This window comes from Eleutherodactylus coqui, chromosome 1 (genome assembly GCF_035609145.1).
Source record: "Eleutherodactylus coqui strain aEleCoq1 chromosome 1, aEleCoq1.hap1, whole genome shotgun sequence".
NCBI lineage: Eukaryota > Metazoa > Chordata > Amphibia > Anura > Eleutherodactylidae > Eleutherodactylus > Eleutherodactylus coqui.
The window spans coordinates 171,561,143-171,705,321 of NC_089837.1; the positions used below are offsets into that span (position 1 = coordinate 171,561,143).

The following is a 144,179-nucleotide window of genomic DNA, read 5'->3' on the forward strand; positions in this document are numbered from 1 at the left end:
TTTTTTAGCGGCCACACTCCAAAAAATAGGCCTTGGACCCAGGCCACTTAGCTGGATCATGGCCCTATACGACAGCCCTACGGCACGGATTCGGATCAATGGCAGACTCTCAGACCTGGTAGCTATACGCAATGGCACGAGACAGGGTTGCCCCCTATCACCCACCCTCTACGTGCTAGTCATGGAATCCCTCGCAAACGCGATAATACAAAATACAGGCATAAGAGGATACCAAACCCCAAATTCCGAACACAAAATTGCATCATTTGCGGACGATTTGCTTATATACCTGACCGACCCCAAAAATAGTATACCAATCATACTACAAGAGTTCAAAAAATACAGCCAGTTTAGCAATTTTAAAATAAACATACACAAGTCGGAAATTCTATACATAACCATACCTGCCTCGGAAACCACCAGACTAAAATCTACCTTCCCGCTGAGATGGAAAGAGGACCATATTAAATACCTAGGAGTCCATATCCCCTCCAAATTAGACAATCTATTTAACCTTGTTAGCGCAAATTTCGCTATTATAGATATACCATGTGTTCCAAATTAAATAATATGTGTACAGGCCTGGAGAGCCTTCAAAGACCACACGGACTACATCATGTGTTCCCCAAAGAGTCTGTCTTTATTCTGCGCGCGTTGAAACTTAAATAAAGTTTCAACACAGGAAGTCAGGCAATTTAGCAGTTACAGTGAGCTTATAGGCCATTTCTCAGAGGGAGGTATTTGTGAGGTAGCTTGTGATGTCTTCCATCTGGGAGGAACTTCAGTGAGCACGCTCAGTTCATTCTTGAATTTGGCTTCATGAGAGAAGCATCCTGTTTCTCCTCTCTGCTGTCCAAGACAAAGCACTCCTAAAAAGGTTAAACCAGTTAGAACTGGTTTAACCAGTATTTGGGACAATAGGCACTGCTCCTTAAATTCTTGTGGAGGGGGGGGGGTGATGTTTCTTCCCCCAGAGGTTTAAACCATTATAGACAAAATACAGTATATTCACAGTTGACAAAAATACAGAAAATACATATAGGATATCTCCCACAATTCCCTCCTTTGTTGTGCGTATTTTCATTCTCCTGGATGTTTTTTTCTTCCTATTTGTGTTCTCGGGCCTTTCCCTACCGCCTACAGGGGACCCTAGCTGCCACCTTCCTTATCCCTGCCTACTGCTGGGTGATATCCAGGATAAGGAAAATACCTCACAACACGTTACAGTTTCCCAACGGTATTCTAGGTAGATGGCTCCTGAAAGATTGATCTTTATTTCACGTTTTCTGCATAAGCCACCTTGTTCATAGTTTAGATGACATACAACATGTTGAATGTGACTGGCTTTCCAAGTGTGATCTCAGGTTATATTGTTTGTTACATGTTAACATTGGTCTGATTACACAATATGGCTGAAACATTGGTACACTTACTGCTACCTTATTGTATCTGTTGACATTTTTGTACTATTTTATACACTAAAACTTGCTTAGTCATACCCAAGCTTTGTAAACCAAGATGTTATCAGTCTGAGACCCCCCCCCCCCCCCCATCTGAAGGAGCCAGTTTCATTGATCAAAGGTTCAGAATCAACAACTCAATTCCCTAGACAATGATGATGGTATCACAGGATTAACAAGACAATAGATTCCTGGCCATACAATGTATATGGACAGAGTTCAAACAAACCTATACAAATGGAACTGTAGTTAATGCGGTTAGCATTGTTCTGTCACATTTCACAGTTACATCAAAGCTTCCTACACCAAACAGGGTTGAAGGCCACATGAATGTTCATAGCTATTCGTATGTAAGATACAAAATGGAGAATAAAGGAAAATACAAAATGGAGGATGAAGGACAAAATGGAGGGCTACAAATAGCCAATTATATTTGCACCACAACGCAATATTCCTTTTTGTCATAATCCTCTTCATCAGTAGTTATGTATTTACCACATCCCTTATGAGGAAGAAGAGAAATGACAGCCCAATGACCGCAGGGGTCCTACATATAACAAAGGATTATGGGCCACATTTGTCTCCTCCCTTGATCATCTTTATTCAATGTCTGACATGAACCCAAATTAGCTTTTCTTGAAGTTTCACTGAGACCGTAGTGGTTAACAGCACTTGAAAGGATTCTTTGCATTTTGATCTGGAAACACGGAGAATACACATTTATGAGTGACAGATGATATAACTCCTGATGTTAGGCACTCACATGGGAGGTAAGGCCCTCCTTTTTGGCCTGGAATAGGCATAGGCCTATTACAGCAGCATTACCAAACAAAACCTTCATAGGGCCTCAACTTAGTCTTATATTTAGGCGTGGTTCTAACCAAGTAGATGACGAATAAAATGTTTACCTTTATTATTTATTATTACTTCTGGTGTACCCAAATATTCAAAATTACTTTCATAAAACATATTCTTAGGTCATATTTTTGGCGTGTTAAAAATTATTTATTTATTTATTTTTTTTTTATTTCTCAAGCCACGCCTCCAAATAACATGAAAAGAGGTCTATGCAAACCAACAACTCCAAACACCTACCTGTGGTAGCTGTATGCTATCATCCTGCAGTCACTGATACAGATAGTCTGGCTCGCATCGAGAAGGTACCTTGACCAATTGGCCTGGATTGTAATGGGCGCATATCGTGCATCCCTGTACAAACCCTATTGCAGCAGTGTTGAACCCTGGGGTAAGCCAAGCAGAAGACACCATACCACACATTACCTCCTTGGATGAATGGGTTAGCTCATAGATCAGGTGTGACATCATGGAGTACAGCGTGCAGGGGAGGCACAGGCATTTACCTTTCTGCCAGACCCCAGTAGCATTCCGCTCGCTTTTCCACTCCTCCTTTTTCTTCTTTTGAGGCCTGTTCCTGTAATTCAAGCAACAGAGAAATATCTACACCTGTTTCAGGTGCAAGCAGGTTACCAGCCGTTACCTCATTCAAGGGAAGTCAGGCTGCTGCGGTGCCTGCTCTCTGGTTCCTTCCAGCCTCAGTGGTTGTCTCTGTGGCATAAGCCTGGACTCTGATGATAAGTCACCTGTGCGGAAAGAGCTAAAACCTTGTAGAACAAAGACACTGCTTCTGCATTCTGGATTGGCTTACTCAAGGACCCCATGAAACGTCCACTGTGCCATAAAGGATGTGAAATCGTGTACGATTCCCAATGTGTACCTTAAGTCGGTGCAGACACAAACTGTCTTACCTGCAGCCAGCTTACATATTTCAGTGAGTGCCATCATCTCTATTTCCTGAGTAACTGAGTCTCTCAGGAGGGAAAGAGTGGTTTTTGTACAATTACCTCTTTCTGTCGGTTACCACTGCATAGCCTGTTTTACTTGTCCATTTCGTCGATATTTGGAACCATCTATGGGTAAAACTCAAGATTTACATTAATCATGGCAGTTACAACATTAATGTTAGGACCCCTAGTTTCTCTTTTCATTAATCTTCCGACAATCATGTGCTTGCTATTAAATGTCATGGTCTGCACCTGTTGCCCCTCCTCTCAACCTTCTGAATTCAGTAAAGGACATGAAACGGCATTTGGAACTATACCCCTCTTGATTGCGATATGTGAGGGTGCTAGCAGGGCAGTCTCATACATAGTTAGTCTGGAAGCTGAAAGATGTTTAGTTTGCACTCTATACAGTATTTTATGACCCCTTGAGGGAGCATGACGTTACGGGGCCCCACACCATCTCCGGTACCTGCACTAAAACATACTGCAAACAGGAGAGGAAAAAATTGTTATTACAATCTGCAACCATAACAACTGCACAAATGATGGTAAACTACTGGTTTACTAAGGGACTGGTATCCCTGATACCATTCGGAATATACTCAATTACTGGCATCAAAAATGTACTTATTTTTCAAATGTAACAATCTTTACGTAAAATACTGTTAATTGAAAATGAGATACACTCTAGAATAGAACTTTTGTTATTAATTTGACTAAAGTACTTATCAGGTGTTTCAAGTACACAATTTTCTCATTTTAGTATCTTAATTCAATAATATTCAAAATAACACGACTCAATATTTTTAAATTCTCCACATACTCAAAGAACCTATATATATATATACTGTGGCAATCTTGGACTATTATCTCACACAACTACCCTCAGGAATAAATTAGATGCCCCTCCTTTGGTCACCTACATTTGTTCAAGTGAGAGACTTAACATGGAGTCTAAGAGTGACCTCCCCTCTATACATTACCACAATATACATATATATACCAACAGACACACTTAAATGGAGACACACTTCTCTCCTATCTCCTTACATCACCTAGCTCCACCCCCTGTGGTCTGGCTCAGCGTTTTGTCTTTCTTGCCTCATTTAGTTTCTAGCCACCGGACAGTATACACCATATAACACAATCTAACTCTCATACGGGCCCTTCATTTTATACACACAAATTCACACTCACTGGGGTTTTAACTCACTCATATACACAGACTGCTAAGTATCTCATGTGAAGTAGAAACTGGGATTGTATTTACTGTTCATAGAACTTCCCATATTGAACAAAGTATATATATATATATATAAGAAAAACTCTTATGTACCGCGGTTTTTACATATTTTGTTCAGAATAGGCTATCCAATGACAAACATAATACAACTTATGCCCATTTCCATCCACATACTTATATTCACCACTCCAGATAGCAACCATTATCACCGTTCATTGTTAAACCTTCTACCTTTCCTTAACTCATTGACTTGCTTTTTCCTTTCCCATTTTTGTGTGTCCAGTTATGTTTACAAACATCATCTCACTGAATTTGCTTGCGAGTCATACTTACGATTTTTCCCACAACTCACGACACAGGTCTGGCTTACCACTAATAAGCACTTACAATTTCACCCCTGCCCATCTTGTCGTAATTGGAAAAATCCTTAATTAATTGAGATTCTCTACTCCTGCACCTCATGGCACAGATCTGCACTTTTGGCACCACATTGTGGAACCTCAACAGCCCGTTTGGCCTGCCATAATCGGAGCAGAATCTCTGGCTAGCCCACTGTCAGAACCGGCAACTCTCGGGGCCGCCGTGCCCGCACCACCGGTCCGGCCACCCGGGGTACAGGAGCACGGCGCAGAGGTACCCCGGTTCTTGTGATCTCCCCGGGCCGCTGTAAGACTGGTCGCCGCCGGGTTGCTAGGGAGCCAGCTGGTGCTTCTAGTCGCTTGACTACCAGGCTGGCTTCCCTGGTAACTGTCTGTGCAGTGAGACTGGGGGCGTGCCCCCAGCACCGCCCTGATTAGCCCTGCTGCTGTCAGGCTCCCCGCCCCAATCAGCTTCTGGGGCGGGAGCGCTGACAGCATTTAAATAGGTGTGTTTTCCTCTCAGGCCTTGCCAGTGTTAGTTTGGTCTTCCAGCTGCACCCGCGTATTCTTTTGACTCCTGTTTGTGACCCCGGCTTTCCTGACCTCTGCTTTTGGACCTTGACTACGTTTTTGCCTGACCCCCCTGTACTGCGTACCCTCCTGTTGCCGACCCGGATTGTCTGACCATTCTACCGTTGTTTGTCTTCAGTGTCTGTTTGTCTTCCCGTGTCCCGCTTCCCTAGTGAGGGTAGGGACCGCCGCCCAGTTGTCGCCCTGGGGGTTAGCCCAGGGGGGCAAGTAGGCAGGGACAGGGGTTGCGGGATATCTCAGGGACCCCCATATCCCGGACACTGTCCTGACAGTAACACTGGCCGAAGGTAGGTCAGACTCGTGCATCCGCCCGGCTACTTTGAATCCCTCGATGGAGGCCGTGGCTGCGTTAGCGAACCAGGTCCAGGTCCTTACTAACCTGGTCCAGGACCTAACCGCCCGCACGCAGCTACAGGAACAAGTGGCGGCTGCAGGTCCCATGCAGCCCCCTTCCACTCCCGGGACTATGTCAGAACCCCGAGCCACGCTGCCGGACTGCTTCTCTGGAGAGAGAGGTCAGTTCTTTGCATTTAGAGAGAGCTGCAAGCTCTACTTTGATCTCCGACCCCACTCCTCTGGTACTGAATACCAGAAAGTGGGAATTGTAATTACCCGCCTGAGGGGGGACCCCCAAAATTGGGCTTTCTCGCTACCAGCAGGCTCTCCAGCCCGACTATCCCTTGACGTTTTTTTTTCCGCCCTGGGTCAAATTTATGACGAACCCGACCGGGCGGGCTACGCAGTCTCCAAACTTCTGGCCCTGCGCCAGGGTTGTAAAATGGCGGAGGACTACTGTTCCCAATTCCGTCAACATTGTACGGAATCCGGGTGGAACGATGCCGCCCTAAAAGACTTATTTTTGACCGGTCTGTCTGAGGGTCTCAAGGACCTACTTGTGGCCCACCCAGAGCCTAGAACCCTGGAGCAAGCCATGACGCTTGCTATTCGGGCCGACCGACGTTTGAGGGGCCGACACGCCGCTCGGACCACTCCACTCCCCACGCCCACTTCTTCTACTGACCCGACTTTTCCACCTCCCACCACCGAGGCCATGGAGCTGGGAGCCATGAACCCCAAGCAGCGACGGGAAAATCGCCTGAAGAAGAACCTCTGCTTCTACTGTGGGGAGCCGGGTCACCGCATTGCAACCTGCGCCAAGAAGCCATGGCAGGGAAAACGTCCGCTCCTAGGCAGTTGTCCGGAGGACTGTCTAGGAGCCAAGGTACTCCCTGTGTTGTCCAAAATGTTATTGCCTTGCACCCTAGAATTCCATGCTTTCCACCGTACTGGGCAAGCCTTCGTTGATTCTGGGGCTGCTGCTAATTTCGTTAACTTTAATTTCGTTGCTCAACTGTCCGGGGTTCTGTTACGTTTAGAGACTCCGATTCTTGTTTCAGGAGTGGACTCCACTCCACTGCAAGCAGGGGTAGTTAATCTGGTTACCCCTGAAGTAAGGTTTACGATAGGAGCCTTACACGTGGAAACCTGCACCTTTCTAGTGATGAGAGATTTGTCTGTGGACGTCGTCCTAGGCCTCCCCTGGCTCCGGGAGCACAACCCGGTAGTAAATTGGGACACGTTGGAACTGGTAAAGTGGGGTCCCCGCTGTGCCAACCACCTTTGTGCGGTGAAGGTGGGAATCTCCACCTGCGAGGGGACCCCCCTACCAGATTACCTCTCCGAGTTTTCTGACGTGTTCTCCAAACAATTATCTGAAGCTCTGCCCCCTCATAGGGAATGGGACTGTAAAATAGACTTGATTCCTGGGGCCAAACTTCCTAAGGGCCGCATTTATAACGTTACGGTTCCTGAGAGAGAATCCATGAGGGACTATATCCAGGACAGCCTGGCCAAGGGGCACATCCGGCCCTCAGAATCCCCGGTGGGTGCCGGGTTTTTCTTCGTTGAGAAGAAGGATGGGGGCCTCCGGCCCTGTATTGACTATAGAGAGCTAAACAAAATCACAGTACGAAACCAGTATGCCCTTCCACTCATTCCTGACCTCCTCAACCAGGTCGCTGGTGCCCGATGGTTTTCTAAACTTGATCTCAGGGGAGCATACAACCTCATCCGCATTCGGGAGGGGGATGAGTGGAAAACCGCCTTCAATACGCCCCTCGGGCATTTTGAATACCTAGTTATGCCTTTTGGATTGTGTAACGCCCCCGCCATTTTTCAGGGGTACATGAACTCAGTGTTTCAGGATATCATGGGGGTGTTCGTGGTTGTATATCTAGACGACATTTTGATTTTTTCCTCCGACTTGCCAAGTCACCATACTCACGTTCAGACTGTACTAGCTCGACTCAGACATAACAAGCTGTTTGCTAAACTCGAGAAATGTGTGTTCGGGGTACAAAAGATATCATTTTTGGGGTATATCATCACGCCATGCGACTTCCAGATGGATCCTGAAAAGGTGAAAGCCATCACGGAGTGGGCCCAGCCAGGGTCGTTGAAAGCCCTTCAACGCTTCCTCGGCTTCGCCAACTACTATCGCAAATTCATCAAAGACTTCTCCGTGGTGGCTAAACCTCTAACGGACCTCACCAGAAAGGGGGCAGATGTGAGGACCTGGTCTTCTGAGGCTCTGAGGGCCTTCGATACCTTAAAGGCGGCGTTCTCTTCTGCACCTGTCCTAGTACAACCAGATCTGTCCAGCCCTTTTTTGGTGGAAGTAGATGCCTCTGAGTTTGGTGTGGGAGCGGTACTGTCCCAAGGTCCCTCCACTCTCACCAACCTTAGACCGTGTGCCTATTTTTCTAGGAAGTTTTCTTCCACCGAACGGAACTATGATATAGGCAACCGGGAATTGCTGGCGATTAAGTGGGCTTTCGAAGAGTGGAGGCATTTTTTGGAAGGAGCCCATCACCAGATCACGGTACTCACAGACCATAAAAACCTCACCTATCTAGATTCCGCTAAGAGGTTAAATGCTCGGCAAGCCCGCTGGGCCTTGTTCTTCTCTCGGTTCAATTTTGTGGTTACCTATAGACCCGGTTCTAAGAATGTCAAGGCTGATGCCCTGTCTAGGAGCTTTGGTTCTCCGGAACCTGCCGAGCCGGAGCCTGAGAGCATTCTCTCCCCTGGGGTGGTCCTCGCTGCTGTCTCCTCCGACCTTTCACCTCTCATTCACGCCGCTCAACAATCTGCTCCTGAAGCCCTTCCGGAAGGCAAATTATTTGTCCCATCGTCACTGAGATTGAAAGTGTTAGAGGAGACACACGCTTCTGTCCTAGCTGGACACCCCGGCATCAGGGGTACGCTGGAGTTAGTATCCAGACTCTATTGGTGGCCGCACATGGCCAAGGAGGTACGGGTATTTGTGTCCGCGTGCCCGGTTTGCGCAAGGGGGAAGAATCTCAGGAGACGTCCTGAGGGTCCTCTTCTTCCCTTGCCCATTCCGTCCAGGCCATGGTCCCATTTGTCCATGGATTTTATTACTGATCTGCCATCCTCGCTGGGGAATACGGTCATCTGGGTAATAGTAGACCGTTTCTCTAAAATGTCACATTTTGTTCCGCTTTGCAAGTTGCCTAACGCCAAACTTCTGTCTGAAATGTTCATCAAGGAGATTGTTCGGTTACATGGGATCCCCGAGGACATTGTGTCAGATAGAGGGGTTCAGTTCGTCGCTCGCTTCTGGCGAGCCTTCTGTAAAAATCTAAACGTAAATTTGTCCTTCTCCTCCGCTTTCCATCCCGAGAGTAACGGACAAACGGAACGAATGAACCAAGAACTTATCCAGTATCTGCGACTGTTTGTCTCTGATAACCAGTATCAGTGGGCCAACTACTTACCTCTCGCCGAATTTGCTATCAACAACCATGTTAACTCGTCGACCCAATTGTCACCTTTTTTTTGTAACTATGGGTTTCATCCCCGGTTCTCGCTTTCCACTCCTGTGGTCTCGAACAATCCGGCCGCCGACATATCCTCTGAGGAACTGTGCACAGTTTGGGCCCAGGTTCGTAAGAACCTTCAGGGTTCCCAAGAGAAACTGCGTAAATACGCAAATAAAAGATGTACCATCTCTGCACCTTTTGTAGTCGGGGAGCAAGTTTTGTTGTCCTCCAAGAATCTGAGACTCAAGGTTCCCTCCCTGAAACTTGCTCCTCGGTTCATTGGCCCATTTACTGTTTCTCAGGTCATCAACCCGGTGTCATATAAGTTGGCACTTCCTGACCCCTGGAAGGTCCACAAGGTGTTTCACAAAAGCTTACTTAAGAAGTATGTGACTCCAGTTCTACCCACCCAGAACCCGCCTCCTCCTTCTCTGGTACAGGGGGAACTGGAGTATGAAGTAGAAAGGCTGGTGGATGCCCGACGGGTTAGAGGTGTGCTGCAGTACCTGGTCCACTGGAGAGGATTTGGCCCTGAGGATAGGACGTGGGTCCCTGCCAGGGACGTTCATGCGCCACGCCTAGTCCAGGCATTCCACAGGGCTTTCCCGCTTAAGCCCGCACCTGGCCATGGGGGTCCGGTGTCCCCCCGTAGAAGGGGGGGTACTGTCAGAACCGGCAACTCTCGGGGCCGCCGTGCCCGCACCACCGGTCCGGCCACCCGGGGTACAGGAGCACGGCGCAGAGGTACCCCGGTTCTTGTGATCTCCCCGGGCCGCTGTAAGACTGGTCGCCGCCGGGTTGCTAGGGAGCCAGCTGGTGCTTCTAGTCGCTTGACTACCAGGCTGGCTTCCCTGGTAACTGTCTGTGCAGTGAGACTGGGGGCGTGCCCCCAGCACCGCCCTGATTAGCCCTGCTGCTGTCAGGCTCCCCGCCCCAATCAGCTTCTGGGGCGGGAGCGCTGACAGCATTTAAATAGGTGTGTTTTCCTCTCAGGCCTTGCCAGTGTTAGTTTGGTCTTCCAGCTGCACCCGCGTATTCTTTTGACTCCTGTTTGTGACCCCGGCTTTCCTGACCTCTGCTTTTGGACCTTGACTACGTTTTTGCCTGACCCCCCTGTACTGCGTACCCTCCTGTTGCCGACCCGGATTGTCTGACCATTCTACCGTTGTTTGTCTTCAGTGTCTGTTTGTCTTCCCGTGTCCCGCTTCCCTAGTGAGGGTAGGGACCGCCGCCCAGTTGTCGCCCTGGGGGTTAGCCCAGGGGGGCAAGTAGGCAGGGACAGGGGTTGCGGGATATCTCAGGGACCCCCATATCCCGGACACTGTCCTGACACCCACATCTTTACTCCAAGCCCAAATTCCCTTGAGTTGATGTATGCAGACATGGCAAATGCAAGCATTCCATGTGCACCCCTCCCCCCACATAACAAAGGGAGACCTCTTCAGCCACATGTTGAACAATGGAAACTCACCGCATGGACACTCTCAGCAACTTTACTCACTATTATAACCTTCAGCTAAAATTGCTTACATCAACTTTCCTTTTTGCTTTCTTTTAACAAGTTATACTACACATTCTTTGTTCCTTATTAACCTGCACAGTCTGCTCACACCATTCACTACTACAAAGAATATATAAACCCCCATAGCTCACACCTTCTTTCACTCAGGACATTTTCTTCACAGACAACATAAAAACAACACAGTATATCTATTTCATAGTTCTTTAGATACAGACTTATCATATTTCAACTCACCCGGCCTGGGGCGGATCATAGCAGAGAGGGAGAGATGGGACAGGTACAAGAATAGCTTATTACCTTGTTTGAGCTCATTATCTGTCCGTCTCTGCTTCGAAGTCCCCTTGTGTCCGGATAACGATGAAATATCTTCATATCTCTGTATCTTCATTATCTCAGCAGTGCCTCCAAATTTGTTAGCGCAAATTTCGCTATTATAGATATACCATGTGTTCCAAATTAAATAATATGTGTACAGGCCTGGAGAGCCTTCAAAGACCACACGGACTACATCATGTGTTCCCCAAAGAGTCTGTCTTTATTCTGCGCGCGTTGAAACTTAAATAAAGTTTCAACACAGGAAGTCAGGCAATTTAGCAGTTACAGTGAGCTTATAGGCCATTTCTCAGAGGGAGGTATTTGTGAGGTAGCTTGTGATGTCTTCCATCTGGGAGGAACTTCAGTGAGCACGCTCAGTTCATTCTTGAATTTGGCTTCATGAGAGAAGCATCCTGTTTCTCCTCTCTGCTGTCCAAGACAAAGCACTCCTAAAAAGGTTAAACCAGTTAGAACTGGTTTAACCAGTATTTGGGACAATAGGCACTGCTCCTTAAATTCTTGTGGAGGGGGGGGGGGTGATGTTTCTTCCCCCAGAGGTTTAAACCATTATAGACAAAATACAGTATATTCACAGTTGACAAAAATACAGAAAATACATATAGGATATCTCCCACAACCTCAATCACGGAGCCCTCTGCGCATCGCTGGAGAGGGACCTGGGGAGATGGAGATCACTAAATCTGTCATGGTTTGGCAGGATCAATACGATTAAAATGAATGCCCTCCCCAGGTTCCTCTACCTGTTTCAGACTCTGCCGATCCAGGTCCCAAAAAGCTTCTTCACAAGACTGAGAAGAGCGCTGACGAGGTTTGTTTGGAGTAACTCCAGAGCTAGGTTAAGCTACAAAATCCTAACACAAAAAAAGACAATGGGGGAAGTGGGACTCCCTGATCTCACAAAATATCATAAAGCAGCAATAAGTAAATGTGTGCTTGATATAATGCTACGGAGAGCTTCAAAACGTTGGGTGGAACTTGAACAGGACTCAACCCTATTTAAAGCACAGGGAGTGTTCTGGCTGAAAGGGAAGCTAGGAAGAAGGGGGATCACAGTATCACCATTCCTGGATACAATATTAAAACAATGGGACAGCTTCGCAGCTAGATCAGGGCTGGTATCAATACCCGGCCCCTGGACACCGATAGTGGGTAATCCAGACTTCCCGCTGGGAACACGGGGTTTGCCACTCCTGGAAAGGTTGGAGATACCGGTTCCTAGACTCCGAGACGTAACGAAAGAGGGTAGGATCAAATCAATAGAAGAGATAGGAGGAGAAGGAGCCCTGGTAGCCGGTGCGTGGTTCCAACACATGCAACTAAGCCATTTCATCCAAACGCAAGGTCAGGCTTCAGAGTTAACGCAGCAATCCACACCATTCGAAGAGCTATGTGCGGCATCTCCTGACAGGAGAGGTGAAATCTCCGTGGTCTACGACATGCTGATAACCGGGGAGGCGCGAGACACTGAGATGAGATTCAAAAAAGGCTGGGAAAGGGATCTGGGACGACACCTGGAGGAAAATGACTGGGCCAAATCGATAACCATGACTCATAAAATGTCGATCTCCGGTAAATAACAAGAGCTAAACTATAAAATTTTATCTACGTGGTACCGAACCCCGGAACGCCTGGCTAAAATGTATCCCAACATCAGTAGTAACTGCTGGAGATGTTTGGACAGCCTAGGGTCGATGATCCACATATGGTGGACTTGCCCAAGGGTCTCCCCGTTATGGAAGGAGATAAACGCCCTATACAACTCTCTCACCCGGGGAAAAATATCCCTTACCCCGGAGATCGCCCTTCTTTCCATCCTACCAGGCTCTATAAAATCAAACAAGAAGGGAGTACTCAGATTCTTCCTATTAGCTGTAAGACAGGTGATAACTGTCAGTTATGGAACTCCACAGAACCCCCTACACGCCTGATGTGGGTAAAAGCCATGGACGACATCATGCACATGGAAGAACTGAGGGCGAGAGACGACTCTAAATACTCTGAACACTACGCCACATGGGCGATCTGGATAAGCTTCCGCTCATCCCCCAAATTCAACCCATGGGTAACGAACGGTGTGTTCCAACCTTAAACATTAATAAATGCTAACATGACAGATGACATCCGCACCTGGAAGGCCGCCGCCGGCTGGTCATGTCCCTACCCACACTGACCCACATAGGGCCGCAAACGAACCCCTCCCTCTATCTCCCCGACAACCCCCTCTGTACCCATCGTCCTCTCTCACCCAATGTTGTTCTCACCTTATCTTTTTCCCTTTCACTATTTGCAAGGTTGGCGCTGGAGCTGGAAGCCCGACGCCAAGTATATAGCTGGAGTTGGGAGGTTCACCCTCCCCACCCAGAAACTTAAGCACATTAAATTCTAGGTTATTTGGTTACATTATATTAATAAATGTTAAATAAGAAGGCACACATATCTGATTTGGGTACACCTAAGGAAGAACCTAGATAAATAATTAAAGGAGAAAATACAGATATTGATGGAATTCCGACAATACTGTATAGTGCCAATGATAGTTTTTATTAATATTTTCTTTTTTTTTTCCTATTTCTGTTTGTTTGTTGTCTAATGAGAAATTCCAATGCAAATATGACTGACTGTATACCTTACTGAACCTCAATAAAACATACATTGAACAATTAAAAAAAAAAAAAAAAAATACAGGACGTACCACACAAAATGAGCCCTCACACAACTATGCCGACAGAAAAATAAAAAAGTTATTGTGCCCAGAAGATGGAGACAGAAAATAATTTAAGAAATTAAATATCTTAAAATATTTTAAAATACAAGTAATACAGCAAGAATAAAACTATATAAGGGCTTATTTACACAAGCACATATTGGCTGCGTTTTCACGGCTGGCCTATATACGCTTCCATCTAAGCAGTTCCCCCCTCCCCTCACTGGCTCTCTGCCTCTCTCCTTCATTCCAGCTTTTGCAATTGACGGGGGTGGAGCTAAACTCCGCTCTGTCCCTGCCACTCCCATTGCTGGCTATGGACAAGGGGAGGGGGTGGGAGCTTAGCTCTGCCCCCATCCCACCCACTCCCACTGCAAATCGGAGGGGAGAAGAGAGGCAGAGAGTCGGTGAGGGGAGGGGAAGGGAAGAGGGGACTGCTCAGATGGAAGCGTATATACGCTTGTGTAAATAAGCCCCATAAAATAAAGTTATGTAATTTTTGTTGCAGTTTGTCGCTGTAGAAACAAGATGGCGGAATGTCATTTTTTTCCATTTCTCCCCACATTTTGTAAACGTTTTTCAGTACATTATATGGTACATTACATAGTACAATTGAAAAATACAACTTGTCCTACAAAAAACAAGCCCTCATACAGCTACATCGATTGATAAATTAAGGAGTTATAATTTTTTAAAAGAGGGGAGGAAAAAACGGAAAGAGAACAAAAACAGAAAAGCTCAGTCACTAATGGACTAAGGACGAGACACTTTTTAGGGATTTTATCCATGTAGTGATTTAACTGCCCTATTTTTTTCCTTCAGCTACGAAAATTATTTTTTGCTTCCTTTTTTCCCTGTGACATATAGGGATTTTTTTAATGTTTTTCACTGACTTTTTTCCCATTTTTTAGTTTTATTAGGTGTAAAAAGCTAAAAAAATGATAAATTTAAATTAGTATATTTACACTAAAATAAAGTATGTGAATAAATCCCTCATTTTGTTTTTTTGATATATAATACGTATTGCTTTGGATTACAAGGCGCATACGGCGACGGTTTTCGTTGGGGTCGGCTTTGGGTTATTTAATTTCTTGTGTATATATTTTTATTCTATGCTATAATTTTGTTTTACTTATGTATGTAAATATGTTTTTTTACTATGCTTCCCATTATGTCATATAAGACCTCTGGGGGACATTCACATGGTGTTTTTTTTCTTTTATTTCACATTTTTCCACTGTAGCTGGCAGACAGCATGACTATTGTGTAGAAAACCAAACTTGGTGAGGAGTATCTATAGACAAAAAATGCTTGCACTTCAAATAGCGACATTTCGACCAGTAATGGTCTTTATCAAGCTTGATAAAGACCATTACTGGTTGAAATGTTGCTATGTTATGCACAATGGAGAAATAAAGTTTTGATATTTTTACAATATTCTGCTGCCGCACTCATCTCTACTTTTGGACAATAGTCACTGGCAAACCTGATCAGGGTCTGCTGGGACCCTGTAGCTCTGCTGTGCCAGAGGTCACCCGGCGGTCACGTGACCGCCAGTTCGCGTAGTGGAAGAAGCACTTTTTGTACATAGCGCATATTGAGGGCTGTGTACTAGGGAAAGGAGATGGCAGAAGGGGTTAAAAACCACTTCCTCCTCCTTCGGGTTATCAGCTGTGACTAACAGCTGACAACCTGTCCTGCTTCTGATTGACTGCAGAAGCAAAAGCTTTAATCACACGCCGTATTTTTACTATCAGCTGGGATTTAGACGTGTTTCACAGGGTTACAAAATCGTCGCTACAAAACGCATGTATGTGAAGCTGATGGTTTCCAATTGGTTCTGTCAGGCTACAAAACATCTCTCATGTGAAAGAACCCATAAGAAACCATTGGCTTTACATACATGCATTTTGTAGTGATGATTTTGTAGTGAGATTTTGTAGCCCGTGTGAAAGAGGCCTAAGGCCTCCTTCACATGAGCGACACAGCATCTCTGCGAGAAAATTGCAGCGATATCACATCAGTGGTCCATGTGATACTACTGCATTTTCACGTAGCAATACCGCGATTTTGTGGCGCTACAAAGTCGCGCAACTTTGTAGCACCACATGGGAGGATTTTCGGGGGTACAGGGAGGGAGCTTGAATTATAATCCCTACCCTAAAAATAAGCCCTAGCTCCTGAAAAAAAAAAAAGAATACTTCACCTAGAAGCAATGTCCGGGGCTCTGCTGTGTCTTCTGCCCAGTCCCCGGCCAGAAGAAATGATGAAGAACGGTGCCGGGGACCTGGAAGAAGATGCAGCAGAGCCGCGCAGCGCTTGTAGGTGATGTATTTTTTTGGGGGGCAGCTAGGACTTAGTTTAGGGCTTTGACAATAGGCTTTTGTGCAATGCGATGCAACAAAGAGGAAGGCCCCATAGGGAAACATGGGCTACAAAATCATGCAACCCGCAAGGTTTTTGACTCACAATGTCGCATGCTACAAAACATCGCAAATGTGAAGCAACGCATAGGACAGCATGGGCTTTACATACATGCAATTAGTAGCATTGTCGCAACGCGAGGAAATCGCGTGACTTTGTCGCCCGTGTAAAGGAGGCCTGAAGCCCAGGACCAATTGCCGTAAATTTACGGTGCTTGGTCCTTAATGGGTGAATGTGTCTTTGTTATGCTGCAGTCAGTGCTCCCTAATATCCCTCCTGCTCTCTGTGCACATGTAACCCCTTAAGGGCCAGGCTGTTTTGTAGCTTGAAGGTGTTTTTCAGTGAAATACTTAGGATAGATCATCAATAGTCGATCGGCTAGGGTCCGTCGCTGTGGACCCTGACCAATCAGCTGAAAGGGGGGCATGCTGTCAGCGCCGCAATAACACAGACGTCGGTGCGGAAGCCTCCGCGCTTACCTCTGTGTAGTGGCCAGCACTTGGAACTGCAGGCATGGCTCTCATTGAAATCAACGGGAGCCGTGCCTACAGTTCCAAGCCCCAGCCACTAAATGGGAGGTCGGGGTGACGCTTCCACTCCAAATACACAGAGGTCAGAGCGGAAGCCTACGCACAAACCTCCTTATAATGGCCGGCGCTTATAACTGCAGGCACTGACAACATGCGCCCGTGCAGCGCCGAGTCCAGACATTTTGTCGGGGAGACAGCATTGAACACTATCTCCTCCCACAACATCCAGACGCGGCTTAACCAGGCTGCTGCGCTGGGGTAAAAGTTAGCAGCCATGCTAATAGATAGGATAACTTAATTGTCCATGTGACGCCAGTGCCTCTTCCGAGAAATGAATTACTAAACCCAAATAAAAGAGTCCATAGCCAAAGTGTAGTTTAAACTGGAGGCACACAGTTTTTACTCAACATTTCCAACTTTGATTTTCCAAGAACACACTGCAACAGTCTTAGGTACAATACTTCTGGCACATTTTTTCCCTTTACAATCTCCGACACACTTGAGCTAGGAAAAATACTTGTTCCCCGAGATTCAGTTGCCATCAGTCTCCGTTATCTGATGGAATTCTTGGGAGAGAGTCCCTGACATGGAGGAGAAAACACAAAGAGTCCCTCACTACTTATTGAGCCCATTCCTCACTGACCTAGTGGCATTTATTGGGCAGTCACTCATGCCAGACTTGTCCTCCGACTTGCAGCAGCGGAGCTGGTCCTGTCCCTCCACTCAGAAGTTAATCAGCGGAGTGCGTAACATTCACGTCCGACTCTTTCTCCAGAAACTAATTCTGACTTCAGGTCTCCTGAGGGGTTTTATCCTATGGCTAAATGAGATGGGCCCAGGCTTAGGACAGGCGGAAGCGTCAGAGCCTCAGCCTCCCTTACATGCATCCTCATTCACTGACTACATTCTTCTCTCTTACCTCACCCTACCTCTACACCAACTAACTCTGCCCCCAAACTATCTATCCACTAATCATGCCACACATAACAGTTTAGGGAGACAGGCACACAGACACCACCAAGTTTGGTGACAAAAACACGAGACAATGACCTCAGGACTACCTACAGAGGTTACCACATACATGACAAAAAGACCAACAACAATGTAGACACACACAGAGAATCCACACGGAGTAGCCACACATGTACTAGAGGGACCCTAACTCTAGGCGACTACACCCATTCAGCTGATCGGTCGGGGTCCTGAACGACGAACCCCAGCCAATCAAGCATTTCCCGCGATTTTTCCGCGCGTTTTCGCGGCTTTTCCATTAATTTCCATTGACTTTCATGGGTGCATTAGGAGAAAAATAAGGACACATATGCAACTGACAGTTCCTATGTTAAAAACGCAAACGCAACGCAAAAAAAAACGCCAGTGGACAGGAACACGTTATCTCTATGCCTGTGCAGGAAAAACGCAAAACGCAGGTAAAAAAACGCCAGTGGGTGCTCGCCCTAAGGGTGACTACCCACTACAGTTTTTTTTTCACTGCGAAATTCGCAGCGTTTTTTTTCTGCAGGGGTCTATGGGACTTGTAATGTTAAAATCGCGATCGCGCAAAATCGCAATTTACCACTTAGGTTCCGCTTTTTTACCAATTAGGTGGTTTTACTGCCTATTTTTTTCCATTAGCTACCAAGATTATTTTTGCTGTGTATTTTTTTAAACACCGCTTCTCCCTTCTCCTCCGGGTTCTCAATAACTAACAGCTGAGAACCTGACCTGCTCCTGCTTGAATACAGGAGCAGAGGCTTTAATCCCACTCCATATTTTTGCTGTCTGCGGGGATTAAAGCCCAGGACCAAGTGCCATAAATGTACAGCACTTGGTCTTTAAGAGGTTAACAAGCGTACAAATTAACATCATATGCCAATGACAGATTCCTTACTATGGAGCATATAGGCTGTGCTGTGTCATGCTGACAGTACATGTTTTATGACCACACCACACAATTCATGTTTGTAGTCATCATTGTGGCTTCTCAATCAATATGTTAAGCTGCTGTCACGCCTGCTTTACGTCTCAGTTCAGGGCTTCCATCTCTCTGTTCTGTTTTTGGAAGAGAGAAACTGAAATAAAACAGAAAAAAACAGATCAATTTTTTCCCCATTGATTTTAAGGGGATTTAAAAAAAAAACAAAACACAGAAAGGCTTCAATTTGCTTCCATTCCATTAAGTTTCTGCATCAGAATAGCGCAGTCTACAGCCTTATATAATTGGGACAGTTGGCATTATGTATGGAAAAGTGGATGAAATCTACAGTAGTACATGTTTCGGCATGTCATATAAGCTTTCACACAGCAGTGAATCACACAGTACCTATAATTTATGGCAGGGGTGTTCAACCTTTTGGCATCTCTTGTTTACATTGGAAGAAGTTGTCTGTATCCTGCACAATAAGGCCTCATGCCCACGGCCAGGTCAGATTCCAACTGCGGGATTCTCACAGCAGGATGGGATCCGTGCCTCGGCATTGACTTACTGCTTACCTGTCTGGCGTCTTCTGTCTCCGCTCTGTGATGTGTCGGCTGGTGTACAGCCACGCATGCGCAGAGCAGAACCAGCGTGTCAGCGGTGACGTTTCTGTGCGAGCCTCTGCGAGGCTCGCATAGAAATAGAACATGCCGTGATTTTAATACCTCGTGAGTTTTCACGCCGTCAAATCGCGGCTGTCAGCATAGGATTGCTAATTCAATCCTATGGCAGCGTGCGAAATCTCGCTGCAGAATTTCCATCCGTGGGCATTGGGCCTAAGTACATAAACAGTAACAAAAGCTGATAAGAAAAAAAAAGCCCGTGCGTAATTTTCATAAGCAAAAAGAGTCATACACCCATAGAATGGTAGAGTTGAAAGGGTAAAAGGGACCTCCAGAGTAAACAGGTCCAACCCCCTGCTCAATGCAGGATTTACTAAATCATCCCAGACAGATGTCTGTCCAGCCTCTGTTTGAAGATGATTGAAGGGGAACTCACCACCTCCCATGGCAACCTGTTTCACTCATGGATCACCCTCACTTTCAGAAAGTGTCTTCTAATATCTAATTTGTGTCTCCTCCCTTTCAGTTTCATCCCATTGCTTCTAGTCTTTCCTTGTGCAAATGTGAATAGGGCTGATCCCTCTGCACCATGGACATACCTTCAAATATTTGTAGACAGCTATTAAGTCTCTTCTCAGCCTTCTTTTTCGCAAGCTAAACATTCCTAGATCCTTTAACCGTTCCTCATAGGACATGATTTACAGACTGCTTACCATCCTAGTGGCTCTTTTCTGAACTTGCTCCAGTTTGTCTATGTCTTTTATAACATAAGGTGTCCAGAACTGGACACAGTATTCCAGATGAGATCTGACTGAGGAAGAGTAGAGGGGGATAATTAGACTCTGTGCTTCCCTTAATACATCCCAGAATTGTGTTTCCCTTTTTTGCCGCAGCACCACATTGTTGACTCAACGAAAAAAAGGTTTGGTGTGGTGTTAGCCAGTGGAGCAAAGTGTGATTGTTCTCAGTGAGAGAAACCAAGTAATCTTGTAGATATGATACCTTTTAATGGCTGACAAAAATACATGATGTTACAGCAAGCTTTCGGATCGTCTATCGATCCTTCCTTATGCTGAAATGGAACTGGGAAGAAATTAGCCTGAGGAAGGATCAATAGACAATCCCAAAGCTTGCTGTAACATCCTGTAAACATTTATAAAAATGTTGAACAACACTGGGTCCAGGACAGAGCTGTGTGGTACTTGATACATTCTTTTAATTGGATGTGCAGCCATTTATGACCACTCTTTGAGTACGATCACTCAGCCAGTTGTGAATCCACCTAACCATTGCCTTGTCAATTCCATATTTGGTCATTTTTTCAATAATGATGGCATGAAACACTTTGTCAAGTGCTTTACTAAAGTCAAGATATACTATATCAAGTGCATTTTCCTGATCAACCCAGTCGGTGAATCTGTCATAGAAGGAAATTAGATTCATCTGGCATGACTTGTTTGTTACAAACCCATGCTGCCTCTGGTAAATTACTCAATTTTCATCCAAGTACATAATGGTTATCTTTCCCAGTATAGAAGTCAGGCTTACAGGCCTGTAGTTTCCTGAATCCACCTTCTTCCCTTTTTTTGAAAATAGGGACATTTGCCTTTTTCTAATCTTCTGGGACTTCTCCCGTTTTCCAGGAATTTTCAAAGATTATGGCAATTGGTTCAGCAATTATTTCTGCTGCTTCTTTCAGTATCCCAGGATGTAATTCATCTGGACCTGGAAACTTGAATTAATTTGTTAGCCAAGTGTTCCCTCATAATCTCTCTGTTTATAGATAGCCCGCATTCTTTTATTCCCCCAATAGTACAGGGAAGATCAGTTGATGTTACGTCTACTTTCTGAGAGAAAACAGATGCAAAATAGGAATTTAAAAAGTTTGGCCTTCTCAGCATCATTTTTAACTAATTTACCATTTTCAGCCTGTAAAAATCCTATAGTATATTTGACTTTACTTTTGCTTTTGACATACCCCAAAATCCTTTTTTGGATGCCATACTCGCTCTTAGGCTCCTCTTAGAGATGCACAGAGAATTTAACAAACCACTCTTCATCGCCTATGTTGATCTAAAGGTGGCGTTCGACTCGGTTGACAGAGAAGCCCTCTGGAAGGCCATGCGTGGCATTGGCGTCCCCCCATTCCTTCTAAACCTCCTAAAAGACATGCATCAGGGCACATTCGCCAAAGTCCATGTCAATAATTCAACCTCTGCTAGTTTTGAGACCTCATCTGGTGTTGCGTCTTGGCTCCCGCACTCTTTTGCAGAGCCGTGGACTGGATTCTTCAGCATATTATCCAATGTAATGGGGTCATTCTTCTGGAGTACCACTTCACTGACCTGGACTATGCCGACGATGTTGCACTCTTGGATGTCGCATCTAATAATCTGAGACACTCATTGGAACAGTTGGATTTTGAGGCGTCCTGTCTTGGACTTCACATCTCCTGGTAAAAAAACAAGCTGCAGAATCTAGGAGCCGGCGCAATTCCTCCGGACCTAGATGTAAACAGCCAGAGAGTTGACGCTGTGAGTTCGTGTACCTCGGAGGTGTTTAGCACATAGATGGGAGAGCACTTCCTTTCTACTTAGACACAGATAGATAGATATATAGACAGATAGATACATAGACAGACAGAGATACATAGACAATTAGATACATAGACAGTCAGATAGACATAAATAGATAGATAGGTAGTGATCTGGATTATGATTTCTCCAGCAGGCTTTGGGGTATTTTGTCGCTTTCCGAATTGAGTATCGTGTGCACACATCGTCGACCAGAATCAGACACAAATGCTTGTCTAAAACCGGGAGAGTCTCTACACTGTGTAGAGGCTCAGGCTTTTTATTATAACACATGACAACCGCCCTTCAATGGGCGTGCAACAGATTACATCAGTAACATATAAGATTCTCATTTGTTGGATCATATAGAATCCCCCACCTCTCTGCCCACCCCCTCTCAAGTCCAGTATAATGTGGACTTTTGTCCTAGCTGAAGTCATCTCCGTGTAGTGATGAATCATTGTTTACCTAGCTTCAGGATGAGAGTGGAAGGGGGCCTAGGTAAACACTCAGTATTGAACACAGGATATACACGACACTATGGCCCTTTAACTCTTAGAAACTGGTTGAGCAACTTCTATGTACTTAGAGCAAATACATCACCCATCCATTGGCTAGCAAATACCATGATTAGATTGTGTGTGTGTCCTTTAAACTCTTGAGCTAAAAGTCATTACAACAACAAAATACATTTGGGTTATATTAATCGATAGACATTTTATAAATAATCATCATGTCTATCACAATCCCCCCTTAAAATGTCTATCCTCTAATTCTCTATCTAATTTTCACAGTTTTCTGCGCATGAGCCTATAACTGGAGCGCGTTGAAGGTTCGTTTTAGGGTCTTCAAGGGGGTGTAGGACTTGTCCACTCCTTCTGGGGATGCATCCAGCAAACTCATGGTGGGGGCGGCTTTTCCAGCATCAGTTTCACAGGTCTCTCTGACACAGGGAATAACACAGCAGACTAGAACAGAAAAGGTAACCATCAGTTCACATACAACAGCAACGCCCGTCTGTGCCAGGATCCTTTACCACCCGCTCATCCATGGCGAGTGCTGGTCCCAAAAGTTAGCTCTTTTTAGTTAGTGCGGTCAGCTTCTTAATGACAACTGCGTCTTTACCCGCGGGTCACGTGTCGTCTAGGATGTAGGTATGACAAGTCTCCCCTATCATCTTTCAGACACTCCCCTTTTTAGCTAAAGTCGTCTCTAAGGCCATTCTATTTTTTAAAAAAGTCATAGTCGAGGTAGGTCCTATTGGTCGACTAGTCCCTATAAGGCGTCTCTAGTATAATTTATAGACCGCTGCTAATTATAATAAACATAATTAATCCAGTCAACATTTATTTACCCTAATGATCAGGAAAATTGACTCGAATCTAGTTTTAACTTGGTCTCTAATTTTTAAAACTTGTCAGGTACCCCCCTTGGCTATCCTATGACGTCAATGTACACGTGTAGATCAAAACTACCACCAGGGGTCTCTCTTCTCGCTCTAGCATAATGTTACAATACTAGTAGCGTGAACAGGTACGCACGGCGTGGGACTCCCTAATCTTCACCCACACCAAAGTCCCTCCTGGAGATAGTCCTAATGGTGAACACGTCCAAGTCGCCTCACCCTTGCGTCAGGGTTTTCCCACTGCCCGTAAGTCCCTACTCCTAGGAGGGGGGGGGATCCCTACCTTACCTCAGAGGGAGGCCATGGATTCCCTGGGCTCATTTCCGGGCATCCATACCCTCTATCTGTACAAGTTAACACCCCACAGGGTGTGCCCTTGCCGGAACCTAAGGTCTTCTGCACTATCCCTAGGCAAATGGGAATTCCACTGACAATCCATCTTAGGAGATCGGGGCAGGCACAGTACTAGTACATTTCTCCTTTTCTTTGGTAGCGTATGTGGTTGGCATTATCGGAACTGGCTCTTCATCTTTTTCAAACAAGGGAAACGTTGGTGTCTGACAGGATGTGGAGGAGCATAAGGGCTTTACTAAGGCACACTCCCCTGTCCAATTACCCTCCAGGCGGGTCCTCTACCTCATGTCTCCACAAAGCCAGTAAACGTCTCCTAAGGACTGGACCTGATTCTGCATCTATTCCCCTCCTATCATACTGTAGGAGGAGCAATACCGCAATACCCGTTGGTGAGTTCCCCAAAAATCTCCCTCCACCCTGCCTATTTGCCTGGCAGGTGTAGTTTCCAGGGTAGTCAGTAATACTCTCTCCGGTGCAAAACACTTAAGTAGTTATAGAGTATTCCTTCTTCCATTTCTCACGGACAGTGTAATTAGCGGAAATGTTCGTGAAGAGACTAATAAACCACTCTCCAGCATCTACAGGGAGATTTAGGGGGACCATCCCCGAGTGTAGTCGGGCACTACCGCACACGCAACAGTTAGACTTGTTGCTCCTGTTAGCATTGTACCTCATCAACTCCAACCAGAGATTCTGGTCAGAGTAGCCAGTCGCTACTGTCAAGGTGTCCTCAAAGGTAGGGTTGGCTATGATCATCATGTTCGTCAAGGTCTTTATCTTACGGCGGAGGGGGTTAATTATGGGCACGGGACTAAGTGAAGGCTTCCATTCGGCTGCATCTACCATATCCCTTATTTTAAACTTCCCTAAGGGATCTGTCCTCCCGTACCGGTATGTCCCCAGACTATAAGTCTCCCCGTCCCCCGGGCTTGGATCTCCCATGGTTAATGTAAAAACCGCATTAAAACCAAGCAACATACTAAGTTCAGCCTTCCAATACCTGCTGTCCTTATTATTCTCAAGGAGGGTTATACGACTAATTAGGGATTTCCCGCTCTTATCTTTCTTATTTAAGGCACTTCGCGGTTTATAGGACTAGTCTGTTCCTGCGTTACATCCCACTAATCCCCAATAACGGCAGTCTTCTCCCCAGACGTTATCAGTGGCGCAAACATATTGTATTCCCTGGGTATATAAGTCATATAACCAGCCGGACTGGGCTAAATCTGGCCTGCGGTGGGATCTTGCGCCTAGACACGGGACCACAGTACAATAGTCGAAGGAATATGCGGCTACTTGAGCATTGGACGAGTTATACTAGAAGGTAACCATACCCTCATATTCTTCCGACTAAGGATTCCAGTTGCCACCCTCCTCTCTCACTAGCCCTAACCAGAGTAACGTCTTTGGCACAACTAAGACTGGTCTCCCGGATCTGAAGCTTTCTTACAGTATGAAGCATGGATCCATGTAAGTCTTTCGGCTAGTTTCACAGCTGTGGCAGTAGTCAGAAGCACCTGGTAGGGGCCATCAAATCGGGGCTCAAGAGGGTGCTTCCTGAGGAACTTCTTGACGCACACCCAATCCCCAGGCTGCAAGATATGTGTCCCAGTGTCTGCCTCTGAGTCTGGAAGAGAACACCTGTGCATAGGCTTTGGTTAGTTCTTTAACAACGGAAATCACATACTTAGTCAACACATCAGATTGTAATTGTAACTACTGAGGATAGTAAAGACCTAGCCTTGGGGCTAGCCCAAACAATCTCGTAGGGAGATAATGTATAATCCCCCCTAGGTTCATATCTAACACTGTATAAGGCTATTGGATGACAGTCTTTCCAAAGTGGCGTCATTTTTAAGTATCTTACTTTTTAGCGTGCCACTACGTCTCTCCACCTTTCCACTACACTAAAGGTGGTACAGTATGTAAAAGGCCTGGGAAACACCCAGAGCAGACATGACATGTTACATTCACCTGTGAAGTTTATACCTCTGTCTGACTCTGAATCACTTCTGGTACCCCATATTCACAGTTTACCTCGTTCATGAGCTTCTTTGCGGTTACCTACTTGTTTGCCTTGGTAACAGGGTCGGCCTCCAACCTGCAAAGACATCAACAACAACAAGCACGTATTCATACTTCCCAACAAGTGGGAGCTGAACGTAGTCAATTTGCAATCCCTGAAATGGGTAGAGTGGTCCCGGCAAGTGTGATGTGGCAAATTTACTTCTGCCCTGACTCACCTATGGCATAGATCATGCTAAACCGGACAAATGATGCAGCAGCTACAGAGAACCCAGAAGTCGCCCAACCTCTTTCAAGCGTCGTCGTCAGTGCTGCTTTACTAGGTGGGTCTTTGCGTCCATCAGCTGGGCCATCATGGGATACAGGAACTGTGGTGGGCAAGTGCTGTTGACCGTTCACCACACGCTGTCCTGTTTCTGCTGCTCCCATATTAGTCCATTTATTCTTTTCTTCCTTGCTGGCTGGTAACTGTAAAAGTCTTTTAGCATATCAAAGTCCAAATTTTTGTCAATGTCCAAAGTTTTTTTACCACTGACTCATGCTGTCAGTATCTTTCTTCTTTCTTCCACGGCTTGAGGGCCGCTGCCTTTGCTGCGCTGTCAGCGAGGGTGTCGTCTCTCGCCTCTCCAGTGTAGGACTCGGTGCGAACTCTCAACTTTGTCAGGTAGAAGTAGGGCCTCCATGCGACTCTGTACCGCTGCACCATTCTCAATTGGTTGTCCTGCTAAGGTAAAAAAACTGTCTGGCCTTCCATATTGGGCCGTAATCATGAGCTGTGCCAAATGCATACCAGGAGTCAGTGTAAAGGGTTGCCGGTCTTACCTCTCGCCACTCTACTCGCCTCAGTGAGGGCCTTCAATTCCGCTTCTTGTACTGAGACATGCGGAGGCAGAACTCCTGCTTCTAGGACATCTTGTTGTATGACCACTGCATATCCGATGTGGAGTCATCAATCCTCACCCTGATACCATCTGCAAAAAGCTTAACATATGCATTATCAACAGAGGTTCTGGTTACTGTTTGCATATCTGCAGTTTCTTACTGTATTAGTACTAAATAATCATGTTGATGTTCTATTTCACATGGCTCAGAATCTTGTTATCTTATTCCATTTATTTTTTTTTTTTTCAAACCCAATAGCTGATCTACAACACCTAGATCATCTATGGCCCAGATCACCTATGCCTCCCCCCTTTTGAAGCGGAATACTCAATGGGAAAAGAGTCATTGCGTTCAAACTAGTAAACCAAGAGGCACAAAAACAAGCACTTTGTAGGTCAAGGTGACATTGTATGCAGCGAAGTCTGAGCAAAAATCTCCTTACAAAAAAAATGTTTGTTTTTTTTTTTTTTCCCTTTCAGGTCGCAGTTAGTATTTTTTAACACAAGGGGGCGCCACACAATTCAAATTTTACGTCACCCAGTGTAATAGTATTTCAGGGTATGGCCAGCGTTTAGCTTTTACTCTCCTGTCGGAATATAATTATAGCTTCAGTGTAGACTGACACTAGAATATACAAAAGACTTAAAGAAAAACTAAAGAATACGGATGAATTAACATCCTACTCTGGGCAATTCAGTCCCTCTTTCTTCACATTAAAAGTAAAATTACTTCATCAAATTGCATGAAAAAGTTTGCTGGGTGACTATAGGGAAATTATTCCATCTGTAGGAGCCTTCCATAACATCATCTGTCTGAGCATCCATTGGAGAAGCGGGCAGTGGAAAACAGAGCCCCTGGAAACATGAGAGAGCGTCCCCTGTCATATATTCCTGGTCTCTGCCCCCCATGCATCAACTCCATTCTTCCATGCACTATAAACCAGCTTAGTCATCTACTATGTCCCAAGCTGCATCTCCACAAAGGTTTGTTTCCCTGAACTTATCACACATCCAAAATGGCCACATCTTGGAGTGTAACAAAGTCCGGTCAAACAAGACCTTACTTCAGACAATCATGATGTTAGCACTGGATACAGTGGCATTGGGGAATATAGGCCTCCCAAGTGCAGCAAAATGGCCGCCAGAGGCAGAAATGGGCGGGGCTACAAATCTCCCAGGTGAGGCAAAATGGCTGCCGGAGGACCGGGCGGGGCCAGGGGCAGCAGCACTTCCAGGTGAGGCAAGATGGCCGCTGGAGGAGGAAGGGGCGGGGCCAGGTCCTGTCCCGGATGGGGAGGGACCAGAAGTAACATCACACACCCTGAAAGTGAGCACATGGGGGGAAGTAACTTCAGGGTGGGGGCAGGCCTCACTACATTTACTGCAGAGTCACACTATGTTGGATTGTAAACATTGCAAGCACGGCCGCCATTACAGGGAGGGGCTGTAGTCAACACAAAGACATTACATTGTTCATTAGCAATACACATACCCCCCTACATGCTTTCCCCTCTTCAATCTCTCAACTATGTTATACCTCCTCCTAGCAATCTAAAAACACCTTTCTTTCTGCTAGGCTTCCTGCTCATCTTCTGAAAACTTTCTACAGTCTATCTTACCTGTCCATACTCATTTCTGCTTATCTGTCCATGACCTAACATTTCTTTCTGCAACTTTTCCTGGTCCTTTCCCATTGTTCAGTAAACTCTGCTCCCTTCAGCAACCAGATCACAAGCTCTATGACCTTTGTCCTTGCTCACTTTGCTCAACTCTATGCTACCTGCTTATTCTAGCCTATTCAAAGTTTCTGGACACAATAGTGTTCCTCTTCTAAAATCTGCTTTCTTCAAATCCTTCCCATATAACCTCTCTTTCCCACTCAGAAAAGACAAAGGAAACAGAAAGGGTTAATTGAAAAAGCTTTCAGTTCACTCTCTTACCAGCACCCCTCCCCCAATAATCAACACTGCACATTCTTTCTATAATACCAGACAGACGGGATTACTGGAGAATACCCACAACGGCTCAAGGTATATATATATATCTCATCCACCTTTATATCAACCAACCTCTACTAGTAATCCCCAAGAGCACTCCTTGTACACGATCTAGACAGGACATTTAGCTATACACAGAGACTGACGATTATTTTCAATGACCAAAACCTCAATAATATTCTGGAGAAATCAGCCGTCACAAAGCACGACTATACTTCATACGTATATACCTTTCCACATATGAGAACATAACACGCTCAATCATAAAGTTAAGTATACGTATCATAAATCTTCCTAACCTCACACTAGTTTTACCTAGGAGCACGTGTCACTGGCGTGTTCCCTCAGACTTAAACAGCCGAGTCCGCCCTCCCGACACATTAACCCTCACAGAATTTATCTCTTGGTCTTGCATAAACAATTTTTAACCGTCTCAGACACAACAGCATACACAACGTACAAAATACCCCTAGACAGGTAAAAACGGTGGTTTTTCCGAGTGGACAGACCTGTCTTTCAGTGAAGGTCCAGTCTGGATCAGGAACAGGCAGAAAAGCAGTCAGAACCCAGCTCACATCGGTAGATTTACATAAAGCAATCTTACCGTGTTCTGTAGATTTTCGGGCCCCTGAGTTCTGCGTGCCATCTGCCGATCTCTGTACGTTCCAGGCTGTGACCTCACAGATCCACTCGCCCACCCAGGGACGCCACTGATCTGGATTATGATTTCTCCAGCAGGCTTTGGGGTATTTTGTCGCTTTCCGAATTGAGTATCGTGTGCACACATCGTCGACCAGAATCAGACACAAATGCTTGTCTAAAACCGGGAGAGTCTCTACACTGTGTAGAGGCTCAGGCTTTTTATTATAACACATGACAACCGCCCTTCAATGGGCGTGCAACAGATTACATCAGTAACATATAAGATTCTCATTTGTTGGATCATATAGAATCCCCCACCTCTCTGCCCACCCCCTCTCAAGTCCAGTATAATGTGGACTTTTGTCCTAGCTGAAGTCATCTCCGTGTAGTGATGAATCATTGTTTACCTAGCTTCAGGATGAGAGTGGAAGGGGGCCTAGGTAAACACTCAGTATTGAACACAGGATATACACGACACTATGGCCCTTTAACTCTTAGAAACTGGTTGAGCAACTTCTATGTACTTAGAGCAAATACATCACCCATCCATTGGCTAGCAAATACCATGATTAGATTGTGTGTGTGTCCTTTAAACTCTTGAGCTAAAAGTCATTACAACAACAAAATACATTTGGGTTATATTAATCGATAGACATTTTATAAATAATCATCATGTCTATCACAGTAGATAGATAGACATAGATACAGATAGATAGATAGTCACATGTACAGTCAGACACTTACACACATACAGTCAGTCACACATACACTCACATGTACAGTCTCACATTTACATAGTCACACACATAAGAAGTGGCACGGAGCTCCACCTATCACTAGCAGTCAGTATACAAGACTTTACACCTCCTCAGAGAGGATGTAAGGAGTCTCTGCAGGACCTTGATCACATGACTGTGATGTCATGGAAGGTCCTGGCTGCGCCCTGTGTGGACGGGTGAGGTAGGGATGGGCTGAAGAGCCACAGATGTTGTCAGAGGAGGTGAACCCAGCTCTGTCTGTCCATCTGCAGCCACAGCTTGTAGATAAGTGCAGCTCATCCAGACAGGGGTGTAGCAAGGTCAGCCCATGCGGAAATTTTTTTTGTCACCCCCTTTTCTCAGTAATGGCCCCCTGGGTGGGCTGCACCTGTCGCACCACCCTTCCTACACGATTGATTCTTCACTCTTCCCAGAATGCACAGGGAATATCTATATCATCTTCCTGGAGCTCCAATCTCTGATCTCCTAATTATGCAGTGGCCTGGTCGGAGAGACTTTTAAAATCGTCGAGTAGATTCCAAGTGTGTGATCACTAATACAGAAAATATACATATCCCCTTCTATCATATACATAAAGAAGGGAACTCTGAGGGGTAAATGCAACAAATCATGGGTTAGAGGTCTTCTTATTATGAGATTGCAGAAAACTAGTTTATAAGTGAAATTCATCTTTAATAGCTTAATCCCTAAATCAGGGGTGTTCAACCTGCAACCCTCAGGCTGCATGTGGCTCAGGATGTCTATGGATGCGATCCAACACAAAATCATAAACTTACTTAAAACATTATGAGATTTCTTTATAGCGTCAGATGTTACATATGATCGTAGTGGCTTGCGAGACAGGTAAGCATTCTTATTTAATTAAGTATAGCAGCATAACAATTATGGTCGGAGTGTGCACGACCAGGCCTGAAGTGGGAGGTCTATTAACCACTTGAGTGGCACGGCCGGAAATTTTCCGGGACGAGCTCCACTGCCGATACTGATATAGCATGGAAGATTTCTGGGCTATGTTTCACTATGGGAGCTACAGAGCACAATGCCACAAGATGTGGCAGTGTGCTCTGCCTGCACAGACCCACAGGACTTTGAAAAACAGAAGCAGGAAGATATTGCCGATCTGCCAGCAATCTCCCGCTTCTGAATTCAAAGTCCTGCTTTGTTTACAGGTTGCCATAGAGACCATCGGCTTGTCAGAAGCAAGCTGATAGTCTCTGTTGCAGGGAGAGCTGGGGCTTGGCTGTCAGAGGACAGCCAGGCACCAGCTCTTACAGCAGAGATCAGAGAAAACCTCTGATCTTTGCTGTGTTTACCCTTTACATGCTGCAGTGTAAGTGACTGCCGCATCGAAAGGGCTGTCAACATCGGACCTCCGGAATGTGATTAGGGGGTCCTGATGGGTCTCTGTACAAGTCCCCTAAAGGGACAAAAGTAAAAAAAAGTTAAAAAATTATTAAAAAAATAAAACTAAAAACAATTGTCTCCCTTTACTTTGTAAAAAATTAAAAATAAAATTACACATGGGGTATCCCTGCATCATAATGACCCAGAGAAGGAAGTTAGTACATTATTTAACCCCTTAAGGACACGGACCCTTTTTTTCTTTTTTCCCCATTTCTTTTTTTCCTCCCCCCGTTTAAAAAATCATAACTCCTTTACTTATCCATCGACGTCGCTGCATTACATTCCGTCATCTTTCAGTGCGTTTTGTTTTTATGGCACAAACTGCAACAAAAATGACATGATAAGATTATTCTATGGGTCAGTACGATTGCTACGATACCAAACTTGTATAGTTTTTTTTGCTGTTGTACTTGTATTTTTTTTCAAAGACATTTAATTTTTTAAAATTATTTTTTGCTACATTTTCTGCGCGCAATAACTTTTTTATTTTTCCATCGACGTACTTGAGCAAGGGCTAATTTTTTGCGGGATGTCCTGTAGTTTACATTAGTACAAATCCGGAATACATACAACTTTTTGATCGCTTTTTATTGCATTTTTTCAGGGAAACAAGGTGACTGAAGAAGTGCATTTGTGGCGTTCTTTATTTTTTTTTTTCGGACTACGTTCACCGTGCAGGGTAAAAAATGCAATAATTTGATAGATCAGACTTTTACGGACGCGTTGATGCCAAATATGTATTTTTCTTTTATGATTTCGATTTTTTTTTATTATAGATATGGCAAAAGGAAGCTGATTTAAATGCCATAGGCCCGGGCCCAGGGCAACGGCTCCAAATTGGCATTAGAACACAGTGCGGCCGGTGGCGCTGCAGCTGAACCCCAGGGGCCTGAAAACTGAAAGCATTGTCGGAAGGGAGCTGATGACGGCTCATCTGTCAGAGGTGGTACAACAGTGAACTGGAGCCTCCGTGCCCAACCGTATCCCATCTTCTATGAAAGCTGGAGCAACAGGGCACTAGAGAGTCCATGCCAGCCCGTATGACATCTTGCATCTAAGCAAAAGGTGGCCCTGCTTAGCACTAGAGCATCCATGCCCCCCGGGATCACATCTCGTATCCAAGCTAAAGGCGAAGAAACAGGCTGCTGCAGCTACCTTCCCCTTCTCCCACCCCCGTATCACATGTTATACGAAAGCTGGAGGTGTCCCAGCAGGGCACTAGGGATTCCATGCCCGCCCGTATCACATTCTGAATCTAAGCAAGAGGTGGCCCAACTTAGCACTACAGCATCCAGGCCCCACCACACCGTAGCACATCTTGTATCCAAGCTAGAGGCGGTACGGCAGGGTACCAGAGCCTCCACGCCTGTCTATATGGCATCTCGTTTCCAAGCTAGACACTGGACCAGGATGTTAAGAAAATTGTAGATCAATGTATCAGTTAATTATTCTATATTGCATTGTAGAGCATGATACTAGTATGAGTAGTGAAAGGGTTAACTATAACCCTTCTTTAGGCCTCTATGTCTTCTCAGGAAAGATGAGAGTCTACTAGACCCCCCATGTATGCATATCTATAGACAGGAAACTATAGATTACAGGGGGTAGGTCTGTAAAGCATTACATGCATTCCTTTCTCCTGAATTCATAATGGTCTCATTGTATGTAATAGATACACCCTAGAAGGTGTAACTTATGTTAATCATTTGTATTTTAGCCTATCATATATTCTATCCATTTTTGGAGGTATTTAATTTTTACTGTGATGTCATTTAGGCTATATATACTTTGTCCACCTCAGAATAAAGTAGAAATCATCTGATACAGCACAGGCTGGTGTGATGTGTTTCTCCTGGGCCCAGACTTCTGCACGGGATCTGGGATCGTCTTCTCTTTGATAAACACATAAATTCTCCTTACATTTTTGGTCCTTCGAGCCGGAATCACTCACTGCAGAGGGAGAGGACAGCCTGGCTGTGAAAAGGTGGGTCTGAAGTACTCTCCGATCATTAAAAGACCTCCGTCTTGCTTAGACGTAATTAGAGGCCAGTCGGGCATCCTGTCTGAAACAGTGACGTTTTTCCGAACTAGCCGGAGAATTTAGAAGCCTCCCAGATAACGTGTAGTAAGTATAACAATGGTTAAACTTCTCTTCTCTCTTCTTCTTCTTCTGTATACTTTAGTGTTAGTAGAATTTACAAAGTGTATTGTAAATGAGAAGTATAGACGAATGGGTTGCCAAAGGGGCAATAGCAGTAGTCTATGTGAGACCATAGCCATTGTGAGAAGGCTACAGGAAAGAATTAACTCCGTGCGACACGTAAAAAGTGGTTAGATGACGTCATGGGACACGGGTGTCCAGGAACTTTACTTCTTATCTTTCTATTACTTTCTCTTTGATATTATGTTATAGAGTAACTAAGAATATGAAGAGGGCGGCCGCCTACTAACATATTGTAATATTTGTATTGCTGTCTTATATTGAATGTGTGAGTGATTGAGATGAGTGGATCCGATACGTGGGCATTGACCTCTAGGACACATTAAGGACCAACCTTGCTGCGCAGGTTGTTTTCGGACAAGCCCCTTATTGTGTTCGATGTTCACAGGCCCTACTCGGTGAAACTGAAAGGGGGTCTTCGTGTATAAAGCGAAGCAGCGATTCTGGTAAGGGACCTTTGCGTTTTCACTATATATTTTAGTGGCCAGAGGCTTGTTTTATGTTGTTTGTCTTGTAAATCGGCGCCAAGAACATAATTACTAACAATGGGAAATACAAATTGTAAGGCATTTTCCTGTGCATGTCTCTGTTGTTGTTGTCAACAACAGGAGGTCCTTGAAGGGGATAAGAAGTACATGCACAAGTTAGATCCTGACTATGTCAAATATTGTGACAAGTGGGAAAAGAAATATGGATTTAGAAATAAATTGAAAGTTAATAGTTGTAAAGAATTATGTGATAAAATACGGACAAAATCAACTAAAGATCAGCAGAAATACGGATTATCCGCTGCTGAAGCCTGGTTAAAAGAAGCCCAAACCCGCCATACTCAGATAAAAAATAGACGCAATGCAGCAAAGACTGAAATGATGCCTCTAGTAGATAAAGAAGATGATCATTTAGTCTGCCCTGTACAAACTGTGCCACCTATCCCTGTAGCTGCATATGGGGGTTTGGATAGTGTCCAACCACCCCCATACGGGCAAAATTCCACACCTAATGCTCCTTTGTTGCCAAGTCATCATATAGATTCCTTGTTAGATGATAGTAATTTCAAGACTCCTGTAACCCAGGGCCCCCGCAGGAGTGAGAGACAAATGATTCAACGAGTAGCGCAACAGAGTAAGGATGTCTTTCCTATGATTGATGTCCCGAACCCCCGGGGTGGGCTAGATGATGGCCAGGGGGGTCAACATCCTGCTACCATGGAAGTATACAGACCATGGACAGAGAAGGATGTTGTAAAAGCCACAGAGCATATTAAGCATCCAAAAATAGACCCTCGACAGTTTGATGAACAATTTAGAGGGTTAATGAGAAGTTATAAATTGAATGGGGAAGAAATAGAGAGAGCAGCTAGAAGAATTCTAGGGCCAGATTGGAGTTCTGTAGAAGGCAATTGGAATGGGAGGGGAGGAGATGGTAGACCTCTTCCACATGATAATCAGGATTTAATAGAGAGAACAAACAATTTAATTCAAAGATGTAGGAATAGGTGGGCTAGAAGGACGAATTGGGTGGAAATAAATAGATGTACTCAGAGAGATGATGAGGATGTAGATCAGTATTATCACAGACTGAAGGAAGTATTTAACATCTATAGTGGACTAGAGGCACCAGAGGGAAATCAGGAAGAGAGGGATGATCCTAACGCTGCATATAATCAGCAGTTAAAGAATGCGTTTGTAAGTGGACTTAAGAAAGAAATAGGAGGTTATATAACAAAGCATATGGTTACCCTTAGAACAGGATCATTGCAGGATGTTTTGGAGTATGCAAAACATGCGGAAAAATTTTACAAAGAGAAGGGAAAGAAGGGTGAGAGAGTGAGAGTTTTTATACAGGGGGAAGAATGTGATGCAATGGTTCAGGAAAGTCAGAGAGGTCATTGGACAGCGAGAGGACGTGGAAGTAGAGGTAGAGGGAGAAGCAGAGGTCGGGTGCCGTTCAGGGACTCAATTGTGTGTTGGAATTGTGGGAAATCTGGTCATATTGCCCGAGGATGTCCAGAGAACGAATGTTCTCAGCGACCTTGGGGAAAAATGACTAGGAGGGGTCGATGTACAACACTTGGAGGATCTCATGGCAATCTCCACTGCCTGAGATAGATCTCCAGGTGAATGGGCGGATGATTACTTTCCTGGTGGGCTCAGGAGCGACCAGGGCATTAATACATTCCAATATGTAGCCAATGTAAAATGTATTAATAGTCATATCCTGGTAAGAGGGGTTAATGGCCGGACCCACAGGGAATCCCTCTCTGAACCAGTTATAACAGTCCTAGAGACAAATAAGCCTGTGAATGTCAGATTATGTAGTCTTGAATATGTCCAGTAAATGTGTTGAGATGAGATATTATGATAAAATTAGGTATACCTTCACCAGAGTACCTCAGGGCTGCTGTGAACCTCCAACAATTTTCTCCCAGGCTATGTCAGCACACTTAGCGCAGTTCCAGCCTCTTAGAGGTAGTCAGCTACTACTGTATGTTGGTAGCCAGCAGCAGACAGTGGAGAGAATTGTGGGGGGACACAGTCGCACTCTTGAGGTTTATTTATGAGCAAAGCCATAAAGTAAACATGTAGAAACTCCAATATTGTCAGCAAACAGTTAAATATTTGGGGTATAACCTGTCAGATGAAGGTAGGCAAGCAACTCTGGAGGTCCCAAAACTATGAGCAAATGATGTCCTCTTTGGGAATGACAATGTTACGTGTGCTGCTGGGATTTGTTGTTCTATTGTGTTTCCAGCAGCACAGCACTCACAGGGTTAATGATTGAGCTGGCTGGGTGTGGTGCTGTCTGCTAGCCAATCCCCTGGTCAGTCTATATGGCCCCTCAGGCGAGCAGTTATGAATGCTTGTCTGGTGAGGGTTGCAGTGTGATCTGGTTCATGTCCATTTGTACGTTTATATTCTGTCAGTTTTGTGTTAGTTTGCTGTGTGTCCTGCTATCTGTGTCCTGTCCTGTTGCAGCGTTCTGTGTGAACAGTGTCCGGTTCTGCTGGACTCCTGGTTAGTGTAGGGACTAGCAGTATAACCAGGAGCTGTGAAGTGGCCTGCTAGCTTTCAACATCTTGTACAACATGTCAACTAATACCTGGTATTTATATTCAGCTTCCAATCTGTTACTAGTGGTTGCATGTTGTATGCAGTGTATTCTGGGTCTGTCATGTGGCATGTGAATGCATCCTGTTCTGGTGTGTGGCTCCTAGGATCAGCTAGGGCCCAGATCCGAAGACCGCTGGGCTGCCCTTATTAGGGCAATGTCCCCGCTTAGGTAGGGCCACTGTCATCCTCCCTTGTAGCACAGGGTCAGTTGCCTGAAACCGGTGTGAGTCCCGTGTGACCCTGGTGATACCCGTGTGCGTCCCCTTTGGTCATGATCATGTGGGTTCCGTGCTTTGCCTGCCCACACGATCGTAACAGACAAACTTCTACAGCTCCTGGATCTCAAATTCTGCATCTCTGACAGCGCTTCTTACCAGACTCATCTGTGATGAACTTCTGGCTGCAGTTGACCGGATCCAGTGAGATGGGCCTCTGAGGAAGCCTTTGTCAGGTTAAAACAGACTCTGGTGGGCACATCAGTCTGGGGGGCTGCTGAACTACAACAAGCCCTTTGTGCTAACTGTTGACTCAGGAGAAGGATATATCACCTCTGTGTTAACTCAGGAACACGGTGGGAAGCAGACTAGATCCAGTGGCCGAGCGCTCCCAGCCTGTGTACAAGCGGTAGTCAGACCTTCTGCCACTATAGTGCTGTCCCCCCACACACTGAGTACCGCACGCAGTTAGTTATACTCGTATCTTAGTCCTTCTAAACATCCCCCTGCAGGACACTACTGCTCACAGCCACACCTGACAACCTTGGGATGTACTACGCTCCATCCATCTACCTTACTGCCTATTTCTTAAGACGGTCCTCCACACAACTGTCTAGGAGAGATGGCACATGAGGTGTTACTCAGACCAGATCTGCAGGAGGTATCTCTTGTAGATGCTGAATACACTCTTGTAGATGGACTGTACATCTCCGTTAAAAAAAAAAAAAAAAAGCTATCTTACCTAAATTGTTCTTCAGATGTGCAGCAGTTTTGAGCCATGGGCTGTGTCATGTCTCAACAGGGGGGATGGTAGTACTCATATGGACAGTGTTCACAGCCTAGGGGTTTACAAACTACTGTAAAAAAATTTTTTGTCTTGTATTATTTGTGCTAAACAATGCAGAAGGGAGTATAAGACCAGGAGGGGGCGCCGTCCGACACATGGGGGATGCTGGGAGAGCTCTGAGTGTAACTTCTATAGAAGGAGTGACGAGCGCCATACTGGTAGATCTGCTCCCTGACTTATTGACTGCAATCCCTGCTAGCCATCATAAACCGCTCCTGCAGTCATACTGTTTCTGCCGTCACACGGCTAAATGTCTGACCATTGTCTGTGTGTATAGCATCCCTCACTCTTCACTTACCTTCTGTATCACCCCATTACCTGTAGTATGTAAGCTCGTTGGAGCCGGACCCGCACCCCTATTGTCTCCATCAGCTGATTACTATGTAACCGTGGTTCTGTAATGTTTGTCCTTTTGTCTTTCTGTATCCCCCTGTCTATGTAAGCGCTGCGGGATATGTTGGCGCTATACACAAAGATTATTATAGATGTGTGTCAGATGAGGGACTTGTTGGCATTGCACACAAAGGGGTAAGGTGTGGCTAGATGCTTGCCTGGCTTGATAGTACTCCTAGTCAGGCCACGTCCCTGGCGGCCATCTTAGTGCTAGTCATGGCCTGCGGCCATTTTAGTACCTGCTGTAATACCTTCGGCCGCCGCCCAGACGCCATCTTGGCTCCTTACATCCCATAGCTGTACCTTCTACCTGGCATCCCAATGCTTGCACTTGTAGTACACAACACCAGTGATTAGTGCCTTCTCTGAATTGCATAGGAATAGTCAGAAGCCTCCATCACTGTCCTCTGTGTGTTGATGATATGTTGTCTATCTTATTAAGTGTGTGCTATAAGATGGGGTCAGTATGATACTGTGGGATATTAAGTCATAGCAGAGGAATATGTAAGGTCTCCTTCAGATAAGTGTCAGAGGGGACAGGTTGCTATGGGTGACGGTAGTGAGGCGACAGGTTGCTATGGGTGACAGTGTTGCTGACAAGGACCAGGGATAGTAGGCAGCAGGACAGAAGGGATGATTACATGATGCAGATAGTCCTGGGATCAGACAGTGAAGGAATGAAGGTTTACAGTAGTATTAGAGGAAGATGACAACGGCCTGAGTGCTGCTCTGTGTGGTGGGGTCAGCTCACAAATGGTTAAATCGTCTGTTACATGGGAATGCTTCTTTCACCCCCACCCCCACCTTTCAGCTTTAGAGTTCAGTGAGAAAAAGGGAGGGGGGGAGTGTGACTGACTCTAGCCATGCTCTGCTTGCTTGATATGAATAGACCTGTAATGAAGATGATCAGGAATGAAGTTTAGTATAAACCTGTGTGAATAGGGAACGTCCATTCTTGCTGTTATTTGTGTACATGTCAGTTCTGTGATTGGTTTGCAGTGATTTTGATTGTTAAATGGTGTTTTCAATGTGATAATGTCATGTAAGATATAATAATAATGAAGTTGTTGATAATGTGAGAGCTGAGTGTCCCTATTACGGGAAGGATAGCACAAGGATGCTGCAGTTATCTGTAGTAGTCCAGCCACAGTTAAAGCTCTGTTTATCTTACTCCATCACCTCTCCCTGATAAGAGAAATTCCTGAGGGGGGTTGTTAAGGTTGGAGGACCAAGCGACTGCAGATGATTGGAGTAGTAGTAGTTGTGTGAATCTTAATGTTATGCAGTAAATATTGTGTATAGAGAATGTTAATAATTATATGAGATAGAAAGACTTGACCCCACGATAGATAAAAGTTAATGACAAGTCTTCAAGCTGTGATGAACTAAAATGTGTGATTAAGCTTCTCAACTGTACCTACCCCCCACAGATAAGTGATCCATGTTATACATTGAGTTTGCTGTTTCCACCTGTGAGCAGGGACCAAATACCTGCTGTTGCCTCTGATCCTGGGGTTAGACTTGCTTCGCGCTACCTGGTAATGGGACCAAGGCAGACTACGGGAGACTGCCTGAGGGATGCTGTGCGGAGAGGAGAACCGTAAGGGCACGTTGTCTCTGGGATATGGCCTGAGCTACAGAGAGCACGCACTGACGTGTGATGGTTGTGTGGTGACCGGGCCTAGAACAGGTGCCAGGTACAGCCCCTAACGGGATTGTGCTTGGTACAACTGATAATGCCTGTGTACCTCATGACCTCCGAGGGCAACAGCGAAGGCCGTGTCCGGAGAACTAGGAACACCTCTCCCAAAGGTTCCTCTGACCCATCGGGGTCCCAAGGGGGGTACCGGACGAGTATGGGACGAGAAATCGGATGGCTGCAGGGGGTTTGAGTCTCTTCTCGTATGGTGGGTAACAGTGAATAAAAATGTAGACTGGATTAATTATATATATTATAACCAACACAGATTTGTTAATTATACAAGAGATGCAATCAAGGGCCTAGCGGAACAACTAGGACATACCTTACACTCATTGCATGGCAAAATAGAATGGCTCTTGATATGTTACTAGCAGAGTTTGTAAAATGATTGGAGGATATTGTTGTACTATCATTTCTAATAACACGGCACCAGATGATACCTGAGCACTGGAAGGGTTAAATGCATAATAAAATGAACTAGCTGATAACTCTGGTATAGACCATCCATTCAGACTGGTTGGAAAACTTGTTTGGACACTGGTCACAAGTCATATACACCACATTAGTCTCTATGTCAGTATTTGCCTCCATTCTAATACTCTGTGGTTGTTGTTGTATTCCATGTATTCGAGGACTATTACAAAACCTTATTAACACTTCCATCACCAAAACTATGTTCCAAAATATACAAGATGATGAAGAACAAGATGGCTTACTGGGTCAGGTGACCACCTCTGTCTGACAAGTGATGGGTAAAAGTTGTATGAAGGAAGCGCCATTTTACTTTGATGATTTTGAAGTGTGACATTTTGATTCCAGTGTGTCCTGATTGTACCGGAGGATCGCTCTAAATAACTGATGGACACTTCGATAAATAAGATTTTATATCATGATGGACAATCATTTATATATGAAGAAAGGAGCATCAATCTCATAATAAATCAAGGCCAAGCTTCTCTTGGGGGCGGGCCTAATTGTGGGTACAATTGGTGGAATGACTTTATATATATATATCAATGTAATGCTTTTATATGAAATAATTATATACTTAGTCTTGAAGTGTAAACCCAGGCGTCCTGGTAATAAAGCTTCGGGCCTCAGCCAGGGGGTCTGTGGTAGAGACATTATATATGTGTATTACTGTTATACTGTGTTGATGTATTGATCTAAAGTGGGGAATGTTAAGAAAATTGTAGATCAATGTATCAGTTAATTATTCTATATTGCATTGTAGAGCATGATACTAGTATGAGTAGTGAAAGGGTTAACTATAACCCTTCTTTAGGCCTCCATGTCTTCTCAGGAAAGATGAGAGTCTACTAGACCCCCCATGTATGCATATCTATAGACAGGGAACTATAGATTACAGGGGGTAGGTCTGTAAAGCATTACATGCATTCCTTTCTCCTGAATTCATAATGGTCTCATTGTATGTAATAGATACACCCTAGAAGGTGTAACTTATGTTAATCATTTGTATTTTAGCCTATCATATATTCTATCCATTTTTGGAGGTATTTAATTTTTACTGTGATGTCATTTAGGTTATATATACTTTGTCCACCTCAGAATAAAGTAGAAATCATCTGATACAGCACAGGCTGGTGTGATGTGTTTCTCCTGGGCCCAGACTTCTGCACGGGATCTGGGATTGTCTTCTCTTTGATAAACACATAAATTCTCCTTACACAGGATTATAGATGTAAACGGGCACCTAGTTACATTGTGAGCCTCGTGTGGCGCAGAGCATTAGGGCAGCAGTACGCCGTGCTAAGCTCTCGCTTCACGACCTGAGATGTGCGGGTTCAAACCCCGTGTACATCAGGTAGCCGGCTCAGGGTCGACTCAGCCTTCTGTCCTTCCGAGGTCGGTGCAATGAGTACCCGGTACCCACTGGGGGGTAGAGTGACAGCTAAAGTCGTATACCACCATCGCGACTAGGCGGATTACTGCCCGGCGCGCTCTACTTTTACCTTAGTGGCCTAGGCTTCCTACCACACCCGACCCTCTGGGCTCTGTAACAAATTAACCGCTTTTACTCTAATTAGAGAAGAATTCAAAACCGACAAAACTCAAACCATCACAGCACAACATAGTTCCGTTACACACTGCAATCTCCCTACCGCACTCCCGTGGACGTCCATTTAACCCAAACAGTTTGCACATACAGAAGACCAGAGAAAATCATTACAGGCCTCTTACATTCTGCACATGTCGCCAAGGCGCCATTTTTACCCGGAACCCGAACGCTGCATTGCCCACCACGCTGTTAGCCACCAAAAACGTAGGTGGCTGGCTATGGGTGACGCTGACCCTCACCTGGCTTGGCTCGCCGAGCCTCACAGCTCCACTGCCGCACCCCCTTGCCGTTGTGGCGGTTGACCCATAGTACCGCCCAATCGTGACTGTAAACCTGAGCGCTATCTCTATGCCGCCAACCGCAGAGTCTTTGCCCTTAGGGAGACGCGCGCATTTTACTTATCACAACGGAACGCAAAATTCGTGCCGAAATATTAGCTCCGCGTGCTGAAAACCCCGAAAGAGCCAACCGAAATTAACCGTTAGGAGATTGCCATTGGAAAAACAGTGGCTTTGTCACCTGCCTATCTGCTTATTCCACCAGCTCCTTAGCGTGCGTCACTAAGCAAGCGCTGCGATTGACTGACACTGTAGCTTTACGGTTAGTGTAGCACCACCCGCAAGGCGATTCATTATGGGCATCTCAAAGCAGCCACAGGCCCTGGCCCGGGGTAACGGCTCCAAATTGGCATTAGAACACAGTGCGGCCGGTGGCGCTGCAGCTGAACCCCAGGGGCCTGAAAACTGAAAGCATTGTCGGAAGGGAGCTGATGACGGCTCATCTGTCAGAGGTGGTACAACAGTGAACTGGAGCCTCCGTGCCCAACCGTATCCCATCTTCTATGAAAGCTGGAGCAACAGGGCACTAGAGAGTCCATGCCAGCCCGTATGACATCTTGCATCCAAGCAAAAGGTGGCCCTGCTTAGCACTAGAGCATCCATGCCCCCCGGGATCACATCTCGTATCCAAGCTAAAGGCGGTGAAACAGGCTGCTGCAGCTACCTTCCCCTTCTCCCACCCCCGTATCACATCTTATACGAAAGCTGGAGGTGTCCCAGCAGGGCACTAGGGATTCCATGCCCGCCCGTATCACATTCTGAATCCAAGCAAGAGGTGGCCCAACTTAGCACTACAGCATCCAGGCCCCACCACACCGTAGCACATCTTGTATCCAAGCTAGAGGCGGTACGGCAGGGTACCAGAGCCTCCACGCCTGTCTATATGCCATCTCGTTTCCAAGCTAGACACTGGACCAGGATTATAGATGTAAACGGGCACCTGGTTACATTGTGAGCCTCGTGTGGCGCAGAGCATTAGGGCAGCAGTACGCCGTGCTAAGCTCTCGCTTCACGACCTGAGATGTGCGGGTTCAAACCCCGTGTACGTCAGGTAGCCGGCTCAGGGTCGACTCAGCCTTCTGTCCTTCCGAGGTCGGTGCAATGAGTACCCGGTACCCACTGGGGGGTAGAGTGACAGCTAAAGTCGTATACCACCATCGCGACTAGGCGGATTACTGCCCGGCGCGCTCTACTTTTACCTTAGTGGCCTAGGCTTCCTACCACACCCGACCCTCTGGGCTCTGTAACAAATTAACCGCTCATTTCACAGCCTTTTACTCTAATTAGAGAAGAATTCAAAACCGACAAAACTCAAACCATCACAGCACAACATAGTTCCGTTACACACTGCAATCTCCCTACCGCACTCCCGTGGACGTCCATTTAACCCAAACAGTTTGCACATACAGAAGACCAGAGAAAATCATTACAGGCCTCTTACATTCTGCACATGTCGCCAAGGCGCCATTTTTACCCGGAACCCGAACGCTGCATTGCCCACCACGCTGTTAGCCACCAAAAACGTAGGTGGCTATGGGTGACGCTGACCCTCACCTGGCTTGGCTCGCCGAGCCTCACAGCTCCACTGCCGCACCCCCTTGCCGTTGTGGCGGTTGACCCATAGTACCGCCCAATCGTGACTGTAAACCTGAGCGCTATCTCTATGCCGCCAACCGCAGAGTCTTTGCCCTTAGGGAGACGCGCGCATTTTACTTATCACAACGGAACGCAAAATTCGTGCCGAAATATTAGCTCCGCGTGCTGAAAACCCCGAAAGAGCCAACCGAAATTAACCGTTAGGAGATTGCCATTGGAAAAACAGTGGCTTTGTCACCTGCCTATCTGCTTATTCCACCAGCTCCTTAGCGTGCGTCACTAAGCAAGCGCTGCGATTGACTGACACTGTAGCTTTACGGTTAGTGTAGCACCACCCGCAAGGCGATTCATTATGGGCATCTCAAAGCAGCCACAGGCCCTGGCCCGGGGTAACGGCTCCAAATTGGCATTAGAACACAGTGCGGCCGGTGGCGCTGCAGCTGAACCCCAGGGGCCTGAAAACTGAAAGCATTGTCGGAAGGGAGCTGATGACGGCTCATCTGTCAGAGGTGGTACAACAGTGAACTGGAGCCTCCGTGCCCAACCGTATCCCATCTTCTATGAAAGCTGGAGCAACAGGGCACTAGAGAGTCCATGCCAGCCCGTATGACATCTTGCATCCAAGCAAAAGGTGGCCCTGCTTAGCACTAGAGCATCCATGCCCCCCGGGATCACATCTCATATCCAAGCTAAAGGCGGTGAAACAGGCTGCTGCAGCTACCTTCCCCTTCTCCCACCCCCGTATCACATCTTATACGAAAGCTGGAGGTGTCCCAGCAGGGCACTAGGGATTCCATGCCCGCCCGTATCACATTCTGAATCCAAGCAAGAGGTGGCCCAACTTAGCACTACAGCATCCAGGCCCCACCACACCGTAGCACATCTTGTATCCAAGCTAGAGGCGGTACGGCAGGGTACCAGAGCCTCCACGCCTGTCTATATGCCATCTCGTTTCCAAGCTAGACACTGGACCAGGATTATAGATGTAAACGGGCACCTGGTTACATTGTGAGCCTCGTGTGGCGCAGAGCATTAGGGCAGCAGTACGCAGTGCTAAGCTCTCGCTTCACGACCTGAGATGTGCGGGTTCAAACCCCGTGTACGTCAGGTAGCCGGCTCAGGGTCGACTCAGCCTTCTGTCCTTCCGAGGTCGGTGCAATGAGTACCCGGTACCCACTGGGGGGTAGAGTGACAGCTAAAGTCGTATACCACCATCGCGACTAGGCGGATTACTGCCCGGCGCGCTCTACTTTTACCTTAGTGGCCTAGGCTTCCTACCACACCCGACCCTCTGGGCTCTGTAACAAATTAACCGCTCATTTCACAGCCTTTTACTCTAATTAGAGAAGAATTCAAAACCGACAAAACTCAAACCATCACAGCACAACATAGTTCCGTTACACACTGCAATCTCCCTACCGCACTCCCGTGGACGTCCATTTAACCCAAACAGTTTGCACATACAGAAGACCAGAGAAAATCATTACAGGCCTCTTACATTCTGCACATGTCGCCAAGGCGCCATTTTTACCCGGAACCCGAACGCTGCATTGCCCACCACGCTGTTAGCCACCAAAAACGTAGGTGGCTATGGGTGACGCTGACCCTCACCTGGCTTGGCTCGCCGAGCCTCACAGCTCCACTGCCGCACCCCCTTGCCGTTGTGGCGGTTGACCCATAGTACCGCCCAATCGTGACTGTAAACCTGAGCGCTATCTCTATGCCGCCAACCGCAGAGTCTTTGCCCTTAGGGAGACGCGCGCATTTTACTTATCACAACGGAACGCAAAATTCGTGCCGAAATATTAGCTCCGCGTGCTGAAAACCCCGAAAGAGCCAACCGAAATTAACCGTTAGGAGATTGCCATTGGAAAAACAGTGGCTTTGTCACCTGCCTATCTGCTTATTCCACCAGCTCCTTAGCGTGCGTCACTAAGCAAGCGCTGCGATTGACTGACACTGTAGCTTTACGGTTAGTGTAGCACCACCCGCAAGGCGATTCATTATGGGCATCTCAAAGCAGCCACAGGCCCTGGCCCGGGGTAACGGCTCCAAATTGGCATTAGAACACAGTGCGGCCGGTGGCGCTGCAGCTGAACCCCAGGGGCCTGAAAACTGAAAGCATTGTCGGAAGGGAGCTGATGACGGCTCATCTGTCAGAGGTGGTACAACAGTGAACTGGAGCCTCCGTGCCCAACCGTATCCCATCTTCTATGAAAGCTGGAGCAACAGGGCACTAGAGAGTCCATGCCAGCCCGTATGACATCTTGCATCCAAGCAAAAGGTGGCCCTGCTTAGCACTAGAGCATCCATGCCCCCCGGGATCACATCTCGTATCCAAGCTAAAGGCGGTGAAACAGGCTGCTGCAGCTACCTTCCCCTTCTCCCACCCCCGTATCACATCTTATACGAAAGCTGGAGGTGTCCCAGCAGGGCACTAGGGATTCCATGCCCGCCCGTATCACATTCTGAATCCAAGCAAGAGGTGGCCCAACTTAGCACTACAGCATCCAGGCCCCACCACACCGTAGCACATCTTGTATCCAAGCTAGAGGCGGTACGGCAGGGTACCAGAGCCTCCACGCCTGTCTATATGCCATCTCGTTTCCAAGCTAGACACTGGACCAGGATTATAGATGTAAACGGGCACCTGGTTACATTGTGAGCCTCGTGTGGCGCAGAGCATTAGGGCAGCAGTACGCAGTGCTAAGCTCTCGCTTCACGACCTGAGATGTGCGGGTTCAAACCCCGTGTACGTCAGGTAGCCGGCTCAGGGTCGACTCAGCCTTCTGTCCTTCCGAGGTCGGTGCAATGAGTACCCGGTACCCACTGGGGGGTAGAGTGACAGCTAAAGTCGTATACCACCATCGCGACTAGGCGGATTACTGCCCGGCGCGCTCTACTTTTACCTTAGTGGCCTAGGCTTCCTACCACACCCGACCCTCTGGGCTCTGTAACAAATTAACCGCTCATTTCACAGCCTTTTACTCTAATTAGAGAAGAATTCAAAACCGACAAAACTCAAACCATCACAGCACAACATAGTTCCGTTACACACTGCAATCTCCCTACCGCACTCCCGTGGACGTCCATTTAACCCAAACAGTTTGCACATACAGAAGACCAGAGAAAATCATTACAGGCCTCTTACATTCTGCACATGTCGCCAAGGCGCCATTTTTACCCGGAACCCGAACGCTGCATTGCCCACCACGCTGTTAGCCACCAAAAACGTAGGTGGCTATGGGTGACGCTGACCCTCACCTGGCTTGGCTCGCCGAGCCTCACAGCTCCACTGCCGCACCCCCTTGCCGTTGTGGCGGTTGACCCATAGTACCGCCCAATCGTGACTGTAAACCTGAGCGCTATCTCTATGCCGCCAACCGCAGAGTCTTTGCCCTTAGGGAGACGCGCGCATTTTACTTATCACAACGGAACGCAAAATTCGTGCCGAAATATTAGCTCCGCGTGCTGAAAACCCCGAAAGAGCCAACCGAAATTAACCGTTAGGAGATTGCCATTGGAAAAACAGTGGCTTTGTCACCTGCCTATCTGCTTATTCCACCAGCTTCTTAGCGTGCGTCACTAAGCAAGCGCTGCGATTGACTGACACTGTAGCTTTACGGTTAGTGTAGCACCACCCGCAAGGCGATTCATTATGGGCATCTCAAAGCAGCCACAGGCCCGGGCCCGGGGTAACGGCTCCAAATTGGCATTAGAACACAGTGCGGCCGGTGGCGCTGCAGCTGAACCCCAGGGGCCTGAAAACTGAAAGCATTGTCGGAAGGGAGCTGATGACGGCTCATCTGTCAGAGGTGGTACAACAGTGAACTGGAGCCTCCGTGCCCAACCGTATCCCATCTTCTATGAAAGCTGGAGCAACAGGGCACTAGAGAGTCCATGCCAGCCCGTATGACATCTTGCATCCAAGCAAAAGGTGGCCCTGCTTAGCACTAGAGCATCCATGCCCCCCGGGATCACATCTCGTATCCAAGCTAAAGGCGGTGAAACAGGCTGCTGCAGCTACCTTCCCCTTCTCCCACCCCCGTATCACATCTTATACGAAAGCTGGAGGTGTCCCAGCAGGGCACTAGGGATTCCATGCCCGCCCGTATCACATTCTGAATCCAAGCAAGAGGTGGCCCAACTTAGCACTACAGCATCCAGGCCCCACCACACCGTAGCACATCTTGTATCCAAGCTAGAGGCGGTACGGCAGGGTACCAGAGCCTCCACGCCTGTCTATATGCCATCTCGTTTCCAAGCTAGACACTGGACCAGGATTATAGATGTAAACGGGCACCTGGTTACATTGTGAGCCTCGTGTGGCGCAGAGCATTAGGGCAGCAGTACGCAGTGCTAAGCTCTCGCTTCACGACCTGAGATGTGCGGGTTCAAACCCCGTGTACGTCAGGTAGCCGGCTCAGGGTCGACTCAGCCTTCTGTCCTTCCGAGGTCAGTGCAATGAGTACCCGGTACCCACTGGGGGGTAGAGTGACAGCTAAAGTCGTATACCACCATCGCGACTAGGCGGATTACTGCCCGGCGCGCTCTACTTTTACCTTAGTGGCCTAGGCTTCCTACCACACCCGACCCTCTGGGCTCTGTAACAAATTAACCGCTCATTTCACAGCCTTTTACTCTAATTAGAGAAGAATTCAAAACCGACAAAACTCAAACCATCACAGCACAACATAGTTCCGTTACACACTGCAATCTCCCTACCGCACTCCCGTGGACGTCCATTTAACCCAAACAGTTTGCACATACAGAAGACCAGAGAAAATCATTACAGGCCTCTTACATTCTGCACATGTCGCCAAGGCGCCATTTTTACCCGGAACCCGAACGCTGCATTGCCCACCACGCTGTTAGCCACCAAAAACGTAGGTGGCTATGGGTGACGCTGACCCTCACCTGGCTTGGCTCGCCGAGCCTCACAGCTCCACTGCCGCACCCCCTTGCCGTTGTGGCGGTTGACCCATAGTACCGCCCAATCGTGACTGTAAACCTGAGCGCTATCTCTATGCCGCCAACCGCAGAGTCTTTGCCCTTAGGGAGACGCGCGCATTTTACTTATCACAACGGAACGCAAAATTCGTGCCGAAATATTAGCTCCGCGTGCTGAAAACCCCGAAAGAGCCAACCGAAATTAACCGTTAGGAGATTGCCATTGGAAAAACAGTGGCTTTGTCACCTGCCTATCTGCTTATTCCACCAGCTTCTTAGCGTGCGTCACTAAGCAAGCGCTGCGATTGACTGACACTGTAGCTTTACGGTTAGTGTAGCACCACCCGCAAGGCGATTCATTATGGGCATCTCAAAGCAGCCACAGGCCCGGGCCCGGGGTAACGGCTCCAAATTGGCATTAGAACACAGTGCGGCCGGTGGCGCTGCAGCTGAACCCCAGGGGCCTGAAAACTGAAAGCATTGTCGGAAGGGAGCTGATGACGGCTCATCTGTCAGAGGTGGTACAACAGTGAACTGGAGCCTCCGTGCCCAACCGTATCCCATCTTCTATGAAAGCTGGAGCAACAGGGCACTAGAGAGTCCATGCCAGCCCGTATGACATCTTGCATCCAAGCAAAAGGTGGCCCTGCTTAGCACTAGAGCATCCATGCCCCCCGGGATCACATCTCGTATCCAAGCTAAAGGCGGTGAAACAGGCTGCTGCAGCTACCTTCCCCTTCTCCCACCCCCGTATCACATCTTATACGAAAGCTGGAGGTGTCCCAGCAGGGCACTAGGGATTCCATGCCCGCCCGTATCACATTCTGAATCCAAGCAAGAGGTGGCCCAACTTAGCACTACAGCATCCAGGCCCCACCACACCGTAGCACATCTTGTATCCAAGCTAGAGGCGGTACGGCAGGGTACCAGAGCCTCCACGCCTGTCTATATGCCATCTCGTTTCCAAGCTAGACACTGGACCAGGATTATAGATGTAAACGGGCACCTGGTTACATTGTGAGCCTCGTGTGGCGCAGAGCATTAGGGCAGCAGTACGCAGTGCTAAGCTCTCGCTTCACGACCTGAGATGTGCGGGTTCAAACCCCGTGTACGTCAGGTAGCCGGCTCAGGGTCGACTCAGCCTTCTGTCCTTCCGAGGTCAGTGCAATGAGTACCCGGTACCCACTGGGGGGTAGAGTGACAGCTAAAGTCGTATACCACCATCGCGACTAGGCGGATTACTGCCCGGCGCGCTCTACTTTTACCTTAGTGGCCTAGGCTTCCTACCACACCCGACCCTCTGGGCTCTGTAACAAATTAACCGCTCATTTCACAGCCTTTTACTCTAATTAGAGAAGAATTCAAAACCGACAAAACTCAAACCATCACAGCACAACATAGTTCCGTTACACACTGCAATCTCCCTACCGCACTCCCGTGGACGTCCATTTAACCCAAACAGTTTGCACATACAGAAGACCAGAGAAAATCATTACAGGCCTCTTACATTCTGCACATGTCGCCAAGGCGCCATTTTTACCCGGAACCCGAACGCTGCATTGCCCACCACGCTGTTAGCCACCAAAAACGTAGGTGGCTATGGGTGACGCTGACCCTCACCTGGCTTGGCTCGCCGAGCCTCACAGCTCCACTGCCGCACCCCCTTGCCGTTGTGGCGGTTGACCCATAGTACCGCCCAATCGTGACTGTAAACCTGAGCGCTATCTCTATGCCGCCAACCGCAGAGTCTTTGCCCTTAGGGAGACGCGCGCGTTTTACTTATCACAACGGAACGCAAAATTCGTGCCGAAATATTAGCTCCGCGTGCTGAAAACCCCGAAAGAGCCAACCGAAATTAACCGTTAGGAGATTGCCATTGGAAAAACAGTGGCTTTGTCACCTGCCTATCTGCTTATTCCACCAGCTCCTTAGCGTGCGTCACTAAGCAAGCGCTGCGATTGACTGACACTGTAGCTTTACGGTTAGTGTAGCACCACCCGCAAGGCGATTCATTATGGGCATCTCAAAGCAGCCACAGGCCCTGGCCCGGGGTAACGGCTCCAAATTGGCATTAGAACACAGTGCGGCCGGTGGCGCTGCAGCTGAACCCCAGGGGCCTGAAAACTGAAAGCATTGTCGGAAGGGAGCTGATGACGGCTCATCTGTCAGAGGTGGTACAACAGTGAACTGGAGCCTCCGTGCCCAACCGTTTCCCCTCTTCTATGAAAGCTGGAGCAACAGGGCACTAGAGAGTCCATGCCAGCCCGTATGACATCTTGCATCCAAGCAAAAGGTGGCCCTGCTTAGCACTAGAGCATCCATGCCCCCCGGGATCACATCTCGTATCCAAGCTAAAGGCGGTGAAACAGGCTGCTGTAGCTACCTTCCCCTTCTCCCACCCCCGTATCACATCTTATACGAAAGCTGGAGGTGTCCCAGCAGGGCACTAGGGATTCCATGCCCGCCCGTATCACATTCTGAATCCAAGCAAGAGGTGGCCCAACTTAGCACTACAGCATCCAGGCCCCACCACACCGTAGCACATCTTGTATCCAAGCTAGAGGCGGTACGGCAGGGTACCAGAGCCTCCACGCCTGTCTATATGCCATCTCGTTTCCAAGCTAGACACTGGACCAGGATTATAGATGTAAACGGGCACCTGGTTACATTGTGAGCCTCGTGTGGCGCAGAGCATTAGGGCAGCAGTACGCAGTGCTAAGCTCTCGCTTCACGACCTGAGATGTGCGGGTTCAAACCCCGTGTACGTCAGGTAGCCGGCTCAGGGTCGACTCAGCCTTCTGTCCTTCCGAGGTCGGTGCAATGAGTACCCGGTACCCACTGGGGGGTAGAGTGACAGCTAAAGTCGTATACCACGATCGCGACTAGGCGGATTACTGCCCGGCGCGCTCTACTTTTACCTTAGTGGCCTAGGCTTCCTACCACACCCGACCCTCTGGGCTCTGTAACAAATTAACCGCTCATTTCACAGCCTTTTACTCTAATTAGAGAAGAATTCAAAACCGACAAAACTCAAACCATCACAGCACAACATAGTTCCGTTACACACTGCAATCTCCCTACCGCACTCCCGTGGATGTCCATTTAACCCAAACAGTTTGCACATACAGAAGACCAGAGAAAATCATTACAGGCCTCTTACATTCTGCACATGTCGCCAAGGCGCCATTTTTACCCGGAACCCGAACGCTGCATTGCCCACCACGCTGTTAGCCACCAAAAACGTAGGTGGCTATGGGTGACGCTGACCCTCACCTGGCTTGGCTCGCCGAGCCTCACAGCTCCACTGCCGCACCCCCTTGCCGTTGTGGCGGTTGACCCATAGTACCGCCCAATCGTGACTGTAAACCTGAGCGCTATCTCTATGCCGCCAACCGCAGAGTCTTTGCCCTTAGGGAGACGCGCGCATTTTACTTATCACAACGGAACGCAAAATTCGTGCCGAAATATTAGCTCCGCGTGCTGAAAACCCCGAAAGAGCCAACCGAAATTAACCGTTAGGAGATTGCCATTGGAAAAACAGTGGCTTTGTCACCTGCCTATCTGCTTATTCCACCAGCTCCTTAGCGTGCGTCACTAAGCAAGCGCTGCGATTGACTGACACTGTAGCTTTACGGTTAGTGTAGCACCACCCGCAAGGCGATTCATTATGGGCATCTCAAAGCAGCCACAGGCCCGGGCCCGGGGTAACGGCTCCAAATTGGCATTAGAACACAGTGCGGCCGGTGGCGCTGCAGCTGAACCCCAGGGGCCTGAAAACTGAAAGCATTGTCGGAAGGGAGCTGATGACGGCTCATCTGTCAGAGGTGGTACAACAGTGAACTGGAGCCTCCGTGCCCAACCGTATCCCATCTTCTATGAAAGCTGGAGCAACAGGGCACTAGAGAGTCCATGCCAGCCCGTATGACATCTTGCATCCAAGCAAAAGGTGGCCCTGCTTAGCACTAGAGCATCCATGCCCCCCGGGATCACATCTCGTATCCAAGCTAAAGGCGGTGAAACAGGCTGCTGCAGCTACCTTCCCCTTCTCCCACCCCCGTATCACATCTTATACGAAAGCTGGAGGTGTCCCAGCAGGGCACTAGGGATTCCATGCCCGCCCGTATCACATTCTGAATCCAAGCAAGAGGTGGCCCAACTTAGCACTACAGCATCCAGGCCCCACCACACCGTAGCACATCTTGTATCCAAGCTAGAGGCGGTACGGCAGGGTACCAGAGCCTCCACGCCTGTCTATATGCCACCCCCGTATCACATCTTATACGAAAGCTGGAGGTGTCCCAGCAGGGCACTAGGGATTCCATGCCCGCCCGTATCACATTCTGAATCCAAGCAAGAGGTGGCCCAACTTAGCACTACAGCATCCAGGCCCCACCACACCGTAGCACATCTTGTATCCAAGCTAGAGGCGGTACGGCAGGGTACCAGAGCCTCCACGCCTGTCTATATGCCATCTCGTTTCCAAGCTAGACACTGGACCAGGATTATAGATGTAAACGGGCACCTGGTTACATTGTGAGCCTCGTGTGGCGCAGAGCATTAGGGCAGCAGTACGCAGTGCTAAGCTCTCGCTTCACGACCTGAGATGTGCGGGTTCAAACCCCGTGTACGTCAGGTAGCCGGCTCAGGGTCGACTCAGCCTTCTGTCCTTCCGAGGTCGGTGCAATGAGTACCCGGTACCCACTGGGGGGTAGAGTGACAGCTAAAGTCGTATACCACCATCGCGACTAGGCGGATTACTGCCCGGCGCGCTCTACTTTTACCTTAGTGGCCTAGGCTTCCTACCACACCCGACCCTCTGGGCTCTGTAACAAATTAACCGCTCATTTCACAGCCTTTTACTCTAATTAGAGAAGAATTCAAAACCGACAAAACTCAAACCATCACAGCACAACATAGTTCCGTTACACACTGCAATCTCCCTACCGCACTCCCGTGGATGTCCATTTAACCCAAACAGTTTGCACATACAGAAGACCAGAGAAAATCATTACAGGCCTCTTACATTCTGCACATGTCGCCAAGGCGCCATTTTTACCCGGAACCCGAACGCTGCATTGCCCACCACGCTGTTAGCCACCAAAAACGTAGGTGGCTATGGGTGACGCTGACCCTCACCTGGCTTGGCTCGCCGAGCCTCACAGCTCCACTGCCGCACCCCCTTGCCGTTGTGGCGGTTGACCCATAGTACCGCCCAATCGTGACTGTAAACCTGAGCGCTATCTCTATGCCGCCAACCGCAGAGTCTTTGCCCTTAGGGAGACGCGCGCATTTTACTTATCACAACGGAACGCAAAATTCGTGCCGAAATATTAGCTCCGCGTGCTGAAAACCCCGAAAGAGCCAACCGAAATTAACCGTTAGGAGATTGCCATTGGAAAAACAGTGGCTTTGTCACCTGCCTATCTGCTTATTCCACCAGCTCCTTAGCGTGCGTCACTAAGCAAGCGCTGCGATTGACTGACACTGTAGCTTTACGGTTAGTGTAGCACCACCCGCAAGGCGATTCATTATGGGCATCTCAAAGCAGCCACAGGCCCGGGCCCGGGGTAACGGCTCCAAATTGGCATTAGAACACAGTGCGGCCGGTGGCGCTGCAGCTGAACCCCAGGGGCCTGAAAACTGAAAGCATTGTCGGAAGGGAGCTGATGACGGCTCATCTGTCAGAGGTGGTACAACAGTGAACTGGAGCCTCCGTGCCCAACCGTATCCCATCTTCTATGAAAGCTGGAGCAACAGGGCACTAGAGAGTCCATGCCAGCCCGTATGACATCTTGCATCCAAGCAAAAGGTGGCCCTGCTTAGCACTAGAGCATCCATGCCCCCCGGGATCACATCTCGTATCCAAGCTAAAGGCGGTGAAACAGGCTGCTGCAGCTACCTTCCCCTTCTCCCACCCCCGTATCACATCTTATACGAAAGCTGGAGGTGTCCCAGCAGGGCACTAGGGATTCCATGCCCGCCCGTATCACATTCTGAATCCAAGCAAGAGGTGGCCCAACTTAGCACTACAGCATCCAGGCCCCACCACACCGTAGCACATCTTGTATCCAAGCTAGAGGCGGTACGGCAGGGTACCAGAGCCTCCACGCCTGTCTATATGCCATCTCGTTTCCAAGCTAGACACTGGACCAGGATTATAGATGTAAACGGGCACCTGGTTACATTGTGAGCCTCGTGTGGCGCAGAGCATTAGGGCAGCAGTACGCAGTGCTAAGCTCTCGCTTCACGACCTGAGATGTGCGGGTTCAAACCCCGTGTACGTCAGGTAGCCGGCTCAGGGTCGACTCAGCCTTCTGTCCTTCCGAGGTCGGTGCAATGAGTACCCGGTACCCACTGGGGGGTAGAGTGACAGCTAAAGTCGTATACCACCATCGCGACTAGGCGGATTACTGCCCGGCGCGCTCTACTTTTACCTTAGTGGCCTAGGCTTCCCACCACACCAGACCCTCTGGGCTCTGTAACAAATTAACCGCTCATTTCACAGCCTTTTACTCTAATTAGAGAAGAATTCAAAACCGACAAAACTCAAACCATCACAGCACAACATAGTTCCGTTACACACTGCAATCTCCCTACCGCACTCCCGTGGATGTCCATTTAACCCAAACAGTTTGCACATACAGAAGACCAGAGAAAATCATTACAGGCCTCTTACATTCTGCACATGTCGCCAAGGCGCCATTTTTACCCGGAACCCGAACGCTGCATTGCCCACCACGCTGTTAGCCACCAAAAACGTAGGTGGCTATGGGTGACGCTGACCCTCACCTGGCTTGGCTCGCCGAGCCTCACAGCTCCACTGCCGCACCCCCTTGCCGTTGTGGCGGTTGACCCATAGTACCGCCCAATCGTGACTGTAAACCTGAGCGCTATCTCTATGCCGCCAACCGCAGAGTCTTTGCCCTTAGGGAGACGCGCGCATTTTACTTATCACAACGGAACGCAAAATTCGTGCCGAAATATTAGCTCCGCGTGCTGAAAACCCCGAAAGAGCCAACCGAAATTAACCGTTAGGAGATTGCCATTGGAAAAACAGTGGCTTTGTCACCTGCCTATCTGCTTATTCCACCAGCTCCTTAGCGTGCGTCACTAAGCAAGCGCTACGATTGACTGACACTGTAGCTTTACGGTTAGTGTAGCACCACCCGCAAGGCGATTCATTATGGGCATCTCAAAGCAGCCACAGGCCCGGGCCCGGGGTAACGGCTCCAAATTGGCATTAGAACACAGTGCGGCCGGTGGCGCTGCAGCTGAACCCCAGGGGCCTGAAAACTGAAAGCATTGTCGGAAGGGAGCTGATGACGGCTCATCTGTCAGAGGTGGTACAACAGTGAACTGGAGCCTCCGTGCCCAACCGTATCCCATCTTCTATGAAAGCTGGAGCAACAGGGCACTAGAGAGTCCATGCCAGCCCGTATGACATCTTGCATCCAAGCAAAAGGTGGCCCTGCTTAGCACTAGAGCATCCATGCCCCCCGGGATCACATCTCGTATCCAAGCTAAAGGCGGTGAAACAGGCTGCTGCAGCTACCTTCCCCTTCTCCCACCCCCGTATCACATCTTATACGAAAGCTGGAGGTGTCCCAGCAGGGCACTAGGGATTCCATGCCCGCCCGTATCACATTCTGAATCCAAGCAAGAGGTGGCCCAACTTAGCACTACAGCATCCAGGCCCCACCACACCGTAGCACATCTTGTATCCAAGCTAGAGGCGGTACGGCAGGGTACCAGAGCCTCCACGCCTGTCTATATGCCATCTCGTTTCCAAGCTAGACACTGGACCAGGATTATAGATGTAAACGGGCACCTGGTTACATTGTGAGCCTCGTGTGGCGCAGAGCATTACGGCAGCAGTGCTAAGCTCTCGCTTCACGACCTGAGATGTGCGGGTTCAAACCCCGTGTACGTCAGGTAGCCGGCTCAGGGTCGACTCAGCCTTCTGTCCTTCCGAGGTCGGTGCAATGAGTACCCGGTACCCACTGGGGGGTAGAGTGACAGCTAAAGTCGTATACCACCATCGCGACTAGGCGGATTACTGCCCGGCGCGCTCTACTTTTACCTTAGTGGCCTAGGCTTCCCACCACACCCGACCCTCTGGGCTCTGTAACAAATTAACCGCTCATTTCACAGCCTTTTACTCTAATTAGAGAAGAATTCAAAACCGACAAAACTCAAACCATCACAGCACAACATAGTTCCGTTACACACTGCAATCTCCCTACCGCACTCCCGTGGATGTCCATTTAACCCAAACAGTTTGCACATACAGAAGACCAGAGAAAATCATTACAGGCCTCTTACATTCTGCACATGTCGCCAAGGCGCCATTTTTACCCGGAACCCGAACGCTGCATTGCCCACCACGCTGTTAGCCACCAAAAACGTAGGTGGCTATGGGTGACGCTGACCCTCACCTGGCTTGGCTTGCCGAGCCTCACAGCTCCACTGCCGCACCCCCTTGCCGTTGTGGCGGTTGACCCATAGTACCGCCCAATCGTGACTGTAAACCTGAGCGCTATCTCTATGCCGCCAACCGCAGAGTCTTTGCCCTTAGGGAGACGCGCGCATTTTACTTATCACAACGGAACGCAAAATTCGTGCCGAAATATTAGCTCCGCGTGCTGAAAACCCCGAAAGAGCCAACCGAAATTAACCGTTAGGAGATTGCCATTGGAAAAACAGTGGCTTTGTCACCTGCCTATCTGCTTATTCCACCAGCTCCTTAGCGTGCGTCACTAAGCAAGCGCTGCGATTGACTGACACTGTAGCTTTACGGTTAGTGTAGCACCACCCGCAAGGCGATTCATTATGGGCATCTCAAAGCAGCCACAGGCCCGGGCCCGGGGTAACGGCTCCAAATTGGCATTAGAACACAGTGCGGCCGGTGGCGCTGCAGCTGAACCCCAGGGGCCTGAAAACTGAAAGCATTGTCGGAAGGGAGCTGATGACGGCTCATCTGTCAGAGGTGGTACAACAGTGAACTGGAGCCTCCGTGCCCAACCGTATCCCATCTTCTATGAAAGCTGGAGCAACAGGGCACTAGAGAGTCCATGCCAGCCCGTATGACATCTTGCATCCAAGCAAAAGGTGGCCCTGCTTAGCACTAGAGCATCCATGCCCCCCGGGATCACATCTCGTATCCAAGCTAAAGGCGGTGAAACAGGCTGCTGCAGCTACCTTCCCCTTCTCCCACCCCCGTATCACATCTTATACGAAAGCTGGAGGTGTCCCAGCAGGGCACTAGGGATTCCATGCCCGCCCGTATCACATTCTGAATCCAAGCAAGAGGTGGCCCAACTTAGCACTACAGCATCCAGGCCCCACCACACCGTAGCACATCTTGTATCCAAGCTAGAGGCGGTACGGCAGGGTACCAGAGCCTCCACGCCTGTCTATATGCCATCTCGTTTCCAAGCTAGACACTGGACCAGGATTATAGATGTAAACGGGCACCTGGTTACATTGTGAGCCTCGTGTGGCGCAGAGCATTACGGCAGCAGTGCTAAGCTCTCGCTTCACGACCTCAGATGTGCGGGTTCAAACCCCGTGTACGTCAGGTAGCCGGCTCAGGGTCGACTCAGCCTTCTGTCCTTCCGAGGTCGGTGCAATGAGTACCCGGTACCCACTGGGGGGTAGAGTGACAGCTAAAGTCGTATACCACCATCGCGACTAGGCGGATTACTGCCCGGCGCGCTCTACTTTTACCTTAGTGGCCTAGGCTTCCCACCACACCCGACCCTCTGGGCTCTGTAACAAATTAACCGCTCATTTCACAGCCTTTTACTCTAATTAGAGAAGAATTCAAAACCGACAAAACTCAAACCATCACAGCACAACATAGTTCCGTTACACACTGCAATCTCCCTACCGCACTCCCGTGGATGTCCATTTAACCCAAACAGTTTGCACATACAGAAGACCAGAGAAAATCATTACAGGCCTCTTACATTCTGCACATGTCGCCAAGGCGCCATTTTTACCCGGAACCCGAACGCTGCATTGCCCACCACGCTGTTAGCCACCAAAAACGTAGGTGGCTATGGGTGACGCTGACCCTCACCTGGCTTGGCTTGCCGAGCCTCACAGCTCCACTGCCGCACCCCCTTGCCGTTGTGGCGGTTGACCCATAGTACCGCCCAATCGTGACTGTAAACCTGAGCGCTATCTCTATGCCGCCAACCGCAGAGTCTTTGCCCTTAGGGAGACGCGCGCATTTTACTTATCACAACGGAACGCAAAATTCGTGCCGAAATATTAGCTCCGCGTGCTGAAAACCCCGAAAGAGCCAACCGAAATTAACCGTTAGGAGATTGCCATTGGAAAAACAGTGGCTTTGTCACCTGCCTATCTGCTTATTCCACCAGCTCCTTAGCGTGCGTCACTAAGCAAGCGCTGCGATTGACTGACACTGTAGCTTTACGGTTAGTGTAGCACCACCCGCAAGGCGATTCATTATGGGCATCTCAAAGCAGCCACAGGCCCGGGCCCGGGGTAACGGCTCCAAATTGGCATTAGAACACAGTGCGGCCGGTGGCGCTGCAGCTGAACCCCAGGGGCCTGAAAACTGAAAGCATTGTCGGAAGGGAGCTGATGACGGCTCATCTGTCAGAGGTGGTACAACAGTGAACTGGAGCCTCCGTGCCCAACCGTATCCCATCTTCTATGAAAGCTGGAGCAACAGGGCACTAGAGAGTCCATGCCAGCCCGTATGACATCTTGCATCCAAGCAAAAGGTGGCCCTGCTTAGCACTAGAGCATCCATGCCCCCCGGGATCACATCTCGTATCCAAGCTAAAGGCGGTGAAACAGGCTGCTGCAGCTACCTTCCCCTTCTCCCACCCCCGTATCACATCTTATACGAAAGCTGGAGGTGTCCCAGCAGGGCACTAGGGATTCCATGCCCGCCCGTATCACATTCTGAATCCAAGCAAGAGGTGGCCCAACTTAGCACTACAGCATCCAGGCCCCACCACACCGTAGCACATCTTGTATCCAAGCTAGAGGCGGTACGGCAGGGTACCAGAGCCTCCACGCCTGTCTATATGCCATCTCGTTTCCAAGCTAGACACTGGACCAGGATTATAGATGTAAACGGGCACCTGGTTACATTGTGAGCCTCGTGTGGCGCAGAGCATTACGGCAGCAGTGCTAAGCTCTCGCTTCACGACCTCAGATGTGCGGGTTCAAACCCCGTGTACGTCAGGTAGCCGGCTCAGGGTCGACTCAGCCTTCTGTCCTTCCGAGGTCGGTGCAATGAGTACCCGGTACCCACTGGGGGGTAGAGTGACAGCTAAAGTCGTATACCACCATCGCGACTAGGCGGATTACTGCCCGGCGCGCTCTACTTTTACCTTAGTGGCCTAGGCTCCCTACCACACCCGACCCTCTGGGCTCTGTAACAAATTAACCGCTCATTTCACAGCCTTTTACTCTAATTAGAGAAGAATTCAAAACCGACAAAACTCAAACCATCACAGCACAACATAGTTCCGTTACACACTGCAATCTCCCTACCGCACTCCCGTGGACGTCCATTTAACCCAAACAGTTTGCACATACAGAAGACCAGAGAAAATCATTACAGGCCTCTTACATTCTGCACATGTCGCCAAGGCGCCATTTTTACCCGGAACCCGAACGCTGCATTGCCCACCACGCTGTTAGCCACCAAAAACGTAGGTGGCTATGGGTGACGCTGACCCTCACCTGGCTTGGCTCGCCGAGCCTCACAGCTCCACTGCCGCACCCCCTTGCCGTTGTGGCGGTTGACCCATAGTACCGCCCAATCGTGACTGTAAACCTGAGCGCTATCTCTATGCCGCCAACCGCAGAGTCTTTGCCCTTAGGGAGACGCGCGCATTTTACTTATCACAACGGAACGCAAAATTCGTGCCGAAATATTAGCTCCGCGTGCTGAAAACCCCGAAAGAGCCAACCGAAATTAACCGTTAGGAGATTGCCATTGGAAAAACAGTGGCTTTGTCACCTGCCTATCTGCTTATTCCACCAGCTCCTTAGCGTGCGTCACTAAGCAAGCGCTGCGATTGACTGACACTGTAGCTTTACGGTTAGTGTAGCACCACCCGCAAGGCGATTCATTATGGGCATCTCAAAGCAGCCACAGGCCCGGGGTAACGGCTCCAAATTGGCATTAGAACACAGTGCGGCCGGTGGCGCTGCAGCTGAACCCCAGGGGCCTGAAAACTGAAAGCATTGTCGGAAGGGAGCTGATGACGGCTCATCTGTCAGAGGTGGTACAACAGTGAACTGGAGCCTCCGTGCCCAACCGTATCCCATCTTCTATGAAAGCTGGAGCAACAGGGCACTAGAGAGTCCATGCCAGCCCGTATGACATCTTGCATCCAAGCAAAAGGTGGCCCTGCTTAGCACTAGAGCATCCATGCCCCCCGGGATCACATCTCGTATCCAAGCTAAAGGCGGTGAAACAGGCTGCTGCAGCTACCTTCCCCTTCTCCCACCCCCGTATCACATCTTATACGAATGCTGGAGGTGTCCCAGCAGGGCACTAGGGATTCCATGCCCGCCCGTATCACATTCTGAATCCAAGCAAGAGGTGGCCCAACTTAGCACTACAGCATCCAGGCCCCACCACACCGTAGCACATCTTGTATCCAAGCTAGAGGCGGTACGGCAGGGTACCAGAGCCTCCACGCCTGTCTATATGCCATCTCGTTTCCAAGCTAGACACTGGACCAGGATTATAGATGTAAACGGGCACCTGGTTACATTGTGAGCCTCGTGTGGCGCAGAGCATTAGGGCAGCAGTACGCAGTGCTAAGCTCTCGCTTCACGACCTGAGATGTGCGGGTTCAAACCCCGTGTACGTCAGGTAGCCGGCTCAGGGTCGACTCAGCCTTCTGTCCTTCCGAGGTCGGTGCAATGAGTACCCGGTACCCACTGGGGGGTAGAGTGACAGCTAAAGTCGTATACCACCATCGCGACTAGGCGGATTACTGCCTGGCGCGCTCTACTTTTACCTCAGTGGCCTAGGCTTCCTACCACACCCGACCCTCTGTAACAAATTAACCGCTCATTTCACAGCCTTTTACTCTAATTAGAGAAGAATTCAAAACCGACAAAACTCAAACCATCACAGCACAACATAGTTCCGTTACACACTGCAATCTCCCTACCGCACTCCCGTGGACGTCCATTTAACCCAAACAGTTTGCACATACAGAAGACCAGAGAAAATCATTACAGGCCTCTTACATTCTGCACATGTCGCCAAGGCGCCATTTTTACCCGGAACCCGAACGCTGCATTGCCCACCACGCTGTTAGCCACCAAAAACGTAGGTGGCTATGGGTGACGCTGACCCTCACCTGGCTTGGCTCGCCGAGCCTCACAGCTCCACTGCCGCACCCCCTTGCCGTTGTGGCGGTTGACCCATAGTACCGCCCAATCGTGACTGTAAACCTGAGCGCTATCTCTATGCCGCCAACCGCAGAGTCTTTGCCCTTAGGGAGACGCGCGCATTTTACTTATCACAACGGAACGCAAAATTCGTGCCGAAATATTAGCTCCGCGTGCTGAAAACCCCGAAAGAGCCAACCGAAATTAACCGTTAGGAGATTGCCATTGGAAAAACAGTGGCTTTGTCACCTGCCTATCTGCTTATTCCACCAGCTCCTTAGCGTGCGTCACTAAGCAAGCGCTGCGATTGACTGACACTGTAGCTTTACGGTTAGTGTAGCACCACCCGCAAGGCGATTCATTATGGGCATCTCAAAGCAGCCACAGGCCCGGGGTAACGGCTCCAAATTGGCATTAGAACACAGTGCGGCCGGTGGCGCTGCAGCTGAACCCCAGGGGCCTGAAAACTGAAAGCATTGTCGGAAGGGAGCTGATGACGGCTCATCTGTCAGAGGTGGTACAACAGTGAACTGGAGCCTCCGTGCCCAACCGTATCCCATCTTCTATGAAAGCTGGAGCAACAGGGCACTAGAGAGTCCATGCCAGCCCGTATGACATCTTGCATCCAAGCAAAAGGTGGCCCTGCTTAGCACTAGAGCATCCATGCCCCCCGGGATCACATCTCGTATCCAAGCTAAAGGCGGTGAAACAGGCTGCTGCAGCTACCTTCCCCTTCTCCCACCCCCGTATCACATCTTATACGAATGCTGGAGGTGTCCCAGCAGGGCACTAGGGATTCCATGCCCGCCCGTATCACATTCTGAATCCAAGCAAGAGGTGGCCCAACTTAGCACTACAGCATCCAGGCCCCACCACACCGTAGCACATCTTGTATCCAAGCTAGAGGCGGTACGGCAGGGTACCAGAGCCTCCACGCCTGTCTATATGCCATCTCGTTTCCAAGCTAGACACTGGACCAGGATTATAGATGTAAACGGGCACCTGGTTACATTGTGAGCCTCGTGTGGCGCAGAGCATTAGGGCAGCAGTACGCAGTGCTAAGCTCTCGCTTCACGACCTGAGATGTGCGGGTTCAAACCCCGTGTACGTCAGGTAGCCGGCTCAGGGTCGACTCAGCCTTCTGTCCTTCCGAGGTCGGTGCAATGAGTACCCGGTACCCACTGGGGGGTAGAGTGACAGCTAAAGTCGTATACCACCATCGCGACTAGGCGGATTACTGCCTGGCGCGCTCTACTTTTACCTCAGTGGCCTAGGCTTCCTACCACACCCGACCCTCTGTAACAAATTAACCGCTCATTTCACAGCCTTTTACTCTAATTAGAGAAGAATTCAAAACCGACAAAACTCAAACCATCACAGCACAACATAGTTCCGTTACACACTGCAATCTCCCTACCGCACTCCCGTGGACGTCCATTTAACCCAAACAGTTTGCACATACAGAAGACCAGAGAAAATCATTACAGGCCTCTTACATTCTGCACATGTCGCCAAGGCGCCATTTTTACCCGGAACCCGAACGCTGCATTGCCCACCACGCTGTTAGCCACCAAAAACGTAGGTGGCTATGGGTGACGCTGACCCTCACCTGGCTTGGCTCGCCGAGCCTCACAGCTCCACTGCCGCACCCCCTTGCCGTTGTGGCGGTTGACCCATAGTACCGCCCAATCGTGACTGTAAACCTGAGCGCTATCTCTATGCCGCCAACCGCAGAGTCTTTGCCCTTAGGGAGACGCGCGCATTTTACTTATCACAACGGAACGCAAAATTCGTGCCGAAATATTAGCTCCGCGTGCTGAAAACCCCGAAAGAGCCAACCGAAATTAACCGTTAGGAGATTGCCATTGGAAAAACAGTGGCTTTGTCACCTGCCTATCTGCTTATTCCACCAGCTCCTTAGCGTGCGTCACTAAGCAAGCGCTACGATTGACTGACACTGTAGCTTTACGGTTAGTGTAGCACCACCCGCAAGGCGATTCATTATGGGCATCTCAAAGCAGCCACAGGCCCGGGCCCGGGGTAACGGCTCCAAATTGGCATTAGAACACAGTGCGGCCGGTGGCGCTGCAGCTGAACCCCAGGGGCCTGAAAACTGAAAGCATTGTCGGAAGGGAGCTGATGACGGCTCATCTGTCAGAGGTGGTACAACAGTGAACTGGAGCCTCCGTGCCCAACCATATCCCATCTTCTATGAAAGCTGGAGCAAAAGGTGGCCCTGCTTAGCACTAGAGCATCCATGCCCCCCGGGATCACATCTCGTATCCAAGCTAAAGGCGGTGAAACAGGCTGCTGCAGCTACCTTCCCCTTCTCCCACCCCCGTATCACATCTTATACGAAAGCTGGAGGTGTCCCAGCAGGGCACTAGGGATTCCATGCCCGCCCGTATCACATTCTGAATCCAAGCAAGAGGTGGCCCAACTTAGCACTCCAGCATCCAGGCCCCACCACACCGTAGCACATCTTGTATCCAAGCTAGAGGCGGTACGGCAGGGTACCAGAGCCTCCACGCCTGTCTATATGCCATCTCGTTTCCAAGCTAGACACTGGACCAGGATTATAGATGTAAACGGGCACCTGGTTACATTGTGAGCCTCGTGTGGCGCAGAGCATTAGGGCAGCAGTACGCAGTGCTAAGCTCTCGCTTCACGACCTGAGATGTGCGGGTTCAAACCCTGTGTACGTCAGGTAGCCGGCTCAGGGTCGACTCAGCCTTCTGTCCTTCCGAGGTCGGTGCAATGAGTACCCGGTACCCACTGGGGGGTAGAGTGACAGCTAAAGTCGTATACCACCATCGCGACTAGGCGGATTACTGCCCAGCGCGCTCTACTTTTACCTTAGTGGCCTAGGCTTCCTACCACACCCGACCCTCTGGGCTCTGTAACAAATTAACCGCTCATTTCACAGCCTTTTACTCTAATTAGAGAAGAATTCAAAACCGACAAAACTCAAACCATCACAGCACAACATAGTTCCGTTACACACTGCAATCTCCCTACCGCACTCCCGTGGACGTCCATTTAACCCAAACAGTTTGCACATACAGAAGACCAGAGAAAATCATTACAGGCCTCTTACATTCTGCACATGTCGCCAAGGCGCCATTTTTACCCGGAACCCGAACGCTGCATTGCCCACCACGCTGTTAGCCACCAAAAACGTAGGTGGCTATGGGTGACGCTGACCCTCACCTGGCTTGGCTCGCCGAGCCTCACAGCTCCACTGCCGCACCCCCTTGCCGTTGTGGCGGTTGACCCATAGTACCGCCCAATCGTGACTGTAAACCTGAGCGCTATCTCTATGCCGCCAACCGCAGAGTCTTTGCCCTTAGGGAGACGCGCGCATTTTACTTATCACAACGGAACGCAAAATTCGTGCCGAAATATTAGCTCCGCGTGCTGAAAACCCCGAAAGAGCCAACCGAAATTAACCGTTAGGAGATTGCCATTGGAAAAACAGTGGCTTTGTCACCTGCCTATCTGCTTATTCCACCAGCTCCTTAGCGTGCGTCACTAAGCAAGCGCTGCGATTGACTGACACTGTAGCTTTACGGTTAGTGTAGCACCACCCGCAAGGCGATTCATTATGGGCATCTCAAAGCAGCCACAGGCCCTGGCCCGGGGTAACGGCTCCAAATTGGCATTAGAACACAGTGCGGCCGGTGGCGCTGCAGCTGAACCCCAGGGGCCTGAAAACTGAAAGCATTGTCGGAAGGGAGCTGATGACGGCTCATCTGTCAGAGGTGGTACAACAGTGAACTGGAGCCTCCGTGCCCAACCGTATCCCATCTTCTATGAAAGCTGGAGCAACAGGGCACTAGAGAGTCCATGCCAGCCCGTATGACATCTTGCATCCAAGCAAAAGGTGGCCCTGCTTAGCACTAGAGCATCCATGCCCCCCGGGATCACATCTCGTATCCAAGCTAAAGGCGGTGAAACAGGCTGCTGCAGCTACCTTCCCCTTCTCCCACCCCCGTATCACATCTTATACGAAAGCTGGAGGTGTCCCAGCAGGGCACTAGGGATTCCATGCCCGCCCGTATCACATTCTGAATCCAAGCAAGAGGTGGCCCAACTTAGCACTACAGCATCCAGGCCCCACCACACCGTAGCACATCTTGTATCCAAGCTAGAGGCGGTACGGCAGGGTACCAGAGCCTCCACGCCTGTCTATATGCCATCTCGTTTCCAAGCTAGACACTGGACCAGGATTATAGATGTAAACGGGCACCTGGTTACATTGTGAGCCTCGTGTGGCGCAGAGCATTAGGGCAGCAGTACGCAGTGCTAAGCTCTCGCTTCACGACCTGAGATGTGCGGGTTCAAACCCTGTGTACGTCAGGTAGCCGGCTCAGGGTCGACTCAGCCTTCTGTCCTTCCGAGGTCGGTGCAATGAGTACCCGGTACCCACTGGGGGGTAGAGTGACAGCTAAAGTCGTATACCACCATCGCGACTAGGCGGATTACTGCCCAGCGCGCTCTACTTTTACCATAGTGGCCTAGGCTTCCTACCACACCCGACCCTCTGGGCTCTGTAACAAATTAACCGCTCATTTCACAGCCTTTTACTCTAATTAGAGAAGAATTCAAAACCGACAAAACTCAAACCATCACAGCACAACATAGTTCCGTTACACACTGCAATCTCCCTACCGCACTCCCGTGGACGTCCATTTAACCCAAACAGTTTGCACATACAGAAGACCAGAGAAAATCATTACAGGCCTCTTACATTCTGCACATGTCGCCAAGGCGCCATTTTTACCCGGAACCCGAACGCTGCATTGCCCACCACGCTGTTAGCCACCAAAAACGTAGGTGGCTATGGGTGACGCTGACCCTCACCTGGCTTGGCTCGCCGAGCCTCACAGCTCCACTGCCGCACCCCCTTGCCGTTGTGGCGGTTGACCCATAGTACCGCCCAATCGTGACTGTAAACCTGAGCGCTATCTCTATGCCGCCAACCGCAGAGTCTTTGCCCTTAGGGAGACGCGCGCATTTTACTTATCACAACGGAACGCAAAATTCGTGCCGAAATATTAGCTCCGCGTGCTGAAAACCCCGAAAGAGCCAACCGAAATTAACCGTTAGGAGATTGCCATTGGAAAAACAGTGGCTTTGTCACCTGCCTATCTGCTTATTCCACCAGCTCCTTAGCGTGCGTCACTAAGCAAGCGCTGCGATTGACTGACACTGTAGCTTTACGGTTAGTGTAGCACCACCCGCAAGGCGATTCATTATGGGCATCTCAAAGCAGCCACATGCCCCCCGGGATCACATCTCGTATCCAAGCTAAAGGCGGTGAAACAGGCTGCTGCAGCTACCTTCCCCTTCTCCCACCCCCGTATCACATCTTATACGAAAGCTGGAGGTGTCCCAGCAGGGCACTAGGGATTCCATGCCCGCCCGTATCACATTCTGAATCCAAGCAAGAGGTGGCCCAACTTAGCACTACAGCATCCAGGCCCCACCACACCGTAGCACATCTTGTATCCAAGCTAGAGGCGGTACGGCAGGGTACCAGAGCCTCCACGCCTGTCTATATGCCATCTCGTTTCCAAGCTAGACACTGGACCAGGATTATAGATGTAAACGGGCACCTGGTTACATTGTGAGCCTCGTGTGGCGCAGAGCATTAGGGCAGCAGTACGCAGTGCTAAGCTCTCGCTTCACGACCTGAGATGTGCGGGTTCAAACCCCGTGTACGTCAGGTAGCCGGCTCAGGGTCGACTCAGCCTTCTGTCCTTCCGAGGTCGGTGCAATGAGTACCCGGTACCCACTGGGGGGTAGAGTGACAGCTAAAGTCGTATACCACCATCGCGACTAGGCGGATTACTGCCCGGCGCGCTCTACTTTTACCTTAGTGGCCTAGGCTTCCTACCACACCCGACCCTCTGGGCTCTGTAACAAATTAACCGCTCATTTCACAGCCTTTTACTCTAATTAGAGAAGAATTCAAAACCGACAAAACTCAAACCATCACAGCACAACATAGTTCCGTTACACACTGCAATCTCCCTACCGCACTCCCGTGGACGTCCATTTAACCCAAACAGTTTGCACATACAGAAGACCAGAGAAAATCATTACAGGTCTCTTACATTCTGCACATGTCGCCAAGGCGCCATTTTTACCCGGAACCCGAACGCTGCATTGCCCACCACGCTGTTAGCCACCAAAAACGTAGGTGGCTATGGGTGACGCTGACCCTCACCTGGCTTGGCTCGCCAAGCCTCACAGCTCCACTGCCGCACCCCCTTGCCGTTGTGGCGGTTGACCCATAGTACCGCCCAATCGTGACTGTAAACCTGAGCGCTATCTCTATGCCGCCAACCGCAGAGTCTTTGCCCTTAGGGAGACGCGCGCATTTTACTTATCACAACGGAACGCAAAATTCGTGCCGAAATATTAGCTCCGCGTGCTGAAAACCCCGAAAGAGCCAACCGAAATTAACCGTTAGGAGATTGCCATTGGAAAAACAGTGGCTTTGTCACCTGCCTATCTGCTTATTCCACCAGCTCCTTAGCGTGCGTCACTAAGCAAGCGCTGCGATTGACTGACACTGTAGCTTTACGGTTAGTGTAGCACCACCCGCAAGGCGATTCATTATGGGCATCTCAAAGCAGCCACAGGCCCTGGCCCGGGGTAACGGCTCCAAATTGGCATTAGAACACAGTGCGGCCGGTGGCGCTGCAGCTGAACCCCAGGGGCCTGAAAACTGAAAGCATTGTCGGAAGGGAGCTGATGACGGCTCATCTGTCAGAGGTGGTACAACAGTGAACTGGAGCCTCCGTGCCCAACCGTATCCCATCTTCTATGAAAGCTGGAGCAACAGGGCACTAGAGAGTCCATGCCAGCCCGTATGACATCTTGCATCCAAGCAAAAGGTGGCCCTGCTTAGCACTAGAGCATCCATGCCCCCCGGGATCACATCTCGTATCCAAGCTAAAGGCGGTGAAACAGGCTGCTGCAGCTACCTTCCCCTTCTCCCACCCCCGTATCACATCTTATACGAAAGCTGGAGGTGTCCCAGCAGGGCACTAGGGATTCCATGCCCGCCCGTATCACATTCTGAATCCAAGCAAGAGGTGGCCCAACTTAGCACTACAGCATCCAGGCCCCACCACACCGTAGCACATCTTGTATCCAAGCTAGAGGCGGTACGGCAGGGTACCAGAGCCTCCACGCCTGTCTATATGGCATCTCGTTTCCAAGCTAGACACTGGACCAGGATTATAGATGTAAACGGGCACCTAGTTACATTGTGAGCCTCGTGTGGCGCAGTGCTAAGCTCTCGCTTCACGACCTGAGATGTGCGGGTTCAAACCCCGTGTACGTCAGATAGCCGGCTCAGGGTCGACTCAGCCTTCTGTCCTTCCGAGGTCGGTGCAATGAGTACCCAGTACCCACTGGGGGGTAGAGTGACAGCTAAAGTCGTATACCACCATCGCGACTAGGCGGATTACTGCCCGGCGCGCTCTACTTTTACCTTAGTGGCCTAGGCTTCCTACCACACCCGACCCTCTGGGCTCTGTAACAAATTAACCGCTCATTTCACAGCCTTTTACTCTAATTAGAGAAGAATTCATAACCGACAAAACTCAAACCATCACAGCACAACATAGTTCCATTACACACTGCAATCTCCCTACCGCACTCCCGTGGACGTCCATTTAACCCAAACAGTTTGCACATACAGAAGACCAGAGAAAATCATTACAGGCCTCTTACATTCTGCACATGTCGCCAAGGCGCCATTTTTACCCGGAACCCGAACGCTGCATTGCCCACCACGCTGTTAGCCACCAAAAACGTAGGTGGCTATGGGTGACGCTGACCCTCACCTGGCTTGGCTCGCCGGGCCTCACAGCTCCACTGCCACATCCCCTTGCCGTTTGGGCGGTACTATGGGTCAACCGCCACATCGTGACTGTAAACCTGAGCGCTATCTCTATGCCGCCAACCGCAGAGTCTTTGCCCTTAGGGAGACGCGCGCATTTTACTTATCACAACGGAACGCAAAATTCGTGCCAAAATATTAGCTCCGCGTGCTGAAAACCCCGAAAGAGCCAACCGAAATTACCGCACAACATAGTTCCGTTACACACTGCAATTTCCCTACCGCACTCCCGTGGACGTCCATTTAACCAATTCAAAATGGGGCAGTAGTTTACCTGGGTCAACACACCGCAGGTTTCGCAAGACACTCTACAAGCACCAGTTAGTAGATGCTTGGAGAATCATTCATCCTTCCACTAAAGACTAAACTTTCTTTTCTTGTCCACACAACTCCTATTCCAGAAAAGACTATTTCCTGATCCAACATGCTTGCCTCCCTTACATCACATCAGCACACATGGACAACATCTCTTTCTCAAACCCCATGCTTATCTCGTTCTCGCTTTCTCTCCCTTCACTACACGATAGGACGTGGCAGTGGCGTCTTAATGAATCACTCATACAAGATCCATTGATTGCTAGGAGATACAAGATGCCCTAGAAGAATATTTTAGCAATATTACGTCCCAGAAACTGCCCTGCTTTCAGTTTGGGAGGCCCATAAGTGAGTTATTCGCGGTTCCCTCATTAGTATTGATTATAGAATTAAAAAAAGGACAAAGGGGCCCAACTCAAACCTCTTGAGCCATTTCTAGACCTTAAAGGCAGTTCATAAACAAACCCTAGATACAGGGACGGGATGTGAGTTAGCACAATTAAAAGACAAAGTACATTTACTGTCCATGTCACATGCTAAAGGCTGTTTTACAAAATGTATGAGACACTTCTACAAATTGGGTAACAAACCCAGCCGCACTCTCGCCAGCGCCCTGAGGAAGGAGAGGACTCGTTCCTACATACCACATATCACTTGCACATCAGGAAGTAACCTCCATTTGTATACCCCAGATAGCAAAGGTGTTTTGAGACTATCAGTCCTTATATAACTTATCACCACCCATGTCAGAGAAGGAGCATACTTGACATAGAGCAACAGTCCATTTTTATCTTATAAATTCAGGACTGCCTCATCTCTCTTGAGAGGCAGTTCAGTCTCTAGAAACTCCCATTTCACCAGAAGAGCTAGCTCTTACATTAAAAGAATCGCAGACAGGGAAAGCTCCCGGCCCAGATGGGTTCACCCCATCATACTAGAAGACCTTTTCGAATGCCCTGTCCCCCATTTCCTGCGGGCCGTCAACTCCCTCACTGCAGGCACCAATCTACCTGAGAGACCCTGAAAGCTTTCCTTATGGTGATTCCGAAAGAGGGAAAAGATTCCTGCGAATTCCAGAGCTATCGTTTGGTAATTGTACACCCCTTTAAAACCTCAGTTCTTCCAATTAACTATTAGGTTGGAGATTACCTTGAGACCATACTGCAAAAACAGCATCTTTGAGTAAGAAAGGAGTCTTTATTTGGTTCACCCAATATCTGGGACAGAGACGCCGGCCTAAGAAAGACAGATGTACACAATGCAGATATACAGATTATCATATAGACGTGTTAGATCTGATCCTATGGTCATCTGCCTTCATATCATCTGCCTTCTCTTCTACTGTCCACAGGTTTTTCTATTGAACAATTAACCCCACTGCCCCCAAACCACCATTTAAGCGTTTCGATTCCACGTCACTGGGTCATCTGTCCCCAGTGACATCCCATCTACAGGGCACATAATCTAGTAGTGGGCCTGTTCATGGGAGTTCACTAATGACAATCCATTCTGTTTTGGGGTCTGACACTGGCTCTAACAGTCACATTGGTAAACCACCAAATGACTGCTGCAGCTGATGTAAAACAGACTGGCCATAAGGGCAATGGGGAAAAGGGGGCATGAAGCAGCCGGTGAGCAGAGAGGGAAGTATTCATTTTACTATTACCTCACCCCCTCCTTCCAGTGCCACCAATATTTGATTATTAGGAAAAACCCTTTAATATGAAGAAGCAAGATTGGAGGGAATGCAGAATAAAGCGACATTGGGGGTACTTGCATTCTGTACTGTGGGGAGAATAAAAATATATATTAAATATAATACATATCAGCATTGTCTACACAAAACAGCAGAAGATTACTGCTTCCATTTTTTTTATTGTAGTGGTGTTAAAGAAATTAGAAAAGAATGTATACAAAGGCAGACATAGCCTTTAAGAAGAACTCCCATGCATACAACGTCCCTGGCACCTTCCTCGGGTTGCCTGTAAAGAAGTGTAAGCCCTGGCAACTGAACTTTTAAAGAACTATAGCGCCCCTCCATTTACTAACATGCGATCAGCATTGGCGGTTTTCAAAGAAACCTTTCACGCAGCTGAAATTCAACACGTCCAATCCTTTTTTGTTTGCAGGGGAATAAGCTTATTGCCCTCTCCCCATCCAGAACACAAGCACGGTCGGCAGAGCCACAAATGGTTATGTAAAAGTGGGGGGGGGGGGCGGGGTCAAGACGGATAGCCGTTGGCCAAATGAGCTTGTTTGGCATACGACTGTCCGAAATGTATGGTCAGCTTTATGTGGTGCAGAAGCAATGGCAAGACATTTCTCACTTACCCATCCGCCACCTGAACAAGTGCAGATACCACTGGCTCCATCCACCGGTCAGGAACAGACTATCAGTCTCCAACAGATCCTCTGCCAGATGCAGTCTGACTGGACAAGCGTGGTCAGGCGAGGTAACAGCACATTAAACAGCTCCCCTGTAATAAAGAGGCAGAACATGGTTATCCCATCCACCTTCAAGGGATGTTCCCTAATTACAGGATACTTCTGATCAGCCAAGTTAGTACTTAAAGGGGTTGTCCCGCTGCCCAAACTGATTTTTTTCCCATTAATGCCCTGTAGAGTAGAAGCATCACACACCACAGCTCTACCCATAAAAAACGATATTTTGCTCACCTTTTTATTCCTTTTCTTCCCCTTATAAAGCTGGCCTGAAGGATTTTTTAAAGATGGCGTCGCTGGGTAGTCCCCATGATGCACTGCTGCCTCTCTCTCCACAGTGTGCGCGCTCCCAATGACACCGGTCACATGACTGGAGGACCGGCGTCATAATGGAGACGCACGCTTCATTGCTTTGAATGGAGCCGTCAGCCGGCCGGCTCCATTCAAAGCAATGAGAGGGCAGGGAGAGTAGTGTGATGTCCTGTTACTGCTGTGACAGCTGTAGCAGGAGATTCCTTCATCTCCCCAGCATGTCCCCTTATCACTGGACACTGTGACAGCAGTGTCCCAGTATCCAGTAATGAGGGGACATGCTGGGGAGATGAAGGAATCTCCTGCTACAGCTGTCACAGCAGTAGGAGCAGATCGCGATCTCTAGCAGTACTTTCAATAGCAGAGGATCGTGATCCTCTGCTATTGAAAGTGAAAGGAGCACCAAACATGCCCTACACACACATGCCCCCCCCCTCACAGTGCCCAAACAAAACACCCCCTCAGTGCCCCCACCACACACATGCCCCTCCACAGTGTAACCCCCCACAGTGCACCCCCCCAGTGTCCCCCTCAACCCCGCAAGAAGTCTATGTGACAGCACCCCCGACAGCGACAAGTCTATGTGACAGCACCCCCGACAGCGACAAGTCTATGTGACAGCACCCCCGACAGCGACAAGTCTATGTGACAGCACCCCCGACAGCGACAAGTCTATGTGACAGCACCCCCGACAGCGACAAGTCTATGTGACAGCACCCCCGACAGCGACAAGTCTATGTGACAGCACCCCCGACAGCGACAAGTCTATGTGACAGCACCCCCGACAGCGACAAGTCTATGTGACAGCACCCCCGACAGCGACAAGTCTATGTGACAGCACCCCCGACAGCGACAAGTCTATGTGACAGCACCCCCGACAGCGACAAGTCTATGTGACAGCACCCCCGACAGCGACAAGTCTATGTGACAGCACCCCCGACAGCGACAAGTCTATGTGACAGCACCCCCGACAGCGACAAGTCTATGTGACAGCACCCCCGACAGCGACAAGTCTATGTGAAAGCACCCCCGACAGCGACAAGTCTATGTGACAGCACCCCCGACAGTGACAAGTCTATGTGACAGCACCCCCGACAGCGACAAGTCTATGTGACAGCACACCCCACAGCGACAAGTCTATGTGACAGCACACCCCACAGCGACAAGTCTATGTGACAGCACACCCCACAGCGACAAGTCTATGTGACAGCACCCCTACCCCACAAGAAGTCTATGTGACAGCACACCCCACAGCGACAAGTCTATGTGACAGCACACCGCACAGCGACAAGTCTATGTGACAGCACACCCCACAGCGACAAGTCTATGTGACAGCACACCCCACAGCGACAAGTCTATGTGACAGCACACCCCACAGCGACAAGTCTATGTGACAGCAAACAGCACAGTGACAAGTCTATGTGACAGCACACCCCACAGCAACAAGTCTATGTGACAGCACCCCCACCCCACAAGAAGTCTATGTGACAGCACACCCCACAGCGACAAGTCTATGTGACAGCACACCCCACAGCGACAAGTCTATGTGACAGCACCCAACAGCGACAAGTCTATGTGACAGCACCCAACAGCGACAAGTCTATGTGACAGCACCCAACAGCGACAAGTCTATGTGACAGCACACCCACCCCAACAAAAGTCTATGTGACAGCAAACAGCACAGTGACAAGTCTATGTGACAGCACACCCCACAGCGACAAGTCTATGTGACAGCACACCCCACAGCGACAAGTCTATGTGACAGCACACCCCACAGCGACAAGTCTATGTGACAGCACACCCCACAGCGACAAGTCTATGTGACAGCACACCGCACAGCGACAAGTCTATGTGACAGCACACCGCACAGCGACAAGTCTATGTGACAGCACACCCACCCCACAAGAAGTCTATGTGACAGCACACCCCACAGCGACAAGTCTATGTGACAGCACACCGCACAGCGACAAGTCTATGTGACAGCACACCCCACAGCGACAAGTCTATGTGACAGCACACCCCACAGCGACAAGTCTATGTGACAGCACACCGCACAGCGACAAGTCTATGTGAGAGCACACCGCACAGCGACAAGTCTATGTGAGAGCACACCGCACAGCGACAAGTCTATGTGAGAGCACACCGCACAGCGACAAGTCTATGTGACAGCACACCCCACAGCGACAAGTCTATGTGACAGCACACCCCACAGCGACAAGTCTATGTGACAGCACACCCCACAGCGACAAGTCTATGTGACAGCACACCGCACAGCGACAAGTCTATGTGACAGCACACCGCACAGCGACAAGTCTATGTGAGAGCACACCGCACAGCGACAAGTCTATGTGAGAGCACACCGCACAGCGACAAGTCTATGTGAAAACACACCGCACAGCGACAAGTCTATGTGAGAGCACACCGCACAGCGACAAGTCTATGTGAGAGCACACCCCACAGCGACAAGTCTATGTGACAGCACACCCCACAGCGACAAGTCTATGTGACAGCACACCCCACAGCGACAAGTCTATGTGACAGCACACCCCACAGCGACAAGTCTATGTGACAGCACACCCCACAGCGACAAGTCTATGTGACAGCACACCCCACAGCGACAAGTCTATGTGACAGCACACCCCACAGCGGCAAGTCTATGTGACAGCACACCGCACAGCGACAAGTCTATGTGAGAGCACACCCCACAGCGACAAGTCTATGTGAGAGCACACCCCACAGCGACAAGTCTATGTGACAGCAAACAGCAGAGCGACAAGTCTATGTGAGAGCACACCCCACAGCGACAAGTCTATGTGACAGCAAACAGCAGAGCGACAAGTCTATGTGACAGCACACCCCACAGCGACAAGTCTATGTGACAGCACACCCCACAGCGACAAGTCTATGTGACAGCACACCCCACAGCGACAAGTCTAAGTGACAGCACACCCCACAGCGACAAGTCTATGTGACAGCACCCAACAGCGACAAGTCTATGTGACAGCAAACAGCAGAGTGACAAGTCTATGTGACAGCAAACAGCAGAGTGACAAGTCTATGTGACAGCAAACAGCACAGTGACAAGTCTATGTGACAGCAAACAGCACAGTGACAAGTCTATGTGACAGCACACCCCACAGCGACAAGTCTATGTGACAGCACACCCCACAGCGACAAGTCTATGTGACAGCACACCCCACAGCGACAAGTCTATCTGACAGCACACCCCACAGCGACAAGTCTATGTGACAACACACCCCACAGCGACAAGTCTATCTGACAGCACACCCCACAGCGACAAGTCTATCTGACAGCACACCCCACAGCGACAAGTCTATGTGACAGAACACCCCACAGCGACAAGTCTATGTGACAGCAAACAGCACAGATGACAAGTCTATGTGACAGCAAACAGCACAGTGACAAGTCTATGTGACAGCACACCCCACAGCGACAAGTCTATGTGACAGCACACCCCACAGCGACAAGTCTATGTGAAAGCAAACAGCACAGTGACAAGTCTATGTGACAGCAAACAGCACAGTGACAAGTCTATGTGACAGCAAACAGCACAGTGACAAGTCTATGTGACAGCAAACAGCACAGTGACAAGTCTATGACAGCACACCCCACAGCGACAAGTCTATGACAGCACACCCCACAGCGACAAGTCTATGTGACAGCACCCCCACCCCACAAGAAGTCTATGTGACAGCACACCCAACAGTGACAGGTCTATGTGACAGCACACCCAACAGCGACAAGTCTATGTGACAGCACCCAACAGCGACAAGTCTATGTGACAGCACACCCACCCCAACAAAAGTCTATGTGACAGCACACCCCACAGCGACAAGTCTATGTGACAGCACACCCCACAGCGACAAGTCTATGTGACAGCACCCCCGACAGCGACAAGTCTATGTGACAGCACCCCCGACAGCGACAAGTCTATGTGACAGCACCCCCGACAGCGACAAGTCTATGTGACAGCACCCCCGACAGCGACAAGTCTATGTGACAGCACCCCCGACAGCGACAAGTCTATGTGACAGCACCCCCGACAGCGACAAGTCTATGTGACAGCACCCCCGACAGCGACAAGTCTATGTGACAGCACCCCCGACAGCGACAAGTCTATGTGACAGCACCCCCGACAGCGACAAGTCTATGTGACAGCACCCCCGACAGCGACAAGTCTATGTGACAGCACACCCCACAGCGACAAGTCTATGTGACAGCACACCGCACAGCGACAAGTCTATGTGACAGCACACCGCACAGCGACAAGTCTATGTGACAGCACACCCCACAGCGACAAGTCTATGTGACAGCACACCCCACAGCGACAAGTCTATGTGACAGCACACCCCACAGCGACAAGTCTATGTGACAGCACACCCCACAGCGACAAGTCTATGTGACAGCAAACAGCACAGTGACAAGTCTATGTGACAGCACACCCCACAGCGACAAGTCTATGTGACAGCACACCCCACAGCGACAAGTCTATGTGACAGCACCCAACAGCGACAAGTCTATGTGACAGCACCCAACAGCGACAAGTCTATGTGACAGCACACCCACCCCAACAAAAGTCTATGTGACAGCACACCCAACAGCGACAAGTCTATGTGACAGCACACCCACCCCAACAAAAGTCTATGTCACAGCAAACAGCACAGCGACAAGTCTATGTGAGAGCACACCGCACAGCGACAAGTCTATGTGAGAGCACACCGCACAGCGACAAGTCTATGTGAGAGCACACCGCACAGCGACAAGTCTATGTGAGAGCACACCGCACAGCGACAAGTCTATGTGAGAGCACACCCCACAGCGACAAGTCTATGTGAGAGCACACCCCACAGCGACAAGTCTATGTGACAGCACCCCCGACAGCGACAAGTCTATGTGAAAGCACCCCCGACAGCGACAAGTCTATGTGACAGCACCCCCGACAGTGACAAGTCTATGTGACAGCACCCCCGACAGCGACAAGTCTATGTGACAGCACACCCCACAGCGACAAGTCTATGTGACAGCACACCCCACAGCGACAAGTCTATGTGACAGCACACCCCACAGCGACAAGTCTATGTGACAGCACCCCTACCCCACAAGAAGTCTATGTGACAGCACACCCCACAGCGACAAGTCTATGTGACAGCACACCGCACAGCGACAAGTCTATGTGACAGCACACCCCACAGCGACAAGTCTATGTGACAGCACACCCCACAGCGACAAGTCTATGTGACAGCACACCCCACAGCGACAAGTCTATGTGACAGCAAACAGCACAGTGACAAGTCTATGTGACAGCACACCCCACAGCGACAAGTCTATGTGACAGCACCCCCACCCCACAAGAAGTCTATGTGACAGCACACCCCACAGCGACAAGTCTATGTGACAGCACACCCCACAGCGACAAGTCTATGTGACAGCACCCAACAGCGACAAGTCTATGTGACAGCACCCAACAGCGACAAGTCTATGTGACAGCACCCAACAGCGACAAGTCTATGTGACAGCACACCCACCCCAACAAAAGTCTATGTGACAGCAAACAGCACAGTGACAAGTCTATGTGACAGCACACCCCACAGCGACAAGTCTATGTGACAGCACACCCCACAGCGACAAGTCTATGTGACAGCACACCCCACAGCGACAAGTCTATGTGACAGCACACCCCACAGCGACAAGTCTATGTGACAGCACACCGCACAGCGACAAGTCTATGTGACAGCACACCGCACAGCGACAAGTCTATGTGACAGCACACCCACCCCACAAGAAGTCTATGTGACAGCACACCCCACAGCGACAAGTCTATGTGACAGCACACCGCACAGCGACAAGTCTATGTGACAGCACACCCCACAGCGACAAGTCTATGTGACAGCACACCCCACAGCGACAAGTCTATGTGACAGCACACCGCACAGCGACAAGTCTATGTGAGAGCACACCGCACAGCGACAAGTCTATGTGAGAGCACACCGCACAGCGACAAGTCTATGTGAGAGCACACCGCACAGCGACAAGTCTATGTGACAGCACACCCCACAGCGACAAGTCTATGTGACAGCACACCCCACAGCGACAAGTCTATGTGACAGCACACCCCACAGCGACAAGTCTATGTGACAGCACACCGCACAGCGACAAGTCTATGTGACAGCACACCGCACAGCGACAAGTCTATGTGAGAGCACACCGCACAGCGACAAGTCTATGTGAGAGCACACCGCACAGCGACAAGTCTATGTGAAAAGACACCGCACAGCGACAAGTCTATGTGAGAGCACACCGCACAGCGACAAGTCTATGTGAGAGCACACCCCACAGTGACAAGTCTATGTGAGAGCACACCGCACAGCGACAAGTCTATGTGAGAGCACACCCCACAGCGACAAGTCTATGTGAGAGCACACCCCACAGCGACAAGTCTATGTGAGAGCACACCCCACAGCGACAAGTCTATGTGAGAGCACACCCCACAGCGACAAGTCTATGTGACAGCACACCCCACAGCGACAAGTCTATGTGACAGCACACCCCACAGCGACAAGTCTATGTGACAGCACACCCCACAGCGACAAGTCTATGTGACAGCACACCCCACAGCGACAAGTCTATGTGACAGCACACCCCACAGCGACAAGTCTATGTGACAGCACACCCCACAGCGGCAAGTCTATGTGACAGCACACCGCACAGCGACAAGTCTATGTGAGAGCACACCCCACAGCGACAAGTCTATGTGAGAGCACACCCCACAGCGACAAGTCTATGTGACAGCAAACAGCAGAGCGACAAGTCTATGTGAGAGCACACCCCACAGCGACAAGTCTATGTGACAGCAAACAGCAGAGCGACAAGTCTATGTGACAGCACACCCCACAGCGACAAGTCTATGTGACAGCACACCCCACAGCGACAAGTCTATGTGACAGCACACCCCACAGCGACAAGTCTAAGTGACAGCACACCCCACAGCGACAAGTCTATGTGACAGCACCCAACAGCGACAAGTCTATGTGACAGCAAACAGCAGAGTGACAAGTCTATGTGACAGCAAACAGCAGAGTGACAAGTCTATGTGACAGCAAACAGCACAGTGACAAGTCTATGTGACAGCAAACAGCACAGTGACAAGTCTATGTGACAGCACACCCCACAGCGACAAGTCTATGTGACAGCACACCCCACAGCGACAAGTCTATGTGACAGCACACCCCACAGCGACAAGTCTATGTGACAACACACCCCACAGCGACAAGTCTATGTGACAGCAAACAGCAGAGCGACAAGTCTATGTGAGAGCACACCCCACAGCGACAAGTCTATGTGACAGCAAACAGCAGAGCGACAAGTCTATGTGACAGCACACCCCACAGCGACAAGTCTATGTGACAGAACACCCCACAGCGACAAGTCTATGTGACAGCAAACAGCACAGATGACAAGTCTATGTGACAGCAAACAGCACAGTGACAAGTCTATGTGACAGCACACCCCACAGCGACAAGTCTATGTGACAGCACACCCCACAGCGACAAGTCTATGTGAAAGCAAACAGCACAGTGACAAGTCTATGTGACAGCAAACAGCACAGTGACAAGTCTATGTGACAGCAAACAGCACAGTGACAAGTCTATGTGACAGCAAACAGCACAGTGACAAGTCTATGTGACAGCAAACAGCACAGTGACAAGTCTATGTGACAGCAAACAGCACAGTGACAAGTCTATGTGACAGCAAACAGCACAGTGACAAGTCTATGACAGCACACCCCACAGCGACAAGTCTATGACAGCACACCCCACAGCGACAAGTCTATGTGACAGCACCCCCACCCCACAAGAAGTCTATGTGACAGCACACCCAACAGTGACAGGTCTATGTGACAGCACACCCAACAGCGACAAGTCTATGTGACAGCACCCAACAGCGACAAGTCTATGTGACAGCACACCCACCCCAACAAAAGTCTATGTGACAGCACACCCCACAGCGACAAGTCTATGTGACAGCACACCCCACAGCGACAAGTCTATGTGACAGCACCCCCGACAGCGACAAGTCTATGTGACAGCACCCCCGACAGCGACAAGTCTATGTGACAGCACCCCCGACAGCGACAAGTCTATGTGACAGCACCCCCGACAGCGACAAGTCTATGTGACAGCACCCCCGACAGCGACAAGTCTATGTGACAGCACCCCCGACAGCGACAAGTCTATGTGACAGCACACCCCACAGCGACAAGTCTATGTGACAGCACACCGCACAGCGACAAGTCTATGTGACAGCACACCGCACAGCGACAAGTCTATGTGACAGCACACCCCACAGCGACAAGTCTATGTGACAGCACACCCCACAGCGACAAGTCTATGTGACAGCACACCCCACAGCGACAAGTCTATGTGACAGCACACCCCACAGCGACAAGTCTATGTGACAGCACACCCCACAGCGACAAGTCTATGTGACAGCAAACAGCACAGTGACAAGTCTATGTGACAGCACACCCCACAGCGACAAGTCTATGTGACAGCACACCCCACAGCGACAAGTCTATGTGACAGCACCCCCGACAGCGACAAGTCTATGTGACAGCACCCCCGACAGCGACAAGTCTATGTGACAGCACCCCCGACAGCGACAAGTCTATGTGACAGCACCCCCGACAGCGACAAGTCTATGTGACAGCACACCCCACAGCGACAAGTCTATGTGACAGCACACCGCACAGCGACAAGTCTATGTGACAGCACACCGCACAGCGACAAGTCTATGTGACAGCACACCCCACAGCGACAAGTCTATGTGACAGCACACCCCACAGCGACAAGTCTATGTGACAGCACACCCCACAGCGACAAGTCTATGTGACAGCACACCCCACAGCGACAAGTCTATGTGACAGCAAACAGCACAGTGACAAGTCTATGTGACAGCACACCCCACAGCGACAAGTCTATGTGACAGCACACCCCACAGCGACAAGTCTATGTGACAGCACCCAACAGCGACAAGTCTATGTGACAGCACCCAACAGCGACAAGTCTATGTGACAGCACACCCACCCCAACAAAAGTCTATGTGACAGCACACCCAACAGCGACAAGTCTATGTGACAGCACACCCACCCCAACAAAAGTCTATGTCACAGCAAACAGCACAGCGACAAGTCTATGTGAGAGCACACCGCACAGCGACAAGTCTATGTGAGAGCACACCGCACAGCGACAAGTCTATGTGAGAGCACACCGCACAGCGACAAGTCTATGTGAGAGCACACCGCACAGCGACAAGTCTATGTGAGAGCACACCCCACAGCGACAAGTCTATGTGAGAGCACACCCCACAGCGACAAGTCTATGTGACAGCACACCCCACAGCGACAAGTCTATGTGACAGCACACCCCACAGCGACAAGTCTATGTGACAGCACACCGCACAGCGACAAGTCTATGTGAGAGCACACCGCACAGCGACAAGTCTATGTGAGAGCAAACAGCACAGTGACAAGTCTATGTGACAGCAAACAGCACAGCGACAAGTCTATGTGAGAGCACACCGCACAGCGACAAGTCTATGTGAGAGCACACCGCACAGCGACAAGTCTATGTGAGAGCACACCGCACAGCGACAAGTCTATGTGACAGCACACCCCACAGCGACAAGTCTATGTGACAGCACACCCCACAGCGACAAGTCTATGTGACAGCACACCCCACAGCGACAAGTCTATGTGACAGCACACCCCACAGCGACAAGTCTATGTGACAGCAAACCCCACAGCGACAAGTCTATGTGACAGCACACCCCACAGCGACAAGTCTATGTGACAGCACACCCCACAGCGGCAAGTCTATGTGACAGCACACCGCACAGCGACAAGTCTATGTGAGAGCACACCCCACAGCGACAAGTCTATGTGAGAGCACACCCCACAGCGACAAGTCTATGTGACAGCAAACAGCAGAGCGACAAGTCTATGTGAGAGCACACCCCACAGCGACAAGTCTATGTGACAGCAAACAGCAGAGCGACAAGTCTATGTGACAGCACACCGCACAGCGACAAGTCTATGTGACAGCACACCCCACAGCGACAAGTCTAAGTGACAGCACACCCCACAGCGACAAGTCTATGTGACAGCACCCAACAGCGACAAGTCTATGTGACAGCACCCAACAGCGACAAGTCTATGTGACAGCAAACAGCAGAGTGACAAGTCTATGTGACAGCAAACAGCAGAGTGACAAGTCTATGTGACAGCAAACAGCACAGTGACAAGTCTATGTGACAGCAAACAGCACAGTGACAAGTCTATGTGACAGCACACCCCACAGCGACAAGTCTATGTGACAGCACACCCCACAGCGACAAGTCTATGTGACAGCACACCCCACAGCGACAAGTCTATGTGACAGCACACCCCACAGCGACAAGTCTATCTGACAGCACACCCCACAGCGACAAGTCTATGTGACAACACACCCCACAGCGACAAGTCTATCTGACAGCACACCCCACAGCGACAAGTCTATCTGACAGCACACCCCACAGCGACAAGTCTATGTGACAGAACACCCCACAGCGACAAGTCTATGTGACAGCAAACAGCACAGATGACAAGTCTATGTGACAGCAAACAGCACAGTGACAAGTCTATGTGACAGCACACCCCACAGCGACAAGTCTATGTGACAGCACACCCCACAGCGACAAGTCTATGTGAAAGCAAACAGCACAGTGACAAGTCTATGTGACAGCAAACAGCACAGTGACAAGTCTATGTGACAGCAAACAGCACAGTGACAAGTCTATGTGACAGCAAACAGCACAGTGACAAGTCTATGTGACAGCAAACAGCACAGTGACAAGTCTATGACAGCACACCCCACAGCGACAAGTCTATGACAGCACACCCCACAGCGACAAGTCTATGTGACAGCACCCCCACCCCACAAGAAGTCTATGTGACAGCACACCCAACAGTGACAGGTCTATGTGACAGCACACCCAACAGCGACAAGTCTATGTGACAGCACCCAACAGCGACAAGTCTATGTGACAGCACACCCACCCCAACAAAAGTCTATGTGACAGCACACCCCACAGCGACAAGTCTATGTGACAGCACACCCCACAGCGACAAGTCTATGTGACAGCACCCCCGACAGCGACAAGTCTATGTGACAGCACCCCCGACAGCGACAAGTCTATGTGACAGCACCCCCGACAGCGACAAGTCTATGTGACAGCACCCCCGACAGCGACAAGTCTATGTGACAGCACCCCCGACAGCGACAAATCTATGTGACAGCACCCCCGACAGCGACAAGTCTATGTGACAGCACCCCCGACAGCGACAAGTCTATGTGACAGCACCCCCGACAGCGACAAGTCTATGTGACAGCACCCCCGACAGCGACAAGTCTATGTGACAGCACCCCCGACAGCGACAAGTCTATGTGACAGCACCCCCGACAGCGACAAGTCTATGTGACAGCACCCCCGACAGCGACAAGTCTATGTGACAGCACCCCCGACAGCGACAAGTCTATGTGACAGCACCCCCGACAGCGACAAGTCTATGTGACAGCACACCCCACAGCGACAAGTCTATGTGACAGCACACCGCACAGCGACAAGTCTATGTGACAGCACACCGCACAGCGACAAGTCTATGTGACAGCACACCGCACAGCGACAAGTCTATGTGACAGCACACCCCACAGCGACAAGTCTATGTGACAGCACACCCCACAGCGACAAGTCTATGTGACAGCACACCCCACAGCGACAAGTCTATGTGACAGCACACCGCACAGCGACAAGTCTATGTGACAGCAAACAGCACAGTGACAAGTCTATGTGACAGCACACCCCACAGCGACAAGTCTATGTGACAGCACACCCCACAGCGACAAGTCTATGTGACAGCACCCAACAGCGACAAGTCTATGTGACAGCACCCAACAGCGACAAGTCTATGTGACAGCACACCCCACAGCGACAAGTCTATGTGACAGCACACCGCACAGCGACAAGTCTATGTGACAGCACACCGCACAGCGACAAGTCTATGTGACAGCACACCCACCCCACAAGAAGTCTATGTGACAGCACACCCCACAGCGACAAGTCTATGTGACAGCACACCGCACAGCGACAAGTCTATGTGACAGCACACCCCACAGCGACAAGTCTATGTGACAGCACACCCCACAGCGACAAGTCTATGTGACAGCACACCCCACAGCGACAAGTCTATGTGACAGCACACCCCACAGCGACAAGTCTATGTGACAGCACCCCCGACAGCGACAAGTCTATGTGACAGCACCCCCGACAGCGACAAGTCTATGTGACAGCACCCCCGACAGCGACAAGTCTATGTGACAGCACCCCCGACAGCGACAAGTCTATGTGACAGCACCCCCGACAGCGACAAGTCTATGTGACAGCACCCCCGACAGCGACAAGTCTATGTGACAGCACACCCCACAGCGACAAGTCTATGTGACAGCACACCGCACAGCGACAAGTCTATGTGACAGCACACCGCACAGCGACAAGTCTATGTGACAGCACACCCCACAGCGACAAGTCTATGTGACAGCACACCCCACAGCGACAAGTCTATGTGACAGCACACCCCACAGCGACAAGTCTATGTGACAGCACACCCCACAGCGACAAGTCTATGTGACAGCACACCCCACAGCGACAAGTCTATGTGACAGCAAACAGCACAGTGACAAGTCTATGTGACAGCACACCCCACAGCGACAAGTCTATGTGACAGCACACCCCACAGCGACAAGTCTATGTGACAGCACCCCCGACAGCGACAAGTCTATGTGACAGCACCCCCGACAGCGACAAGTCTATGTGACAGCACCCCCGACAGCGACAAGTCTATGTGACAGCACCCCCGACAGCGACAAGTCTATGTGACAGCACACCCCACAGCGACAAGTCTATGTGACAGCACACCGCACAGCGACAAGTCTATGTGACAGCACACCGCACAGCGACAAGTCTATGTGACAGCACACCCCACAGCGACAAGTCTATGTGACAGCACACCCCACAGCGACAAGTCTATGTGACAGCACACCCCACAGCGACAAGTCTATGTGACAGCACACCCCACAGCGACAAGTCTATGTGACAGCAAACAGCACAGTGACAAGTCTATGTGACAGCACACCCCACAGCGACAAGTCTATGTGACAGCACACCCCACAGCGACAAGTCTATGTGACAGCACCCAACAGCGACAAGTCTATGTGACAGCACCCAACAGCGACAAGTCTATGTGACAGCACACCCACCCCAACAAAAGTCTATGTGACAGCACACCCAACAGCGACAAGTCTATGTGACAGCACACCCACCCCAACAAAAGTCTATGTCACAGCAAACAGCACAGCGACAAGTCTATGTGAGAGCACACCGCACAGCGACAAGTCTATGTGAGAGCACACCGCACAGCGACAAGTCTATGTGAGAGCACACCGCACAGCGACAAGTCTATGTGAGAGCACACCGCACAGCGACAAGTCTATGTGAGAGCACACCGCACAGCGACAAGTCTATGTGAGAGCACACCCCACAGCGACAAGTCTATGTGAGAGCACACCCCACAGCGACAAGTCTATGTGACAGCACACCCCACAGCGACAAGTCTATGTGACAGCACACCCCACAGCGACAAGTCTATGTGACAGCAAACAGCACAGCGACAAGTCTATGTGAGAGCACACCGCACAGCGACAAGTCTATGTGAGAGCACACCGCACAGCGACAAGTCTATGTGAGAGCACACCGCACAGCGACAAGTCTATGTGACAGCACACCCCACAGCGACAAGTCTATGTGACAGCACACCCCACAGCGACAAGTCTATGTGACAGCACACCCCACAGCGACAAGTCTATGTGACAGCACACCCCACAGCGACAAGTCTATGTGACAGCAAACCCCACAGCGACAAGTCTATGTGACAGCACACCCCACAGCGACAAGTCTATGTGACAGCACACCCCACAGCGGCAAGTCTATGTGACAGCACACCGCACAGCGACAAGTCTATGTGAGAGCACACCCCACAGCGACAAGTCTATGTGAGAGCACACCCCACAGCGACAAGTCTATGTGACAGCAAACAGCAGAGCGACAAGTCTATGTGAGAGCACACCCCACAGCGACAAGTCTATGTGACAGCAAACAGCAGAGCGACAAGTCTATGTGACAGCACACCGCACAGCGACAAGTCTATGTGACAGCACACCCCACAGCGACAAGTCTAAGTGACAGCACACCCCACAGCGACAAGTCTATGTGACAGCACCCAACAGCGACAAGTCTATGTGACAGCAAACAGCAGAGTGACAAGTCTATGTGACAGCAAACAGCAGAGTGACAAGTCTATGTGACAGCAAACAGCACAGTGACAAGTCTATGTGACAGCAAACAGCACAGTGACAAGTCTATGTGACAGCACACCCCACAGCGACAAGTCTATGTGACAGCACACCCCACAGCGACAAGTCTATGTGACAGCACACCCCACAGCGACAAGTCTATGTGACAGCACACCCCACAGCGACAAGTCTATCTGACAGCACACCCCACAGCGACAAGTCTATGTGACAACACACCCCACAGCGACAAGTCTATCTGACAGCACACCCCACAGCGACAAGTCTATCTGACAGCACACCCCACAGCGACAAGTCTATGTGACAGAACACCCCACAGCGACAAGTCTATGTGACAGCAAACAGCACAGATGACAAGTCTATGTGACAGCAAACAGCACAGTGACAAGTCTATGTGACAGCACACCCCACAGCGACAAGTCTATGTGACAGCACACCCCACAGCGACAAGTCTATGTGAAAGCAAACAGCACAGTGACAAGTCTATGTGACAGCAAACAGCACAGTGACAAGTCTATGTGACAGCAAACAGCACAGTGACAAGTCTATGTGACAGCAAACAGCACAGTGACAAGTCTATGTGACAGCAAACAGCACAGTGACAAGTCTATGACAGCACACCCCACAGCGACAAGTCTATGACAGCACACCCCACAGCGACAAGTCTATGTGACAGCACCCCCACCCCACAAGAAGTCTATGTGACAGCACACCCAACAGTGACAGGTCTATGTGACAGCACACCCAACAGCGACAAGTCTATGTGACAGCACCCAACAGCGACAAGTCTATGTGACAGCACACCCACCCCAACAAAAGTCTATGTGACAGCACACCCCACAGCGACAAGTCTATGTGACAGCACACCCCACAGCGACAAGTCTATGTGACAGCACCCCCGACAGCGACAAGTCTATGTGACAGCACCCCCGACAGCGACAAGTCTATGTGACAGCACCCCCGACAGCGACAAGTCTATGTGACAGCACCCCCGACAGCGACAAGTCTATGTGACAGCACCCCCGACAGCGACAAGTCTATGTGACAGCACCCCCGACAGCGACAAGTCTATGTGACAGCACCCCCGACAGCGACAAGTCTATGTGACAGCACCCCCGACAGCGACAAGTCTATGTGACAGCACCCCCGACAGCGACAAGTCTATGTGACAGCACCCCCGACAGCGACAAGTCTATGTGACAGCACCCCCGACAGCGACAAGTCTATGTGACAGCACCCCCGACAGCGACAAGTCTATGTGACAGCACCCCCGACAGCGACAAGTCTATGTGACAGCACACCCCACAGCGACAAGTCTATGTGACAGCACACCGCACAGCGACAAGTCTATGTGACAGCACACCGCACAGCGACAAGTCTATGTGACAGCACACCGCACAGCGACAAGTCTATGTGACAGCACACCCCACAGCGACAAGTCTATGTGACAGCACACCCCACAGCGACAAGTCTATGTGACAGCACACCCCACAGCGACAAGTCTATGTGACAGCAAACAGCACAGTGACAAGTCTATGTGACAGCACACCCCACAGCGACAAGTCTATGTGACAGCACACCCCACAGCGACAAGTCTATGTGACAGCACCCAACAGCGACAAGTCTATGTGACAGCACCCAACAGCGACAAGTCTATGTGACAGCACACCCCACAGCGACAAGTCTATGCGACAGCACACCGCACAGCGACAAGTCTATGTGACAGCACACCGCACAGCGACAAGTCTATGTGACAGCACACCCACCCCACAAGAAGTCTATGTGACAGCACACCCCACAGCGACAAGTCTATGTGACAGCACACCGCACAGCGACAAGTCTATGTGACAGCACACCCCACAGCGACAAGTCTATGTGACAGCACACCCCACAGCGACAAGTCTATGTGACAGCACACCGCACAGCGACAAGTCTATGTGAGAGCACACCGCACAGCGACAAGTCTATGTGAGAGCACACCGCACAGCGACAAGTCTATGTGAGAGCACACCGCACAGCGACAAGTCTATGTGACAGCACACCCCACAGCGACAAGTCTATGTGACAGCACACCCCACAGCGACAAGTCTATGTGACAGCACACCCCACAGCGACAAGTCTATGTGACAGCACACCGCACAGCGACAAGTCTATGTGACAGCACACCGCACAGCGACAAGTCTATGTGAGAGCACACCGCACAGCGACAAGTCTATGTGAGAGCACACCGCACAGCGACAAGTCTATGTGAAAACACACCGCACAGCGACAAGTCTATGTGAGAGCACACCGCACAGCGACAAGTCTATGTGAGAGCACACCCCACAGTGACAAGTCTATGTGAGAGCACACCGCACAGCGACAAGTCTATGTGAGAGCACACCCCACAGCGACAAGTCTATGTGAGAGCACACCCCACAGCGACAAGTCTATGTGAGAGCACACCCCACAGCGACAAGTCTATGTGAGAGCACACCCCACAGCGACAAGTCTATGTGACAGCACACCCCACAGCGACAAGTCTATGTGACAGCACACCCCACAGCGACAAGTCTATGTGACAGCACACCCCACAGCGACAAGTCTATGTGACAGCACACCCCACAGCGACAAGTCTATGTGACAGCACACCCCACAGCGACAAGTCTATGTGACAGCACACCCCACAGCGGCAAGTCTATGTGACAGCACACCGCACAGCGACAAGTCTATGTGAGAGCACACCCCACAGCGACAAGTCTATGTGAGAGCACACCCCACAGCGACAAGTCTATGTGACAGCAAACAGCAGAGCGACAAGTCTATGTGAGAGCACACCCCACAGCGACAAGTCTATGTGACAGCAAACAGCAGAGCGACAAGTCTATGTGACAGCACACCCCACAGCGACAAGTCTATGTGACAGCACACCCCACAGCGACAAGTCTATGTGACAGCACACCCCACAGCGACAAGTCTATGTGACAGCACACCCCACAGCGACAAGTCTAAGTGACAGCACACCCCACAGCGACAAGTCTATGTGACAGCACCCAACAGCGACAAGTCTATGTGACAGCAAACAGCAGAGTGACAAGTCTATGTGACAGCAAACAGCAGAGTGACAAGTCTATGTGACAGCAAACAGCACAGTGACAAGTCTATGTGACAGCAAACAGCACAGTGACAAGTCTATGTGACAGCACACCCCACAGCGACAAGTCTATGTGACAGCACACCCCACAGCGACAAGTCTATGTGACAGCACACCCCACAGCGACAAGTCTATCTGACAGCACACCCCACAGCGACAAGTCTATGTGACAACACACCCCACAGCGACAAGTCTATCTGACAGCACACCCCACAGCGACAAGTCTATCTGACAGCACACCCCACAGCGACAAGTCTATGTGACAGAACACCCCACAGCGACAAGTCTATGTGACAGCAAACAGCACAGATGACAAGTCTATGTGACAGCAAACAGCACAGTGACAAGTCTATGTGACAGCACACCCCACAGCGACAAGTCTATGTGACAGCACACCCCACAGCGACAAGTCTATGTGAAAGCAAACAGCACAGTGACAAGTCTATGTGACAGCAAACAGCACAGTGACAAGTCTATGTGACAGCAAACAGCACAGTGACAAGTCTATGTGACAGCAAACAGCACAGTGACAAGTCTATGTGACAGCAAACAGCACAGTGACAAGTCTATGACAGCACACCCCACAGCGACAAGTCTATGACAGCACACCCCACAGCGACAAGTCTATGTGACAGCACCCCCACCCCACAAGAAGTCTATGTGACAGCACACCCAACAGTGACAGGTCTATGTGACAGCACACCCAACAGCGACAAGTCTATGTGACAGCACCCAACAGCGACAAGTCTATGTGACAGCACCCAACAGCGACAAGTCTATGTGACAGCACACCCACCCCAACAAAAGTCTATGTGACAGCACACCCAACAGCGACAAGTCTATGTGACAGCACACCCACCCCAACAAAAGTCTATGTCACAGCAAACAGCACAGCGACAAGTCTATGTGAGAGCACACCGCACAGCGACAAGTCTATGTGAGAGCACACCGCACAGCGACAAGTCTATGTGAGAGCACACCGCACAGCGACAAGTCTATGTGAGAGCACACCGCACAGCGACAAGTCTATGTGAGAGCACACCGCACAGCGACAAGTCTATGTGAGAGCACACCCCACAGCGACAAGTCTATGTGAGAGCACACCCCACAGCGACAAGTCTATGTGACAGCACACCCCACAGCGACAAGTCTATGTGACAGCACACCCCACAGCGACAAGTCTATGTGACAGCACACCGCACAGCGACAAGTCTATGTGAGAGCACACCGCACAGCGACAAGTCTATGTGAGAGCAAACAGCACAGCGACAAGTCTATGTGACAGCAAACAGCACAGCGACAAGTCTATGTGAGAGCACACCGCACAGCGACAAGTCTATGTGAGAGCACACCGCACAGCGACAAGTCTATGTGAGAGCACACCGCACAGCGACAAGTCTATGTGAGAGCACACCGCACAGCGACAAGTCTATGTGACAGCACACCCCACAGCGACAAGTCTATGTGACAGCACACCCCACAGCGACAAGTCTATGTGACAGCACACCCCACAGCGACAAGTCTATGTGACAGCACACCCCACAGCGACAAGTCTATGTGACAGCACACCCCACAGCGACAAGTCTATGTGACAGCACACCCCACAGCGACAAGTCTATGTGACAGCACACCCCACAGCGACAAGTCTATGTGACAGCACACCCCACAGCGACAAGTCTATGTGACAGCACACCCCACAGCGGCAAGTCTATGTGACAGCACACCGCACAGCGACAAGTCTATGTGAGAGCACACCCCACAGCGACAAGTCTATGTGAGAGCACACCCCACAGCGACAAGTCTATGTGACAGCAAACAGCAGAGCGACAAGTCTATGTGAGAGCACACCCCACAGCGACAAGTCTATGTGACAGCAAACAGCAGAGCGACAAGTCTATCTGACAGCACACCCCACAGCGACAAGTCTATCTGACAGCACACCCCACAGCGACAAGTCTATGTGACAGAACACCCCACAGCGACAAGTCTATGTGACAGCAAACAGCACAGATGACAAGTCTATGTGACAGCAAACAGCACAGTGACAAGTCTATGTGACAGCACACCCCACAGCGACAAGTCTATGTGACAGCACACCCCACAGCGACAAGTCTATGTGAAAGCAAACAGCACAGTGACAAGTCTATGTGACAGCAAACAGCACAGTGACAAGTCTATGTGACAGCAAACAGCACAGTGACAAGTCTATGTGACAGCAAACAGCACAGTGACAAGTCTATGTGACAGCAAACAGCACAGTGACAAGTCTATGTGACAGCAAACAGCACAGTGACAAGTCTATGACAGCACACCCCACAGCGACAAGTCTATGACAGCACACCCCACAGCGACAAGTCTATGTGACAGCACCCCCACCCCACAAGAAGTCTATGTGACAGCACACCCAACAGCGACAGGTCTATGTGACAGCACACCCAACAGCGACAAGTCTATGTGACAGCACCCAACAGCGACAAGTCTATGTGACAGCACACCCACCCCAACAAAAGTCTATGTGACAGCACACCCCACAGCGACAAGTCTATGTGACAGCACACCCCACAGCGACAAGTCTATGTGACAGCACCCCCGACAGCGACAAGTCTATGTGACAGCACCCCCGACAGCGACAAGTCTATGTGACAGCACCCCCGACAGCGACAAGTCTATGTGACAGCACCCCCGACAGCGACAAGTCTATGTGACAGCACCCCCGACAGCGACAAGTCTATGTGACAGCACCCCCGACAGCGACAAGTCTATGTGACAGCACCCCCGACAGCGACAAGTCTATGTGACAGCACCCCCGACAGCGACAAGTCTATGTGACAGCACCCCCGACAGCGACAAGTCTATGTGACAGCACCCCCGACAGCGACAAGTCTATGTGACAGCACCCCCGACAGCGACAAGTCTATGTGACAGCACCCCCGACAGCGACAAGTCTATGTGACAGCACCCCCGACAGCGACAAGTCTATGTGACAGCACCCCCGACAGCGACAAGTCTATGTGACAGCACACCCCACAGCGACAAGTCTATGTGACAGCACACCGCACAGCGACAAGTCTATGTGACAGCACACCGCACAGCGACAAGTCTATGTGACAGCACACCGCACAGCGACAAGTCTATGTGACAGCACACCCCACAGCGACAAGTCTATGTGACAGCACACCCCACAGCGACAAGTCTATGTGACAGCACACCCCACAGCGACAAGTCTATGTGACAGCACACCCCACAGCGACAAGTCTATGTGACAGCAAACAGCACAGTGACAAGTCTATGTGACAGCACACCCCACAGCGACAAGTCTATGTGACAGCACACCCCACAGCGACAAGTCTATGTGACAGCACCCAACAGCGACAAGTCTATGTGACAGCACCCAACAGCGACAAGTCTATGTGACAGCACACCCACCCCAACAAAAGTCTATGTGACAGCACACCCACCCCAACAAAAGTCTATGTGACAGCAAACAGCACAGCGACAAGTCTATGTGAGAGCACACCGCACAGCGACAAGTCTATGTGAGAGCACACCGCACAGCGACAAGTCTATGTGAGAGCACACCGCACAGCGACAAGTCTATGTGAGAGCACACCGCACAGCGACAAGTCTATGTGAGAGCACACCGCACAGCGACAAGTCTATGTGAGAGCACACCGCACAGCGACAAGTCTATGTGAGAGCACACCCCACAGCGACAAGTCTATGTGAGAGCACACCCCACAGCGACAAGTCTATGTGAGAGCACACCCCACAGCGACAAGTCTATGTGACAGCACACCCCACAGCGACAAGTCTATGTGACAGCACACCCCACAGCGACAAGTCTATGTGACAGCACACCCCACAGCGACAAGTCTATGTGACAGCACACCCCACAGCGACAAGTCTATGTGACAGCACACCGCACAGCGACAAGTCTATGTGAGAGCACACCGCACAGCGACAAGTCTATGTGAGAGCAAACAGCACAGTGACAAGTCTATGTGACAGCAAACAGCACAGTGACAAGTCTATGTGAGAGCACACCGCACAGCGACAAGTCTATGTGAGAGCACACCGCACAGCGACAAGTCTATGTGAGAGCACACCGCACAGCGACAAGTCTATGTGAGAGCACACCGCACAGCGACAAGTCTATGTGAGAGCACACCCCACAGCGACAAGTCTATGTGAGAGCACACCCCACAGCGACAAGTCTATGTGAGAGCACACCCCACAGCGACAAGTCTATGTGAGAGCACACCCCACAGCGACAAGTCTATGTGACAGCACACCCCACAGCGACAAGTCTATGTGACAGCACACCCCACAGCGACAAGTCTATGTGACAGCACACCCCACAGCGACAAGTCTATGTGACAGCACACCCCACAGCGACAAGTCTATGTGACAGCACACCGCACAGCGACAAGTCTATGTGAGAGCACACCCCACAGCGACAAGTCTATGTGAGAGCACACCCCACAGCGACAAGTCTATGTGAGAGCACACCCCACAGCGACAAGTCTATGTGACAGCAAACAGCAGAGCGACAAGTCTATGTGACAGCACACCCCACAGCGACAAGTCTATGTGACAGCACACCCCACAGCGACAAGTCTATGTGACAGCACACCCCACAGCGATAAGTCTATGTGACAGCAAACAGCACAGTGACAAGTCTATGTGACAGCAAACAGCACAGTGACAAGTCTATGTGACAGCACACCCCACAGCGACAAGTCTATGTGACAGCACACCCCACAGCGACAAGTCTATGTGACAGCACACCCCACAGCGACAAGTCTATGTGACAGCACACCCCACAGCGACAAGTCTAAGTGACAGCACACCCCACAGCGACAAGTCTATGTGACAGCACACCCCACAGCGACAAGTCTATCTGACAGCACACCCCACAGCGACAAGTCTATGTGACAACACACCCCACAGCGACAAGTCTATGTGACAACACACCCCACAGCGACAAGTCTATCTGACAACACACCCCACAGCGACAAGTCTATCTGACAGCACACCCCACAGCGACAAGTCTATCTGACAGCACACCCCACAGCGACAAGTCTATGTGACAGAACACCCCACAGCGACAAGTCTATGTGAAAGCAAACAGCACAGTGACAAGTCTATGTGACAGCAAACAGCACAGTGACAAGTCTATGTGACAGCAAACAGCACAGTGACAAGTCTATGTGACAGCACACCCCACAGCGACAAGTCTATGTGACAGCACACCCCACAGCGACAAGTCTATGTGAAAGCAAACAGCACAGTGACAAGTCTATGTGACAGCAAACAGCACAGTGACAAGTCTATGTGACAGCAAACAGCACAGTGACAAGTCTATGTGACAGCAAACAGCACAGTGACAAGTCTGTGACAGCAAACAGCACAGTGACAAGTCTGTGACAGCAAACAGCACAGTGACAAGTCTATGACAGCACACCCCACAGCGACAAGTCTATGTGACAGCAAACAGCAGAGCGACAAGTCTATGTGACAGCAAACAGCAGAGCGACAAGTCTATGTGACAGCAAACAGCACAGTGACAAGTCTATGTGACGGCAAACAGCACAGTGACAAGTCTATGTGACGGCAAACAGCACAGTGACAAGTCTATGTGACGGCAAACAGCACAGCGACACGTCTATGTGACAGCAAACAGCACAGCGACACGTCTATGTGACAGCAAACAGCACAGTGACAAGTCTATGTGACAGCACACCCCACAGCGACAAGTCTATGTGACAGCACACCCCACAGCGACAAGTCTATGTGAAAGCAAACAGCACAGTGACAAGTCTATGTGACAGCAAACAGCACAGTGACAAGTCTATGTGACAGCAAACAGCACAGTGACAAGTCTGTGACAGCAAACAGCACAGTGACAAGTCCGTGACAGCAAACAGCACAGTGACAAGTCTATGACAGCACACCCCACAGCGACAAGTCTATGTGACAGCACCCCCACCCCACAAGAAGTCTATGTGACAGCACACCCAACAGTGACAGGTCTATGTGACAGCACACCCAACAGCGACAAGTCTATGTGACAGCACCCAACAGCGACAAGTCTATGTGACAGCACACCCACCCCAACAAAAGTCTATGTGACAGCACACCCCACAGCGACAAGTCTATGTGACAGCACACCCCACAGCGACAAGTCTATGTGACAGCACACCCCACAGCGATAAGTCTATGTGACAGCAAACAGCACAGTGACAAGTCTATGTGACAGCACACCCCACAGCAACAAGTCTATGTGACAGCACACCCCACAGCGACAAGTCTATGTGACAGCACACCCCACAGTGACAAGTCTATGTGACAGCACACCCCACAGCGACAAGTCTATGTGACAGCACACCCCACAGTGACAAGTCTAAGTGACAGCACACCCCACAGCGACAAGTCTAAGTGACAGCACCCAACAGCGACAAGTCTATGTGACAGCACCCAACAGCGACAAGTCTATGTGACAGCACCAAACAGCGACAAGTCTATGTGACAGCAAACAGCAGAGCAACAAGTCTATGTGACAGCAAACAGCAGAGCGACAAGTCTATGTGACAGCAAACAGCAGAGTGACAAGTCTATGTGACAGCAAACAGCAGAGCGACAAGTCTATGTGACAGCAAACAGCACAGCGACACGTCTATGTGACAGCAAACAGCACAGCGACACGTCTATGTGACAGCAAACAGCACAGCGACACGTCTATGTGACAGTAAACAACACAGCGACACGTCTATGTGACAGCAAACAGCACAGCGACACGTCTATGTGACAGTAAACAACACAGCGACAAGTCTATGTGACAGCAAACAGCACAGCGACACGTCTATGTGACAGTAAACAACACAGCGACACGTCTATGTGACAGCAAACAGCACAGCGACAAGTCTATGTGATAGCAAACAGCACAGTGAGAAGTCTATGTGACAGCAAACAGCACAGTGACACGTCTATGTGACAGCAAACAGCACAGCGACACGTCTATGTGACAGCAAACAGCACAGTGACAAGTCTATGTGACAGCACACCCCACAGCGACAAGTCTATGTGACAGCACACCCCACAGCGACAAGTCTATGTGAAAGCAAACAGCACAGTGACAAGTCTATGTGACAGCAAACAGCACAGTGACAAGTCTATGTGACAGCAAACAGCACAGTGACAAGTCTGTGACAGCAAACAGCACAGTGACAAGTCCGTGACAGCAAACAGCACAGTGACAAGTCTATGACAGCACACCCCACAGCGACAAGTCTATGTGACAGCACCCCCACCCCACAAGAAGTCTATGTGACAGCACACCCAACAGTGACAGGTCTATGTGACAGCACACCCAACAGCGACAAGTCTATGTGACAGCACCCAACAGCGACAAGTCTATGTGACAGCACACCCACCCCAACAAAAGTCTATGTGACAGCACACCCCACAGCGACAAGTCTATGTGACAGCACACCCCACAGCGACAAGTCTATGTGACAGCACACCCCACAGCGATAAGTCTATGTGACAGCAAACAGCACAGTGACAAGTCTATGTGACAGCACACCCCACAGCAACAAGTCTATGTGACAGCACACCCCACAGCGACAAGTCTATGTGACAGCACACCCCACAGTGACAAGTCTATGTGACAGCACACCCCACAGCGACAAGTCTATGTGACAGCACACCCCACAGTGACAAGTCTAAGTGACAGCACACCCCACAGCGACAAGTCTAAGTGACAGCACCCAACAGCGACAAGTCTATGTGACAGCACCCAACAGCGACAAGTCTATGTGACAGCACCAAACAGCGACAAGTCTATGTGACAGCAAACAGCAGAGCGACAAGTCTATGTGACAGCAAACAGCAGAGCGACAAGTCTATGTGACAGCAAACAGCAGAGTGACAAGTCTATGTGACAGCAAACAGCAGAGCGACAAGTCTATGTGACAGCAAACAGCACAGCGACACATCTATGTGACAGCAAACAGCACAGCGACACGTCTATGTGACAGCAAACAGCACAGCGACACGTCTATGTGACAGTAAACAACACAGCGACACGTCTATGTGACAGCAAACAGCACAGCGACACGTCTATGTGACAGTAAACAACACAGCGACAAGTCTATGTGACAGCAAACAGCACAGCGACAAGTCTATGTGACAGCAAACAGCACAGCGACAAGTCTATGTGATAGCAAACAGCACAGTGAGAAGTCTATGTGACAGCAAACAGCACAGTGACAAGTCTATGACAGCAAATAGCACAGTGACAAGTCTATGTGACAGCACCCCCACCCCACAAGAAGTCTATCTGAGAGCACCCCACAGCAACAAGTCTATGTGACAGCACATCCCACAGCAAACAGCACAGCGACAAGTCTATGTGAAAGCATACCCACCCCCGCAAGAAGTCTATGTGACAGCACCCAAGAGCGACAATTGACAGGCCGCCCGACTCCCGCACCCCCCCCCCCCCCCCAGACCAGTGACTTACACATAAGGGCGGTCCGCCAGGGGAAGCTGCTCCTCTTCTGCCGAAGCCAGGGGAAGCTATTGCCATGGAGCAGGAGAAGACTGTGCATGCGCCTGCATCAGGCGCGTTCCCCAGGGACCTGACCAGCCAGGACCAGCTACTGCGCCTGTGGGACTGTTAGGAGAAGAGCCACCGCTGGACTGGTCGGAGCCAAGGCAACGGACTGGTAAATATAGGGGGGGGGGGGCACCGGATCAGGTAGGTATATATCTTCTGTATGGCATAATTACTGTAATGGAAATTATTTGATTGTAAGGTATTATAATAATTATATGAATTTAAAATGCGCAATGAGAGACACCATTGAAATATACCAGGAGAAGTTACTTCACAAACTAGGGACATATGTCTGGATGAGATAAGAATATCAAGAAGCTTCCACATGTTAGCTGAAGGGGCCCTAGGAATATCAAGATACTAAGGGAGGGGTTGACGCCTCACACTAAGACTAGAGAATAAAGTAGTTCATGAGCTGGATACATGTATGTGTGTATATATATTATATATATATATATGCATATGTATGTGTATGTATATATGAAGGTGCACATGTATGTGTGCCTATATGTATGTAGATGCGAGTATATAAGTAATATTTAAAATTACGCCACAGAGTCATATGAAAAGGACTACACAAAATGGCCGACCACATGCTTAGCTAAAGTACAAGGAACACATATGGTGAGATAAGATAAGGACTTCGAGCTACTTGGGCCTCTCAGCACTCCGTCAAGAGGTTATTCACTGCTGACTTGGAAGATTCTGGAAGGTAGGCAAATGAAGGATTAGAATGTATCCAGTGAATGCCATGTTATGTCTGAGAAGTAACCAATCAGAGGTCAGATTGAGAACTGTGCAAAGAACTATGATATTTCTTGTATTAATGAGGTGTAACCAATGGACACGAAGAAGGGTTAAGTTGACCTATGAGAAATGTTGGATTGGAAACTAACCAATAAACTGCATAGTTAATTGTCCAATGATGCTGTGACACCCCAATGAAAGGGGGCTATAAATAAAGATGCCCGACATCGATTTGTTGGGAATTCTTTGATGGATCCATAACTGTGTGGGCTCTGTCATTTAATTCCTCCGTCATATGACGTACTGAACTCTAGGTGTGAGCAGCCCTACTGCACGGGTCACCTAGACCTCAGTCACAGGGTACACTCTGCTGTCCCTTATCAGGCTATCGCCGTAGCATGGGTCATATGACGTCATTCACAAGGTACACTCCGCTTTCCCTAGACGGCCATATATTTTTGCCGCAACATTACAAAGCATACATTTTATTACAAAGTGCTTTGTAAAAGCCATACAGAAGTATAAAGAGCCATTTTGCACAGTTGGACAACCCCTTTAAACTCCATTCACATCTTGTTTTCGGCTCCATCCAAGGGTCCCGTTATGGCGTCCGTTTAAAACCCCCAAAAATGGCCATTATTGAAAACTGCTGAAATGGAGACCAATAGGCCTGTGTTACAGCAGGCTTCCATTCATTTCTGGCATTTTATGCCGAAAAGAACAGCGCAGTCCACCGTGCTATTCCCTCCAGCACAAAGTGCTAGAAGTTAACAGAAACCTGCAGAAACAGGGATCTATTGGTCTCAGTTTTAGCAGTTTTCAATAGCAGCCGGGACAGGTTCTGTCCAGGGGATCCATTTCCTTAGTAAACTTCCTTATATTAACTTTATTCTTAAACGGATTGGCTCAGAAAAGTCACTCCTATAGTATGAGTTGCTGCGGAAATCAGCTGCAACTCCTAGCAAACAGCCAATTTTGCTGCTGAAAGCCGACGCTGGCTGTTCATTGTAGAAGTAAACTGCAGCGGCTGCTTCTTCAGAGAAACGTAATACTACATGCTACGGTGGTCACATATTACATGGATGACCTGGTCTGCTGTAACTTAAATGCCAATATGGAAATGAGCCATCCTAGTGAGACAACTCCTTGTAAGAGACTGTCACCATCTTTTCAAACATCTCGGAGCACCAGGTAGTGACAGTCAGGCGGATTACAACGATACGTGTACTGCATGTATCGGTGCAGTAATTGGGGAGAAACGTGCATTGTATTAGTAGCAGCCAGACAGATGACTACAGGAAGTAGTCTCCCATTCATAAGCTGTAGCTAGACCACCCTGCTCTCCGGCCACTGATTGATCATGGTCTATCTATGTACAGTATTAGTCTGAAGCAGTTTATCAGTGGCTGGGGGCAGGGGCGTAACTAGAGGCTCATGGGCCCGGGTGCAGAAGTTTAGCTTGGGCCCCCCTCCCCATGCCCTTAGGCTAGATTTACAAGGGTGATCGCAAAATTGCAGCAATATTGCAGTTTTTCTCATAGAGCGTCAGCGATGCTTTTTTTCACAAAAACATCGCCGTCGTTTGCAGTTTTCATGCGAGAAAGACAATAGGAGTTTCTAATGTTAAAAATCGCATTGCACTAAAATCGCAAGTTCGTGCGATACGATAAAACGAAGGCTCCATAGGGAAACATGGGCGAGAAAAAAGCGCAGAACGCACAAAGATACCGCAGGCAGCGATTTGTTTTTCCCCACACAACATCACATCAGTGAAAACATCGAAAATGTGAAAGAAACCATTGAAAAGCCGGGGCTTCATAATTCTGCGTTATCACCCGTGTGAGACTGGTCTTGGGGTCTGTGCCCAAGTAGTGGAAAACAGCTCTTGTTTCAGTCGGCCGATCCGCACAAAATTTTGCATCAAAACCACAAAAGAAAATTGGAAGGGTGAAACCTGCTGCGGATACACATAAAACCTGCGCCAAAGCCTTCACCAATGGCGAGGATTTTGACATTTTTTTCTCATGTGGTTTTGATGCGGAACTTGTGTGAATTCTCCGCTGCGGACAATCTGCGCCATTTTACGTACTTGTGGCCACTCACACACAACGCTTTCTTACAGCGTTTACCGCGGCGTTTCAAACACGGCAGTAAACGCTGTACAACGCCTTCATTGATTTCAATGGAACTTGGCAGACTGACGTTCGGATGAGGCGTTTCTAACACCGCGACTTTCGAGAGCTGTCTGCTCTATTTTCATGTGTTTAAGCACTTTTTAACACCCCTCATCGCCCCTTATAATGGTGGGGTGCGTATAAATCGCAGTGTAGAGCTGTACAATGTGTTCTTAACCCCTTACTGACATGGCCTATTTTGGGCTTAAGGACGCAACGATTTTTGGCGGATTTTCATCTCCACTTTTTAAAAGCCATAACTTTTTTACTTTTCCGTCGACGCGGCCGTATAAGGGTTTGTTTTTTGCGTGACGAACTGTAGTTTTTGATGGTGCCATTTTTGGGTACATAGACTATGTTGTAAAACTTTTATAATTTTTTTTTTATAACAGGGAGAGAAAACGCATCAATTCTGCCATAGATTATTTTTTTGTACAGCGTTAATCATGCAGCATAAATGACACAATACATTTTTTCTGCGGGTCGGTACGATTACAACGATATCAAAATTCTTATATTTTCTTTAGGTTTTCCCACTTTTCTGCAATGAAAACCCTTTTTTTTCTAAATCGCTGCATTCAAAGTCCTCTAACATTTTTATTTTTCTATGTACGGAGCTCTGTGAGGGCTTATTTTTTGCGAGACGAGCTTTAGTTTCTATTGGTATCATTTTGGGGAATATATGGCTCTTTTGATCACGTTTATTGCATTTTTTGGGAGGCAAAATGCTAAAAATTAGCATTTTGCCTCTGTTTTTAAGCGTTTTTTTTTACGCTTTTTGCTATGCAGAATTAAAAGCGTGTTTAACTGATTGTACAAGTCGTTACGGACGCGTCGATACCAAATATGTGCCATTTTATTTATTTTTTTACCTTTTTATGCCAATATGAGAAAAAGCATAAAACAAAAGGTGCTTTTTTACATTTTTCTTTTTTTCACATTTTTCTTTTCTTTTCTTTACACAACTTGTGTCCCTCCGAGGGACTTACAGCACAGCACTGATGATCGCTGTGATAAGACTTCTGTCCTGCCATGCCTTATCGCTTATACAGTGATCATAGGCTCTGGCAACACAGACACCGGTATCTGGCATCCTGTTGCCATGGCAACCAGCCAGGCTCTCTGCAATTATATCGCGAGAGCCCGGCAACTTCACAGACGGAGCACGCTCCCTCTGTGAACCCTTCCCATGCCGCGATATACACAGATCGCAGCAGGGAAGGGGTTAACAGCAGGGAGCGCGCTCCGTCTGTCAAGTTGCCGGGCTCTCGCTGTGGGATAGTGTGAGATCAGTCATGATCTCGCGCTATCCCTATGACGTAAGGGTAGTCATTTTGGGGGAAGTACCCCGCTCCCATGACGTACCCTTATGTCATGGGGCGGGAAGGGGTTTAACACCACTCAAAATCGCGTCTTTTTAAATGCAGCGTTTTACTGATGGTGTGACCGTGGCTTCAGCCCGCTCTCACACAGGCGCTCGGCAAAACTCTGCCATTTTGATTGCGGTGTTTTGCTGGATTTTACGTTCATTTTTGGTCCATACTGGGGTTTAGCGCACGTCACTGATGAGGTGCGCTAAAACTGGCAAAATACAGCAAACAGCGCTTGAAATCGAGCAAATGTCTGCAAGGCTCCACTGAAAACAATGGGAGTGTTTTACTGCGATTACCGCAGCGTTCAAAGAGCCGCAGTAATCAGCGCCAGTGTGAGAATGGGCTTATGGCTCTCCCATCACACAGGATGCCCATGCATGGGTCATCCCATGCCCCTTCATGGCTGTCTCTGCCCCTTCTGACACAGGATGCCCTAGCATGGTTCATCCCATGCCCCTTCATGGCTGTCTCTCCCCCTTCTGACACAGGATACCCCTACCTGATTCCCTTCCCCCTCTCACGCTGCCTGCTACTCTGACCCCCCTCCCCCACTGAGACAGACATGTGTGAGTCAGTACTTACACTTTCTGTCAGGTTGCTGCTGGACGATCTACATCCGCTCCCCTGCTGGCTGAGGATGACTGTAGGAGTCAGGGGAGGGCGGCACGATGTAGAGCCCTCGGTCTGCCTATCACTAGGCACTGTGTGCACCGCGGGGAGCTTCTCCTGCACAGAGACACTTCCCCCCGGACCTCCGCTCAGACTCCTCCCCTCTGGTGATCGTGGAGGAGAACAAGACAGGGGAGGAGACTGAGCGGAGGTCCGTGAGGAGGCTCCGGCGTGCAGGAGAAGCCGCAGAGCGCCAAGTGAAAGTAACTCTGCAGTCAGTCAGCGAGTGGAAAGGGGGCCCTCTGGGCCCTCCTGGCTTAGGGGCCGGGTCGCGATCGTGACCCCAGCGACTCCTCTATGTACGCCAGTGGCTGGAGGATGGGGTGAGCCAGACAGCTGCAGCTCACGAATATCAAGGAATCCTGTAGTCCTCTGTGTCTGGCTGCTACTGATAAAAGTCAAGCTTCTACCAAACTACTGCACAAATACATATAGCAGACGTATCACTGTAATCAGTGAGCCTCTTGCTACCTTGTTCTGCTTTAAGAAAAGGCTGTGAGAAGATGGTGAAAGTCTTAATATACCTGCATCATAAGAAATCTCTGGCTTTTAGGGCAGCTGCACACAAGCGCAAATTGTTGTGTGCTGCCAGCATGTTACAGTCACACAGCATGCAGCAAGTATGCAATGACATTGTGTACTTGCTGTGGGCCGCCGATCACTATGCACTATCTTGGCATGTAGGCTTGTGTAATATGCGCCAAGATAGAGCATGCCACGATCTTTATTGTGCCCAATATGTAATCGGCAGCATGGGAGCTTATGGCAGATTGGTACAGCGTATTACCTGCACGGAATACACTAACAATATGTTCATGTGAAGGAGCCCGTTGCAGCATCCCGTAGCATGTCAGACGCCAAGTAGCTGAGGGAACAAGATGCTGACTTGTCACGGCGGCACTTGCCATGCTCCCTCCCGAAAGGACGCACACAGCCAAGGCTAGGGCAGTGCTGGACCTCTTTCTGACACCCCTAAGATAGGGATGTCCAATAGATGGTAGAACAGAGGTGGTTTGTCACAGGTGATGCCATCGTTCCAGTACAGACCAGAATGAACTCCGGCGGAGAATAAAACGAGCTGCAAACAGATATGAAATACCGGAGGTCCCTGGGAACGGTCAGGGCCTGGAATAAACTTTACTTGACAAACTTTAACAATTCAAGGGACAATTTAGAGCAATGACAGTGCAGGAAATTAATAGACGAACAGTAGTACCTCCAGCCCGGTGATCTAGACTTCAGGACAACTGGGTGTGAAAGACAAAATGGGTGTACCACCTCGAAGCGGTGATCCACTAGATCCTGATGGTCACGTAGGAAATTATCACGTAGACAGTACCTCTGCACTGGGCCTTGACAAGCACTCACTTACGGTTGCTTTCGCTCTACTTAGGTGGGGCTCACTCCTTCCTCCTCACATGCACATCTGGGAAAACCTCTCCTCCTCTTCCATGCTTCACTACGAGGGCTAAATGTAGCTGGACCTCTTGACTACAACTCCACAAGACAAGGACTCCCTTCCCGCTCTCAAACACTCACTTTTATGAATTGATACATTTACAGACAGTCTCCAGACTTTGCAAACACTTAACCTCGCACTTGCTGCAGCTGTGCAATACACATAACAGAATGACAAGACAGTTTTGCACAGAGCATCTACATAAGACATAAATGTATGACATTAAGGAGCGTGGGCCAGGAAAGCATGTACTGGGCCACTAACACCCTAGTTTTACAAGGGTTAGGAAATGGTTTTCATAAAAACTAAGATACTCACTTTGATGACCCTGCATGCACACTTCTCCCAGGAGCTGAGATATGAAAGCAATGGAGTAAGCTTTCCAATCCAAGAAAGGGAAAAGACATGAAGTATGAGCTGCCTCACTTTACAGCACAATTCCTCAATTCCAAGGCAGGACTGCCCCCCCCCCCCCCCCCCCCTGATGTGGCAAAAGTTGTCACTAGAAGTTTGAAAAGTCCTATAGTGTCCAGCTATTCTAAGACTGGGGAGGTTTACAAGAATCGCTGCAATAGAAAACTGGGGCAGTTGCCCAGATATAAGCGGTTGGCTATCTGAGAAAGGAAATCAATGAGTTGATTGGTTGCTACAGGCACTTGTGTATATCTGTATTTCCACTAGGTCTACACTTACCTCTCAGATACAGAAGCCATCTGCAGCACACGTAATATGGCGTTCCCTGCATGGGGGTAGTAAGTTTTAGGGTAGAAGACAACTTTATTGTGCTTTAGGAGACAATTGACCAACTGATCCAGGATGCTGCAGATCCTCGTCAGGAGGGCTTCATGTAAGATTGGAGTTGGCGTCACCTCCATCTGCTGCGGACTAACTTCCCAGACGAGGGCGGCCAGCGCTCCACGATGCAAGAACTTCTCCAGTACGTGAACACAGCGATCAGGGCAGATACAGGGTCTATAACAAGAGGAGAGACGGTTATAGCACTGAAGCGTGTGTGGTGGAAGGAGCTGAACACTTCTGGGTTATTTCCTGGACAGAATGGAGATCTGCCTCTCTACGTATTAATCAAATTAATCAATATGATCACTGAGGGTCTAATTGCTGGGACCCCCCATGATCGCAAGAAAAAAAGGGACACAGCATTTGTTACAGACTTGTCTCTATAACGGATCTTGCACACTTGCGTTTTTCTTGCACGTTTTTTTTCACGCAATATTGCTGCGTTTACCGCAAATGTCAATGGGACTTTCTAATGTTAAAAGGGCATTGCATAAAAAAAAAAAAATCGCAGGTTTGTGCTTGGCGATTTTTGTGCGATGCGTTTTTAACAACAGAAAGTCCAATTGTAATTTGTGTAAAAAAAAAAAAAACACAGTGATATCACGAGAAAAAAAGCTGCTCTAGAAAAACCCAAGTGTGCAGGAGCCCTAAACCCCATGTCTGGTATTATACTTCAGCCCAACTTAATTGAAAGGGTGTTCAATAGGGACATCCCTCTAGTTCCTCACAGAAATGTATAAAAAGACAACCGGGTGTTATACGGTCAGTACTCATTGGTGGGGGAAAGTGTAAGACCGTGTAGAAACACACACCCTATTAGGAAAGCCAATTGTAACGCCATCTTGTCCATATAGTCAGATTTCCAGGAGGAAAAATAGACCAACAGTAAAACCGTTATAAAAAGATGCATTGCAGTATTGTTACTTCATAAGGAATATTACCAATTACTAACACAGACATGTCAGGGGAACACACTGATCTCCTTAAAAATGGCTGCTGAAGGAACACAAAGTCTAGAAATGAATTATAAAAGAAAACCAGAACTCATCTTGTCCCCGGTGTTTGTCAGTCTGCAGAATAGTCTACATCCGTGATGGCGAACCTATGACACGCGTGTCAGCACTGACACACGTAGCCATAGTCGCTGACATGCGGCCACTGTCGGCCGTTCACCCCACTGGTGAATACTAGCAGGGGCCGCGGCTTCCCTGCTGGTATTCACTAACCAGCGCTACTACAGGTAGTAGCGTTGATCCCGGCGCACACTGTGATGTCAGTGTGCAGCCGGGATCCGCCTTTCCCCTCCCCTGACATCTCTTACCACTTGGTTCCGCGAGAGTGTCGGGGGAGGAGTCTGGCAGCACACTGACGTCAGTGTGCACCGGAGATCATCTCTGCTAGCGGCGCGGAGGAGCAGAGCTTCCAGGACGTGGATGGGGCGAGTGCGTGGGTCTCGGAGCCCGCTGTCGCTGCTGGAGGGAGGAGGGGAGGGGGCGCTGTTGCTGCTGGGGGCTCATCATTACTAAGATAAGTGAGGGGGAGGCTGGGAGAGGCGAGGGCCTGTGCTATGGGTGTTTTAGGTTTACTAAATACAGTTATACATTACAATTATACTTTTTTGTTGTTTAAACTATGAATATCGCAAATATATGGATTTTTTTGGTCGTTTTTTTGGCGAATTTTGGCACACTGAGCTCAAAAGGTTGCCCATCACTGGTCTACATGCTGCTGAAACAGTCTTGTAGCAATCCTGCGGAGAACACACAGATTCATCTCCTGGTTATCTGTTAAAGGGGCATGCTATGCTTTTACTATTTAAGACTTTATCCTCAGGATAAGTCAAATAGTTTATCGAAAGGGGTCCACCGTTCAATATCCCCACCAATCAGCTGATCTTCCAGCCCACTATCAATGCAGCAGGCCATAATTAGTCATCGATGGCGAGAGCCAAGAATGCAATACGAGTCCCATTGAATTCGGTGGGAGCGCTGCCTCCTATTACACTTCTGGCTCATCATAGCAGTCAGAGACAGAAGTGTAATAGGAGGCATCGTTCCCACTGATTTCAGCAGAAGTGAAACCTTTCTACTATAGTACACCTAACGACGATTGATTGCGGTATGTAAGGGGTTCATTCAGGGGCGTAACTAGAGGCTCATGGGCCCGGGTGCAGAAGTTTAGCTTGGGCCCCCCTCCCCATGCCCTTAGGCTAGATTTACAAGGGTGATCGCAAAATTGCAGCAATATTGCAGTTTTTCTCATAGAGCGTCAGCGATGCTTTTTTTCGCAAAACCATCGCCGTCGTTTGCAGTTTTCATGCGAGAAAGACAATAGGAGTTTCTAATGTTAAAAATCGCATTGCACTAAAATCGCAAGTTCGTGCGATACGATAAAACGAAGGCTCCATAGGGAAACATGGGCGATAAAAAAGCGCAGAACGCACAAAGATAGGGCAGGCAGCGATTTGTTTTTCCCCACACAACATCACATCAGTGAAAACATCGAAAATGTGAAAGAAAGCATTGAAAAGCCGGGGCTTCATAATTCTGCGTTATCACCCGTGTGAGACTGGTCTTGGGGTCTGTGCCCAAGTAGTGGAAAACAGCTCTTGTTTCAGTCGGCCGATCCGCACAAAATTTTGCATCAAAACCACAAAAGAAAATTGGAAGGGTGAAACCTGCTGCGGATACACATAAAACCTGCGCCAAAGCCTTCACCAATGGCGAGGATTTTGACATTTTTTTCTCATGTGGTTTTGATGCGGAACTTGTGTGAATTCTCCGCTGCGGACAATCTGCGCCATTTTACGTACTTGTGGCCACTCACACACAACGCTTTCTTACAGCGTTTACCGCGGCGTTTCAAACACGGCAGTGAACGCTGTACAACGCCTTCATTGATTTCAGTGGAACTTGGCAGACTGACGTTCGGATGAGGCGTTTCTAACACCGCGACTTTCGAGAGCTGTCTGCTCTATTTTCATGTGTTTAAGCACTTTTTAACACCCCTCATCGCCCCTTATAATGGTGGGGTGCGTATAAATCGCAGTGTAGAGCTGTACAATGTGTTCTTAACCCCTTACTGACATGGTCTATTTTGGGCTTAAGGACGCAACGATTTTTGGCGGATTTTCATTTCCATTTTTCGAAAGCCATAACTTTTTTACTTTTCCGTATAAGGGCTTGTTTTTTGCGTGACGAACTGTAGTTTTTATCGGTGCCCTTTTTGGGTACATTTACTGTATTGTAAAACTTTTATTTATTTTTTTTATAACAGGAAGAGAAAACGCATCAATTCTGCCATAGATTTTTTTTTTTTACAGCGTTAATCATGCAGCATAAATGACACAATCCATTTTTTCTGCGGGCCGGTACGATTACAACAATACCAAAATTCTTACTTTTTTTGGTTTTTCCACTTTTCTGCCATGAAAACCCTTTTTTTGGAAATCTTTTTTTTTTCTAAATCGCTGCATTCAAAGTCCTGTAACGTTATTATTTTTCTATGTACGGAGCTCTATGAGGGCTTATTTTTTGTGAGACGAGCTGTAGTTTCTATTGGTGCCATTTTGGGGAATGTACGGCTTTTTGATCACTTTTATTGCCTTTTTTGAGAGGCAAAATGCTAAAAATTTGCATTTTGCCTGTTTTTTAGTGTTTCTTTTAACACTTTTTGTTGTGCAGAATAAAAAGCATCTTCAACTAATTGTACACGTCGTTACGGATGCGTCAATACCAAATATGTGCCTTTTTTTTTTTAACCTTTTTTTATGCTAATATGAGAAAAAGCATTAAAAAAGGTGTTTTATTACATTTTTTTTTGCATTTTTCTTTTTTTCACATTCTTATTATCTTTTTTTACACCATCTATGTCCCCCTGGGGGACTTAAAGCACAGCACTGATGATCGCTGTGATAAGGCATGGCAGGAGTTCTGTCCGGCCATGCCTTATCGCTTATACAGCGATCATAGGCTCTGGCGTCCTGTTGCCATGGCAACCAGCCGGGCTCTCTGCGATTATATCGCGAGAGCCCGGCAATTTCACAGACAGAGCGCGCTCCCTCTGTGAACCCTTCCCATGCCGGGATCTACATAGATCGCAGCAGGGAAGGGGTTAACAGCAGGGAGCGCATCTCTGATGCACCCCCGCTGCTGCAGCAGGAGGCTGGCTATGACTGACAGCCGCCTCCCGCTGTGGGATAGTGTGAGATCAGTCATGATCTCGCGCTATCCCTGTGACGTAAGGGTACGTCATTTTGCGGGAAGTACCCGGCTCCCATGGAGTACCCTTACGTCATGGGGCGGGAAGGGGTTAAACACCACTCAAAAGCACGTCTTTTTAAATGCAGCGTTTTACTGATGGTGTGTGACCATGGCTTCAGGCCGCTCTCACACAGGCGCTCGGCAAAACTCTGCCATTTTGATTGCGGTGTTTTGCTGGATTTTACGTTCATTTTTGGTCCATACTGGGTTTAGCGCACGTCACTGATGAGGAGCGCGAAAACCGGCAAAATACAGCAAACAGCGCTTGAAATCGAGCAAATGTCTGCGAGGCCCCATGGAAAACAATGGGAGTGTTTTACTGCGATTACTGCAGCGTTCAAAGAGCCGCAGTAATCAGCGCCAGTGGGAGAACGGGCTTATGGCTCTCCCATCACACAGGATGCCCATGCATGGTACATCCCATGCCCCTTCATGGCTGTCTCTACCCCTTCTGACACAGGATGCCCACGCATGGTACATCCCATGCCCCTTCATGGCTGTCTCTACCCCTTCTGACACAGGATGCCCTAGCATGGTACATCCCATGCCCCTTCATGGCTGTCTCTGCCCCTTCTGACACAGGATGCCCTAGCATGGTACATCCCATGCCCCTTCATGGCTGTCTCTGCCCCTTCTGACACAGGATGCCCTAGCATGGTACATCCCATGCCCCTTCATGGCTATCTCCCCCCTTCTGACACAGGATGCCCTAGCATGGTACATCCCATGCCCCTTTATGGCTATCTCCCCCTTCTGACACAGGATGCCCCTACCTGATTCCCTTCCCCTCTCACACTGCCTGCTACTCTGACCCCCCTCCCCCACTGAGACAGACATGTGTGAGTCAGTACTTACACTTTCTGTCAGGTTGCTGCTGGACGATCTACATCCGCTCCCCTGCTGGCTGAGGATGACTGTAGGAGTCGGGGGAGGGCGGCACGATGTAGAGCCCTCGGTCTGCCTATCACTAGGCACTGTGTGCACCGCGGGGAGCTTCTCCTGCACGGAGACACTTCCCCCCGGACCTCCGCTCAGACTCCTCCCCTCTGGTGATCGTGGAGGAGAACAAGACAGGGGAGGAGACTGAGCGGAGGTCCAAGAGGAGGCGCCGGCGTGCAGGAGCAGCCGCAGAGCGCCAAGTGAAAGGAACTCTGCAGTCAGTCAGCGAGTGGAAAGGGTGCCCTCTGAGCCCTACTGGCTTAGGGGCCGGGTCACGATCGTGACCCCAGCGACTCCTATATGTACGCCAGCGGGTTCAATGTCTGTCACACCCGGCTTACTTTCTGTTGCTTTAAAGGGGTTGTCCCGCGAAAGCAAGTGGGGGTAAGCACTTTTGTATGGCCATATTAATGCACTTTGTAATATACATCGTGCATTAAATATGAGCCATACAGAAGTTATTCACTTACCTGCTCCGTTGCTAGCGTCCCCGTCTCCATGGTGCCGTCTAATTTCAGCGTCTAATCGCCCGATTAGACGCGCTTGCGCAGTCCGATCTTCTCCCTTCTCTTGGGTCTCGGCACGAGCGAAGTTCTGGCTCTGCCCCCTTCTACGCGTCGTCGCGTAGCTCCGCCCCATCACGTGTGCCGATTCCAGCCAATCAGGAGGCTGGAATCGGCAATGGAACGCACAGAGCCCACGGTGCACCATGGGAGAAGACCTGCGGTCCACCGTGGGTGAAGATCCCGGCGGCCATCTTAGCAAGGTAAGTAAGAAGTCGCCGCAGCGCGGGGATTCGGGTAAGTACTATCCGTTTGTTTTTTTTTACCCCTGCATCGGGTTTGTCTAGCGCCGAACGGGAGGCCTATTGAAAAAAAAAAAAAACCCGTTTCGGCGTGGGATAACCCCTTTAAGTACCAGGCACCCAGGACATAAACTTACATCTTGTGTCATTAAGGGGTTTTTCTCTAACTTAACCCCTTAACGACCAGCCCATAGTGTTTTTTCGTCCTCCGGAAGTGGGCTTTATTCTCTGAGGACGTAAAAACGTGTCCTGCAGAGAATAAAGCCCCTCGGGCTGTGGACGTGACAGCTCCATGCTGTTGGTGTCCGCAGGTAGCCGACAGCGTGGAGCTGTCATCCCGGGCTGCGGGGAACCCCCCCGGCATTGCGATCGGCGCTATCCAATGGATTTGTTCCCTGGTGGGATGTTTATCCGTGGACCTTACCCCAGCTTCGGCGCATGCGCCCGTCAGCATGATGGCGGACGCATGCGCAAAAGTGAAATATTGCCCAAGAAATGTAAAATCTCCCTGCTCCTGGCTACCAAAGGTAGCCAAGAGCCTGGAGATGTCACGGGGAGCCGCGGTATGCGGTTACTGGTCACGTGATCGCCGTTATACAATGCATAATGGCGATCACGTAAAAGTTCTTTAAAAAGTGGCAGTTTCACCTCCCCTCACCGATGCGATCGGTGGGGGGAGATGAAACATCTTCTCGGAGGCTTCCGCATTTGAATCCAGATGCGATTATCCTCCATGGACCCTTCCGGCTGCTGCGCATGCGCCCACCGGCAAAATGCCGGACACATTCGCAGGAGGCGGGGAGCCCAGGAAATTTTAAATCTCCTTGCTCCCAGCGACCAACGGTCGTTGAGTGCTTGGAGCAGTGACCGGTGGCCTCGCTGAGCGGTCCCCGGTCACGTGATAAAGTAACGGTCTAACATTAGGCCGGTCACGCGTGACCGGAGAGGAATTACAGGTGCTGCATGCGCTTGATCAGCGGTAATCCACGGATCAATCACATGCATTGGATTACACAATTCCCCCCAATTAGCGGGTCGGAATTACGTAATCCACTCGCAGAAACAGAACACAGCATGCTATATTTTACCGCGGATATCCGCGACCTAGAGCCCATTGTGCTCTATGACCGCGGATATACTTGCAGCCCATATGCAAATATATTGTGTCCGGGCTGCGGGTACCCGGGTCATTTCTAAGCGACGGCGCGGGAAATAAAAACAAACAACGGTGTACTGCGCATGACCGCCTGTGTGAGTAGTCAGTTATGCGCAGTACATTACGTGGCCGTACGCAGGGTCACAGCCGGGCTCACAGCTGGATTCCGCTGCGGGCCTCCGCAAGCAGATTCTGCATACGGCCATGTGAGCCCGGCGTTATTCAGACCGCTACCTGTAATCCGTAATTTACAAGAAGCCCCTGGAACGCTCGCCTTCATGCAGTTCCAGGAGCAGCTTGTTGAGCGCCTTCTCTGTGACACCGCAGCACTGCAGCAAAATTACAAAGCCTCACAGAGCGCCACTTTTTACACCCCATCCCCGCCGCTGAGGTCACGAAATACCACCCAAAATACATGAGAGGAGGGGGGATACCGGTTTTCTTGCCCATTGGCCCATCACAACCAGCCTCCGTAATTACCCCGTCTTCGGACATAAAACGCAGTTTATATTATTACCTTTATCGAATATTTAGGGAATGCCAAAAAATGAGGATGGCGGGGGGGGGGGGGGGATTATTTTTAGGAAGTCAATTTTTTTTCCGTATAAGTGGGCAATGGGGCCTGGAATTTATTCAGTTCTGCCCTGAAGTCCAGCGGGCATTCCCTCCATTATGGGCCTAGCCATGTGTCTTGTAAGTAGATTAGGGCCACAATGGGTATGTTTCTGAACACGGGAAAAACGGGAGTATCCATTTTGGGGTGCAAGTCTTCATTCCTATGTACACTATACAAAAAACCAGTTTTTAAATTGACAAAATTGCCAAAAAAATGAAAATCGTAATTTTTTCCTTTTGCTTTGCTTAGATTCATTCAAATACTGTGGGGTCAAAATACGCAGTACACCCCTAGATGAATTTGTTAAGGGGTCTAGTTTTCAAAATGGGGTCATTTGTGGGGGTTCTCTATCGTTTTGGCCGCTCAATGGCTCTACAAGTGGGCAATGGGGACTGGAATTTATTCCGTTGTACCCTGAAATCCAATGGGTGCTTCTTCCATTATAGGCCTAGCTATGTTTCCTTTAAGTAGATTAGGGCCACAATGGGTATGTTTCTGAACACGGGACAAACAGGGGGATCTATTTTGGGGTGAACGTCTTCATTCCTATGTACACTGTACAAAAAAAACTGTTTGTAAATTGACACAATTGCCAAAAAAATGAAAATCATATTTTTTTCCTTCTGCTTGGCTTAGATTCATTCAAAAACTGTGAAGTCAAAAAAGTCATCGTACCCCTAGATAAATTCGGTAAGGGGTCTACTTTTCAAAATGGGGTCACTTGTGGGGGTTCTCCATCGTTTTGGTCACTCAATGGCTCTACAAGTGGGCAATGGGGACTAAATCTCCTTCAAGCAAAATTTCTGTTCCGAAAGCCACCGGTTGCTCCTTTCGTTTTTGGCCCCATTGTGCATCCAGACATAAGATTAGGGCCACAATGGGTATGTTTCTGAGCACAGGACAAACAGGGGTATCCATTCTGGGGTGCAAATCCTAATTTTCATGTGTACTATAGAAAAAAGTCCTGTCTTTAAAATGACAGATTTGCAAAAATATGAAATTTTAGTTTTTCTCTTCTAAATTGCATTGACTCCTAAAAAAACTGTGGGGTTAAAATACTCATGACACCCCTCAGTGAATACCTTAAAGGGTGCAGTTTTTAAAATGGGGTCACTTGTGGGGGTATCTATCATTTTGACTCCTATGAGCCTTTCCAATCTTGGCTTGGTGTAGGAAAACAAAGTGTTCCTCAAAATGCTGAAAAGTAATGTTAAATTTGTACGTCTCCTAAATGGTTAAAAAAACAACGAAAGTCTTTCCAATGTGCGCCAAAAATAAAGTAAACGGATAGAAATATATATCTTAGCAAAAATTTCTATATTATGTTTGCACATATTTGAGATATTGCAGTTGGAAATGTGAAAAAATGACGATTTTTTTCAAAATTTTTCCAATTTTGGCGCTTTTAATAAATAAACACAAATTCTATCAGTCTTTTTTTTACGCCTAGATGAAGTACAACATGTGGCGAAAAAACAATGTCAGAATCGCTTGGATATGCAAAACCTTTCTGGTGTTTTTCCATGCTAAAGTGACACGTGTCAGATTTGCAAAATTTGGCCTGGTCATTAAAGCGCAAACAAGCTTGGTCACTAAGGGGTTAAAAGGGGTTTCCACTGAAATACTATTGATGACCTATCCTCAGGATAGGTCGGGACCCCGACCGATCAGCTGTGCGAGCACATTCAATCAGCGCCACAATAACAGATCGGAGCAGAAGCCTCCGCGCCAACCCGTGTAGCGGCTGGGGCTTTTAACTGCAGGAGCGACTCCCATTCATTTTAATAAAAGCTAGGCCTGCAGTTACCAGCGCCGACCACTACATGGGAGGTCTGCGCAGAGACTTTGGCTCCAAATGCACAGAGGTCATAGGGTCAGCCTTCGTGCCGACCTCCCTTGTAATAGCCGGTGCTAGTAACTGCAGGCACGGCTCCCATTGACTTCAATAAAAACTGTGCCTGCAGTTACAAGCACTGGCCACTACAAGAAGGTCAGCGTGGAAACTTCCACTCTGACCTATGTGTTATTGTGGCGCTGACAGCATGCGCCCGCACAGCTTATTGGTCGGGGTCCCGAGTGGCAGACCCCAGCCGATCAACTATTGATGACCTTTCCTGATGATAGATCAATAGTATTTCAGATGAAAACCCATTTAAATTGGTTCCCAACAGTCCTTCCTGGTTGCTGCTGTCCAGGACCTGAGTGCTACAGCCAATCACTGGTCACAGCAAAGACTACTATAGTCAGTGATTGGCTGCAGCAGTCACATGTCTGGGATAGCAGCAACCAGGAAGGACAGAGTGGCTGTGACGCAATGTTATAGGGCCACTCTGGGCATTGTTTTATGCATATTAGTGGGCTAGAATTGCCTTTGTGAGTTTTTCCTTTCCATCTGAAAGTCATATCCTCTTTCTCCTCCTCAGGTCATGTGATCTCAGTACTGACCATCTCAGATGTACTTCGGGTTATGCTATTTGAGAGGAGTATGTTCTCAGTCTGGGTGATGCGGTTACATAGACCATACCATAGAAACTGCTTAGAAGAAGACACAAAAATCCTGTCAGTTACTTATAATGATCACACAGTTATAATAGAGATCACAGCTCATCCCCCTGACTGTATACTTATGTTCTGTAGATTATTTAGGTGAACATAAAGGATAATTATAATTAAAACGGTCGCCAAGCAGACAGAAATGACATAGCCTCTAGCAACAAGATGCTGTCAGATAAGCACCAGACAAGTGGTTGCACTGCATGGAAGTGGCTGCAATACACAAATGACAGTTAATCAGAGGAGGAAGGGCAGGGATGGAAAAATTAATTTTTGCTCAAGTGGCCCTTTAAGTTGAGGGTAAACCCCTTTAAAGAGTATTTTCCTCTTAAAAACAAAAATTTCCCCAATGTACATGCCTTGTGTGTATACTCATCCAGTTCTCACAAAGTTGTCCATTAGCACTAAGAAAGCTTGGTCCCCTGGACCATCTAAGAAAAAGCTGTCCTAAAGATCCACATAGTCAGATGTTAGCAGGTCAAACCATTGTGGTCCCATTTGAGTCACTAAAAACCTAAGGAAAAGGTTGTAATTAGAGATGAACGAACCTACTCGGCCACGCCCCTTTTTTGCCCGAGCGCCGCGATTTTTCAGTACTTCCGTACTCGGGCGAAAAGATTCGGGGGGCGCCGTGGGTGAGTGGGGGTTGCAGCGGGGAGTGGGGGGGAGAGGGAGAGAGAGAGGGCTCCCCCGTTCCCCGCTGCTACCCCCCGCTCCGCCACGCCCCCACCCCCCGAATCTTTTCACCCGAGTACGGAAGTACTCGAAAATCGCGGTGCTCGATCGAGTAATTACTCAAAACGAGTATATTCACTCATCTCTAGTTGTAATGTGTTCTGTTGAATTCAGCAACCTCCTGAGCAGATGCCGAGGCCGATCCTTCTCCGAGGCAACGTTTGGCACCAGACAGCACCTCCACCAGTCTGTCTCTGTCACTGACCTTGGGTAACTCAGTGAAGAGATCTTTGATTCCACAACGCACCGACAGAATGTCCTGCCCCATTCTTAGAAAACTGTAACCCTACAAAATGGAAGACGTCATCAAGATCTAATTATTCTTTTGATCCTCAAGGCCCTTTTACATGGGACAACATCAACCTTAAAAGGGAGCCTGTCACATCCCAAAAGCACAAGAAACTCTGAGAAAAAAAAGGAGTACGATTTTCATAACGCGCGCCAACTTCAGTGGGGGACACTGCTGAGTCACGGAGTGAGAAAAAGGGGTGGGGGTAAGTATATTAAAATATAGAAATAAGCAGAAGTAATCTACCGGACAGCACAGCAAATACTGGAAAAATAGAGTTCAGTACGGAATCACATGATGCGTCGACGTCTGGATTCAGAGCGGGGAGTGGTTCAGTCCTCAATAAAGGAGGTGTGTGTGAGGGGTTAATTCTAGTTTCCCTTTGCAATGAATAAATAAGAGAAAAATAAGTTGTTTATCACAGAATAATTATGATTTGTATGCTTTGTAATCTGCATCTTCTCCTGGGAAGACTTTCAAGGTTATGTTCCCATGATAAGTTTTAATCGCCACCTGTGGATGTACGTCTTTGTAACTTGCTGAAGGACACATTAATAACGAGTTGTTCTTTTTCTCATGTATTACATATGCTGAGATGTTACTTATCATATCCTGCTTATATCCTACGTAAGCAAGCTTCTATATAATTTTTGCTGCTTCGCTAAATAAACTAGGCTTTTCTTTGGTATACACATACGGTGTGGTGTCCATTGAATTCCTCCAAGTATACTCGCATGTCCAAATGATTGGGAAGCAGACAGCATCAGCTGAATGGTCTGTTTAAAGACCCCCAACATGTGCTACTTATACCTTGATGGGGAATACACCAACGGCCTCTGACCCGATCATCCAACAGTGTAGATATGCCTGGGATCATCCAATGAGCATGTAGAATGCTCGCTCGATGCCCGCACGTCTCCCAATGTAAACACTCAGGTCTACAATCGTTCGGACCAAACTACAGTTCTGCTGCGTAGAAACTGCAGTAAGAAGTGCAAATCAACAAGCTAGATTGCCAATCATTGCTTGTTAAACCAGGAAGAGGATTGGCCTGTGTAGGGGCTCCTTCACACGGGTTTAAGCAATTTCAACATGTTAAAAAAACATGCCTGTATGTTTGTGATACATGTGTTCTTGCTTTATATGTGCGGTTCTTCATGTCCATTTCGCATCCATACGTCATTCATTTCCAGGTGTACAAAGAAAAAAAAAAACACAAGAAGGCCCAAGTGATGTCAGGTTTGCTGCAACCCACAGAAAATGGAGTGCGCAAAAAAGACGTGTAGTGAACGCGGATACTAATGTTTATTCACTGTTCTTTTGCTACACACCCATAGACTTCAATGAGAAATTTTGGACTGTGAATACAGTCTATAAAAGCAAATGGTGAGGTTGTTTTTTTTTACGCTCAACATATGTCTACGTAAAGAAGCACCATAGGCGGGGCTAGAGGGCTTTCCCAGGAATTCCCCGACCCATTGAAAACAATGGGCAATATTGCAGATTTTTTTTTATCGCAACTTGGAGCGAGTGAAAACATCACAAATAAGAAAAAAAAACATTGAAAATCATTGGTTTTAAAAACTCTGCGTTTTCACTCTCTCGCATCGCAGGAAAATCTATCGCCAGCGTCTAAGCGCCCGTAGGTGCAAGCTTTTTGCGTGTCTAAAATGCCTTCGTTTGAAAACTTCTATAGAAAACCATTGGTCCTGATAGACACCATCTTTTCGTGCACCTATAATGCACTAAAACCAAGCTGATGTGAATGAGGCCTTAGTGTGGAGAAAAGCCATTGTCTTCTGCTGCATGAGTAAACAAGTATTGTGTTTAGCTGGGCAAACCATTACCCCCCCCCCCCCCCCAAGTCGTTTGAAAGACTAAACCACTGAGCAAATGTCATTTAAGTTCCAAAATATTTTATTAGACAGCAAGTTAGTTGAAATAAGTGTGATCAATACAGGTTAACGGGCTCAACCTATACATCCTATTACCAATCTCCCATAGAGTTTTAATTGCACTGCTCACACAACGCTCGCCTAAAAGATCACGGCACGGCCTATCTGGTGTGTATTAACCTTTTCCAATCCACTGTGACGTCTAAAGACATTCTTATTGAAGGCTGTACAGCTCTGATGTCGGAAGACATCCGGCAGGGTATTCTTACTGTAGATTACTGGCTGCTCTGTTGTCGGGAGGCCCTTTTCAGCGTGTCACATACCGCAGTACTGGCTCTAGCCAGCAGATGGCGCCATTGTATAATGGCAGAAAGAGAAAGCCCCCTAGGATACTGTGAATCCAAAATTGGATTGCAAAGGGTTAAAGGGGTGGTCTCGCGAAACCAAGTGGGGTTAAGTACTTCTGTATAGCCATATTAATGCACTTTGTAATATACATCGTGCATTAAATATGAGCCATACAGAAGTTATTCACTTACCTTCCCTGCGCTGGCGTCCCCGTCTCCATGGCTCCGTCTAATTTCAGCGTCTAATCTCCTGATTAGACGCGCTTGCGCAAAAGGGTCTTCTCCCATCTCTTCGGTCCGGCACGGGCGGCATTCTGGCTCCGCCCCCTTGTATGCGTCATCGCGTAGCTCCGCCCCTGTCACATGTGCCGATTCCAGCCTCCTGATTGCTTTTGCGAGACAACCACTTGCTTTCGCGAGACAACCCCTTTAAGGCAGTGCATGGGGATTGGTGAAGTGCAACAAATTCACGTCATTGCGTACTTGCCTGGTGCTCATGTGGCAAACAATTGCATAAGCCCAGCCTTACATAGATTCTTTTAAGGTCAACACTTTATATATGTGTCCCTCCCTGCAGTGGAACTACAAATCCCAGCACTGACAGTATAAAAGACTGACAAGCAACAGTTAACCCTATGCAATCCAATTTTGGATTCAGGGATTCCTAAGGCAACTAAACTAATACATGGAATGACGGGACTGGAATACCCAGAGAGGCTATCCAACTTGGGACTATTTACTCTAGAAAAAAGAAGGTTAAGAGGCGACCAAATAACCATGTATAAGTACATGAGGGGACAACACATGGATCTCTCCCATGATATGTTTATACCCAGGACTACGACAGTAACAAGAGGGCATCCGCTACACTTAGAAGAATGCAGGTTTCATCGCCAACATAGAAAAGGGTTCTTTACTGTTAGAGCAGTTAGACTGTGGAACTCTCTGCCTGAGGACGTAGTGATGGCAAAATCCATAGAGGAGTTTAAAAGGGGACTTGATGTCTTTCTGGAGAGGAAGGATATTATAGGCTATAAATCTAAGGTTATTTGTTAATCCGGGTATACAGGCAGGTAGGAACTATTAGGGGTTGATCCAGGGTACAGTCTGATTGCCATTAGGGAGTCGGGAAGGAATTTTTTTCCCCAAAAGGGCTAATTGGCTTCTGCTCTTGGGGTTTTTTGCCTTCCTCTGGATCAACAAAACAGGAGGCTAGACAGGCTGGACTAGATGGACATTGTGTTCATTCAGCCTTACGAACTATGTTACTATGTAAGGGGCTTTATTTTTTCTGCCATTATACTATGGTGCCATCTGCTGGCTAGAGCCAGTACTACAGTATGGGACATGCTGGAGAGGCCCCCGACAACAGAATGGCCAGTAATCTACAGTAAGAATACCCTGCCGGACGTCTTCCGACATTGGAGCTGTACAGCCTTCAATCAAAATGTCTTTAGACGTCAGACAGTGGATTGGAAAGGGTTAATGATCAGTGAACCTCATACTAAGGCTTGTCTTTTCGTATAGCACCAAGCTGTTATCACAGTGCTAAGAGGTCCAATCAGGCTTCTGAATTGATTTCACACATTACCTGCCCTTTCCCGAGCCTTACCAACAAGACAATACTCAGCAGTTCTCACGAGCCTGAGCCTCATCCATGCCCCAGCAAGACTAAACTCATGAGCGCAGCCACATTGGTCCTCCCAGTGGAAATGAAGAGCAGCCACCTGGGTGGAAGCCGGCTAGAAGTGCCGGTAACTTGATACCTCTGTAATTGCGTGCTGTGTGTATGGCGTTGCTCTTACACCCTCTACTGCTCGCTATGTGTTACTGCAGCGAACAATACAAACTAGTCTGTGTAATCCTGGCAGGTCTTTATTTTCAGAGACCCTCTACAGAAACCTGTCATCAAACTGGTCTGCCGTAGTCTACTGGCATCTAATACGATGAACATTTGCCAAGACCCTATTTTTATAGACTCCATACTTCCAATGTGATTGTTCTCAGCTAGAGAAACCAAGTAGAGACGTTTTGGATCGGAAGAACAGACGGGCTCATTTATCTAATCTATCAAATAGACAAACTGTCCTTGTTGCCCATAGAAACCAATTAGAGCACAGCTGTCATTTTACTTGAGCAGCCTCAGAAATCAGAGCTGCGCTGTGATTGGTTGCTATGGGCAACAAGGCTAAATTTTTTTTTGAGACAGTTTGGATAAATTAAGGCCAGAGAAGGCTGGCAGCGTCGGCATTGGAGGGCAGGAGGACCCTGGTACCACCGGTTGCGGGGGGCAGGAAAGCGGTGGAGGACCCTGGTGGCACCAGCATTGGGGACAGGAGAGCAGAGGAGGACCCTGGTAGCACCAGTATTGGGGACAGGAGAGCAGAGGAGGACTCTGTGGACACCAGTATCAGGGGGCAGGAGAGTGGTGAAGGACCCTGGTAGTGCCCGTAGAGGGGGGCAGGAGAGCGGTGAAGGACCCTGGTAGTACTGTTAGCGGGAGCAGGAGAGCGGTGGTGACCCTGGTAGCATCGGTAGCGGGGGCTCGGGAGCGGTGGAGGACCCTGGTAGCATCGGTAGCAGGGGCAGGAGAGCCATGGAGGACCCTGGTAGCACCGGTAGCGGGGGCAGGAGAGCGATGGAGGACCCTGGTAGCACCGGTAGCGGGGGCAGGAGAGCGGTGGAGGACCCTGGTAGCACCGGTAGCGGGGGCAGGAGAGCGGTGGAGGACCCTGGTAGCACCGGTAGCAGGGGCAGGAGAGCCATGGAGGACCCTGGTAGCACCAGTAGCAGGGGCAGGAGAGCCATGGAGGACCCGGGTAGCAGCGGTAGCTGGGGCAGGAGAGCGGTGGTGACCCTGTTAGCACCGGTAGCGGGGGCAGGAGAGCGGTGGAGAACCCTGGTAGCACCGGTAGCGGGGGCAGGAGAGCGGTGGAGAATCCTAGTAGTACCAGTAGCAGGGGCAGGAGAGCCATGGAGGACCCTGGTAGCACCAGTAGCAGGGGCAGGAGAGCCATGGAGGACCCTGGTAGCACTGGTAGCTGGGGCAGGAGAGCGGTGGAGAACCCTGGTAGCACCGGTAGCGGGGGCAGGAGAGCGGTGGAGAACCCTGGTAGCACCGGTAGCGGGGGCAGGAGAGCGATGGAGGACCCTGGTAGTACCAGTAGCGGGGGCAGGAGAGCGGTGGAGGACCCTGGTAGCATTGGTAGCAGGGGCAGGAGAGCCGTGGAGGACCCTGGTAGCATTGGTAGCAGGGGCAGGAGAGCCGTGGAGGACCTTGGGGGCACTGGTATCGTTAGTTGAAGTAATCATCTGCAGAATTTGTTGTGGCGCAAACTTTCAGTGTGGATTTGCATATTATGTGCGAAATTAGCCTAAAATGTGTATAGAAAATTCCCTGGTTTGAGGGGCCTCCGGCTCGTCCTGTCCCCCTGTAAACATGTATGTATGTGCGGTCTTGTGGGGTCTCAGCGGTTCTAATGGAGTTTTTGTGGGGTAACAGCGGTTTCCAGTTCTAGATGCAGATAGAACCCGTCCACACAGACAGTTCCTGCAGCACCGACACTACAACAGTCACCTGAGCTCTGCTACTTAAGGCTGGATTCACACAGGGCGGATTTGCCGCGGTTCTGCGCAGCAGATCCGCCCGCGGCAAAACCGCCTGCGGCCGCTAATCTCGAAATTGGCCAGCCATGTGGACGAGGTTTCTAAGAAACCTCGTCCACATGGGACGGCTAATCCACTGCGGTAAATCCGGTTAAAACCGCGGCTGCGGCCGTCGCAGCCGCGGTTTCAAAAGAAGCAGCATGTCTGTTTACATTCGGTTTTTTGTTTATTTATGTTACGGCCGCGCTCTCCTCTATGGGAGAGCCAGCCGCAACGGAAAAGCATGCGGCCGGGACGCTTCAAAGCCGCCGCGGCTTAAACCGCGGCGGTTCTCCCGGCGTAAATCTCGTGGTTTTTGCTGCGGGCCAAAACGCGAGATTTCCGACGAAAATACGCCCCGTGTGAACCCAGCCTAACTTCTCCTCGCATCAGCATGCCTGTCTGAGAGAAGCTTCTTGACGCTCTCGGTGGACGTTACGTGGATATAATCGCTGCTGCTGCTCGCTGTTAGCAGCCTACATCATCCCTGTCTGAGAGGAGCTTCTGGACGCTCTAGGTCAGTGGTGGCGAACCTATGGCATGCAGAGCCCTCCCTGCTGGCACACGTCGCCATCAGCAACTCACCACATTAGTGAATGCCTGCAGAGGCCGTGGCTCCCCTGCAGGCATTCACTCATCAGCGCGCTGCTATCTGCGCTGATCACGGCACACACTGTGACTTCAGTGTGTAGCCGGGATCCTCCTCCCCTGTTCCCCGACGTTTCCTACTTGGTTCCGCGAAAGCAGGGGTAGGAGGCATCCAACAGCACACTGACGTCAGTGTGCACCAGCGATCAGGCAGAAGAGGAGCGGTGCTTCCACGAGGAGGAGGGGTAAGTATGTGGGTCTGGGGGGGGGGGGGCATTATTACTGCTGGGGGGCTTGTGCACTATTACTGTAGGGGGGACCGATGGGGGGGATTATTATTCCTAGGGGACCGCTGGGGAAGGGGGGGGGCAATACTGCTGGGGGACCGCTGGGGAAGGGGGGGGGCATTTCTGCTGGGGGGACCGCGCTGGAGAAGGGGGGGGGGCATTACTGCTTGGGGACTTCTGCGGGGAGGGGCATTATTACTGCTGGGGGGGACCGCTAGGGGGGCATTATTATTGCTGGGGGACCACTGGGGAAGTGGGGGGGGGGGCATTATTACTGCTCGGTGACCGCCAGCAGGGGGAAGGGGGCATTATTTCTGCTGGAGGACCGCTGGGGGGGGCATTATTACTGCTGGGGTGGGGGGCTTGTGCATTATTACTGTAGGGGGGACCGATGGGGGGGATTATTATTCCTGGGTGACCGCTGGGGAAGGGGGGGCATTACTGCTGGGGGACCGCTGGGGAAGAGGGGGGCATTACTGCAGGGGGGCCGCTGGGGAAGGGGGGGGGGCATTACTGCTTGGGGACTACTGGGGGAGGGGCATTATTACTGCTAGGGGAACCGCTGGGGGGGCATTATTATTGCTGGGGGACTGCTGGGGAAGGGTGGGCATTATTACTGCTGGGGGCCCACTGGGAGGGGCATTATTACTGCTGGGGGACCGCTGGGGGGAGCATTACTGCTGTCCAACCGCTGGGGAGGGGGGCGGGCATTACTGCTGGGGGACAGCTGGGGGGAGGGGCATTATTACTGCTGGAGGGGGCGGCTAGGGGGGCATTATTACTGCTCGGTGACCGCCGGCAGGGGGAAGGGGGGCATTATTTCTGCTGGAGGATCGCTGGGGGGGGGCATTATTACTGCTGGGGGACCGCTGGGAGGAGAAGCATTATTACTGCTGGGGGACCGCTGGGGGGTGTCACTGTTATTACTGCTGGGTGGCCGCTGGGGGGTGTGTGTTACAGTTGTTTCTGCTGGGGAGTGTCACTATTATTACTGCTGGGGAAGGGGGGAGGGGGGCATTACTGCTGGGGGACCGCTGGGGAAGGGGGGGGGGGGCATTACTGCTTAGGGACCACTGGGGGGAGGGGCATTATTACTGCTAGGGGGACCATTGGGGGGGGGCATTATTATTGCTGGGGGACCGCTGGGGAAGGGGGCATTATTACTGCTGGGGGCCCGCTGGGAGGGGCATTATTACTGCTGGGGGACCACTGGGAGGGGCATTACTGCTGTTGGACTGTTGGGGGGGGAAGCATTACTGCTGGGCGACCGCTGGGAAAGGGGGAGAGGGGCATTACTGCTGGGGGACCACTGGGGGGGCATTATAACTGCTGGGGGACTGCGGGGTGGGGGGCATTATTACTGTTGGGGGGGGCATTATTACTGCTGGGGGACCGCTGGGGGGGGTGTCACTGTTATTACTGCTGGGTGGCCACTGGGGGAGTGTTACTACTATTACTGCTGGGGGGTTTCACAATTGTTACTGCTGGGGGGTAACATAGTAGCATAGTTCGTAAGACAGAATGAAGACAATGGCCATCTAGTCCAGCCTGTCTAGCCTCCTGTTTTGTTGATCCAGAGGAAGGCAAAAAAAACCCCCAAGAGCAGAAGCCAAATAGCCCTTTTGGGGAAAAAAATTCCTTCCTGACTCCCTAATGGCAAACAGATTGTTCCCTGGATCAACCCCTAATAGTTCCTACCTGCCTGTATACCCGGATTAACAAATAACCTTAGATTTATAGCCTATAATATCCTTCCTCTCCAGAAAGACATCAAGTCCCCTTTTAAACTCCTCTAAGGATTTTGCCATCACTACGTCCTCAGGCAGAGAGTTCCACAGTCTAACTGCTCTAACAGTAAAGAACCCCATTCTATGTTGGTGATGAAACCTGCTTTCCTCTAAACGTAGAGGATGTCCTCTTGTTACCGTTGCAGTCCTGGGTGTAAACAGATCCTGGGAGAGATCCTTGTAATGTCCCCTCATGTACTTATACATGGTTATTTGTTCGCCTCTTAACCTTCTTTTTTCTAGAGTAAATAGTCCCAAGTTGGATAGCCTCTCTGGGTATTCCAGTCCCGTCATTCCATGTATTAGTTTAGTTGCCCTTCTTTGAACCCCCTCCAATACCTTAACATCTTTCCTGAGCACCGGTGACCAGAACTGTACGCAGTATTCCATGCGAGGCCTGACAAGTGCCTTATATAATGGAAGGATAATGTTCTCATCCTTCACCCTTATACCTCTTTTAATGCATCCCAAAACTTTATTTGCCTTTGCAGCAGCTGACTGGCATTGGTTACTCCAGTTTAGTCTACAATCCACTAGTACCCCCAGGTATTTTTCTATTTCGCTTTTCCCTAGCGGTACCCCATTAAGTGAATATTGGTAACATCCATTCTTGCTGCCCATGTGCATAACCTTACATTTATCAACATTGAACTTCATTTGCCATTTTTCTGCCCAAGCCCTCAGCTTATCTAGGTCCGCTTGTAGCCACACATTGTCCTCCATTGCATTAATTATATTGTATAATTTTGTGTCATCTGCAAATATTGATATTTTACTGTGCAGCCCCTCTATCAGGTCGTTGATAAATATATTGAACAGAATGGGGCCCAATACTGAACCCTGTGGCACCCCACTAGTGACTGTGGCCCAATCAGAGTATGAACCATTTATTACCACTCTCTGCTTTCTATCATTAAGCCAATTTTTAACCCAATTACACACGTTTTCACCCAATCCGAGCTGTCTCACTTTGTATATTAGCCCATTATGTGGCACGGTGTCAAACGCTTTAGAGAAGTCCAGATATACGAGATCAATAGACTCTCCCAGGTCCAGCTTAGAGCTTACTTCATCGTAGAAACTGATCAGATTTGTCTGACATGAGCGACCCTTCATGAATCCATGCTGGTGAGGAGTTATTCCCTTGTTCTCTATGAGGTGCTGATCGATGGCGTCTCTCAGAATCCCCTCGAAAATTTTTCCCGTTACTGAGGTGAGACTTACCGGCCTGTAGTTATCAGGCTCACTTTTGGTCCCCTTTTTATAAATTGGAACCATGTTGGCAATGCGCCAATCCAATGGTACAACACCGGTCTTGATAGTGTCTAGAAATATTAGGTATAGCGGCCTAGCTATTTCATCACTTAGTTCCCTTAGTATCCTTGGGTGTATTCCATCTGGGCCTGGTGATTTATCGATTTTAATCTTCTTTAACCTGTTCCGCACTTCCTCCTGCGTTAGGTATGACATATTTTGCGAGGGGTTTATTTTATTCCCCTGTATCTCGTGTGGCATTTCCTTTTTGTTTGTGAATACGCTTGAAAAGAAACTATTTAATAGATTTGCCTTCCCTCCATCATCTTCAATGATTCCTCCTGCATTATTTGTTAAAGGGCCAGTGCTCTCCCTGCAAATCCTTTTGCTGTTAATATAGTTGAAAAATAGTTTTGGGTTGTTTTTGCTCTCTTTGGCGATCACTCTTTCCGCCTCCTCCTTAGCAATTTTGATCGTATCTTTGCATATTTTGTTTTTCTCCCTGTATGATTTTAGCGCTTCTTCGCTGCCTTCTTGCTTTAGTAGTTTGAACGCTTTCTTTTTTTCGTTTATTGCCCCTCTTACCGTCTTGTCGAGCCACATCGGTTTCCTTTTAGTTGAGTTCCTTTTATTTATAAAGGGAATGAACTGCTCACATGAGGTGATTAGGATCATTTTGAACTTTTCCCATTTGTCCTCCGTACTGGCATTTTTGAGGATGTTGTCCCAATTAATGTTACCGATAGTAGTTCTAAGCTCATCAAATTTTGCTTTACTAAAGTTTAGTTTGTTTGTCGCTCCTTGATAAGGCTTCTTATTGAATGACAGCTGGAAGTTGATTATATTGTGGTCACTGTTCCCCAAGTGCCCCTCAACCTGTACCCCCTTTATTCGGTCCGGTTTGTTAGTTAGTACTAGGTCCAGAATGGCCCTCCCTCTTGTTGGTTCCTGCACTAGTTGGTTCAGGTAATTATCTTTAATTACTCTCAAGAACTTATCACCCTTGTGTGATTTGCAGGTCTCATTTTCCCATATTACATCTGGATAATTAAAGTCCCCCATTATAATTACTTCATTGCACTTTGACACTTCTTCTATCTGCCTTAATAGTAAGTTTTCAGTTTCTTCTGTTGCTTTTGGTGGTCTATAGAAGACCCCTATCAGGATTTTGTTATTTTTTCTTCCCTGTATTTCTACCCACAGAGATTCCACCTGTTCGTCTCCTACACCTATGTCCTCCCTTAGTCTCGGATTTAAGTTCGATTTGACGTACAAACATACCCCTCCCCCTTTCTGGTTCCTTCGGTCTCTTCTGAAGAGATTGTACCCCTGTAAATTCGCCGCCCAATCACACTTATCATCAAGCCATGTTTCCGTTATTCCAACTATATCATAGCTCTCATCAGTCATTCTTGCTTCAAGCTCACCCACTTTACCAATCAGACTTCGAGAATTTGTGGTCATACAATTGATATCATTATTTTTGTTTTTTAAATTTGTTTTGTTGCTATTCGTACTATTGGCTGACCTCACATTTCTAACTGTACTAACTCCCCCCCCCCCCCCCCCTGCTCGACCCCCATTCCCATTTCTTTGACCCAGGTCGCTAGCTACACTGGCTACCCCACTATTTATTATTTTGCCCTCCCCCCCAGTCCCTAGTTTAAACACTCCTCCAGCCTTCTAGCCATCTTTTCCCCCAGCACAGCTGCACCCTCCCCATTAAGATGCAGCCCGTCCCTATGGTAGAGCCTGTAGCCGACAGCAAAGTCAGCCCAGTTCTCCAGGAACCCAAATCCCTCCTTCTTACACCAACTCCGTAGCCACTTGTTTACCTCCCTAAGATCCTGCTACCTTTCTAGTGTGGCTTTAGGTGCAGGCAGTATTTCCGAGAAAACTACCCTGGAGGTCCTCGCCCTAAGCTTGGACCCTAAGTCCCTGAAATCATTTTTGAGGGCCCTCCATCGACCTCTAATTTGTTCATTAGTGCCAACGTGCACCATGACCGCTGGATCCTCACCAGCCCCTCCCAGTAATCTGTCAATCCGATCCGCGATGTGTCGAACTCGAGCGCCAGGAAGACAACACACCGTTTGACGATCCCGGTCTTTATGGCAGATTGCCCTATCTGTCCCCCTAATAATTGAGTCCCCCACCACTAGGACCTGTCTAGCCTGCCCTACGCTCCCCGTCCCCGTCTCACTGGAGCAGTCATCCCCCTGGCGTTCAGAGGGCGTGTCGTGCTGCAGCGGTGCTGGATCTGTAATGGCATCCCCCTCATCTGCCAATCTTGCAAACTTGTTGGGTTGTGCCAGTTCAGGACTAGCCTCCCTGGTTCTCTTCCCTCTATCCCTCCTTCTTTCTGTCACCCAGCTTCTTGCCTGCTCCCCCTGCTCTTCCGTACTACCATCCGCCCCCCGCCTCTACCCCAGCGAGTGCCTGGTCAGTGAGCACCAAACTCCTTTCCATGATGTCAATGGCTCTCAGTGTTGCCAGTTGCCCATTTAGATCCAGGATTTGGGCTTCTAAATGTGCGACGTACACGCATCTGGCGCAATAGTATGCACCCTCGATCGGCTGATACTGTGCATACATACATTGCACAAGTGGCACACCGGACGACATTGTCAGGCATGGAGCTCATCCTAATGGGGATCTAAAATTTACTTGTGGAAGTAGTGAAGATAGATTTGTTCACACTCCGCTCACACGCTGTCGCCTCTGCTCAACCGCTCACACACTGCCACTCGCCTCCTGCAAAGACCACTCACGTGCAGTCGCTCACTCGCTGCCGCCTCTGCGCAACCGCTCACACGCTGCCCCTTCTGCGCAACCGCTCACACGCTGCCCCCTGCGCGCAACCGCTCACACGCTGCCCCCTGCGCGCAACCGCTCACACGCTGCCCCCTGCGCGCAACCGCTCACACGCTGCCCCCTGCGCGCAACCGCTCACACGCTGCCCCCTGCACGCAACTGCTCACACGCTGACGCTTGCCCTCAGCTCAACCGCTCACACACTGACTCTTGCAAGCAACCGCTCACACACTGACTCTTGCAAGCAACCGCTCACACATTGACTCTTGCAAGCAACCGCTCACACATTGACTCTTGCAAGCAACCGCTCACACATTGACTCTTGCAAGCAACCGCTCACACACTGACTCTTGCAAGCAACCGCTCACACACTGACTCTTGCAAGCAACCGCTCACACACTGACTCTTGCAAGCAACCGCTCACACACTGACTCTTGCAAGCAACCGCTCACACACTGACTCTTGCAAGCAACCGCTCACACACTGACTCTTGCAAGCAACCGCTCACACACTGACTCTTGCAAGCAACCGCTCACACACTGACTCTTGCAAGCAACCGCTCACACACTGACTCTTGCAAGCAACCGATCACACACTGACTCTTGCAAGCAACCGCTCACACACTGATTCTTGCAAGCAACCGCTCACACACTGATTCTTGCAAGCAACCGCTCACACACTGATTCTTGCAAGCAACCGCTCACACACTGATTCTTGCAAGCAACCGCTCCCACAACAAAAATGTTTTTGTTTTTTTTTCCCCCCTCCTCACAAACACTTAGACCCACAGATACACACTCTTACAGTAGGTACACAGAAAACACAACCAGGACACACTAGATACACAGAAGACAAACACTTAGATTCACACACACACAGAAGATACTTATCGGCTCCTGCTGCAGCTCCTCCACAGTGACGTCACCTGTTCTCCCGGCGGCCGCTCACTCCACCTGTCACTCTGCCCTCCTGCTGCTGCTCCGGGACCTGCTCCGCTTCTGCACTCCTCCTGCCGGCTCTTCCTCGGACTCCTGTCACCTCCGGGCGCCGGTATCGGCTTCTCCACTGGTCCGATGTCCCCTTCTGCCCCTCAGACCCCCGCTGGTGCCTCTGCCTCGGCGTGCTGCTCCTGGCGACTCCTGGGTGTCACTATTATTACTGCTGGGGGGGCATTATTATTGCTGGGGGACCACTGGGGAGGGGGGGGCATTATTACTGCTGGGGGGTGTCAGTATTATTACTGCTGGGGGCCCCTGGGGGGTGTCACAGTTGTTACTGCTGGGGGGTGTCACTATTATTACTGCTGGGGGACCGCTAGGGGGTGTCACTATTATTACTGTTGGGAAAGGGGGGGGCATTACTGCTGGGCGACAGCTGGGGAGGGGGGGGGGTATTACTGCTGGGGGGAGGGGCATTATTACTGCTGAAGGGCCCTAGGCGGGCATTATTATTGCTGGGGGACCACTGGGGAAGTGGGGGGGCATTATTACTGCTCGGAGACCGTCGGGGGGGGGCATTATTTCTGCTGGAGGACCGCTGGGGGGGGGGGGCATTATTACTACTGAGGGACTGCTGGGGGGGGAGGCATTATTACTGCTGGGGGACCGCTGGGGGGTGTCACTGTTATTACTGCTGGGTGGCCGCTGGGGGGGCTGTCACAGTTGTTTCTGCTGAAGGGTGTCACTATTATTACTGCCGGGGGGCCTCTGGGGGGGCATTATTGTTGCTGGGGGACCACTGGGGGGGCATTATTACTGCTGGGGGACCGCTGGGGGGGTGTCACTGTTATTACTGCTAAGTAGAGATGAGCGAACCCACTCGGCCACGCCCCTTTTTCGCCCGAGCACCGCGATTTTCGAGTACTTCCGTACTCGGGCGAAAAGATTCGGGGGGCGCCGTGGGTGAGTGGGGGGTTGCAGCGGGGAGTGGGGGGGAGAGGGAGAGAGAGAGCGCACCCCCCTGTTCCCCGCTGCTACCCCCCGCTCCGCCACGCCTCCCCCCGCCCCCCCGGCGCCCCCCGAATCTTTTCACCCGAATACGGAAGTACTCGAAAATCGCGGTGCTCGATCGAGTAATTACTCGAAACGAGTAGGTTCGCTCATCTCTACTGCTAAGTGGCCACTGGGGGGGTGTCACTATTATTACTGCTGGGGGACCGCTGGGTGGTGTCACTATTATTACTGCTGGGGAAGGGGGGGGGGCATTATTACTGCTGGGGGACCGCTGGGCGGGAAGGCATTATTACTGCTGGGGGACCGCTGGGGGGTGTCGCTGTTATTACTGCTGGATGGCCGCTGGGGGGAGGGGGGTCACAGTTGTTTGTGCTGGAGGGTGTCACTATTATTACTGCCGGGAGGCCTCTGGGGGGGCATTATTGTTGCTGGGGGACCACAGGGGGGGGGGGCATTATTACTGTGGGGGACCGCTGGGGGGGTGAAACTGTTATTACTGCTGAGTGGCCGCTGGGGGGTGTCACTATTATTACTGCTGGGGGCCCCTGCGGGGTGTCACAGTTGTTACTGCTGGGGGGTGTCACTATTATTACTGCTGGGGGACCGCTGGGGGGTGTCACTATTATTACTGCTGGGGGGTGTCACTGTTATTACTGCTGGGGGGCCGCTGGGGGGTGTCACTAATATTACTTCTGGGGGGCCGCTCTGGGGGGTGTCATTGTTATTACTGCTGGGGGGCCGCTGGGGGGTGTCACTATTATTACTGCTGGGGGGCCGCTCTAGGGGGTGTCACTATTATTACTGCTGGGGGACCGCTGGGGGGGTGGGGTCACTATTATACTGGTGTCCGCTGTGGGATGTCACTATTATTGCTGGGGGGGTGTCACTATTATACTAGGGGCCGCTGTGGGATGTCACTATTATCGCTGGGGGGGTCACTATTATCATTGAGGGGTCACTATTACCATTGTGGGGTGTCACTATTATCGCTGGGGCATGTTTACATGTGGCAGAAATGGGCAGGGCTGCTTCAAAATAGGCAGCGTGCAGATTTCGACTGCTTTTTGAATGCGGAAATGCTGCAGAATTTTCCACAGAAATTTTCGCTGAGGACAGTCTACAGCATTTCCGCATCCAAAAAGCAGTTGTGGGATGTCGCTAGTAGACTATGGGCTGCTGTGGGATATCACTAGTAGACTATGGGCAGCTGTGGGATGTCACTATTAGACTGGGGGTCGCTGTGGAGTGTCACTATTATACTGGTGGCTGCTGTGGGATGTCACTAGTAAACTATGGGAGCTGTGGGATGTCACTATTGCACTGGGGGCCGCTGTGGAGTGTTACTATTATACTGGGAGCCACTGTGGGATGTCACTATTATACTGGTGGCTGCTGTGGGATGTCACTAGTAAACTATGGGAGCTGTGGGATGTCACTATTACACTGGGGGCCGCTGTGGGATGTCACTATTACACTGGGGGCCGCTGTGGGATGTTACTATGACACTGAGAGCCGCTGTGGGGTGTCACTATTACACTGGGGCCGCTGTGAAGTGTCACTATTACACTGAGGGTCGCTGTGGGATATCACTATGATACTGGGGTCGCTGTGGGATATCACTATGATACTGGGGGCCTCTGTGGGGTGTCATTACATTTGGGGTCACTGTGGGATGTCACTATGATACTGGAGGCCGCTGTGGGGTGTTATTATTACACTGGGGCCGCTGTGGGATGTCACTATGATACTGGGGGTCGCTGTGGTGTGTCACTATTTTACTGGGGGCTGCTGTGGGGTGTCACTGTGATATTGGGGGCCACTGTGGGGGGTCACTTTTACTGCTTGGGGGGTCACTATTATCGCTGGGGCCACTGGGGGGGGGTTACTATTACCACTGGGGTATGTTTACATGTGGCAGAAATGGGCAGGGTCGTTTCAAAATAGACAACGTGCAGATTTTAACTGCTTTTTGGATGCGGAAATGCTGCAGAATTTTCCACAGAAATTTCCGTTGAGGACATTCTGCAGTATTTCCGCGTCCAAAAAGCAGTCAAAATCTGCACATTGTCTGTTTTGAAGCGGCCCTGCCTTTTTTAGAACAACGGCGGCAAAATTATACGCTGTGATAAGCCCCGCCCACCAACATGTTGGCACTTTACAGTAAATAACTGGGTTTTGGGTTGCAGTTTGGGCACTCGGACTCTAAAAGGTTTGCCATCACTGCTCTAGGTGGACGTTACATGGATTTAACCACTGCTGTTACCATCCCAGTCCGAGAGGAGCTTCTGGATGCTCTGGGTGGACGTTACGTGGATATAACAGCTGCTGCTTGCTGTTAGCAGCCTACATCTTCCCTGTCTGTGAGGAGCTTCTGGACGCTCTTGGTGGACATTACATAGATTTGACCACTGCTACTCACTGTTAGCATCCCAGTCCGAGAGGAGCTTTTGGACGCTCTGGGTGGACGTTACGTGGATATAACCGCTGCTGCTCGCTGTTAGCTGCCTACATCATCCCTGTCCGAGAGGAGCTTCTGGACGCTCACAGATAAGGGTCACATCTGTCTAGACTAATTGTGTCTCCATGATTATATACTGAACTGCTGATTGTTAGATATTATGGGAAACACTTTTATATGGGGGGATTGTATTCTCAGCCGTTCACGAAATAATATCTAATGTCCAAGTAATTCCTTTATACTGCAGTCACACTTGGCACTTTGTGTCATTTTGATGCGCTTCTAAACTAGAGCAAAAATAAATTTTAAAAAAGTGCAGTTTTCAAAAAACTACATGTGGTATTTTTAACCTTTTAAGGACCGAACACTTTTAAGGGATTTTATCCATATGGTGATTTTACTGCCCTATTATTTTGTGTTTTCTCTAGCTACCAAAATTATTTTTAATATATTTTTCTTTCCATGACAATTGGGCTATTTTTTTTAAAATATCTTTCTTTCCGTTTTGTTTTCTTTTCAGTTTAAGGGCTCATGCACACGTTCGGATTTCCAATGTGTTGGACCACATATTTTAATTTGACTCCACTGTGGAGGATCGCAGATTTTTTACCGCAGATTTACACGTATTGACAGCGTATCTGCGCGGGGAAAAAAAACGCATTCCATTCCAAAAGTTGCCCAACCCTCTAGAAAGAAGCCCATCCCATTGTAAAAAAGTTTACATATATGGTATGTACACCGACTCTTTCCTTTCTGCTGGAGTTGAGGAGAGAGAAATCTTTGGAAAATGTCATTTGAAATAGCTTCGGTTTTGATGGCCTGGCTTACCTATTTCACATTTTTTGATGATGATGATGATGATGAAGAGGAGACACCTGAGGAAGAGCCCAGAGTTAAGAGGAGGAGGTACTGGGTTCACCCTGTGGTGGCACAGCAACCCCAAAAGGGTCATTTCGCAGCTTTTTATGGTGACCTGAGGAGCTACCCAGAAATGTTTTCCAACTTCTGCCGCCTATCGGTGCAATTGTTTGACAAGCTGTTGGAGGAAAGGCAGCCTGGCTTGATTTTAATAGTTGTATGAAGCTTTGTATTTTTCCAGAGTGGCGCTTGCTGGTCACCCTGCGGAGAGTTTAAGCACTTTCATGCGTTTTTTCACCTGTTTAATATCCGTTTCTGCCTTCCATCTGTTTCCCTATGTTCTTTTGTAAAGCATACATGCAAGATCATCATTCTTTTACAATGCATGCATGCAAGACTTGTTATTTTGAAATGCATGCATGAGTTTTACTAGTTCTTTGTTGTTTTGGAATATCTGCATCTTTTCTATGGTTTGATCTTTTTTAGCCTATTATTAATTACCCAGTTAGTATCTGTGTTTTCATTTCAGATTCCTCTACTGGGAACTCTTTTGCATCAATCCATTATGAGTTCCTAGTGGGGCAATCCACCATCACAGGAATCCTAAGGAGGACTTGTAATGTGATCTGGGAGCGTTTCCTGGCATCAGTCATGCCGCCACCCTCAGAGCAACAGTGGCTTGAGATTGCTGATGTTTTTTTTATTTAAACAGCGCAGTTTCCAAACTGCATCGGGACCCTCGATAGCAAGTACCTCTGTGTGAAGAAGCCGCCATGCTCAGGGTCACGGTATTTTAACTACAAGACATTACTGTTCCATATTCCAGTGGGCAGTAGCCGACGATGACTACAGGTTCGTAATGGTTGATATCAGGGCCTATGGAAGCTCTGCAGATGCTCTCATCTTCAGGAGGTCCCAGAATAGGCCCTGCCAGAGCCACGGCGTCTTCCTGGTTCTTCAGGTCCAAATGCACCATTCATAATTGTCGCGGATGAGGGCTTTGGCCTGTCACCCCCCCGTTCAGTGGCCTTTTTCCTGCAGAGGGCTGGACACCAGACGTTGAGTCTTTAACTATTGACTCACGCGGGCTCGGCTTTTCGTTGAACGTGCCTTTGAATTCTTTTCAGTAAATAGAAATATTTCCTGTGCACTATTCAGATGGAACCTAAAACCCCATGCTCTGTAGTTAAAGCCACTGTGGTCCTGCATAATTCTTTCCAGATCAATGATGCAAGTTGGACGGTTGCGCAAGATCCACTACCAACACCACCAACACCACTTGGAGGTTTGGATCTGAACTAAATCGAATAGTCCTGCATCTTCAGGACTTCAGGTTAGAGACTGCTTCGCGGATTACTTCCCAATTCCTGAGTGGGAAGTGCCGTGGCAGCAGGCCTCCATCTATGAAGTCGTAGGATTAGGACTTTTCAAACAGGTTTTTTTTTTTTTAATTTAGGGACTCGCAAGCAATGAGGACCGTTGATGTCGGGTTGCAAGCGGATATAATATGGCCTAGTTTGCGCTAGTAAAGTAAAATAGAATACCAGATTTAGCGCAATTGGGCCACATTATTGACCAATACCTCATTAAACCATATACAGTGGTACACCTCTGGATGCCAGTGCCTCAGCTTGTGAGTTTTTTGACTTGTGAGCAAGCTCTCTCCCGAATTTATGCCTGATTTAAGAGCAGAAACTCGAGTCACGAGCCTGCATGCTGACGCGGCACTGGATTAACCAATCAGAGCATTAGCTTGCTGGAGGTGGGGCATTCAAGCCCATCATCCAAAAAGCAATGCCCTGTCAGCGTGGAGGAGGACGCAACAGCGCCGCAGACAATCGCGGAACGTCGGCGGCAGGCTATTTTTTTTTTTATTTGTAGTTCATTTCCCCTTTGAATGAATTGAACCACCATTAATCCAGAACGCATTAATGGCGTTTCAATTCATTTTAATGGGGAAAAGTGCTTTGACATAAAAGTTTTTTGGCTTAAGAGCTCCGTCATGGAACGGATTAAACTCCTATGTCAAGACAATACTGAACTTTGTTTAAAGTAGCAAACTTTATAACCTAGCTTGATTATGAGTGTACGTAAGCACTGTACAGGTCGTGCAGTGATACTATGTGAATAATAATAGACACAATAAAAAGAGAAAAACGTTACACAGGAATAGGTATGAAAGTGAAACTTTATAAACATAATTTGAAAGTTTTTTCCAATAAAATTTTTGAAAATAAACAAACATTTTGGTAGCAAGGATCAGTGTCGCTGCTGGGGGAGGCATACATCAGGCACGTTTGGGCAGCCTCTGTGCCACGCTCACTGCGATCTTAAATAGGTTTTCCTGGAGTGGAGTATGGCTGGACTTTATACGCAAACCCCGAAGTCTGGGTTTCATGGTAAAATGCGCCACGTTGCACATAACCCTGCATGGACTGTAGCGGGTAATGGTGGTGGGGGCGGGGTGCTTTGAGTGGGGTTCATCGGCTGCCTGCAATCTGCTGCTGTATGAACTGGTGGCGATAATTATCCATTTTCTCATGGAGCCAATAGGTTGTGTTGGGTGGCAATGTCATCTCCATTAACCCCTTCCTGCTCCAGAATGTACATTTACGTCCTGCAGTGTCGGGGTGTGTATGCAGAGAGGTCGCGAGGGTGACCTCTCTGCATACAGCGTGGGCGTCAGCTGTTTACTACAGCTGACACCCGCTAGCAATAGCCGCGATCGGCTGATCGCGGCTATTAACCCTTTAAATGCCGCGGTCAATACTGACAGCGGCATTTAAAGCCCACGAACGCTGTTCGTGGGTCCAGTACGGCCCCCCTGCGGTGAGATCGGGGAGCCGTGCAGGTGTCATGGCAGCCGAGGGCCTTCTAAAAGGCCCCAGGGCTGCCTTGAGAGACTGCCTATCAAGCCATCCCCGTGGGGTGGCTTGATAGGCTGCCTGTCAGAATGCAGTATGATGTAAGGCTGTAGCATTACGTCATACTGCAGGAGCGATCAAAGTATCGCATATTGTAGTTCCCCAGGGGGACTTAAAAGTAAAGTGGAAAAAAGAGCAATAGTTTTTTTAATTGCAAAAAAAAATGTAATAAAAGTTTAAATCACCCCCCTTTTTTGCCACATCTATAATTAAAAAGTCTAAGAAATAAAATAAATACATATTTGGTATCACCGCGTCCGTAAAAGTCCGATCTATTATTATAGCACATTATTTACCCCGCACGGTGAACGTCGCCAGAAAAAAAAAAAAAAAGAATGCCAGAAATGCATTTTCAGTCACCCTGTCTCCCAGAAAAAACGCAATAAAAAGTGATCAAAAAGTCGTGTGTATTCCGAATTAGAACTATCGGAAACTACAAGACATCCCGCAAAAAATGAGCTATTGCTGAACTACATTGACGGAAAAATAAAAAAAAGTTATTGCGCGCACAAGATAACAGCAGAAAATAATTGAAAAAAATTTATAGTCTTTGAGAAGGAAAAAAGAAGTGTAGTATAGTAGAAAAAAGAAAAAAAAATACAAGTTTGGTATTGTAGCAATTGTACTGACCAATAGGATTAAGTTATATTGTTTTTGTTGCAGTTTGGGCGCCTTAGAAACAAGATGCACTGAAACATGGTGAAATGTTTTTTTTCTTCATTTTACTCCACTTAGAATTTTTTTAAAGTTTTTCAGTACATTATATGGTACATTAAATAGCACCATTGAAAAATACAACTCAGCGACGTCGATGAATAAATAGAGGAGTTATGATATTTTTAAGGGGGGGGGGGACGAAAATGAAAACAAAAAAAGGGCCGCGTCAAGAAGGGGTTAAGAACTACATCAAGTCCTGTATGGAAGCCTGATGAATCTCCAGCAGGGTACGCATCACGGAGGTTACATGCTGACCAAAACTTTCAGCTGGGTCACGTGGTGTGGTCATGCGCTGCATCATTATTAGGACCTCCATTTGTATTTCTGCTTTGGTTAAGTGACCGTGGTTGCTGCTGTGACCGGCCTGCCACGCTTACGGGGTGGTGGTGCTGCAACCACTGCAAAGGGCGAGGCCACAGACTGCTCTACTGTGCTTCCTTCGTCCCGTCTCCACCATAGCATGCTGTGGTGATGCAATATTCTCGGACAGCGTCTGTTCTGCAACCTGTGGTTGCACACTATAAGATGACCTATGGAGACAAAAAAACCTTCAGTTCAGGTGCATTTCGACTGAAAGATAATTGCTCAAAGTTTGCTAAAAAGCCATCTTTTGAGTGATGATCGTTGTGTCTAAATGCACGGCCATCATGTACTTGTATTTGCAAACAGCTGCATTGTTCTTGCAGTTATTAGCAGTGTCCCGCTGAGCTGCTAGCTCCGAGAAACCTATCAGCTCCACCCGCTGTGAAGATCACCATGCAGTGCTGATAACAATCATAGGTCCTCTCTCTACCTAAAACTAAGCCTCTCTAAAACTGACTTACTGGTATTTCCACCCTCCACTAATAGACCTCATCCTGACATCTCCATCTCAGTGTGTGGCGCCACCATAACTCCTAGACAACATGCCTGCTGCCTTGGGATCATATTCGATTCTGATCTTTTACCCTCTACATCCAATCTCTAGCCCTAACATGTCAGCTGTACCTCAAGAACATCGCAAGAATTCGCTCTTTTCTCACTGCGAACACGTTAAAAATGCTTACTGTGAAAGAGACCCAGAAGAGACCCCAGGACCCCTCTTACCGGAGATGGTGAAGAAGAAGTCGCAGGAGCACCCCGGGAAGACGCCGACCCGGCGGGGAGCGGGCTTAGAGGCGTTTCTCCGAGGCACAGGGGAGAGCGGGAAGCGCAGTGTCGGACCCAAGATGGCGCCGCCGGCGGAGAGGAGAGCGGCACACGTGGGGGAAGCACAGACGGACTCCGGAGCGGCAGGGGAAGCAGAGCCGGGCACCAAGTCTTACCACGCTCCGCAAGCAGACACAGCGGGGGGGGGGGGGGGAATGCCGGCAAACAGAGCGGCGGCAGGATCGGAGGAGCCGACTTCAGAGCGGGGTAAGGAAAGTATCCCCACACTATCTGGCCCCAAGCCCAAGGAGAGGCAGCATTATAGCCTACTCCTGAGCCAGGAAGGCAGAGAGGCAGAAAATCCCACACCAGATGCCCCCAGGGGAGAAAGGGTCACAGCACAGACGGCAGCAGCAGGGGAAGGGAGCCCCCCCCCCTACCAGCAACACTCCCTGTCCCTAAATACACCACAGAAAAGGGGTGAAGTCAGAGGTCCCAAGAGAAGGGAGACAGCAGTTGAGACAGGCAGTCTGGAGGACTCCAGCTCGGCAGAATCCGCTCCCCCGTCACCAGCGCCAGTCACAAGCGCCACTGCATCCGCACCCGTGAAGCAGAGGAAGAGCAGGAGTGAGCGACTGAGCCTCTCCCCCCCCCCCCCCCCCCGAGATCTGAAGCCCCCCCTGAAGAGTGGGATTGGAAAGAGCATCTGCGAGCGCTCCCCACAAAAAGCGAAATTAATGGCCTATTCCAAAAAATGGAAGCATCCCACAGAAAGGATATTGCAGAACTACAACAAGATATTCGCCACATGGGGCAAAGATTGGAGGAGGTGGAGGGTGAACAAGAGATAGTTTCTAATACCGTTAATGACTATGCACGCGAACTGGCGCTGCACTCCCAGCAAATCTCCGAGCTATACAACACGATCGACGACCTGGAAAACCGACACCGAAGGAATAACATAAGAATCAGAGGTCTTCCAGAGGAGATTGAATACACCCAGCTAGACAAGTGGGCGCAAGAGTTTTTCAACAACCTACTACAGAGACCGCCAGATTCTGAAGTGGAGATCGACAGAATTCACCGGGCCCTGGGCCCTAGATCTACCGACCCAAACAGACCAAGGGATGTAGTTTGCAGAGTGCATTTTTACAAGTTGAAAGAGCAAATTCTGCAGCAAGCCAGAAGAGAGAAAGACCTATCCTACAAAGGTGCCCCATTAATGATACTGACAGACTTATCACGCCGCACCCTCCAGCTAAGAAAGGCACTAAAACCTCTTCTCACACTACTGCAAGAAAAATAAATAATGTACAGGTGGGGCTTTCCGTTCCAGTTACACGCCAATAAAGGAGGCAAATCGGCCACATTTCGAGGTTTGGGAGACCTACCCAATTTTCTCGGTACCTTTTGAACTGCCACTCGTAGCCTTGCCAGACTGGCCCAAGTCGTCATCTCTCCTGACATTACCGCCAAGATCCGAGTGGCAGACGGTGGATCACAGACCACGAAGGCGAAGAGAGAGGCCTGGTGAAAGCAGGGAAAACCAGAAGCCCAGGCCAGCGAAGCCAACCTGAGAGGGAATACGCTGGCAATATTCTACAAGACCAGAGGAGAGAGCCACTGGGGCAGGTGGAAAGGCAAAACCGGGACTTGATTGGGGTCTGGGGGGTCTCAGAGTCTAACTGCATCAGTTATGTTTGGTTTCATAGGGGTTGGGAGCGAAAGCTCGTAGGTTTGTTGATTCCGGCTAAAATAGGTTATGGCGTCGGCACAGTTAGCCCTCGCAAACTATCGGGACACGATAGATTTCCAGTTTGTTACTAACTATCTGTTTTTGTTTATGTATAGCTTCCCCCGTGTGTCTCCCCCCCCCCCTTCCTCCCAAATCCCCTCCCACTGCTGAGAGCGGACAGAAACCCACGAGATGGCACTTCTTAACCAAAAAGGAACATGGCTGAACTGACGTGTAGCACATACAATGCCAAGGGCCTAAACAGCCCCCAGAAGAGAGGCCAGATACTCTACCACCTCCATAAGAAAAGGGTTCAGGTAGCCATGTTCCAAGAAACCCATTTTAGAACAGACAGTATCCCAACATGCAGATCCAAACTCTATCCCACCTGGTTCCACAGCCCCCACCCCACGAAGAAAGCAGGAGGCGTGTCTATTGCCTTGCACAGAGGACTTCGGCATAACGTAATTGACTCCGCGATAGATCAAGAAGGCAGATTTGTTTTTCTAAAAATAGAAATGTCTGATATGATATGTACATTTGCTAACATTTATCTCCCTAACCAGGAACAGGTACCAACCGCCATCAAGATACTGAGGACCTTGACAGAGTTCGCAGGTGGATCCAAAATCATCTTGGGAGGGGACTGGAACCTGGTGCTGAACCCAGAGCGGGACTCTTCGTCAGGTAGGACCTCTGTCTCCCGATCGGCACTACAGCGACTCAAAAAAACACTTAATGCTCTACACTTGGTGGATCTTTGGAGGATCCTTCACCCGGGGACCAGGGACTACACGTTCCACTCGGCAGTACACAACACATATACCAGAATAGATATGATCCTGGTCACGCAGGACCTGTTGGACTTCGCCCCGAGGTGCTCCCTGGGCGACTTTATCTGGTCAGATCACGCCCCAGTTTATTGTGGGTTCTCGAGACGTCTGGAGCGCGCAGGGGTCACCTCGTGGAGACTCAACGACAATTTTCTCCGAGACCCCGTGTGCGTCGCGGACATCAAAACAGCCATAGCGGGATTTATAGCAGACCACCAAAATGACCAAACATCAGCCCCTATCCAATGGGAAACCCTAAAATGCGTCATTAGAGGAATCCTAATCTCGCACGGATCAAGGCGCAAAAAAGAAAACGCGGCGAACTTACGCAAACTAATCCTAAACCTGCAAACTAAAGAGGCGGCCAACAAAAAATCCCAAAGAGATGACCTTAAAGCTGAAATTTCCACCATACGACACCAAATACTCAAAATCCTTGACCAACGATCCCTAGCTTATAGAGATAAATTGCGCAGAGGGGCATTTGAATACGCAGATAAATGCGGGAGCTGGTTAGCAAGAGCTCTCCACCCTAGATCAGCCACATCACATGTCTCCAAAATACAGGTGGAGGACAGCGAACCAGTACACGCCACAACTGACATACTGGAGGAATTTAAAAAATATTATACTAAACTGTACAATATCAAAGATATAACACAGCCCGACACCCAGAGACTAGATAAAGAGATGGAGACTTACCTGAATCTAAACGCCCCCAAAAGAATAACAGTAGAGGAGGCAGCAGGCCTGGATGAGGACTTCAGCTCAGAAGAGCTCGGAGAAATCATCAAAGACCTAAAAGTCGGGAAATGCCCAGGCCCGGATGGCTTTACAGCCAGATTCTACAAAATTTTCCGAGAGGAGATCTCCCCTCTAATAATTAGAGCCTTTA

General features: G+C 49.3%; 1 long non-coding RNA gene across 1 annotated transcript; it reads right to left on the minus strand.

Moving 5' to 3' along the window:
• Positions 1–17,264: 17,264 nt before the first annotated feature.
• Positions 17,265–99,877, minus strand: LOC136611098 (uncharacterized). Its single transcript, XR_010790219.1, has 3 exons — positions 99,392–99,877; positions 72,832–72,977; positions 17,265–18,888 (listed from the first exon to the last, which is right to left on the minus strand). It is a non-coding gene; the product is annotated as an uncharacterized lncRNA (long non-coding RNA).
• Between the last annotated feature and the right edge of the window lie 44,302 nt (positions 99,878–144,179).